Source organism: Antennarius striatus, chromosome 5 (assembly GCF_040054535.1).
Source record: "Antennarius striatus isolate MH-2024 chromosome 5, ASM4005453v1, whole genome shotgun sequence".
Taxonomy (NCBI): Eukaryota; Metazoa; Chordata; class Actinopteri; order Lophiiformes; family Antennariidae; genus Antennarius; species Antennarius striatus.
Genome location: NC_090780.1, coordinates 7,774,138 through 7,890,163, shown reverse-complemented (window position 1 = coordinate 7,890,163; position 116,026 = coordinate 7,774,138). Strand labels below are relative to the sequence as shown.

At 39.8% G+C, this 116,026-nt stretch overlaps 4 protein-coding genes across 6 annotated transcripts in view; 2 read left to right on the top strand and 2 right to left on the bottom strand.

Annotated features, from left to right (window-relative positions):
* Positions 1–6,008: 6,008 nt before the first annotated feature.
* kif5ab (kinesin family member 5A, b) lies at positions 6,009–78,724 on the bottom strand. Its single transcript, XM_068315740.1, has 28 exons — positions 78,596–78,724; positions 54,168–54,255; positions 52,816–52,889; positions 52,394–52,498; positions 51,949–51,997; positions 51,017–51,072; positions 48,109–48,196; positions 47,772–47,896; positions 41,969–42,073; positions 40,697–40,845; positions 38,925–39,073; positions 32,240–32,445; positions 31,444–31,512; positions 30,264–30,470; positions 26,556–26,702; positions 25,299–25,487; positions 24,542–24,659; positions 22,209–22,236; positions 21,058–21,165; positions 19,461–19,562; positions 18,905–18,965; positions 18,741–18,812; positions 18,489–18,584; positions 13,239–13,455; positions 10,441–10,687; positions 10,031–10,095; positions 7,636–7,663; positions 6,009–7,256 (listed from the first exon to the last, which is right to left on the bottom strand). The coding sequence occupies exons 1-28, from the start codon at positions 78,722–78,724 to the stop codon at positions 7,157–7,159; spliced, it is 3,177 nt and encodes a 1,058-aa protein (XP_068171841.1). The 3' UTR covers positions 6,009–7,156.
* Positions 78,725–84,390: 5,666 nt separating this feature from the next.
* Positions 84,391–96,605, top strand: dctn2 (dynactin 2 (p50)). The gene is made up of 14 exons (XM_068315732.1): positions 84,391–84,608; positions 84,907–84,975; positions 88,495–88,591; positions 89,379–89,440; positions 89,647–89,745; positions 90,646–90,806; positions 91,388–91,541; positions 91,628–91,693; positions 91,819–91,857; positions 92,004–92,081; positions 92,429–92,500; positions 93,202–93,304; positions 94,956–95,047; positions 95,824–96,605. The coding sequence occupies exons 1-14, from the start codon at positions 84,573–84,575 to the stop codon at positions 95,908–95,910; spliced, it is 1,215 nt and encodes a 404-aa protein (XP_068171833.1). The 5' UTR covers positions 84,391–84,572; the 3' UTR covers positions 95,911–96,605.
* Positions 96,606–104,585: 7,980 nt separating this feature from the next.
* ddit3 (DNA-damage-inducible transcript 3) lies at positions 104,586–108,491 on the top strand. 2 transcript variants are annotated; one of them, XM_068315738.1, is made up of 4 exons: positions 104,586–104,739; positions 105,938–105,998; positions 106,353–106,561; positions 106,747–108,491. In XM_068315738.1, the coding sequence occupies exons 3-4, from the start codon at positions 106,406–106,408 to the stop codon at positions 107,521–107,523; spliced, it is 933 nt and encodes a 310-aa protein (XP_068171839.1). In that variant the 5' UTR covers positions 104,586–104,739; positions 105,938–105,998; positions 106,353–106,405; the 3' UTR covers positions 107,524–108,491. The 2 variants fall into 2 exon arrangements, with proteins under 2 accessions (XP_068171839.1, XP_068171840.1); XM_068315739.1 differs by lacking the exon at positions 105,938–105,998 and having other exon boundaries at positions 104,591–104,739.
* A 40-nt stretch (positions 108,492–108,531) lies between these two features.
* The window catches only part of mars1 (methionyl-tRNA synthetase 1), an 18,427-nt gene continuing 10,932 nt past the window's right edge, over positions 108,532–116,026 (bottom strand). Inside the window, exons 10-22 of one of the 2 annotated variants that reach the window (XM_068315715.1) lie at positions 115,785–115,986; positions 115,283–115,357; positions 114,892–115,062; positions 114,369–114,464; positions 113,675–113,792; positions 113,379–113,592; positions 112,101–112,232; positions 111,691–111,795; positions 111,214–111,409; positions 110,365–110,436; positions 110,108–110,134; positions 109,705–109,833; positions 108,532–109,168 (exon numbers count right to left, since the gene is read on the bottom strand). In XM_068315715.1, coding sequence (XP_068171816.1) covers positions 109,022–109,168; positions 109,705–109,833; positions 110,108–110,134; positions 110,365–110,436; positions 111,214–111,409; positions 111,691–111,795; positions 112,101–112,232; positions 113,379–113,592; positions 113,675–113,792; positions 114,369–114,464; positions 114,892–115,062; positions 115,283–115,357; positions 115,785–115,986 — 1,684 coding nt within the window. In that variant the 3' untranslated portion in view covers positions 108,532–109,021. The remainder of the gene's footprint in view (positions 109,169–109,704; positions 109,834–110,107; positions 110,135–110,364; positions 110,437–111,213; positions 111,410–111,690; positions 111,796–112,100; positions 112,233–113,378; positions 113,593–113,674; positions 113,793–114,368; positions 114,465–114,891; positions 115,063–115,282; positions 115,358–115,784; positions 115,987–116,026) is intronic. The other variant, XM_068315716.1, reaches the window with a different exon arrangement.

Below are 116,026 nucleotides of genomic sequence, written 5' to 3'. Positions count from 1 at the left end.
TCATTATATGATTGTATAAATAATACTTTTATTTTCATCTTTAGTCTTTGAGTATTTATAACATGGAATCAGGATTTTTCAATGAGGAGAAGAAATATAATCAAATAAGTCAAAAAATACCCAGAGGGAGCTTTAGAGATGAAAACAACATTTTTTAAAATAAACATACCTCTTGGAAACACTTTTTAAAAGCGTCTGTATTATTTTAAGCCAATGAGAAAAATACATGAATCCACATGTTCAAAGAAGCCACAGATTCAACAAATTGGCCGTACAACTTTAGGTGATTTGTACAGTTCATGTGTACCACAGCGTCAAATGACCTCTCCCGTTCTCTCCAAAACACACAAGGGAACTGAGGACATTGCTGTGTGGATCATTCATGTTAGTGTATTAACGTGGCTAGCTGGTCAGTTAATGAACAGCTTGGACAAAAAAGTGACGGTAATGAAAATTTTTTCTGTATGTAACAGATAACAAATTAAATTTTGATGGACATTAGACTGTAAAAGATAGTCCTTGATGAGACAAAAAGTAGTGATTTGTGTAAAAGCATACTAATTTACAAATATTATATGATTGATTTACAAAATTGCAGACACAGCAAAATGCAAAGCAAGTGCAAGATAACACATCAAGCTCTTTTGACGCTACAAGGCTGACTGAAAGAACTCTCCGTCTGTGTCCTTAACTCTTGTTGACTACATTTTTGTAGTGGTTTTTGGATGTCACTGTTTTTACATTCCGCTTCAAAATGGTGATGTATTCTAATTGTCAGCGTTTGTATGTTTGTACTTTTGTGTGCCATGTCGCGGGATGTTGCAGTCTGTGACGGCCTTGTTTTAATTGGCTTGTTTTTTTGTTTTTTGATACCACTTTACAATTATTCACTGACAGCTGTACCACATGGATATGTTTTTGATTTGGAACCATTTTACACTAATTTTACACTAAGTTAATGTATTTTTTTTAAAAAACATAGCAAAATAATTACAAAAAGTTTTTTAATTGCAGGGACATGTTTTTAGTTTCTAGTATAATCATGAATTACATTTAGATTACATGGTTGGGACGACTGATAAATGACACCATCTGTTAACAATAAAGGTTGTTGGTCATTCACTGTGGATTGCACCCCAACCTTCCATTAGCTTTCATGTCTCCATTTGCAACACTAACAATAAGGATTTAAATTTTAGTTCAGTTTATTATACATAAAATACGACAACAATACTACTGTATTTATGCATTTTATGTATTATTTATGTATAATATTGGCATATTATCTTTTTTATTGTGAATTTTGATGTTCTTGAGTATAAAAATACAACATTAAGAGCAGCAGAGAGAGAGACCAACACAGTATTGATGATGCTTACACAGGATGATTTTTATTGGGCAGTTTCTTCAGATGATAGCACTACTTCTCAGCCGCTACAGAAAAATGTACTGCATGCACTAAATCACACGTTACAAACAAACCAACCACTGCACCAATATACAGACAAACAGCCTCATTTTAACCATGCTACCATTCTTGTAACAGTTTTAATTCTGCAGCATCACATATTATTTGTTGTGCCAGAATATTTTAAAAAATATACACTAACTGAAAAATAAAGCAAACAACAATACGACTGAATATAATCTCTACACTCAATCATCCCAATAATTAGAGGTCAGTACACAACCATAGAGCAAGTGAGAAGGATCATCATCTTATTCTCAGTATTCACTGATTAACAGAAAAGAACATTCTCATTCAACGTATGGTTTCTATAGGTCACGTAAACACACTGAACTTCAGTGACAGTGTAAAGTTCAATGACCTTTTTCACCCTTCAGAGGAAGTTACACTTTATGAAATGAAACATCCAGTCTAAAAATGTTTGAAGATGATAAAAGAAAGTGATAAAGTGCTTTGTTTATTTCTGATAAGCCCCATTTTGGAATGGGAAGGCAGGGTCTGTTAGTAATAATACTTTCCAAACAAGTTCTGCTTGAGTCCTAAATAAAAACATACCTTTTTTAACATTATGATGAATGAAGTTTACATCAGAGTTTCTGAGAATTAGACCAGTGCAACTTTCTATCCCGTCACGTGATCATATCATAAACAACCATGACATCTAATACATAGTGAAAAAAATATAATTGTTTTATTGGATATCATCTAGTATAAAGTCCAATGTGGTAAGCTATTACCTAGTTTTCTGGTGTGTGTGTGTGTGTGTGTGTGTGTGTGTGTGTGTGTGTGTGTGTGTGTGTGTGTGTGTGTGTGTGTGTGTGTGTGTGTGTGTGTGTGTGTGTGTGTGTGTGTGTGTGTGTGTGTGTGTGTGTGTGTGTGCGCGGTGAAACTCTATTTAACATTCTTACATAAACTGAAGTTAAAAGTCTGTGTTGTTGTCTCTCATGATGGTAAACCTTCATACAAATCCATTGGCCCAAAGACCTAAATGTAATTGAATTTAAACACAAATCTGTAACTCTTCTTTGTCTTTCCCTCATCTCAAGTGGGTGTTTCTGTGGTATGTTGTAATCTGCAGGCTTTATTCTGAAGTGTATTTTATTAAATAATACAGAACAGAGAAAGACACTCAGCTCAGAAGACACATTTCCTGTTCTGTCCCAAAACACCACATACATGTAGGGTCCCTCCGATTCACACTCAAATCCTGACTGGATGGTCAAGAGGTCAACAGGAACAGTGTGACTTGCTACATCCACCAACTATCAGTCTGTGGGGGTGGGGGTTTTATCTGCACCAATGTCATACAGGATATGGAGAATGTCTGAGATTTAGGTTTGAAGGTTAAACACCTTATTGTGTCAGAGGGATAAGGTAGGATTGTGTCAGATTCTGATAATCTATAGTAAATCTTGGTTGGTGTCTCCATCAGAGCACAAATAGATGAGTCTAGAGTGAGATCCTCTTTACCAGTTGAGGTGGTTCAGAAAGGAATCCTTAACAGATTCATCTTGGAATGAGATTTGCATAAAAGTTTGTATTTTCATTCAGTGACGCCACAGAAGAATCTGAACAACATTGACATCAAACTCACAGCAGAAACATTTACACAACAGTTTTACATTCTTCTTCTTTTTTTTCCTTTCGGCTTTTCTCTTCAGGGGTTTCCACAGCGAATCAGTGTCCTCCATCTAACCCTGTCTTCTGCATCCTCTTCTCTCACACCAAGTACCTTCATGTCCTCTTTCACTATATCCATAAACCTCGTCTTTGGTCTTCCTCTATACCTCCTAGAAACTCAGCATCCTTCTACCAATATATTCACTATCTCTCCTCTGGAAATGTCCAAACCATCTCAGTCTGGCGTCTCTGACTTTATCTCCACAGCTTTTATAAATTAAGATGAAGAGCAAATGAAAAACATCTAAAATAGAGTAAATAAAAAGAATCCTTTTTTTCTCGTTCTGCCATGCTTTTGGTTGAAACGACAACTGAATACCCCTAACAGACAGTGTTTTAGGGATAAGTTACAGTTTAGAATTTTTTTCACTATGACAGTCTTTTGGAAACAACAATCAGGTACAGTGTGTTTTAGACAAGAGTCACTTCATGAGCCAGACGAAGCTGCTTTTCCGACCACTAAAATCCAGCACAGTGCAGCAAAGGTCTGATGTGGTTACTGATGTCTCAACCTTGAGCAAAGTTTTATACAAAGTTGTGAACTAAAACCTTCGAGAGGCAGCCCTAGATATGGATATGGAGGTATTATACCTCTTAATCAGACAAGAAGAACGGTTACACAGAATTGAAACATCTCAAATGTTGCCTCCATATCTGCCAAAAACAAATAGTCATATAGTGTACTGTACTGTACTATACTGTACTATAATCTACTGTACTGTACTGCACTGTACAGTACTGCATGTATGGAGTTAACGTGGCTTTTCTTCATTTTTAGGAAAAAGTTCAAATGTGGAAAACTCTCTTACCTATAATGACAATGTTTTAGGCCATTTTTCAACAGCTGCATGTGTCCATATTTACTTTATAACAGCTGACATTGTTAGTAATACTTCATTATACTGAATAGAAATTTTACTTTGGATTTCAAACTGTTATTATTTGAAACTATTTAATCTAAAAACTCATTTCGATAGAAATCTAGCGATATTCTATTTTTTCAATGTGAACAAGACAGACAGAACTCATCAATACCTACTTCATTAAGCTATCAGAGATTGAAGGATCTAAAACAAAGGCATTACAGGGGTTTGTGGTAACCTGTGACAGTAGGAATGACAAAATCATCTTCTCAAATTTAGGGCGGCTGGACACAATACTGGTTCATGGACATGAATGTTGACATTAATCCAGCCACCGGGGAAATTGCCAAGATAAAGGCAGAAGACCTACAAATGTAATCTGGCCAAGTTGTATAGATAAGGGCTCTGCTGGATATTCAGGTCTTCTGAGGACAGGTTTGTACAAATCTGAATTCAGTAAAAATACGTGTTTCAATTCATATTCACATCCCATTTCATCAAAACAACGTGGAGCCGTGAATATTGGTTTGATCTACACTGAGCTTTTCTGATAAATTTTTGCTTCTATTTCCTTTGGCTTTCAGTAGTTTGCAGAAAAGAAATTTCTAGTTTCTTTTCAAGTCACTTTGTCAATGTCACAGCAGATCTTTTCCACTTTTGCCACCCAGTAATGACTCTCTGCCTTTCGATGACAATAACTCCAGTAACTTGATGCCACAAGCCTTTACTTGTTGGCCAACTGATTTCATTAGCATTTATACAGGTATGATAAATATAGGTTAGTGTATTCAGTAGTAGATTGTTCCACCAGTCCACCCGCAAACCCGACTAAATCCAAAATCAAATCACTGAGCCAAACCGCTGCACTGGATGACTTATTCCCTCACCAGGAATGCAGACAATATAATTTAATTTGAATCAAGCCAACATATACAAGCAGTTAAAAATCTCACGAGTGGACCAAATCTGTACTTCTCAGCAGTTTGGAGAAATACCTCAGCCCTTAAAAAAATAATCATAAATGTATTTGAGGTCTGTGTTCATAGTAGTCAGAAAATACCGAGACAGATCTGATCTGGGTCTTTGTTCACACTGAAGAACATATTGAATGATGCCAGTGTTATCCTGGAAACAACAACTATTTCCAAATTCTGATTTTTCTATTTACAGCTTGTCCTGTGCTGGCGTTACACAGAAACATTTCATGATGGTTTTCATGCATAGACAGAATTTATTCCAGTTTTCTTTAAGTTTATACTTTTTCTGTGATGATCAACATTGTCTAACTCAAATTATTCAAGTCTATGTGCAAGCTGAATAATTATTTAAATAAACTATTCGTTCTAATTCCATCACTAAGCAAAACAGCACTTCCTAGTGGTTCTCGGCAGCACTGCATCTTCTTATTTCGTCTCACTGGTCGTTTCTATTCCCAATAATGGAAGAGGGTGTGCAGCAATACAGGTATAAGTGGTCACACTAGGAAGTATTGATGTAGTGATGCCATGGATCATATTGATACCCACATATGCACCACATCATTGCACAAGAAGTAGATGGGATTGAAAGGGAGCAAGCAGGGGTGAGACGAGGGAGGGAGGAGAGATCTGTTTACAGCAGGTGAGACAGGAGAGGAAAAGAGCGAATGGGAGGCCAAGTGATCAGCTGCATGCAGATTCACAGAGTTTTCAGAAAGAAGACATCTGCCTGGAGAGAAAGAGACAGACAGACAGACAGACAGACAGACAGACAGACACACACACACACACACACACACACACACACACACACACACCCACACACACATACACACACACACACACACATACACACACACACACACACACACACACACACACACACACACACACACACACACACACACACACACAGAGAGAGAGAGAGAGAGAGAGAGAGAGAGAAACAGAGAGAAACATAGTAGTAACAGTCAGGTGCATTTGAGAGTAACATGGAAAGAGCATCTGATGAGACGGCAGCCAGTGAGTCATGATAAAACTGCCAGAAGGAACACGTCTCCTGTCATTTTATTTCTGGTGTCATCACTTACTCATGTTTGGGAACTGCACCACAAAGAGCACTCAGGGGCTAAATTTAGGTTTCATAGGATGTAAAATTGTACCAACCCTGCTGAAGTGTTACCACATCGCCAGTTCATGGAGCTTGAAAAATCCCATAAAGAAGTTGTTGGTCTGGGATATCAGCATGTTACATGTTTTACCGAAGAATAAAGTCATTACGGCTTGAATTAAATTACAGTGCTAGTTCTGTAAAAGAGGTCAACACACCCCCTGTGTGCCTGCGACAAGTGGTGCTGAATAATACAAGAAAAGGAACTAAAGGAACCCTGTGCTGAAGTAATGGGATGAAGCAACCAGTCAGAGACAATAATTTAATCAACCTTTCTCATGTGGGTCTTTCCCTGAGGAATGTTTTCATAGTGTATAATTTTAAATCCACTGCTGGGATTTAAAAGTATATCCAAAAACAGTTCCTTTCTGACAGCAGCTGTTTTTTTTCCGACTATTTTTGTGTCTCAGAGAGCAGTCAGCTAGCTACTGCAGGTATTTATAATGTGGGACTCTGCAGAAAAACAATATACTCCATTTATTTTGGTAACATTTGATTAAAATCTGAGCTGTCTAATTTCATATTCCAATAATCTAATGAAAATGTCACACTTAAGACGTGTGCATTAGCATGCAAAAGCTCTGCAAGACTCTTTAAATTTAGCTCCAATCTGCAGGGAAAAATCATGTGTCAGACTTGACATTCGCATCACTGACCTTGCATTTAGTCATTAATATTTAATGCAGCCATTTGAGGCAAAAGACTTCCAATATGTACACACATCATACTGAGTGCATTTATAATGATATTCAGTGCAATTTAGTCCCATCTTAAAAATGTATGAGGTGCAACATTAAGCAAATTAAAAAAACACTTCAATTGTCATAACATGTGGTTCTTTATGAATCCAAGTCCCTGGGCTCAGAGGAAGGGGATCAACAAGCAAAGACGTTGTGATTTGAACATATGAGGATTTTCCAGGAATAATTTGTGAAGCTGTGTCCAAACAAATGGAGGATCTGCTTGGTTTTTCTGTGGTCTCACCTCTTCAGGATCATTAGCTGGCTGGAGTCTCTGGCTGCAGGCTGTAGAGTTTGGCCGGGTCCCGATTGTCGCAGACATCCGTTTGGGACACAGAATTCACATTCAGACACATACTACCAGACACGCCACAATCAAAGGACCGTCACCGGAGTGATCCCAGCAACATCCACCGCAATGGCAGCAGTAATGGGAGCGGTGGCAGTCGCGGCAACAAGAGGCAGCGATGGGGAAACAGCAGTGACAGGAAGCAAATCAGTGACGTAACAGCAACGGCTCTATAAACACATGTGGGATCGCTGCATGCCATATGAATGTGATAGTGTCATGTTTCAGCATGCTCTGTCCATTAACTTATCATACTGGAGGTTCATTCTTGCTATTCCTGCTCTAGACTGTTTGTTGATTAGATTCTATTTAAAGTAAATATTCCAGGACACTCAGTAAGACAACTAAAGCAGCTGGAGCTCTGCAGTAATGATGCACCAGTCTTACCTGTTGTCATTGATATCTGTGGTGTTTCCTGTGGACAGAAAAAAGTGCATAAGGGGGCAGGCAGGTGTGCAGTGAAGGGACTGCAGTGTAGACAATTATGGAGGAAGTGGGTTTGTGAGAGGCACAGATTAAACAGAAACAGCCATAAGCAATTCATGACACACCTCTGGAACAATCTGCTGCATGACCTGCTGGTTCTTAGATAATAACTTCTTATACATAAATGATAGAAAATGATTTTTGTCAGTGGATTTTCAAACAACTCAAATGTGCAGTTTACAAATCAATGACCCACTCAGATAGAAGGCACATTGATTTGAAGGAAAGAGGATGTGGTCATTCGAGGATGGTTTTGTAAAGCTAGTAGACGATGGTGATGGGTAGAAAAAACCCCCAACCATTTGTAACATCCATTTCCACCTTCTCCAGAGGAGCTTTTACAGCAGTATCAGAGCATCTGTTGTTTTGCATGACTTATTTCATAGCAGACAAGCTGCCAAAGCTGTAGTTGTTTGACAGAGGTTTCTATTTGTATGCCTGCAACAATTTTGCTCAATAATAAAACAATCTGTGTTTCCTCTACAGACTTTTCTGATATTATTCTAAAGAGACACTTTTACTTGTAACAGCATCTGTTCCACCAACCTACTCAGCATAATGATTCAGCACCACTGGACCAGCACTTGGTCTCTTTACATACTTTTTGCACCAAGGTAGTGTTATAGATTACCCTGATTAACTTTAATAATTTCACACACCTCTCTCTGTAGCCACTGTATGAAACTATGATCACTCTGGGCCTGTGCTCTGCAATCCCCAATCTGTCAAAATGAATGTGTGACGCAGCATATTGACCTCATCACTTATCAGAAAGGTTCAGATGTTTCTCAACTGTCAGCAATTGAGAAGACTTTGTTATTGTCATGACAATGACAAAGCCCGTGAATGCATTCACGGGCAACAGTCTGTTTCAATTTCAAGAGTTGGCTATTATCAGGGGACCTCATGCTCAGCTGGATTATATGGCTGCTCAGTATATTCTCTTAAAATAAACTGTGACAGTTAATAACAGGAGCTGTCAATGTTACACATCTATAGAATACCACCACCAAATAAATAAAACAGCTTAGGTGCATGCCTTACCAAGGTGTTTAGCTCCAATTCTACACTTTTTCATAAGCTTGTATTGACACGCAGGACACAAAGTGACAATTACTTGTAAAGAGACCTTGCCTTTAGAATAAATTTTAAATATCCATTTTGGAGGAAAGTACAAAATATAATATTGAAAACAAAATCCCACTTATTGAAATTAATCAAAAATACTTTACTTTTACAGTGATAAAAACTGATAGCATTAGCTGATTATTTTGAGTGTTTTCACTCAATCATGAATTTAAATTTTTCCTGATGTTCACAGGGTTGAACCATTCATTGGTAACAAAAGCTAAAACCAGCCAGATGATATTCTACAAAGGTTCACTGTACAAAGAGTAACTGATATCTATTATTTAATAAAAGCCCAGCGTGGCAGATTGTTTTATCGGCTCAAACAGTATTTCTGACTTTTATGGATGTTCCTAGACAATCACAGTGGTAACCCTTGTCACCATGGGTCACTGGCTGAGGTGGCCACTCAGTCTGTGTAACGGGTTATCAGTCTGTCTGAGCAATGATGCTCCAGAGCTTATCTGTTTCCTCTAAACTTAGTTTACAGGTAACAGATTAGCACAGTGTACACGTCAGGAACACACACACACACACACACACACACACACACACACACACACACACACACACACACACACACACACACACACACACACACACACACACACACACACACACACACACACACACACACACACACACACACACACACACACACACACACACACACAGACACAAATGTCAAATGTTTATCTTATTTGTTGTGTGTTCATTGGTGTCTACCTCTGTAGCTTACCTCTGATAATAATGGAAATTTTCTACTGTGGGATTGAGAAATGTGTATCTTATCTCATCTCATCTCATCTCAACTCATTGTAAACAGGTGGACAATTTATGTAAATGAATTCTGTCTAACACTAAATCCACGCCCCTCACTTGCCAATGGTATTACAATCAGTCCTGCTGAATACAAACGCATTAAAAGAAGACTAAAAAGCAAGAAAAAAGGAAAACAGCAGGAAATTTAATTTTCATCACAATTACAGTCAACTGTTTTCATAAACACACCCTTTTAAGAGCACATAAAATAACATTCAACTACATTATAATAGCTGGAATCAGAGTGCCATCATAAAAATCCATCATAAAATGAAGTGAATTCACCCCTACTGATGATCATAATATTCATATTTACTTTCAGAGGCTTCATTTGAACAGGGCTCACCGTTTTCTGAGTCAAGCATCTCTGAAGCGTTCTTATCTGATTGACTCAGCGGTTCAGCTGGAAGCCTGCAAACACCAGAAAGAGACATTGATATACTGTATACGCAACTGTCAGATTTGGGCTTTATAAATATTGACATTGGCCTTTAGACTACTGCAGTCTGTGACTCACGTAGGATGAAACATTACTAACATGGAAAATATTACTTAACCGAAAAGCCTGGTCAGCCACAAAATAATTCATCACTGTCAAAAAGATATGGTTGTGTTGTGCATACAAGTCTGCAAACTAACGTTTAAACTAGTTTAGTAGTTTTAGCTTTTAAAGAGAAACACATGATTATTCAGAACACAGATACCATGATCAGCTGCAGTTGATTCTTACTCTACCAAATTCTTCTGTTTACTCACATTTTGCCCTGAATGTCACTGTGTGACTGGGTTTGTTGTGGGTCCTTTTCTTTTGCGGGGCTGCTCTGGTTGGAGCAGGTCTCGGGTAGCCTGGGCTCTCTCTCTGTTGCTGCAGAGGCAGCCGCTTCCTGGTTGTTGCTGTTGTGGAAAGCAGCTTTGACGAAAGGGATGTGATCACTGTAGCCTTGGATGAAGAAGGGGTTGGCTGGAGAGCATGCTGGGTAGTGACCTGCACGAACGGGCTTGGCTGTTAATGAGAAATCCCATTTTAATGATTGATCCATTATTCTATAAGAGACATCAATTTGACAGCAGCACAAAAGAATGGATTTCTAAGGTGACTTCAATTCTAAGAAGACATCCAACTGATATTAAAGAGATTTCTTTTTGGCCATTACAGCATCTTCATCACTTGTCATCCACCCTCATTAAAGAAAAATAAAAAGCGACCAAAACAAAACTCGAAATACACAGATTCTAGTTTCATGACATTTTATGAGATTAAATTATCTTGCGTAAAAAAGCAGCATCAGCACTCCATCATAAGCACAGCAGATATTCATGTCAGCTAGTGCTCTTGGAACAACATGTTAGCATTCGTGCTAAACTCTCCTCATTAAGGTTTTGAATGTGTAACACACATAGTCGGAGGTGGTAGTACTTCAGCCCACTCGGTCTTGGCTTGGGGTGGGAGTAGTTGGGGGTGGCGGGTTCAAAACCAGTGTGGACTAGAAGGTATGGAGTGTGAACTGGTAGTTGGAGAAGGGCCAGTTCACCTCTTGAAGGCTGCCGAGGTGCCCTTGAGCAAGTCAGCGACCCCTGCAAGTTTCTCCTTGGGCACTATGTAGCTACCGGCTGCTACACTATCATCCTCTACAAAATTGCATGCCTACGGGCCCAGCTGTGTGTGTGTGTGTGTGTGTGTGTGTGTTTGTGTGTGTGTATGTGTGTGTGTGTGCATGTGTGTGTGTGTGTGTGTGTGTGTGTGTGTGTGTGTGTGTGTATGTGTGCGTGCGTGCGTGCATGCGTTTTATAGTTCAGTATTTAAAAAAAAACAATTATCAAAATAGTACAAAGAGAATTGATCAGGTCAGTTTGTTGCTGACCTGCAGGAAACTGAACAGCATTTGAACACGTCTGCAATTATCACTTTAGGTCAAAGTGGAGTGGACGTCAGAGCAGTCTCTCATTTGGGGAGTTCTGGAGGAACACACGAATGAACAAACACTGGATTCTGCCAACATAACTTTTAGGGTTGTCTTCTCTTTGACTTGTCAATCTGTCAGTGTAGTAAGTAAGAGTAAGTAAGCTGACGACCCCCATGAACTCACTAAGGTGTTATTTAAATTGGAGGCCCAATTTAAATAACACTCTGCTTGTGCAGAGCAGAGAAGAAAAGAGAAGAAATCAAAGGCTGGACTTGATCATTACATAGAAATGCAAACCCTGTGAGTCTCTTATACTTTGACATACATTTCACTGTCATCAGGTGCAAGACGTGGTTTGAAATTCCATATTTTTCAGAGCATCTATTTGACTTTTTATAGGGGTGACAACAGCAAATCATTCCAAAAACTATATGAAAAACAATACATAGACAGAAGATTGGAGCAGAAATTCATTAAATTGTTTCATAGAGATGCAAAACTCATGTCCTCGATGTGGGAGTCAACCATCAGTCTGTATCACAGTCATGTGACCAAAATGAGTTTTTTATTGTTTCGATAATGTGGGCTGCAGCTATATTATGTATATAAGACATCTAATGGGTTTCTGTTGGGACCACAAAATGCAGAGAATAAGTAACACTCATGGGTGTTGTGTAAGAGCAGACATGTGACTGAATATGGAACTGAAAGACTGCCGAAGAAAAACTTGCCATGTCTCACATCTCACTCATGCATGGGGAGGGTGTGAACGAATACGTCATGTTCTGGTAAGGGGATAGATAACATGTGATGTAGCTGGAGGGAACCAAATGCAACCAAGGAAGTTGTATGTAAATTATGCAGCAGAGGTATGAAAGATATGTTTGCACAAGACTGCATTGAAAGGACAAATGTCAGATAAGAAGCAGGTGGAATGGTACGGATGGATAGACAGAATAGTTAGCATATGCCAACCAGTTGGTGCAGGGGATTTACATTTGACATGGTTTGATTTTGACTCCAGTTCCTAAAAGCTAATTTAACATGCATTTTGCAGTATATGGAGACATTTATCTCCTTTATTTCTTTGAATATTACTGGTGCTGTAAGAGATAATGTCATGAAATGAGGTGTGTTCAAACTATGTACGTAAAATTCTAACCAGTTCAATTGCAGAAGAAAATCACAAATTATTTAATTTTAAATTCAGAAAAACCCCCCCAGAAATACAGAAAAAAAAAGTTTCTGTAGCCTCTAACAACTATTGACACATTTTAGCAATAATAATGACCTTTTTAACCAATGAGGACAAGCGATCAACATGCACCAGTTGATGATTTTGCCCAGTTTTGACACATGGATTGGTGGTTGGTGTTCATGGATTGCATTCATTGATTCTGCTTTTGTAAATAAGTAAAAATGTAATAACACTATAAAATCAAATCACAGGGCTTCAGCATGGATGTAATAGAAATATTATAACACAGTACTGCATTCTAATACCATTAAATTGGATTCATACGGATGGATACAAGGGAAAACCACCGACGTACTGATTAGAAGATAATGTTGTTCTCATCATTTGACCTGATTACACAGCTTTTATTGAAATTACACATGCAGCTACTGGATGCATGGTGCAGGTCTTACCTATCTGTGCTGTTTGAGGCCGACGGAACGGCGTTCGGGTCCTCATCACGTCCTTGATCCGCTCCACCTCCTGCTGGTACCGGTGCCGGTCATTCATGGCGCTTTCTTTGGCCTCCTTCAGTGCTCCCTCCAGCGCCTTCACTCGCTCCGCAGTAAACCGAAGACGTTTCTCCAGTTTGGGAAGCTCACAGCGAAGATCTGCATTATCACGTACCAGCTAATCATGCAAAACAAGAGAAAAGCAGGAACTGACTGAAGATGTAATTGACTAAGTGGTAGCACGCTAGAAAGTCATTGATGAGATGCATTGTTTAAAGAACAGATTGTATTTTTATCGGTAATATATAACATAATTCCTCTAATTTCTATAAAGTGCTACTTTATAGAAATTAGTTTAATATCTGACAAGTTTAACTTGTTGCAGTTTAATTAAACTTAAGGCAAAAATTAGAATAATCATCTCATAATCCTTCAAGAGCCTTCTATGGTGCACCGTCTAATAAAATTAGACGGTGCACCATAGTTGTTTGAAACAAAGAGCACAATAATATCTTATATAACTAGCACATTTCTGTCAGTTAGAAGTAACAATATGCGGGGTGGGGGAGACTCAGATGTGAGTTGCTTTCATACTGTATGTGTTCCCAAATCAGATACATATTGGGTATATGGTTATTCAATACGACAATAGATAGATAAATAGATTTACTTTATAGATTCTAAACTGGGAAATTCACAGTACAGTATATGTTGGTTGAATGGCTGAATTATGTGACATTGTGCATATACTGTATGTTGTACTGAATGCTGTTGTCATCAGTGAGAAAAGATGAGAATAGATCTTCATCTATTTCTCCAGAGCAATACATCACGCACAGCGTGTGCGTCTCTGTTCAAACGGTGTGATTTGTTGTTGTTGATGATCTTTGTTGTTGGTGAACAGACAACTCAAAGCAAGAACTTATTAATGTCTGTTATTTCGGAGGAAGGATGTATTCACATGAATTCACCTGGATGCAGGTCAATTTTTATTATGAACCAACAAGTGAGGCTTTTAATGGGAATGTAGTCTAAGGGCCCGTTTCACAAAGCAGGTTTAGTGGAAAACCTGGGTAAGATAAACCCTGAAACCAGGGAAAACCCGTTTTCTGTTTCACAAAGGGAGGTAAGTTAACCCAGAGTTAGAGCAGTAACCCTGGCCTGTTTCACGTAGCGAGGTAAATTGAACCTCTGGGTTTGGTACCGCAGTACCTGGTCGGTAGCAGGTTGTATTCCACAAACCCAGCGTTTCTTTTGACTCCGCCCCCTTTCACTCGTGGGGCTTCATTTCCTGGTTCTGTCATACAGGGAGTTTGTCCGTAAGGTTTCATAAATAACTCCGTATTTTAGAAGTACGGTAGTTTGACGTGGAGTTTCCGCATTAATTGACAGAGAAATAAATATTTTTATATCGCGTTCAGATGTCCAGAGTTCTCTTTATGATCGGTACCGATTCACGTCCTGATCCATCACACACACCCATGACCTGATCCATCCTCACACCTGCAGCAGTGCTGTGTGTAGTGCACCGGTAAGTTTTTTATTTTTTATTTGCAAACGGCAGTTTTTCTATACAATGTGAGAGATGCTCAGTGCGCCTCGCCTTGAAAATTTTACCCCCATTTTTCTATTTCCCTGGAGATAAACCCATCAGAATCATCAAGGAGAAGCTCCACAGGATTGCAGGTGAAAGATGTAAAAATCTGATCAATGAATTTGAAATGATATTTTCAAATTAATTGTGCTACAACCTCAGAATTGGATTATTAACTTTAATTTCTTTTAGGATTTCACAATGTAATTTGCTGCACAGATGGTACCCACATTCCTATACATGTACATGTAGACTGAACATTGTTTCAACATGTTTAAGATTGCATCATAGACAAACAAACATCTGTCCAGATCATGTGATGCTGCAGAGTACATTTCTGATGTAGAGGTCTGGGTCTGTTCCTGACTCTTGGATGTATGATCAGTCTTACCTGGGCAGTAGACTGTAATGTGGTCAGTAACCTAAAGATTTGCACAATAATTCACTTGTCTTCATTGTGTAATCCAGTCTAATGAATCCACTATACATTACAGGAGAGAGCCTACGACACCTCAGGATGATTCCTGCTAACCAAGACGGCAGAGCAGTAACAGTCAACATCTGCCAGGATCATTTCAGAGTCGTCATCCCAGCGGGCAATATAAACATACAATACCCATTTCCTTTGGTCATCTTTATTTCTGACAAATACAAAGTTATTTTTTTATATCGTTCAAATACTTAACATGCTGATAGTTAACATGATTCACCTGTGACCATGACCCACCTCTAACTTTTCCAGTATTTCTATGTCCAGAACTGCCCTCCTAATCTGGAGGTCCTAGTAAACCATTTCTCTTTTCTGTATTTTTTTAGAAATTGAATACATGAGGAGGACATTAAAAAATAGTTGCATATGAATTCCACAGAATGAACGGCTGGTGGTCACTGAGCGACTATTTCACTGTGATAGTCTGCATTTGGGACCCTTCTGCTAATGTCCATCCATGCTCTGTTAAAAAAGGATGAGAATGTGTTAGTACTTCAGTGGAGGATAAATGTCACTCTGTATTCCACCAGAATGTGAAACAATAGGAAGAGAACAATCAGTAACAAAATATTAGACCGCCTTTGTTTTCTTCAATTTTTTGTTAATTTCTTTTTGTTTTTATCAATTATTAACTCCTGTGTGTATCATGTGACTAAAACAGACAGAAAATAAAACTTGGAATACCTTAAAGCGGTTATAAGCAGTACAATGTCACAACCACTGATGTAAGAACTAAAGCAAACGAGCTACATGTCAGCTCTTGATTTCAGTTCTTATATAATATAGGTGTACGCAATGGTGTGACTATCCTTCTCAACTGTTTTTGTAACGTGCATATGCCGCTTTGCAGTTTTATTTACACAACTACAAAAAGTTAATATATTTCCTGATTGAACAGAACCTGATATAGATGAAAGCTCATTTATGTGCGTGAAAAGAGCGTTATGTTGGCGATGAAACAACTGAACAGTCAAAAGTCCTCTTCATATTTACTGTACAATATCAAACATAATGAGGAAGAGGAGGATCCATGACGAGATGATGAAGTCTGACCTGTGTGAATGATGTTTTTATTTTCATTCTCAGCTGCTGACGTGCGCTTCTCCCCCCACTGGATCGCACCCTAATAAAATAAATTAATAAACTATTATTGAAGCCGTTTACCTACGTATTTTACCGTTAGTACAACGGACTAAGTTTAAACTTACGCATTGACTTGAGCAGCAATGCACTCCCACGCCATCTCTCTCTTTGCAGCTGCAACACTGTTCTCTTTCTTGTGAAAATGTCCTCAAAGTCTTCATCTGCATAAATTAAAATCTGTACTCCGACTGCCGTAAAGCGCTGCGGTGCTCGTGTCGTCCGTCGTCATGGTGAATCGTCGAATCGGGGCTCCATTGGTGATGGCTTTTTTTTAGAGTTGTCGTGCCTGTTCAAATGCGGGTCAACTTACTCTGGGTTAGACAAACTAACCCTGAAAAGCGTTTGTGAAACCGAAATCCCTGGTTTTCCAAGTTCAGGGTAAATTAACCCAGAACCACAGGTTTACCTCAGGGTAGGTTAACCCCTGCCTAATGGTTCAGGACCCTGAAAGGAGCAGCCCTATCCGGTGTTCTGAATGATAATGGGCTCTTTGCTGCTCCCCCAGACCGGGAAGTAAAAATAACAGTGTTTGATGGTGGAGGGAACTCTTCAATGAATAGCAACAAGATGCACATTTACCACTGCCCACACTCAATAAATATTTCTACAGTCAGCACAAAGCCTGAATCTATATCTCATTGAAGGCGTTATCAAAGCATAGTAGATCTTTTGTTTTACAAAAGAAAAATCCTTTAATAATGAGGACTAACTGGTTTGCCTCTTTTAAACCATCTGGGGCTAGTTTTGATGGTGAACAGCACTGTAGAAACATGACAAACCATCACATGTATCATAGAGTGCAATGTAAAACATGAATAGTTCATTCTTCTCATGGTTATTTGTTCAAGACCTTAATGCAATCAATATGGATAATTACTGATTTCATCGAGCTAAACCCAGTACGATTCTTAATGTGTAATAAAGGTAAACATGAAAATCAAATGCTATTGCAGCTTTGTGATCATGCTAAGTAATCCACACCCCTGCAGGGCTAATAATCACAGAGCTAGAGGGGTTTTAGCAAAAAGGGCAACATTTTCCAGGAGACAAAACTAGCTGAGAATGAAATGAATGCACTGAAATCCCTGGAGGCCTAGAAGCACTGGTTTATTGGACAGCAGATTCTCACTGGAGCCAGGTGATGTTAAAAGAGAACAAAGACAGACTGACAGACAGCCATCTGTGCAGAGGAATAGACATTACATAGCCCCAGTTCACTGTTCAGGGTCTGTCCCTGGAGCCTGATCATTGTCCACATGGAATTGGTTGATAGATCTCTAAGACTTTCATCTTCCATTCCTACAGTGTCAGCAGGTGGTGTATGGGATGGAGTCTCCCAGAAGATAGTTAAGTGTTGGTTTCCTGCCTGACAGATTGCTTCAGTGCAGCCCTCACCAATCTGTCAGCCTGAGTATAAGTGAAGTCTGCAGAGCAATTAACACGTCACCAGTCCACTGCTTTAGTACAGTGGGGAACATAGTGAAAAATGAGGAAATAGGTGTTTTCACAGTATGTACAGTCTTTTTGAACACAAGGCTACAGTGATGAGAAAATGCAGTATTTTTGTGTGATACCATAATGTAAATTTAATTTCTACTAATCAAACGTAAACAATTGGTTTATTCTGCTTATTCAGACAACATGGTTTACCACCTCCTACTGCCCTGGCTTCAAGGAGACGCTTTATTGAGGTGACTGATGAGACCAGCAAAATTTTTACCCATGGGAGGCTAACGACAAACGGTGCACGATGCTTTACTTTTTCATTAGGCCTGCTGCTTTGTGCCCCTCTCATATTCTTTCCAGCTGAGACATTCAGAACTCACAACCATGCAATGGCAAAGTGATTACATGGCTTCTGGACCAAAGGAAAAAACTCAGATGATTTATCTTGAATTTTAAATAAATTGTGGTATGATATACAGTGTATGTCATTTTTTTCTTTCGTTATAGCAGTTTGATATTGTTTGTTGAAAGTTGTCACCTGTTTGTGGACTTTGGTGAGCTGCTCCAGGTTGTTTTCAAGGAAGGAAATCTTCTGTTTCTGGATGATAAATCCCCCACTATCATTTCCTGCACTCTGCAGACAGAAGCAGTAGAGATCTTTTAAACAAATGTTAAAGCTATAGAATTGTAATTTGCATAGAGTAAGGACGCACATAATCAAGTTACAATAGTTATGTGCAGAAAATTAATCTTTAAAGTGAGTTCTGTAATAAAATTGTGTTTGTCTTACTTTTCTAACGCGAGTTGTGAGGTCTTGAACAAAAAGCTTGCGAAGATTATGCAAAGTGTTGAGCTCCCGAGCCTTTAGTATCAAGGAAAAGACAAAGAAAATGAATAGAGCAATTGAAGTAGATTGACAGTGCAGTGGAGGGATGCATGCCAGAAATGACTTACAACAGTCTCTTCCAGCCCCTTGAGGTCCTGCTTTGACTGCTCATGTCGCTCATGGAGAAATCTATAGAGAGAGATACTGTCAGGCAGGTTGGATAAAACAGTCAGAATGAAATTCCATTTAACAAAAATGCGTAGTCATGTCCAAAGAATTTATAAATTAAAGAATAAAAGCAGTTTGGGCCAGCTGGCCCACTTCTGGGATGCTACCATCTGCTGATCTGATGCAATATGCTGCAAAGGTCAGTGGAGAAAGCTGCTTATTAGCAGTCAGCTGACACCTTATGCTAAAACTACAATAGAGGTACAAAGAGAGAGAAAGAAGTGAAGGGATAATCTCTAGGTGATTTTGCCTCAAGCTATATACTGTAACTGAATTACTCCACAGAGAAAGGGGCATATACAATAAATGGGAAGAGAGACAGGGCTGAAGATGTACACACAAAGGGACAAATGACTGAGTGAATGGGAGATCTGTATTAACGGAGACAACTTGCCTGCAGGACTCCATATGGTGAAATGTTTGAAAGCTGGCCAAGATAATAAAGCACAGACTCACATCAGTTCTTCCAGCTGACAGCTCTTGTGATGCTCCAGGGACCTGAGATGTTCAAAGTCACAATGCAGTTGGTCCAACTCCAGCTGCTGCTTCTGGTTACAGCTGGAAAAGTGCACAATAGTTTCCTCAGAGATTCAATATTGTAAAACATCATGGTTCTAATTTGAAACAAGGCAGTCAGAGACTGCAACATCCTGCAACTTACCCTTAACTACTTCCAGGGTAGGTCAAGGTACCCTGAAAGTAGTACCTGACAAATGTGTAGCTTTAACCTTTCAGGATAGGTCCAAGCTATGCACTAGCTTTGACCATAGATCAAACCTAGTTCAAAGGTAGATCAAGCACCAGCTTTGATCTATGGTCTTACTCCCATTGGCCTTCTCCTTCTCCATTATCTGGTCCTAAATGTAAAAAGTTGAAATTTGACCTTGACCTCAAGGTTTCTCAAGGTCAAGGCCATCATCTCATTTTCGTCCCCTTTGCTGGCCGAGTAATGTGCTTTGTTTCATCTTTCTATCTGCAATGGTTGCGAAGATATTTAGTGGGTATACCAATGGACAAACGGATGAACGGACGAACACACGAACACTGACAGTTCGCTCGTTCGTTCCTTCGTTCCTTCGTTCCTTCGTCTATCCGTTTGTATGACCACCATCTTCGCAACCGTTGCAGATAGAAAGGTGAAACAAAAAGCACATTACTTGGGCGGCAAAGGGGATGAAAATGAGATGGTCAGTTTGACCTTGAGAAAACTAGGTCAAGGTCAAATTTCAACTATTTGTACACTCAGGAACCAGATAAAAGAGAAAGATGAGGGAGAAGGCCAGTGTGAGTAAGACCATAGACCATAATCTAGTGATTTGAGCAATGACAGTAGGACAGAGCTCTAGCTTTGATCTTTGACCTATGCAAGTAGGTCAGGGTAAAATTTTGAATTCAGGGGTGTTGCAGGATGTTGCAGTCTGCACTGGCTCTTGTTAAGATTACTATGCATTTCTGTCATTAGGAAGTCAAACAAATCAAAAATACAATGTGTATTAGTGTTTAAACCGACAGGCAATCAGTTCAATAGAATGATCGCATCTGTTGGATGCGGTCATTCATTTCACTTCTGTTGGATCAGACAGTCTTATTTAAGTTTTCCATCCATCCATCATCCATCCTGTTATGCTAGCAGAGGAAACGGTTGTTTTTTTCATTCACAGTTATCTGCAGTTTCTCTCCAGGGTTTATCAGACAATCCAAGGCAAGCTGGGAAATGATCTTCAGTTTTCAAGAGTTCTGGCCCCACAGGCAGTCACGTCTGCTAGGGAGCATGTTCCCATCAACAGAGGAAAGTTTATCTTTTTAAGGAGCCTAAAACAGCTTAGTGACTCCCTACATTGCCTTTCAGTAGTGGATTGCTTATAAAATCTTGTTGTGTGGCAGTTTCCTCACCATGTCAACAACCCTCTTATACGGGTTTCCGACCCTCTTTGCTTTAAAATTCTCCAGTGCTCATCTTTTTATACTCATACACAAGTGAAGGTTGGGCTTTGAGTAAAAATTTCCAAATTCATGAGACAAAGATGGTGAAGAATGACAATGAAGCACTGACTCAGTCAAGTCATCGATGATCTTCTGCTTCTCATTGATCTCATCACGCAGTTGCCCGAGCTGTTTGCCATGTGCCGCACGATGTGACTCCATCTGCTGCTCCAGAGCCCTCTGAGGTGTGAGAAACAAAAGGAGGTGAGCAGCATGCATAGAAAATGAGGAGAGACACTGTTCAGAGGCAGCAAGTAGGGGAAAACAAAATGACTAAAAAAAACAAGAGAGGATGAAAGGACAAACACCAGCGCACATGTGGATCTAAAGGGTCACATGAATATGGAACACTGCACACAACAGACTGTCACTGAGCACAGAGTGAGCTACTGCTAATGAAAGGAACACATCACACACTAACATGAGAGAAACAAACATGTGAATAAATACAAATAGATAACACAATCAGCAAATACCACCAGCTATGCATGACAGACTAACAGCCAAAAACAGCATGTTTACAAGAGGCTGGATTACCAGCTCGGAAGCTGTCCTCAGGTTTAAGGACCGCCCAGTTTAAGGTGTGTAATTTACCTTTTGGCTGTTTTAATAACTCTTACATCTGAACAATAAATATGTAGTGGATCAAGAGGCCAGTTAGCTTTTCCTAATTTAGTATATGGACAGGAGACATGGGGAATGATTTCCCTAGCTCTGTCCAAAGGTAACAAAATCTGCCCAAATCTATTCTGAATCCCAATCCCAAATGATCTGTACCTTGCTTGTTTGAGCCACACAAAAATACAAGTCAAATAAGTTGTGATTTTCAACTTTATTGCTAATCATATTGGCAATTTTCTGAGTTGCTGGGCAATGTGTAGAAATCCAACAAAATCAACTGATATAAATTTACCCATAAAACAGCAAATCTTCATTTTCACATGACAATATTTTTGCCACTGGATAGATTTAAGCTAACATGTAATAATAAAATATACTCAAATTATACCCCCTCAGCCACACACACACACACACACACACACACACACACACACACACACACACACACACACACACACACACACACACACACACACACACACACACACACACACACACACACACACACACACACACACACCATCTTTTGAAATTGCTTGCTAAGTTATTGTTATGCCATTATTACCTTTATATCACACGTGCCCCGGACAGAAGTATGACTCTCCTCCCTGGTCACTTGAGACATGCTCTCTAAAACACACACAGACACAAGTTTACCAGAAATGTAAGTGGGAATAGATTTTTGAAAGAAAAGATAGACATAATAGAAATTTCAGGGGAGGAAGAGGAGCAGGCCGTCTAGAGAGAGGAACACAATGGTGTAGAAAGACCTGACAGTGACCTGATGTTGACAACATACTGCTGATATTTCATGTCGACAGCGATTTGAGTATGGGTTTTATATTATGTATTATTGATGACAGCTGTTGTCTTACGCTAATGTGATGTGTTATCAAAAATGTGCACTTTCTGATGTCAAACCTCTGCTTCCCATCAGACTGTGATTTCCACATCACCTCCAGCACTCGGTACTAATCTACCTCTGTAATGACCTGAGCACTGCCTGGCTTGGCTGTGGAGTATGGTCAAAATTGATTTACTCTTACATCCATAAGTAATTTAATGTACTTCTGTGTGAATGAATGGTTTGCATCCAGGGAGGGTCCGCAGAAAGCCGGACTTCAAGCACATTTCTAATATACAGTACCTTAAATAAATTTTGACTGATTGTTTTAGAAGCCTAAGCTGTTCATCAGTGTTTATCCTTGTTCATCTCCTTCTTGACATGTCAGACAAGCCTCTGGCAAAGACTAAAACTCTCCACTGAAGCCAGTAAATCTGCTTTCAGTGAGAAGGAACATCCTGTCAGTCCCAGCTCAGTGAAGATGCAATGCAATGATGGGTTATTGTCTTTTTAATAATTCCCTTTGCTCATGCATGATTTTATCAGACTGTGCTAGAGTATTAACTTTCATTATTTTGGCACTTCGGTATATAGATCGGTCTAAGTATTGTCCTTAACTATTAGTGAGGTAGAATATCACAAGTTCATTTGATACTTATTCCAATTCTTCCAGTGAAGTGTGTTTTTATAGACCTTACAGCTGTATCATATGTGTTACACCCACCCCGACCTCCCCTCTTGCCTTATCTGTCACTCATTTTGTGTTTGCCTCCTTCCCAACAGGGGTGGCTACTATGGCTGCATCTATGGTACCCATATGGAGGGTTAGGGGACAAGTGTTTGCTTCCTGTGGGGGCGGCAGCGGCTCAGTGGTAGAGCAGACGAATACAAGACAGAAGACCAGATATCGGCCAGTCATCGGCGGTACAATTCCCGCTCCCGCCAAGACATTCTCCAGAGTATGAGCTGATGGCGGGAGGTGTCAGCTATCTCCCAACCACTGCTGAGGTGCCCTTGAGCAAGGCGCCATATACATTTATATATACTGTATGTATGTGTGTGTGTGTGTGTGTATATATATACATAAATATAGTTTAGGGGCCTGTATACAACACATATATGTGCATGTCTGACTGTATTTGGTGAATGAAAAGAGAATTTCCCATTTCGGGATAGATAAAGTATGTATCTCCTCACATTGTGGCCTAAAGTGGTGAGCACTTTTTTTGCGATCATGTTGGACCTCATGTGTTGGTTTTTTGTTTTTTTGTTGTGCTTCTTTCTCCTTTGTTTTTCTGGTGGGTTCAATGGTCCAGTTTTCCTGCATCTTTTCTTTTTTGGGGGGTTCAGTTGATTTCTGTTACGGTAGAGGGGAGAGCTCTGTTCCCCCGGCTCTATGTGGGCTCTATGTGGTGGTTTCTTTTGCTCATATTGGCTGAGTCACCAGCCAATAAAAAGTATATATTTCACATAATAATAATAAAGTATACTTCTTCTTCTTCTATTTACTGATAGCTCCAGTTCTGGAGGAGGGATACCCTATGTAGATACTCCTAAGCTCTTTGGGTTTTAAGTAGGTTCCTTCTATGACTCAATACATTTTTTGCAATTTTGGCTTTCCTTTATTATGTTCTATATTTTCACTTAAGGGATCGTAACCCTATGTCTGTTTTATTGACCGCCTGACTTGTTTTGTGGGGGATTTGCTCATTGTTTTCCTTTTTTCCCATAATTTTTGCATCTGTCTTGTGAAACCTTTGGTGAATATATCATTCTTTACTCCTTGTTTGTAATTTTGATTACATTTACCTAAGCGTGGAGCAAAGGCAATTTTATTCCAAAAAAACCCAAATTGCATATTTTGCCAATTGGCATATTTTCATTGTCATTGTGAGCATGTTAGCACATTTTATTTAATAAGCAGTATGTTGGAAGGACTAAGGTAGCCATGAAATGTTAATACAGTATACGTTTGCTGAATGGTTATTTATGACTGGTGCTTTAGTGGGTTCATATATTGAGAAAGATATTGGTGGATTCGATTACAGTAGTTCTCTTACTATTATGGTATGAGGTTGCATTGTTCTACCTTGAGCTTGGAGTTTGGCCACCTCCTCACTCAGAGAGTCATAGCTGTCCTCCAGGTGTCTCTTTTTCAGCTCTACAATCTGCATGTAGTCCGTTAGGGAGCGGATCTTTGCCTCGTGCTGGAGGTCAGAACAGAGTGTATAGTTAGCAGAAAAAATATTTTCATCCATGGATCTGTCCATCCATTTTCTTGGAGACAAGATGACCATAACTGTTGTGACTTCAGCCACTTTTCTGCCTTGGGGGTCACGGGTTACACTGGAGCCTAACCCAGATGGCTACAGGTGAGAGGTGGGTTACGCCCCTAACATGTTGCTGGCACATCACAGGGCAAAAAGACATTTCATTGACTGTGAAATGGATATGATCTCTTTTTATTACCTAAGATCATTATTCATTAGGAAACTCATTTAACCACCAAAGACATCCAGGAAGACTCACAACAACATAAATCTTCTGCAAAAAATAATAAGCTTTTTTTCAAAACAGTATTGTCGCAGACACTTTGGACCTCTGGGACATTTTAAGCAAAATCCTCTTCATCACTGAAAAGCCTGAGAGAGTATAAGCAGAATTAATTAGTCTCAGTGAGCTCCAAACGTCACTCAGAAGTTTATAGAGATGAATCATTTGGACAGGAAATGTTTCAGTGGCTGGGTTTAGATTTTTACAGGTAAGCATCAGCATTTCCCTTTGGATTGAGAAATTTACAAACAGTCTAACATCAGATGTTGTTGGTTCTTCCATCATTCCCTCACCTGTGAAACCAGAAGGTGGCATGAGGACAGTTCTCTGCCCGTCTCCTCCATCTTTCGGTGACACTCTGTTTGAAGACTTTCCAGGTGACAACAGCGCTTCACCATGGACTTCACCTCTGACTTTATCTTACTGATGTAGAGGCGAGCAACAGTGAACTCCTCCTCGATCACGCCAGTGATCTTCATGGGCTGGAGATAAATAAAGCAGAAAGAAGTGGAGGTAAATAAAAGACCTGGAGAAGTGTTTCAGTTTGGGTGGGGAGGGAGGAATATCTTTCTGCCTTTGTAGTCATACATCTATTAAGTTAACAACATCCAACACACACACACACACACACACACACACACACACACACACACACACACACACACACACACACACACACACACACACACACACACACACACACACACAATAAATTAAAGATACATGTGCGTTAAATGATGCAAAAGACATTCTGAATTGTCCACTCTATCTTGAATTTGAATCTGTCACAGCGTGATAGAGCTTCACCTTGGGGCTCACATGCCTACACTTCCAACAGATGAGTTTACTTGTCCCACCAATATTACCATCCATTGTGTTCCAAATTAGTTAATTTAGAGCCACCTTAAATTTCATGTTTTTTGAAACATGTTTAACTAAATGCTAGTATAAGGGTAAAATAAAATTGAACATTATTTTAGGCTCGGGGAGGCTGCACTCTTAAACCTTCAGTTAATTACTCTACATAAGGTTTGGCATCTTAACTTTTCCATTACATTTTCTCATGTAGTTTTCATAGATGTTCATGATATTCAACACGACAGTGGTAACAATTACAGCACCACAGGTTATCATGACAGTAAATATACTAGAGATTGTCTTCACAGTAGTTTGCAATTCTATTAAACTGTGGCAATGGCAGTATTACCCTCTGGGGACCAAATAACTCTGATGGGTATCAAGATTATCACTGTTGTGGTTTCCAATCATTCGGCAACGTCCGATGTCATATGATTTACCATATATAAAAGATTTTCATTTTAAGTTTGGCCATTAATTTATATTCAGATGTAAGGTGTTAAATGTGCAGGTCTCACGAGTGTACATATATGGTGAATAAGACTTTGAAAAAAGTTGTTTTTTTAATATACAGTACATAAATTATATTAATTGTATGAAAATAATAATTGAAAAAATCTTTTGAATTTGATTGCATAGAAGTATGGAGATTAAATGCTTAAGTATGCTTTTTTTGTCCTGTTGTCACTCACCAGCTTGAGCTCTCTGTTTCCAACAATGGTGCTAAACTCACTCAGGTCCCTCATCATGCTGTTGAGAATCTCAGCGATGCGTTTCCTTTGGTGGCTGCTCACTTCCTGTATGCGAGACAGCTCCATCTCTACAGCCATGAGGTGGGCCTGTTGGAGGACAGGAATGAAGCGACACAGCAGAACTAAGAAACAGATGAGTATGAGAGAAAACCCAGCAGCAGAAATGGGACAATAACAGGGTAATAATACTAATTTGTAGCTGAGAAACCGAGTTGAAGGAATTGAAACTCCTTTAATTCGAGTACTCACACACCTATGAGACACTGACCTGACCTCCTTCTCATCCAAAACGTCCAAGAAGAAAAACATAATGGCCACCAAATTACAAATCAATAAACGACTAAGATGGGATTTGATGGCATCTGTGCCAGATGAAAGCATCTCAGCGAGTGAACGATGGACTTCATTTCCCCCCTATCTCGACGGCTCCACATCTAAACGGTGCTGCAGCCCCAATGGGCTTGAACTCAATTAAATAATTGAGGAACATTTCATACGGGTCTGATTCAAAGACAGTTCAAAAACAGGTAGAGCAATATGTCACTACAGAGTAGATTGTCCTGGCAAAATTGCCTCAATTTGTCAACATTGTCATGAGCAACACATGGATGCATGGACAGATCTGCTTTTGGATTAGACATGTGGTTAAATGTTTGTATTAAAGTTTTGGGAGACAATTTGACTTGTGGGGGTTGACACGGTATTTACAATGGCTTGAGTTTGGCTTGTTTATCCAGTGTGGAGCAAGTCAATGACCCTATAAGGGTCCACTTCAAAGGAGGTAATAAAGCTTGATAACCCCTCCAGGAAGCCAGGGGTTAAAAATCTCTGTTGTAAAATGTAAATTTGTTGTAGGGATGGGTTTCAATAGGTACATAAGATGAAATGCTGTCACAATTGGCGGAGTAACAGTCTCAAAGGCATAATACTTTCCTGACAATTATCAACTCAGGAGAATTTTCCTGACACATAGCTGTAAATAACCAGATGTAACCCTAGAAGAAGTCTTTAAATATTCATCAAAAAGTCAGCTCTGAAAATCTAAATTCTGAAATCACCAATGAGGATGTCCTCAACAGCCCTGTTTACCTCAGAGTGACCATGAATAAGAACAATTTCAAATATATTGGCAGCTTGAGTCTTTTTCCCCACTGGTAGTGTGAGACACGCTGTAAAGGTGTTTCATTCTATATCAGTGGATCATCCAGTGTCACATAAATAATGTACATGAGTTCTTCTTTAATGGATTATTTTAGTTACTGCCGCAGTGGAGGATCAATCAAGTCAAAGCCCCATTAAACCCCTTCATTAAACACAGTAACATTTACTCCCTGTTCAAACTTACCATCTAGTCTCCATTAACATCAACTTATATGACTATTTTCCAGTTCATTTCTCTTAACAAAATATTAATGTAGCAAAATTGGCAGTAAAACTTTAGCAGAGATATAATTTGTTTATAAAGCAAAGAGGAGCGAGGAATGGAGAGTTAATGAAACAACTTACAACATTTATGATGACACTGAAATGTAGAGATAGTTGGTTGATGAATGAAGTTAATCGGAATACGAGACTCACGAGGATTGAGGGATTAAAGTAGTTGATCGAAGGAAGGGATGAATGGCAGTGATGAAGGACGGAGACATCACCTCCTTCCTCTGAAGGAGGTGATGAAGACACAGAGGAGACGGTGCGGTGAAGAAAATGATGAATGTGTGATAATGCATCATTATTCTCAGCGCCTATTTCTAATGTAGATGTGGAATAAATTTAAAAGTATAACCCTAGAAATTGGCATAACAGTTGTGATAGTATATGTGAATGTATTAAGAACTTGGTTGTTTGAAGGAGAGTATTTTGAATATTGGGTTTTGTTTCTTGTATTCAGTTTAACATCCTATCAGACTACCAGACCAGATTACAAGAGGATGTCATGTCGGGTGAAACGTCAAAGCAGGACAGACTGAAAGGGTCATGGGTAAGGTAAGGGAGATGATTGAGGAAAAGAAATAGGTTTCAACAACAACACAGTCAAGGGGTATAATGTCCAACCAGACAGAGAGGGAAGGGAGGGAGGGGGTGGTGGAAGATCATGAAACAGTGCAAACAATATTGAAGAGATGGTCTGGACATGTCCAGAGGAGAGATAGTGAATATATTTGTAGAAGGATGCTGAGTTTTGAACTTCCAGGCAGGAGGCCTAGAGGAAGACCAAAGAGGAGGTTTATGGATGTAGTGAAAGAGGACATGAAGGTAGTTGGTGTGAGAGAAGAGGATGTAGAAGACAGGGTTAGATGGAGGCAACTGATTTGCTGTGGCGACCCCTGAAGGGAAAAGCCGAAAGGAAAAGAAGAAGAATGATCGTTTTCTTAATCCACCCAGAGAGGTACAACTTCATTAAGGAGCGAGCTGCTCTGCCACTGGCCTTTCTTTAACATTTATCTCTGTTTTAATTTTTTTCTTGAAGATGAGACAACCCTAATCGTCTTGTCTTCAGCCGCTTTTCTGCTGTGTGGGTCAAGGGTTAAGCTGGAAACTAGTCCAGCAGGCTACAGGCGAGAGGCGGAGTACACCCTGGACACGTCACCAGCTCATCAGTTTTTCAGTAAGTACATGTTACGAGTACATGTTTCACTCGTCATCTCTTGGCTTTAGGCCTGGTTTTGTACCTTCTGACCCTGCTTTTGGATTACCCCTTAGGATACCGCTGCTTAAGTTTTTGGACCGACTGTCTCCACAGTGAATCTTGGCCTGAAATAAAGACTTTGTATTTTTGCAGTCCTGCTTCTGAGTCCTCCTTTGTTGCCTCAGTCTGTTGATCACCTGACAAAACCCATTTATCTGCTTCATCAGGATTGTATAGTTACCATGACACCCTGATTAAAATGTTGATAAACTCTGATTGGTGCATTGAAGCATGACATCACATTTTCCAAAATAAGTGGGAGGTATATGAACTGACTCTGAAACAAAAATGGATGAGGTAGTTTTTTTGAGATTTTTATGTTGTCATGACTCAAAAATAAAACAATAACCAATTTAATATACACTTTTTATATACTGTGAATGTCTCCTCAATAACCAATATCAATATGTCTGACTGTAAATTATGCTGTATTACAGAAATTATTTTTTAAAACAAAAGCTCATTTTGTTATTTATCTGTGCCAGATTTAAATAACAATTTGACAACATTTATAGCTGGCTCCCATCTGAAACTGCAGTGAAGTTAGGAGATAATGCTGTAGCTCTAGGCTGTCACATTTTGTGGTATTTAATTAGATTTTTTATTTGAAGGAGTCGAATGAATTTTAAATCTACACTCGTGGATTTAATATTTAAACTTCAATTTTTTTTCTTTCATTGAATCTGACAACACCTTTTGTCAGGCAGATATTTTCCTCCATTCAACTTAGATAAATCTTAATTGCATTTTACACCATCAGTTCTACATTCTTAAATCACCTACATGGATATACAGTATGTACCGATTATTTCATGTCAAAATGCTCCTCCACAGCACAAAGGCCTTGTCTTCCTCACTTTTACCATTGTGATGACATTCACTTGAACATCTTTGTTATTTTTCACATTTTCTGATCTCTTTTTGTTTCTTAGAATCACTATTCAGCTTTACGTCACACCCACCATTTTCTTTGCAAGCTCATCAGCCAGTAGTTTGTTCTGAATGCTCTTTTCCTCCAACTCCATGCTCTTCTGGTCATAGTTGACTGCCAGCTCCTCCAGGGCCTGGAGGACTTCCTTCACCTCAGTCTTAGCAGATTCATTCTCTGTCTGCAGCCTGCCAAACTCTGACTGCACCCTTTCACTATCGCCCTTGGATGATGCCAGAAGCTGAGACAGAGGGAACAAATAATTGTGATGTGCATACATATACATAAAATATTTGGTTTAAAAAGGAGCATGGACAGTCAACTGTTCTATCATCTGTTGTTGATTAGAGATGATTGAGTATGCAGACATTGTTACACCATCAGCAACAGATGAAACACAGTCTAAATATTGACACAGTCAGAGGTGATAATGTTCTGTCACAATGCTGCTTGCATTTGTTCAGCTTCATCACAACATGGGTCAGCTTGCTGAATGGAAGTCATTATGTGTTGTTATTTCTCTTCCCAGGTTGCCCGTATGTCTGAACTGCTGGACGCACATAGTGTTGGGATAAATGGATGTAAAATCATATTATAATACACAAACTAAGCTTGGATAGTTACCATTATGTCAGTTCAAACCACAGCAGGCTCATTTTGATATATGAATGAACTAATTTATTTGGCAACGTACTACATGGAAAACCTTCCTTCAGGCTGTATTGCTCACTACTGTAGCTCCTACTATAAATACTGTTCATGGAGTAATACTGTTGGTATATTTGTAAATTTTGTGAGAAAGGGCCTGAGAACATTTCTCAGCAACATGTAGCAATTCTAAAGATAACAGCATCAATAGCATCACATTTATCAGCTATAATGTTAAAGCACTAGCACACATGCTTCAGGAGTTCATCAATCTTTCTATTAATCAGTCAAGCAGTAATTTGTGTCTGAGCCACCAGTAAAATGTCTATTATAAGTGCTGTGAATGCACAAATACCTAAACAAACAATAAAACTTTATGTGTCTCAAAATGCTTTCTGCCACCTTAAAACTGTTTTCTTTTTCTCAGCCATCTCAAAGGTGAGTTAATAAACCTCTCACAAATGAGTTCTGTGGAAACATGCTTCTGATTGCACCATTGTCAGGTGCTGCCAACAATGGGCCATTTAACCAAACTAATGAAAGGATGTAAAAACAAAGACTCCTACCTCCTCCTGGTCGAGCATCTGTTTCTTCAGTTTCTCCACCATCTGGCTCTGGTGGTTGATCTCATCATCCTTCAGAGGGAAAGAGACATATGGAATAGAAATGGTTCATTTACAGTCTTATGGATGACATACAGTGGTTACAGTACGCACACAACCTCTTCTTTAGGCTCTGCATCCACTCACAGCTGAATTTTTCAGGTTGGGTGGAACTTTATTAAGTTATATATTAATATATCATATATAAAAAAACAAGCTGTATTATAAGGATAGATCCTTTAACTGTTTAAACATCATGCAGTACATGATATTGAACATACAATACATAACATCAAAAAACAAATATATCAATTAACTTTTTCAATCAATCAACTTTTATTTATGTAGCGCTTAATCACATCTGTAGATATTTCAAAGCGCTTAACAGACAGAAAGCCAACAGTGCATTTTTAATGCAAAACTAAAACTATTTCACTCCATAAAGACAAAGCAGATTCTTTGAAGGAAGCAAAAAAAGATGCCAAAGCCCAGTTAAGGTATCATCTCCTCAGATGACTGTTGGTAAATGAAACCTTTAATCCTTCCAATCCAAAACATTACTGTTCCCTCAATGACATCTATTCCTAATTGTCAGATTAGTCTCTACCATGTGCATGATCCGGAATTCATTACAAGAATAATACATGTATGGCATGCACTCTGCATTAAGGTGTGCATACCATTATAGAAATCTCACATGTATACACATACATGGCTGTACATTCATACACACAGTCATCAAGTGTCATCTGTTCATCACCTTATCATCCATCTGTTTGTAAAGCTTGCGGATCTCCTCCTCGTATTTCTGCCGCTCCTCTTCAGAGATATGAACCACAATGGAGGAGGCAAGGGAGCAAGGGCTGCTGGGGCTGCAGATATCAGGAACTGGCTCCTCGGATTTGGGAGGCACCAGGGCTATATCCTCTGATCCTGAACTCAAATTCTCTAATACAACATGGTCACCTAAAGGTGAGAAATGAAACACAACATTTTTGATGTTGTTCTTATTCTCTGTACCTAAAGATTAAAGTGAAAGTAACAGGTTGGTCTGATCTTCACCATGTGTACTGCCCTTGCATCTAAAACACATTTTAGAAATCAGGTTTGAAAAATGTGTATGCACTGAGATCCAAAGATTTGCTAGCACAAAATATCAAACTCATACATGCCAGACATGTTGTTTCTGGACACTCCAGATACAGGCCACTGATGCAGAAGAATAAGGAAGCAGGATGCTAACGGCACATAATTACTGGCATAAGCAATGAAGAGCACAGAAAAAGCCCTGCTTTGAAAGCAAGATCTATGGTTGGATTATTTTTCTGGAAAAGCATTGACAGATTTATGCTGACACCTACTCCTCTAGAATGAAACAAAATAAATATAACAAAAAACATATGCACATACAGTACAGCCTAAGCTTACTGATAAAGACAAAGATCCTCTCACATAACTGAAATATTTAACATATCAAGAAGTTATATTTTTCATGAGTACAGTCATATCCACACTTACATAAAAAGGATGTTTCAATTTTATTAAATTGTTTGTTTTTTTTAAACTGCATACATTTACTTTAAGGATGTTGATAGAGAGGTCCAGAAAAGGCCAAACGGAGCTGCTTTGGGTTTTTGTAGATCTGGAGAAAGCTTATGACAGGGTGCCCAGAGAGGAACTGTGGTATTGTATGAGGAAGTCTGGAGTGGCAGAGAAGTTTGTTAGAGTGGTGCGGGACATGTATGAGGACTGTAAGACAGTGGTGAGGTGTGCTGTAGGTGTGACAGAGGAGTTCAAGGTGGAGGTGGGACTGCATCAGGGATCAGCTCTGAGCCCCTTCTTGTTTGCTATGGTGATGGACAGGCTGACAGACAATGTTAGACAGGAATCTCCATGGAGTATGATGTTTGCAGATGACATTGTCATCTGTAGTGAGAGCAGGGAACAGGTGGAGGAGAAGCTAGAGAGGTGGAGGTTTGTCCTGGAAAGGAGGGGAATGAAGGTTAACCGCAGTAAGACAGAGTACATGTGTGTGAATGAGAGGGATCCAAGTGGAAGAGTGAGGTTACAGGGAGAAGAGATCAAGAAGGTGGAGGATTTTAAGTACTTAGGGTCAACAGTCCAGAGCAATGGAGAGTGCGGAAAAGAGGTGAAGAAGCATGTACAGGCAGGATGGTACGGGTGGAGAAAAGTGTCAGGTGTGATGTGTGATAGAAGAGTTTCAGCTAAAATGAAAGGAAAGGTGTACAAAACTGTGGTGAGACCAGCGGTGTTGTTTGGTCTAGAGACAGTGTCACTGAGGAAAAGACAGGAGACAGAGCTGGAGGTAGCAGAGATGAAGATGCTGAGGTTCTGTTTGGGAGTGACCAGGAAGGATAGGATCAGGAATGAGTACATCAGAGGGACAGCACGTTAGAGGTTTTGGAGATAAAGTCAGAGAGGCCAGACTGAGATGGTTTGGACATGTCCAGAGGAGAGATAGTGAATATATTGGTAGAAGGATGCTGAGTTTTGAACTGCCAGGCAGGAGGCCTAGAGGAAGACCAAAGAGGAGGTTTATGGATGTAGTGAAAGAGGACATGAAGGTAGTTGGTGTGAAAGAAGAGGATGCAGAAGGCAGGGTTAGCTGGAGGCAATTGATTCGCTGTGGTGACCCCTAAAGGGAAAAGTCGAAAGGAAAAGAAGAAGAAGACAAGGAGCTCTACAATAGAAATACAGTTTGCATCGTGTTTAGGCAACACTTGTTTATATTTGTTCATTGGGTTAAACTACAGTATTTTCAGAATAGAACTTTCCCTCCACCAAATCCTGTGACTGCCTAAACATAACCACACTGAAGTTTAATAAGGCTGCAATCACTATGACTGAATATGTCTTTGTGAGATCTAATATTGTTGCAGAGAATAAATGATGACATTCATTCATTCATTCATTCATCCATTCATTCATTCATTCATTCATATTCTAAGCACTCGTTTCACTGTTGTGGGTCACAGGGAGCTGGAGCCTATCTAAGCTGACTGAGGGCGTGAGGCGAGGCAAACTCCGGGCACAAACACGTACGCTCACACTCACACAATGGGGCAATTTGGTAAGGCCAATTAACCTGAAGCGCATGCTTTTGGAGGTGGGAGGAAGCCGGAGAACCCGGAGAGAACCAACACAGACGCAAAACTCAAAGGGCCTTGCTGTGTTGCAACAGCGCTTACCAATGTGCCACCGTGCCGCCCTAAATGATGACATATCAAACATAATTTTTTTGCATGATAAGTATGAGCATTTTTTTCACCGGTTAGATAGTCATAGTTTCATGGAGACGGTGTTATTGCTCTGATGACACTGTGGTATTGTATTGTATTATACCAGCAGGAACCCTTGGAAATTCCAAGATAAAACAATAATATCAGACTTCATACCAAACAAAAAACAAATGAAAACAAATGTATATAAACCAACTACACCCAACGTAGTCAAAAATCAACGTGGTGACGTAACGACTTTGTGTTGGCAAATCATGGATTGTGCTGGGCGGGCATTGCAAAGTCGTAGATGAATGTTAGCAGGCAACTGGACAAAGAAAGCTAACTAATCGTGAGATTGGGAAAAGAGGCAACGTTTAAAAAAAAGGCACCTGTCAAAAGAGCAAGTGGAAAAGAAATGTTAGAGAACTGATAGTTCTGTTAGCGTACTACATGAACAGAACTGTATGTAGTTACTTAAAGAGCTTTTTTGTCAGATGTCCAAGGAGCATTTTGTATACTAGATCGATTGTCCCATTCCAAACGGAAACCATAGCTGGACAGACTGTTGGTGCTAGCCAGCTAGCTTCACTCAGAACTTGTTGCCGCCTTCTTTGTCGTTCCTTCTGTTTGGAGTTTCTGCTCAAAAACATGAAAATTGTTGAAACTGTTATGACACTCAAAAATTATGTTAACTGGGAAGTCCATGTATAGTTATTTCTTCTCGGCAAGACGGTAATAGGTTTGAGTCACGCTCTGTGCGGAGTTTGCATGTTCTCCCATTGTCTGCGTGGGTTTTCTCTCGGTTCTCTGGCTTCCACCCACCTCCAAAAACATGCATTTCAGGTTAATTGATCATTTTCAAATTGTTCGTAGGTGTGAGTGTCTGTGTGCATGCTTGTTTGTCTACATATGTGATGCAATGGTGTCGCACCCGGAGTGTACGGGCAATTGGGACCAGCTAATTAACCTGAAGTGCATGATTTTGGAGGTGGGAGGAAGCCGGAGAACCCGAAGAGAACCCACGCAGACATGGGGAGAACATGCGAACTCCACACAGAGTGGGACTCGAACCCGAAACCACCATGCTGTGCGGCGACAGCGCTACCCACTGCACTACCGTGCCAGCCTAGATTATTAGCCATTACCCCTAAATTAAGTGCCCACAGTGTTCTGGATTAAAGTCAAGGCAGATTATCCTGAGATCACCCAAAAAGTATCAAAAACCCCGCTTCCATTTCCAACCTCCTGTCTTTGTGAAGCGGGATTTTCTGCAGTGACCGTAAAGAAAAGCGCAGAGTAGAACGGATGTCCGGAACATACTTCAGGTGTCATTGTCTCACTCCCCTAGATCAGCGGTCCCCAACCATTAATTCTCATCATTGTCATTTTTATTATTTGATTGACTTGTTCACCCGTTTATTGGAAATGTATTTCTCCTACGTTGAATTCACTGATTGTAAGTCGCTAAATTTCAAAATAAACCTCATCTGTGCAGTCACTTGAATCGAGTTTTCAATATAATTATTGCTTGCAATTATTTCATTTACATAGATGTTGATTATCAATTTATGAAAAAAAGGTTGTTTACTGTCTGTTGATGTCTGAATTTTACATAAAACCACTGTGGATGAATTATTAGACTACAGCTGTCCTGGCGTCATTAACAATATTCGAGCAAATAAATACCTGTCCATGAAAATATTGTCTTAGATGAAACCGGTCCGTGGTGCAAAAAAGGTTGGGGACCACTGCTGTACTGTACTGTGCTGTGTCAATGGAGTGTATCTTCACTTTGAGAAAAGGTGGAATAAATCAGTAGTTAGACACTTACATCTACCTTTCACACACTCTCGTTCAGTTGAATGTGCCAATCAATGGAACGGATTGCTGAACTGAACAAGACAAGGATCTTAGAAACCTTAATTCCATTCTCAATTAGATCCACTGTCTGCAGAGTGACTGAAGGATGGAATGGAATTTTCTGTATGAGGCAGCTGTTCCTGTCCTCAAGCCATGCCTGACTAAAGACTCATGTGATGTGGTGCAGTATAGAGGTCAGTGTCTTTCATCCCATGGAGCTCTTGGCCGGAGGTGAACCAAAATATAGGTAGCAGTGAGGGGGTAAGCGGAGGCAAAGATGTTGTCAAAATGATCCATTAGGAAATTAAAAGCACTAAATTGCGAGATGCTCTGAGGAAGAGAGTGGAAGGAGAGGCTGAGTTTTTGTGTCTGAAGGAGATTGAGAGTAGCTAAGGGGGATGAAGCAATAAATGAAAATCATTTTCAGTGATGGGTGTTCAATAAAGAGATGTAGGAGCTTTTCAGAAAAATCAGAGGAGTGAGTTAAAAAAAACAACAACACCAAAAAGCTTCAGAAAGGATTTATTACACAGCTTGAATGTCAGCCGATCGCTACCGATGAGAGGACTGACATTTGAATGGGCACACAGTCTAGTAGGGAGGTTGCTTGGAAAGGTGAACACCCACATTACGAATAAATGGCTTCCTCCAATCCTTTAACTGTGTGTTTATGTGTGTGTGTGTGTGTGTGTGTGCGTGTGCGTGTGCGTGTGCGTGTGTGTAGAAACAAATGTGTATGTATGGTGACAAAGTAAAGGGTTTGGCACAGGTTATGACTAGTTCTCATTGCTGTGAAAATTGTTTAAACATAAGAAGCCATAAATCAGGCATCCACAGTTGCTTTCAGCATGATGTAGGGGGAATGAAATTATACAAAGTGTAAAATTTGAATAGTAAGAAGAAAAACACCCAAAAGGGGATTTTTAAGTGTTTTGGGCAAAACTCCAGCACGTCTGTTCGGCTGCTGTCCCAAATCACCACTGGCATGCATGCAGATGATATCAAATGAACTTAAATCAGCACATACACCAACTGAAAACTAATGTCAACCAGCCATGATGCAGGTAAAATCTTCTATGTTGCAGACTTATGCCCACGCTCCAAACTACCCAATATCAGCATTGTCTTCCTTTTTTACTTTATAGTTGAAAAAAACGTAAACACAGAATATGACACTAATTCAACCAGACAAAATATGCAATTTCATAGCAGCTCTGTGAGGCACTGTTGTATTTTGAGCTAAATGTAACAAAATAGCATGAACACAAGAAAATGCTAACATGCTGGTGTTTACTTGCTATTATATTTATATACTGTATGTATACCATTTAGTTTAGCATGCCAACATTTCCTAATTAGCAAAGAATGAAAACCACAACTGAGAATAATGGGAATACATATATTAAATAATATGCAAAATAATCCATCCAAGGTCTGGGCCCGCTTCTTCCACCGTGGTGGACCGCAGGATGCTGGAGCCTATCCCAGCTTACTGGGGGTGTGAGGCAGTGTACACTCTGGGCTCAATGCCAGTGCACCACGGAGCCACACATACACACAGACAAACACACACGCAGACACTCACATCCACGGGCAATTTGGAATCATCAATTAAACTGAAGTGCATGTTTTTGGAGGTGGGAGAAAGCCAGAGAACCCGGAGAGAACCCACGCAGACACGGGGAGAACATGAAAACTCTGTACAGAGCGGGACTCGAACCCAGAACCACCTTGCTGTGCAGCAACAGCCCTACCCACTACGCCACAGTGCTGCCCATGCAATTAAATGTAATATTCATTTATAAATTGAAAGACTTTCTCTAATAAGATAAACTACATAGTCAGACACTCCCCGAAGCCATCAGGGTTCATCCTCTGGGGACAAACTGCATAAATGTCATGGTTATGCACATAAAAGTAGATTTATTTCAGTGTGAACATCAGTAGTAGGCTGATTACACATCCCACTTATAGAGGTAATATATATCCATTTTTCTTCCACTGTATCCGCCGCAGCGGGTCACGGGGAGCTGGAGCCTATCCCAGCTGACATAGGGCATGAGGCGGGGGACACTCCGAGCACAACAACGGTGCGCCCTGGAGCCACACACACACACAGACAACCACGCCCACACACACGCACTCCTACGGCCAATTTGGGACCGGCCAATCAGCCTGACAACAGCGCTACTCACTGCGCCACCGTTCTGCCTAGAGGTAATATAATTATCTTATTCATCAGATATAGAAAGTTTTTATATGATATGACACAGCAATGATGTCATTTTCCTGACCTGACTTATTCTGAGTTGTTGCGATCGGCCATCATGATAACAGTATTACCGTTCCTCCAGCGGTTCAGGTCAGCTTCCAGTCTTTGAACCGTCTCCTTCAACGACCTGTTCTTCTGCTTCTCTTTCTCATACTTCTTCTTCCACTGCTCTGCTGTAAGCTCCAGGTTCACTGATACAGTATTTCTAATGGTCTTCGCTCTGATTGATATGGGAAGAAACAGGAACAGCAGAAAAGACAAGGGAAGGAAATGGTGTGAGGTGAGATGAAAAGTTCAAGGAAAAAAGAAAGAAAGATGCGAGGAAAAAAAAGATTGTAGAGAAACTACCAACATAGATTTTCAGCCCTTTCTGCTCGAAGGAAATTATTTTCATGTTATACATTTATATGCAAATTATCTTTTTGTGATGCATGTTGGGGAAGGGAGGTACTAAGGGGCAAAAACATTAAATGTGAAAATGCATCAGACTGCATTATACATATTAACATCAAATTGAAATCACAAAGTTCATCAGAGGCTTGGGAACAGTATGTGCTTATAAATTATTACTCAGTCATGGCGTTATAGACTTCAAACATTCATGATGCTGCTGCTGTACCATTCTGCTACAAACATATGAACATTATAATGCTTAATATTACTTCATGGAGAAAGAAAATTTGTGGTCATTTATTTCTCCTGCTATCAAATTCAAACAGCCTTAATTAAGTTGTCTCATCACATCATATCACTTTAAAAAATCTTTAATGGTGTAGTCATCAACTGTAATTTGATGTTAAAGTTCAAGTGGAAATTAATTTAGTGCACTATAAACTGTGTTATCTAACTATCTAACTGTAAACCAGGAAATTAATCAAGGAAAGAAAAAAAAGAATCAACTGGACTTGTTTAAATTTGATTGAAGATGTTTCACATCTCATCCAAGAGGCATCTTCAATTTAACGGACTGGTAGAGAGTCCAGATAGTTATTCTCCTGTTGGAGCAGAAAACAAGCAAAGGATCATTGTGATGGTGGTTTCAGTCCTTAGTTTTCTGCTCCAACAGGAGGATCAGTATCTGGACTCCCTTGGATGAGAGGTAAAAGAACTTCAACCAACTTGAAGCATATCCAGTGGATTCTTTTTTTGCTCTTCTTGATTTACCTCCATCTGGATGACTGACAACTGGCAAAGACACAGGAAATACATCCGAAACTACATATTGAATTTTAATGACTTGCTTTCATTGTTGCAGCAAGTATAATATCACCAGGTTTCACAAAAAATATGATTTCATAGTATTGTGGTGGTATTTTTACTTAAAGACAGATTGTGGTTCAGCTATTCCAGCTGACAAACGAAGAACAAGTTTCATGCTCAGTAAAATTCAAATGTCTGCTGTGGCTTCCGTCACTTTCTTTTCTTCATCATACATTATTTATTTCAGCCAACTCTCATGTCAATCTCTATTGAAGAAACTCATTGGTCAGGAAAAAAAAACTTCTGATGCATAAGCATATTTATTTTTTCAACAGGATGTCTTTCTTCTTGGATGTGCGTTTCTGTCATTTGACTGCAAAACGGTAGGAATGCAAAGTTGTCAAACGCAGAAATATCTGCTTGTATGAATGCAGCAACTCCTGAGGATAGAAAACTTTAAGCAATCTCAGCACAATCTGAAACCCAATTACAAGGCAGCCCTTGCCTCCAAAGAAGGCTGAAGGTTATCAAAGCAAAGTGTGAAGGAGTAATGCATTAACAACACATCTGAATTGAACACAAAAACATCCTGAAGCTGAAGCTGAGTGAAGCAAACAGAATTGGGAGCATGGTGGTAAGTTACCGTTGGCCGAACATCAAGGTAGATTTGGTCTCCACATCATTGTAGCTGGAGGGGGAGCAGCATATGAACATGGTGGTGCGACAGTTCCCTCCAAGCGAGTCCTGCAAGATGCGAGTCATTTTGCTGTCACGGTAAGGTACGTGGGATTTCTGTAAAGGGATCAAGGGAAGAAGAGAGTGAAACAAAGATGGCTTGAAAAGGACAGCTAAAGGATTAAACGATTGAGGGTGACATTTGATTTCTGCATCAATAGGTGCACAGATTCTTTTTATGGGTGATAAATGCACCACAAAGACCATCTGCACTGAGAGAAAGAAAGAAATAAAAGAAACATTTCTCTCTCTTTGGTGCAATATTCACTCTATTACCTTCAAAAATGCTATGCTCTTGCTTGATGAGTAGAGATTGAAAACCAACAGGGCTCTGAATGTTTGTGGGGGGGTTCAGTCTATGAGCCACTTCATTTTACATGGAGTTCCTGGGAGGTTAGCTAGCATGTTAATGAAACATTATTCGAAATTAAGCTACAAGATCTATAATAAACATCAGTGGATTTTGCAAAGCCCTGCGTTATATTCAGAGGCTAACACTGTTCTTGTCTTTCTGCCACTTTCAAGATTATTGCTTTCCATGTGTGAGAAAGATGTTAAGTAAAATATTATGTTCAACATTAGCATTCTTCCTCAGGTTGTAGTGAAAAGGTTCAGCATGATTGTCGTGGTTATCTGCAGAGGTTGGTTAGCGTAGCATAGCTTAACAGAAGCTATGTTACATTAACCAAAAGTATCCCAAAAGTTCATTGAACATAAAACAAAGCATTAGAACAACTAAATGTTTCAGAGGAGCAGCTGACTTCCAGGAGTCAAACCTTCCTGGATGCTCCAGACAAGAGCCAGTCTTCTCTTCGACTACAGATATGAGCACAGTGTTGATAGCATCTCAGCAACAAAGTAAGTAATCAAATTTCACAAAACAAGCAAAGCATGTCTTTCAAATACATTTAGCGTTATTTTCATAAATAGACCGAGGAAATTTAAGAAATTTAACTTTGAGCGGCCACTGAATCGATTAACGCTAAACGAAAGAAAGACACTGTCGTCTAATTTGTTCAGTAACATCCCTACAGCATTGTGTTCCTTTTGTAAAACATACTGCTTTGGCAGCAAGAATGACACATCTATTAAAACAAAGCAATTACAAGGAAAAGCATTAGGCAGCCATGGAACACCAGCGGTCTAGTTGAGACAGATTGCAAGGATTTTTCCAACACACCGTTCCCTCAGCCAAGGCTGAGATGACGTTCCCCAGAGCCGACAGAGACTTGTTGATGTTCTTGGCCTCATCTAGCACTGCTCCCTCTGCACCTGTCTTACTGACCTGACACAGATTTAAAAACATAGGAAGAATGAATTCATGATGTGCATTATCAGCATAAAAGCATTGGTCATCCTGTTACACTTTATTTTACAGGTAGCAAACTTCCTTAATGTTTATCTGACTATTTCCATTATTACCACTGTTACTGCTACAATACTATTACTACCTTTAACTTCCACACAAACACGTAAAATTTCTGACTCAGAAATTGCAACTTGCAAAAATTGCAAATTTCTGGAATATTTTACAGAAATAATAGGCGTGTCAGGGAAAGCACTTATAGTCTGCCTTGCATTTTAAAAGTCAAAAACAAATGGGAGGCAGAGGAATCCATCCGCCTTCCGAGAAGGTTGATGCAGACTTTAAGAAGGAAGACTGTCACACCATGACATAATTATCATTGGATGCAATTATCTATAGTGAAACAATTAGGAGGTTTATTATACATGATCTATATATGATCTTACATGATATACATGATCTTTGTGTGAAGCATCCATCACCATCCTTTTAAATAATATCTAAACCGTTTGACACAACCATTTCCTCCCAAACCTCAGTGATCACCAAGACAACTGAGATGCAGCATACGCATTTACTAGAACTGACTAGGCTAAAAAGTCTGAATAGATGCTAACAAAATAGAGCTAATTATGAACAAACTGATTAGCTCTATTTTGTTAGCATCTATTCAGACTTTTTAGCCTTCTTCTGCTCCATATGTCCATATATGTACACAATACACCCATGGGTCAAAGGTACTGGGAAGCCATGCCTTACATGTGTTTCCTGCTGCTTTCCAGACTGAGATTTAATCAAAAGGCAATGAAACATGGGTACAGCTAGTTGTTTGTGGTTCCCCTCAGTTTGACCACTGTCTAAGCTGGAACCCCTTCAAGGGTTGAACTGAACAGGGAATAAAAATCAGTTTGAGAGTACATATGATTTCTCTGAAAATATTTTTTGCCTCACATTAGTGAAAATTATTGGAAAACTCTGAATGATCAAAATCTATCTTGATATTGCATGAGCAAGAGATTAACCCAAGCCTTCCCTGAGGCCTGTACCATAAAGCGTGATGAACCTAGCCGGGCTTCCTCTTACTTATCTGGCTTCACTTACCGAGACATCCGCTCTACGGATTTTCGGTACCATAAAGCCAGCCATCAACTCACTAATTCAATTCAGGCATGTCCACTCTAGATCTGTGCGCGCTCACATAAAAAGGTCGGAGTTTGCTGCATGCGACCAATCGCAAACATGCAACAAACCGGCCCGAGCCGCATATTTCACAACGGAGGAGCAAACAATAATAATTAATAAATATGAGCAATAAAAATCAATAATCCAGGCAAAAAGCAACTCAGTTGCAGCTGCCAGACGGCGCAATGATCGCTGGCAAAAAATCGCCAACTGTGTCAATGCGGAAGTTAGTGCTATTATAATATTACTTCCCCACTATGACTGCACTTGTATATCTGACTACAGTAACATTTGTGTGTTCCATAAATGTATGTGTGTACGAAATTTTTTGTTATAGCATGTGATTGTAGCCCCCACGACTTTATGAATAGCTCTACATACTGTGTTCTTCCCGAAGTTTTCGGCATCGGCAACAGAATACATAAAAGTACCTATGAATGAATGAATCTATCCATGATTTACTTAAACAAATAATTGATTAATGGCATTTTATCTGTGGCTTGCTTATAACCCATCCAATGAGGGATTTAAGGACGTCATAGTAATTACGAACATGTAGCCGCAAGAGGACAATGTAGCCGCAAGAGGACACAAGCCAGTGTCTTATTGTGCCGGTCCCAAGCCCGGATAAATACAGAGGGTTGTGTCAGGAAGGGCATCCGGCGTAAAACTTTTGCCAAATCAAAAATACGAATCAAACCTATGACTTCCATACTGGATCGGTCGAGGCCAGGGTTAACAACGACTGCCATCGGCGCTGTTGACCTACAGGGCGCCGGTGGAAATTGGACTACTGTTGGTTGAAGGAGAGGAGGAAAGTGCGTTCGCACGAAGAAAGAGAAGAAGAGCGCCAAGAGTATAGGACTAAGAGTAGGGACGTTGAATGTTGGAACTATGAAAGGAAAAGGTAGAGAGTTGGTTGACATGATGCAGAGGAGGAAGGTAGACATACTGTGTGTCCAGGAGACCAGGTGGAAAGGTAGCAAGGCTAGAAGTTTAGGAGCAGGGTTCAAGTTGTTCTATCATGGTGTAGATGGGAAGAGAAATGGAGTAGGAGTTATCTTGAAAGAGGAGTTTGTTAGGAATGTCCTGTTGGTAAAAAGAGTGTCGAATAGAGTGATGAGTCTGAAGCTAGAAATAGAAGGTGTGATATTCAACATTGTTAGTGGGTATGCTCCACAGGTAGGATGTGAGCTGGAGGAGAAGGAGAAATTCTGGTTGGACTTTGATTAAGTGATGCAGAGCATGCCTATAAGTGAGAGAGTTGTCATTGGTGCAGACTTCAATGGACATGTTGGTGTAGGTAATAGAGGTGGTGAGGAAGTGATGGGCAGGTTTGGTATCGAGGAGAGGAACGCAGAAGGACAGATGGTAGTTGACTTTGCAAAAAGGATGGAAATGGCTGTCGTGAACACTTTCTTCCAGAAGAGGCAGGAAGATTGGGTGACCTAAGAGTGGTGGTAGGAGCACACAGGTAGACTACATCTTGTGTAGATGGTGTAATCTGAAGGAGATCAGTGACTGCAAAGTAGTGGTAGGCGAGAGTGCAGCCAAACAGCATAGGATGGTGGTGTGCAGGATGACTCTGGTGGTGAGGAAGATGAAGAGGGCAAAGGCAGAGCAGAAGACGAAATGGTGGAAGCTAAAAAAGGAAGAGTGTTGCTGGACTTTTAGGAAGGAGTTAAGACAGGCTCTGGGTGGTCAGGAGGTTCTTCCAGATGACTGGAAAACTACAGCTAATGTGATCAGGGAGACAGGTAGGAGAGTACTTAGTGTGTCATCTGGAAGGAAAGTAGATAAGGAGACTTGGTGGTGGAATGAGGAGGTACAGGAGTGTATACAGAGAAAGAGGTTAGCTAAGAGGAAGTGGGACACTGAGAGGACTGAGGAGAGCAGACAGAAGTACAGGTAGATGCAGCGTAACGTGAAGGTAGAGGTAACAAAGGCCAAACAAGAAGCTTGTGATGACTTGTATGCTAGGTTGGACAGTAAGGAGGGAGAGACTGATCTATACAGGTTGGCAAGACAGAGAGATAGAGATGGGAAGGACGTGCAGCAGGTTAGGGTGATTAAGGATATGGATGGAAGTCTATTGACAGGTGCCAGTAGTGTGATGGGAAGATGGAAAGAGTACTTTGACGAGTTGGTGAACGTGGAAAATGAGATAGAACAAAGACTAGAAGAGGTGACTGTTGTGGACCAGGATGTAGCAAAGATTAGTCAGGATGAAGTGAGGAGGGCATTGAGGAGGATGAAGAGTGGAAAGGCAGTCGGTCCTGATGATATACCTGTAGAGGTTTTGGAAGTGTGTAGGAGAGGTGGCAGTAGAGTTTCTGACTGGGTTGTTCAACAGGATCTTAGATAGTGAGAAGATGCCTGAGGAATGGAGGAGAAGTGTGCTGGTGCCCATTTTTAAGAACAAGGGAGATGTGCAGAGTTGTGGCAACTACAGAGGAATAAAGCTGATGAGCCATACAATGAAGTTATGGGAAAGCAGTATGGTTTCATGCCAAAAAAGAGGACTACAGATGCAGTATTTGCTTTGAGGATGTTGATAGAGAAGTACAGAGAAGGCCAGAGGGAGCTGCATTGTGTTTTTGTAGATCTGGAGAAAGCTTATGACAGGGTGCCCAGAGAGGAACTGTGGTATTGTATGAGGAAGTCTGGAGTGGCAGAGAAGTTTGTTAGAGCGGTGCAGGACATGTATGAGGACTGTAAGACAGTGGTGAGGTGTGCTGTAGGTGTGACAGAGGAGTTCAAGGTGGAGGTGGGACTGCATCAGGGATCAGCTCTGAGCCCCTTCTTGTTCGCTATGGTGATGGACAGGCTGACAGACGAGGTTAGACAGGAATCTCCATGGACTATGATGTTTGCAGATGACATTGTGATCTGCAGTGAGAGCAGGGAACAGGTGGAGGAGAAGCTAGAGAGGGGGAGGTTTGTCCTGGAAGGGAGAGGAATGAAGGTTAGCCACAGTAAAACAGAGTACATGTGTGTGAATGAGAGGGACCCAAGTGGAAGAGTGAGGTTAAAGGGAGAAGAGATCAAGAAGGTGGAGGATTTTAAGTACTTAGGGTCAACAGTCGAGAGCAATGGAGAGTGTGGAAAAGAGGTGAAGAAGCGTGTACAGGCAGGATGGAATGGGTGGAGAAAAGTGTCAGGTGTGATGTGTGATAGAAGAGTTTCAGCTAAAATTAAAGTAAAGGTGTACAAAAGAGTGGTGAGACCAGCGATGTTGTTTGGTCTAGAGACAGTGTCACTGAGGAAAAGACAGGAGGCAGAGCTGGAGGTAGCAGAGATGAAGATGCTGAGGTTCTGTTTGGGAGTGACCAGGAAGGATAGGATCAGAAATGAGGACATCAGAGGGACAGCACATGTTAGAGGTTTTGGAAATAAAGTCAGAGAGGCCAGACTGAGATGGTTTGGACATGTCCAGAGGAGAGACAGTGAATATATTGGTAGAAGGCTGCTGAGTCTTGAACTACCAGGCAGGAGGCCTAGAGGAAGACCAAAGAGGAGGTTTATGGATGTAATGAGGGTGGACATGAAGGTAGTTGGTGTGAGAGAAGAGGATGCAAAGGACAGGGCTAGTTGGAGGCAATTGATTCGCTGTGGCGACCCCTGAAGGGAAAAGCTGAAAGGAAAAGAAGAAGATAATAATTACGAACAGTTAAACAATTAACTGTGGCAAAAAACCTCAGTGCAATGCACACTGTCTGCGGGACTGTCAGTGTGTGGTTGCGGTGCGTTACATTACTGATGTAAGGCTCCAGCAGCTGGCAGATGTAATGTAACCCCTCTCCCCAAAACCTGTACCTTTCGTACAGTGATTGTTCAGGCAATTCGAACGGATTACAGCGATCTCTAAATATTCTCTCGCACCTGAGCGCTCTTCACACAAGATGTGCACCAAGATCCAGCGGATTCTCATAAAACGGACAGCCCATTTTCCAAGAGAAATGATTGGTGAGTAGGTGGGGCTGTTATACCTGCTGAGCTCTGATTGGTCAGTAGGTGGGACTGTTATACCTGCTGAGCTCTTATCCTGAATTTATCCTGCTCCAGAGCAGGTTAGGTGTTCAGCATAGGTTACCGCGACAACGTAGCCCGATAGAAAGTTAGCCACCTTTATGGTCCCGACAAGTCACGGTTAAGCCTGAAGTTATCTCGCTAAGCCGTAATCCAGCTTTATGGTACAGGCCTCTGGAAATAAGAATTGGTTCTTTGTTATTCCAACAGATCCCTATAAACCCTAATCCCTAACCCTCAAGCAGAATTTTAGAAACATTTCGAACTTAACTGAGAGCATTATTGCCTTTACCTGACTGCTTTCAAATAATTTACAGGTGACATGCACTGTTCATCTGGTTCATGGATCCCTGAAAATGCATTTCTGAGAGTTGAAATTTGATTGTTAAAAGATCTGGTGGCAATGAATGTTAACAGCTAACAGCATTATTGATGTCTTAGGAAGAAAATAATGCAGCCATCCTACCTTCTCGCTACCAGCCAGATCGACCAGGTATAACTTTCCACTCAGCTTCTGCTCTGTCTCCACATTTTCTTGTTTAATGTTAATCAGGAAGATGCTGTGACTGCGAGAGCTGTGCTCATTCATGTCTTAAAAAACAAAGTAAATAAGTAGAGGAGAATGATTCAGGCTGTATACGTAAAATATCCCTCCTTATTTCTGTTTAGCAAAGCTGTTACTGGACGTGTTGATTTGTGTTTTTTACATTTGAACCTTAATAATGTCTATCACGAAAAATCCAACTTGACGCATTTGACATCATGAGCATCAGAACATTGCAAAGATCAAGAGTGTGACTCACTGGTGACAGCAACATGCCTGTTGGCCTTCCCTTCATCTATGACATCCATCACTTCCTCAGAGCTGGTGACAAATCGCTCTGTGCAACCCTTAGTAAAAGACAGACACACAACCATTCATTAGTGCTTTAAAGAAAACAAATCAGCATACACATGTCCCTCTTACCCCTCATGGGGTCGTATCTGTATCATCCTCATCCTCTACCAGATTTTGTGGGTATTTGATATCCACCCCGAGTGCTCCTACCACGGAGACCACGTCAGCTTTGACCTTTCACATCTGTTCCAGCTGTTCTCCCATCTTCCACAATCTTTTTGTGTTGGAGCTTGTGTTGCCACATTTATCATCACTGCCCTCTTTTGCTCCTTGCCCACCATAATTGTGTATCAAAACATGAGAACAGAAATAAGTCGTAAAATCCTTGGAGATAAATTTGTGAATGATTTCAGCCTTTCAGCTTTTCAAGGATGCAGGGTGTATGAACAAGCACCACAAATAATTCTGCACATTTGGACGCTTATTTGGTACATTATTCCTCTGCAAAAACAGACACAAAGGACAATCTTTTTGCATTTTGCTTATGCTTGTAAATAGACAAATGACTTAGAAATGAGCTCAATTGGAGGATTGACATGATAAACAGTCAGCTAGCTTTGTACAAAAACTCGTAGTTTTGGTTAGTTAACGTCATTAAAATGGGCTGATAGATTTGGACAGAGCAAGTCTGACTTTTTCCTCCTGTTCCATGTACAGTGGAGCAAAAACGTATTTAGTCAGCACCTGATTCCAAGTTCTCCTACTTAGAAGGATGAGAGAGGTCTGAATTGGTACACTTCAACTATGAGAGACAAAATGAGGGGGGGGGGGTGTCCAGAAAATCACATTGTAAGATTGTTAAAGAATTTATTTGTAAATCAATGGTGAAAAAGAAGTATTTGGTCAATAACAGAAGTTCAATTCAATACTTTGCAACAAAACCTACCCCACTCCAGGACCTTGAAAGGCTTTTTACAGAGCCAGTCTTTCATTGCCTGAGTGGTGTGTTTGGGATTTATTGTCATGCTAGAAGATCCAGCTAGGTTCCAATTTAAATACTCTCACTGATGGGAGAGGTTTGGCCATAAAATCTGACAATACATGGCCTCAGTCATTGTTTCCGTAATACATGTCAGGGATTTTTGCACAATGTTCTCCTTATTATTTTGACTTTATGGGATGAAATCTTGCGTGGGTCCCCAGATTGAGGAAGATTATCAATTATCAATTTCATTTTCTTACAATTGCTCCCAGAATTTATTCTTCACATCAACATGCTTGTTTATTGTAGATATACTCTTCCCAGACTGGTGCAGGTCTACAATTTTCTTCCTTGTGTCCTTTGACAGCTCTTTGGTCTTGGCCATGGTTGAATTTGGAGTCTGACCGTTTGAGGCTATTGACACGTGCCTTTTATACAGATACCAAGTTCAAACAGGTGCCATTAATACAAGTAACAAATGGAGGACAGGAGAAAATACAAGTCTATGAGACGTGAGACATGTAAGTCTTTAAAAAACCTACAATGTGAATTCCTGGATATTTTTTTCCTCATTTTGTCTCTCATAGTTGAATTGTACCTATGATGTCTGTGTAGGTTCACAGTCATCCAGGTCATGGTTAGCCAAAAGCTGTTGAGTCGATCCACTGGACGTTAAGAAATGTTCTTGAAGACGTTTTATCTCAAGAACTTCAGTCTAAAGAAGCCTCTTGGATGATAGACGAAACGTCTTCAAGAACTTTCTTTACGTCCAGTGGATTGACTCAACAGCTTTTGGATGTACCTATGATGAAAATTAAAGATGTCTCTCTCGTCTTTCTAAGTGGTAAACATGCACAATCAGTGGTTGACTAAATACGTTTTGCTTCAGTGTGTCTGTGCTGATTGCCCACTAGCTTGTGGCAGCTTGTTTTCTACTATATCCCTACATACATGAACATGGTATATACTAGAGTGACAAAACAACAGTAACAGCTAACACGAATGTGATGGGGATGCTCCAGAGCAACCTTAAGCAAGCTGTGTCCAAGGATTTCCTGGAGCAGATGTTGCTGCATTGTATAATTTTATTTTCACTCGGAGCTGTTCTCTGGATTATCCGACATCTGCTTGTATCTTGTGCTTACCCCTCCTTTTACTGCTTTCTCCTGTTGCTGCATTCAAGCCTCGAACAGTAAGTCATGTTTGTTGACTATAAAACTGGTGTTGTTCAATTTTTCTCTGATGTCAGATAGTGAAGCAATTTCTTCTTTTCTGAGTTTAAAAGCTTCATAAACCATTTTTTCAGATGCATTTCTGATGCTTCACTTCAGATGCCCGCTGATCCTTAAATGAAATAGACCGCCACACAGGATGATAGGAAATCATATTTCGGTCTTAAAGTGTATTATGTATACTTTACATATACATTATATATATTTATACATATTTAATGGTTGGGTACCTGAATTTGGAATTTTCCTCAGGTTCAAACTGTGCCTTTTAACAGAGATTCCACCAAACCTGATCTGTCAAAGACACCGTGCTATCTTGTCCACACTGTGCTATGTTGTTCATATTTTTTACAAAGAAAGAAAACACCTTGAACACTGATATATCTCACTTGATTTTTTGAAAAGTGTAATCGTTGTGCATCAGGAGTTGTCAGCACTGTCATAATGTCTGTAAATACAGGACAACTCACATAAAAAAAACCTTTCTTTCTTCATCAATAAAGTTAAAACTGAAGGATGACTTTTTAAATGAATGACACCTCTTACCAACTCAAAAGAATACATTTCTCCTTTCTCATTCTTTTCTACATCATAAAATACATCTACATGATAAATGCAGAGCAGTCGACCCAAACCCTGTCAAACTGCTCTGGACTCACCTTCACATATGGGACTCTGTATTTGTCTTCATGCACTGACAGGTTGGTTTTCGTCACTAGAATATAAGGGCAGATGAGGAGAAAGGTCATTGTCTTACTCCAAGCATTATCTGATTAAATGTGTGAGTGTATGTGCATGTTTGTGCTCTTGGGAGGGTACTATAATCAGACCTGACTATACCCCCACTGTGCAAAGGAGTCAAACTCAGACTGAGGCTCATGCTTTGCCTGTTTTCAGTGAAACTAAATTATTTTGAGTCACTTAGAGGTTAAGCAGATTGCCCCCGAGCTAATGCACTGAACGGAAAAGTAAATACTCCTCCTAAATCCTGCATTAGTTTGCACCAAGACCAAATCATGTATTTTAATTAAATCTAACAGCGTTGTGAAGGCTTCTTCTTTTCCTATAGCGAATGTCTGCCTGAGATTCTTTTATCACCATACAATCACATTTTATCAGCGGAAGAACCTCCATAGGGTGTTGTTCTCTGCGATGCCTCAATCCATCTTGTTTGTTGTTGACTATTTTTGTGTTGATAGCTTAAATGTTCCTCAGCTCCCCTGCATACAAATGGAAGCTTTACCACATTCCCTGACTCACTTGAAGATGTAATCACAAAGATGCTGCCTACATCTTCCTGTCCAAGCCTGTCTGTCATCTTACACCCCTTTAAACTCTCAGTGAGAACTAGCTGAGATTTTGTGGTGTTTCTGTGTGTACGCCGATAAATATGTGTTGTCTAAAACAGATATATAAGGATGCTTATTTGTCATTTAATTTTTATTTTGAGTTTTCATACTGTTATTATTCATACTGTTATTACTCTGGCATTAGATGACAATGTCACTGCACAAAAGTGTAGCTATAGGAGCTTGAATTGTTAACTGTTTGATAGAAGACAAGTGTAGAAATGGGTTGTGTACAAACACACCATCCAACAAGTCCCGAATTTTATCCATGTAGATCTCAAAGTAGGAAACCTGCAAGAAAACAAGACAACAAAATGGGGGTGCTGACTGCATATAGCGACAAAATGTGCAGGTTGCACGCAATTTTGCAAGATGATACTGCAGTAATCTCCAATATTATTTCAACTTATATTGAAGAGATGCTATCATTTGATATACCACTATAGTGTCAAAGGCCAAAAAGCCCAATGAATATTACTGGATCATTTCAGTTTGTATTTCAGTAATTGTCCACCAACTTGTCTGATTCATTGATTAATGGATAAGTAATAACTGAATAAAATGATTAATTCAGAGTCACAAACTGCATTGAATTCCAACTGAATATATTGTAGTGTGCCAGACATAAACTGAAAAATGCTCATCCATGTACATTATGAGCTGAACCACATGGAAAGTAAGGCCAACCTTTATGTGGAACTCCAGGTTCTCATCCATGGCAAATATATGTTCAAAAATGTCCTCTGAGATCCGAGGAATGATTCCCATTTCCTCTGAGTCATGAAGGGTCCCCTGTGAGGAGAAAGGGACAGCATAAGAATGAAGTTTTAAATGGAACGCTGAATCTGTGGTGAATTAAGTTGAGCGAATTGTAAATGAAAAGATGAAATGATGTTTTTGACTTGAAAAAGGGAAAGAGGTTAGAGGTTATTTCTCAAACAGAGTTGTAAAGAAGGTAAGTATGATAAAATGAGAGAGGAAGAGATGACAATGATGGATCGAGATATGTATCAGCAATGGAGCAGTTATACTACTATATAGAAATATCTGTGTTTATGTTTGTGGCACAGCATGAAGTTAACCACTTAAAATATTTAGATACACCGTACCTCCATGGTGTGGGTTTTTCCTGAGCAGGTCTGCCCGTAGGCAAAAATTGTCCCATTGTATCCTCTTAGTATATCTGTATTTACAAAAGACGACGAGGGCATGTTAAGGAAGAGAAAAAACATTAAGATAACATACAATAACAATACCCAGCAATAACATACCCAGAAGAACATGGAAAGAATCATAGAGTGTAGCTGGACAGCTCTGTAAACTGTCAGGAAAGTTAAAAAAAAAACAATGAAAAAACAAAAGACCAAGACAAGATCTTTATGCCAAAGCCCGATCAATTCCTACTTCACAAAACCTTTACATACTTAGATTCCCATGATTTAAAGTGTGTCATGTGTGCAGCATCTATCTGTAATGTTGAAGTCAGCAGCAGTGCAGCACCAGGGAGCAACTATCGTTTTATTATTCTCTCAATTGATCTAATTGGAGACACAGTGAAAACAACACATCCACACTAAAAGCTGCATTCCTGACTGTCCTATTGCTGACAATTATCTAATTAAACCTCTGTAAAATGTAAATAAAAAGAAAGCTATCATCCAGGATGTCCATTTATCTCAAGTCAAGTAACCACAGGCTAATAATAAAGGCTCACAGAAAAATATGAAGCATCCTCACACTTAGTCATAGTGAGACCAAATAAAGCATCTCGCAAAAAAAGGAAATCAAGATGGGATCACTAGACAACAGCAACCCAGAGGAAAAACACAGCAAGGAAAGGCACAATGAGTTGGAAATAAATACAGGGTAAGTACAAAAGAGCAAAGCAGAGTAACAGACAGCCAGAGAAGAACAGACTGTAAATAAGGATACGTGTCCAAACCTTCCTCTGTCCTTGCTTACTTCCATTTTCCTCTGACAGATTCCAGATCTCATTCTTAACCTCAGTACCTCATTTTTCTATAAGCCCAACCTTGAAATTTTTCAATACAGCTGGCCAATTTATCTTGCATTTTTATTTCCTTCTCCCTCAGGGTGCTAAGAAATCTTCACACCCAATCAGTCTTTGTCATGTATCCATCTGAATAGTTCAGTGGAGTTCCCCACTTGAGGGTGCTATGAAAAAAGGCCCTTAACAGGAGGACAAATATGGAGGTGTGCTGAGACTGGTTTCTCTGTGAAAAACATGTTTTTTTAATCAATGTATTTCGATCCATGATATGATCACCTATGAAGAATGCTTTTCTAAGTGCTAGCACACAACTCCTGATGAATGCACTCAGCTGGTACGAACAAAGCAAGAAGACCCCGAGAATGCTGGGATTTCAGCATGTATTACAGTACTTTATTTGTGTTCTAAACTTTAGTTTCATACAAAAAAGAATGCATGCTTGTGACTCACCTTTGACAATCTCCTTGGCACAGACATTGTAGATCTGCTCTTGACTGGCGTTGGTGGGGAACACTTTGTCAAACACATATGACCTTCCCTGTGAACACCAACACAAACACATTTTGTTATATGACAGTGAAAAAATTTCTGATTCCCAACACTCATCCACCCCTGTGGTTTGCTGTTGAATCCCGGGGACCTTGTAAAGTGAAGCTATGATGTGTGAAATGGTCACTAAATCAAGGTCACTAAATGTTATTTAAAACCATATTATCAAAATAAAAAGTGCCACATCCTCATCTGCTCAATCAACAGCAAATGTGCATTATGCACCTTGTGTCCATATAAGTATATCAGCCATTAATGGCAGAAGATGCTGACTGTAAAACCCACAGTCTACTGTATCTCTTTACAGAGGCATGCATACCGGCTGAAACATCTGATTTTTTACGCATGAGTTCTGTGTAGCATGACTCTGTGGGGAAATATCAACAGAGCGAGAATGGGAGAGTACTATCATGTCTAACGTGAGGTCATTAGAGGCGGCACTGTAAGAAAAGAGCAAAGAGCAGAACTGAAGTGATAGAGTAGAGCAGAGGAGTGGAAATGTAGAACAACTGAAGAAAAGGAATGACCCTTTCAGCTAAAACTGCTAAAACTGAAAAAAGATTGTGACTGAAAATAGTCACACAGCAAGTCATTGCTATAATAATTCAACACACAATCCTTAATGTCCCTAAAGTGGTCACACGTGAGTTAGAATCATTGTGTGTGTGTGTGTGTGCGTGTGTGTGTGTTTGTGTGTGTGTGTGTGTTTGTGTGTGTGTGTGTGTGTGTGTGTGTGTGTGTGTGTGTGTGTGTGTGCGTGCGTGCGTGCGTGTGTGTGTTGCTGGCTAGCCCTCACTGTGAACAGGGAAGCAGCCTGCCCAGTCAGTGAAGTATGCTGCCAGTACATGGACTCTCCATCACCAATCTGCTAGGCCTTCTTCCAGCCTTACTTGGTAATTGATAGTTTGTTGATCCACTGACTGACCGACTGAATGACTGGCCAACCAACCGACCGACAAATCTACCAAACAATCCAAACAAGCAGTTCTTCGCTTTTTTTGGGTCTCTACTTCTACTTGAGGGGAGTAGAGAAACACTTTGCCATCTCTTTCAGTGCCTGTGCACCAACTAGACCATCAAGAATGAGTGGTTGTTTTTGTCATCATAGGATGGAGCTCAGCGTCAGATCCTGGCTTTAACCTGTGCCACAGGAAGAGCAGACAGATCGGACTAGTTAATGACCAAACACCATATTTCCATGTGACCCCTTTCTGTGCAGCTAAAAAAAAAACGTACTGAAACTCCACTAGGCTAGGTAAAGCTGATGTAAGAAATGAGTTCTGTGTCTCCCTTGCTAAGGACGTATTGGAGGTATGACCATGTCTATGCTCAGATGATTCCATTGTTCAAGGAGGACCTTGATCTGCTCGTCACTATAGAGGGCAACAACCCAATTCATTGGCTACAAAGGTTAAAAAAAACAAAAAAAACCCCATCAAGACAGTTTGGTGAAAACTCTAATACCATCAAGAAAATGCTTGAAAATATCCATAGGTCAACGTTTAACAATGCCACATCAAGCTCAAGTTGGTGTAAGTGTTGAATGGCTTACAGGGAAGGGAAAACCTTGCGGACCCGGTAAAACAATGGTGGACAACTAAGGCTTATGAAATACAATCCTGCACAGACAATATTGGCATGCACAATTTCTACAACTCCATAAAACCATTTATGGTTCCTGAAATCAGCATATGGCCAAACTTTTGAAGGACCAGAATCAGATCTTGTTATGGTGGGCTGAACACTAGGAAGCCTTTCTCAACCAACTATCTTCAGCAGACCTCACTATACTAGAAATGTTGTGTGGTTATACTCCCATCCACCACATAGGTCAGCCTCCAACTTTCATGGAGGTAAAAGGAGATATTTGTGGTCCCCTGGCACGTATGGATTCACTGTTGACGTACAGAAGCAGGGAGGCTACAGCTGGACAAGAACCGTCTATCACTACATCACCAAGACCTGGGAAGACAAGATCATCCTCCAACAATGGAGGGTTGCCACTGTTGTTTCTGTGGCAACACTAGAGGGTTATCACTCCTTACTGCTCCCAAAACGGTCCTCTCCAAGGTCAGGCTGAAAACACTCAGCACACCATGAAATAAATGCTGCATGAATCACAGTGCAGGTTTAGGAAGCATAGTCGAATAGATTTTCAACTTCTGGAAAATGTCAGAAACAACGCTGAAGCCTCTATCAAAAGTATTTGACACTATCAACCTGGGGCAGTAGCTCAGTCCACCAGGTCTTAACTCGTGGAGCAGAGTGTGACTGGCTCAAGACCAGTGCGGACCAAAAATATGGAGTCTGAACTGCTAGCTGGAGAGACGCCACTTCACCTCCTGAGAACTGCTGAGGTGTACCGAACCCCACAAGCTGGTAGTTGTGACTGCTAACCCCTCTACCATATTTATCGTCCACTTTGCATGCTTACAGGCTCTGTGTGTGTATGTGTGTGCTTGTGTGCGTGCGTGCGTGTGTGTGTGTGTGAGTCTGTGTGCTACGGCCTTTATATGTGTAGAATATATATAGGAGTGGAAAAATAATTTCCCGACAAAAAAAACAAACAAACCTGGAGCTCCTGTAGATGTTGCTTTCTCAGTTTGGCTGCCCAGCTAAATTTGTCAACATCCTGTCATGACCTGTTGATAGCACAAGCTACCATTGGAGACCAAGAATCTCCACCTTTCATGTATTCATGTAAAGAGTTGAGACAAAGCTGTATGCTGGCACCTTTGCTCTTCAACATCTTCCCCCTACCAGTCGCTCCACTTCTCCTGAAGAAGCTTGAGGATAGTAATGACATTCAAGTGATTTAGCTTGGATTGAAACTTCTTCAACCTCAGGAAGAGCTCCCACTATGCTGTCTCAAGTGGGGGTACTTGAGCTCCAGTACATGACTGTACTCTAGTGGCTCACTCCCCACAGGATCTTCAGTCTTGTCTTGATTGGCTAGGCTGTCTGTATAGTCTTTTCCTCTATGGCTGTGAAGTCAGTGACTTACAGCTGTAACAAAAAAGTTCCCCAACTGCTTCCACATGAGTTTATCTGGCATGACAGTGTCCCTCATCCAGACGTTCTAGCAAAATCCAGCAGATGTATAGATCCACACTCGCTGAACTGTGCGTCAACTGCACTGACTTGACTCTGATGCTCCAACACAGCTTTCTCACAGAGTGATGTATGGACTGGTACACCAGGAATGGTGGTCAGCAGTACAGGAAATGAGATAAAAGATCAGCTAAAAATTTCATGAGAAAGCCTAACATCAGGCCTGGAGGCTGCTGTGCGAGTTGTGACACCTGATAGAGGTGCTGCCTGGCAGAATCTAACCAGACTGCCAGAGACAGGAACAACAGCCCTGCTGTCAACACACTGTCTTCAAGAAGGGGGAACATAACGTATCTGCTGCTCAGATGACATTCAATCTCAATCTTCCTGAAAAGTCAGAACATTAATTGATTTATGATATACTAACTATGAAATATAATTTGATGTCTTAAAAATTATTTACTTCAACTCTCTAGTCTCTCCTGGTGGAATTATTTAACTGTGTGAATGTCATAGCATAAGTAAAAGCATAACTTCAGTTCAACTGTAATACATTTAAATAGCAGAGGACACACATACGCACACATACACACACACACACACACACACACACACAAACACACACGCACGCACACGCACACACGCACGCACGCACACACACACACACATCTTGATCTATAATTAACTGCAGATAATTGATTGCATTGTTTGTTCAAAACCTAGAGTTGATATTTCATTGTAGAACAATAATGGATTATAAATGCTTTTTATGTAATCTGTATGTTTAATGGAAAGGACATTTATATTGGCCACAACAGTTTTACAGTAGCCCTGAGGGTTGCATAGTGAGTGGGAGCATCACGTTGCATAAGTAGGGCATTAAATCCAAGCAAGCTCATGAGCCTTGTTCTACTAATGTCATCATTCTAGTAGAGAGTAAATTACTTTCTACTGTAAAAAATGATGATGAGTTTTATTTTTATCAATATAAGATAAATGTTCATGATCCAACAGCAAGAAAGAATACAAAAAAATAAGGATTTAAAGCATTAGGACATAACAAATGCAGTAGAGGCTGAGAGTTTCAACGAGTTACCACTCATGGTGCACCATTCTGCATAATATTTAGATTAGTCGAAATACTCTGGCTGATTGTGATTAATGTTACATAATCTACTCTCAAGAAAATCACATTTTAGTCAGCACATGTGAATCCATACAACACAAACGAACGCTCTAAACCACGCTAACGTCTGCAACGGTGATCTCAGATTACATCCTTAATCCCCTTCATCATATACAGTAGGCCCTGTTCCTCCCACACCCTTTTGAACAGCACAGTTAACAAAGAGGACCACAGCCCCATTACACACATATTTATAATGGTCTTGATTAATACGTTCTGCTCTGGGCTTTCATGGATAGCTGCTTTCATGGCTTGAAACACAATCATCAACCTCCTTTTCAGTTTTAAAACACATTCATTATAAGCAAGTTTTTTAAAAGTGGTATTTAATCTTAACAATTTTTTGTCAAGACACTTTTGCTGAGATAACAAATTCACATACTGACATATTGGAGGTGATGGTTAATGATAAATTCCAGATTACACAACTGCCAGTATTTTGATGATCAGTAAGTAGCCTACATGAGCATGAATAATAAGTTTTAACACTGCTTGGCTCTTTTTGATCAGATGATATATTTCCCAGCAGTGTGATTGTCTGCCCCACCCTGACTGTTTTGATAGGTAGGTAGGTAGGTAGGTAGGTAGGTAGGTAGGTAGGTAGGTAGGTAGATAGATAGATAGATAGATAGATAGATAGATAGATAGATAGATAGATAGATAGATAGATAGATAGATAGATAGATAGATAGATAGATAGATAGATAGATAGATAGATAGATAGATAGATAGATAGATAGATAGATAGATAGATAGATAGATAGATAGATAGATAGATAGATAGATAGATAGATAGATAGATAGATAGATAGATAGATAGATAGATAGATAGATAGATACTTTATCAATCCCGGAGGAAATTGTACATTTCCACTGCTCAGGCATTACATAACAAATAAATACTGGATAAACACCAGGAGAAAAAGAAACACTGACATGACATACCACAAGACATACACTACACTAACAGACACATGGACCACTAACAGGACTTATATATTAAACTATAACTAAAATATAAACTGTATAAAATTTAAAATATAACACTTTTCGCCTGTTCCCCCCCACCTTGTGTGTACAGTATATAGTTTGAGTCTCACTTCGTCCTGAGCCAGTTTGTCTTGTCCCGTCTGTCAGACTACCAGATTGCCAAACTCAAAGCCAACTCAGATTTTGTGTCATGGTTCCATGTCCAGTCAGGTTTTGTCTTTGTTTTATACTTTGTTTGGAGTCTATCACAGTTATGTTTTATGTTAATTTGCTCCTTTGCTTTTGCTTTTAGATTTGTCTTTGTACGTTGTATAGTTTCACTCAAGGGCAGTGACGTGTGGTGAGGTTCATGGCTGGTGAGGCACTGATTTCATCAAAATTAGATTTATAAACATATGAACCTACAGTGTAGCTTATTCACCATTTACTTAGCAACAGTGAGTGGGTTACTTTTAAAGTCTCAGAGCAGAATAATTTACACATATAAACTGTAACACACAAATAAGCACATTTGATTAAAAAAAACGTTGTTATGTTGTTACCTACATGTTTGTTTTTGTTACACTGGTAATCCCAGCGATCACCAGCGCCCTTTACCATGAGGCTGGAGAACTGCGTACCTCACTTTGTGCCTTTTACCAGCGGTTTCAGGACCGCTCAACTCAAGAAAGACATTACACAGATACAATTGTTGACAAAAAAACACTGTACATTATATCTTTTTCTTTTCCTTTCACCTCTTCCCTTTAGGGGTCACCACAGCGAATCAATTGCCTCCATCTAACCCTGTCTTCTACTTCCTTTTCTCTCACACCAACTACCGTCATGTCTTCTTTCACTACACCCATAAACCTCCTCTTTGGTCTTCCTCTAGGCCTCCTGCCTGGCAGTTCAAAACTCAGCATCCTTCTACCAATATATTCAGTATCTCTCCTCTGGACATATCCAAACTCTACATTATATACGTTAGCTAAATTATAGAAATTTGGTTCATAAGGCAAACGTGTTTGAACATTTTAATAGCGACATTTTAATAGAGAGATCGCATTACGGTCTCACTGTATAGCTGGGCCAGCACGGGTAGTCGAGCCATTGTGCAATGCATGGTGAGGTTCAGCTGACTGGTGCCTCACCACACGTCTCTTCTCAGTATTTCTGCGTTAAATGTGAAAATTCATTGATTTTAATTAAAAATAACCTAAAATTGGTGACGTTAAATGGAAAATAACTTTATAATACATGTCACTGGATAAATATAACCATTAAAATTATTTCTTCCAATATTTTCTTTCCTGATGACAGGTGAGGCCGTGCCTTACCTGCCGCCCCTGACTGCATGTCACTGCTTAAGTCTTTGTTTTACTCATCTCCATCAAGAAACAAGTGGGGTTTTTTTTTAATTCTTCCACTCAGTTTTCTGTTGCTGTATTTTCAAAGAAATGAACCACTACAGCAGGAAATACCCTAATTGTCACTCCCCAGAGCTGTAACTGAAAGCCTGGCACGGTTGGAATATTTCCAGAGCATCCTCTCACTTTAGTTTTAGATGTGCATAAAATAATTTGATTATGAACTAGAGTGGCGAAAATTTGTCAGAATCCAAGCTGCTTCTCCTCCTTTTCTTAATAAGATGAACTGTTAAATGTTGTGTTCAAGTGTTTTTAAATACAGCTGCAGGTACGAGGAAGCTTCCCATCCAAACTAATTAGCGTTGACTCACTTAGCAATGAGCTATTTGTAATGCTACACACATCAAGGACGAGGGGCTGGGGTGAGTTGATGATTCAGTGTGCAGTAGGATGAAAAAATTAGGTGCTTATATAAAGTGGATGGAAAAACAACCCCTCACGTCTGTCTTTTATCTGCTAAACCACCGTTAGTGTGCTAATCTCATTTCGTGCTGTATAAATATGTTAGAATACTTGGCTGTCAGCTCAGCGTACATGTCCATCAAGCCGTCAATCAGGGGAAGCATGTTTTACTGTCAGTATATTTTAATATTAACTGATTCATGGGCTTTCACACTGATGCAAAATACTGGGATGAGGAGCAAATAATCTGTCCAACCAGCAGAATGTGTGTGATTACATGAGAAGATAATATATCCACATGCCCTTTCCAGCCTTTAATCTGCCACCGTGTGCCAATGAATTACAATGAAATTATAATTCATTGGCAATTCAATGAAGCAACTGAAGGCAAGTAACACCCCCCCCCCCCCAAAAAAGGGTGGGGGGCAACAGAGAGACAGAAGGAGGGATAATTAAAAACCGCAATATGCCAGTGTACGAAAACTATGAACATCATTGTGAATGTGTAAGGAAGAGTTTGAATAGAATCGAGACTCTGAGTGAGTAAACAGTGAGGGGAAATGATAGGAGTGGAAAAATAAAAAAACAGACATGCAGAAGAGGTGGGGAACACACACCGAGTCTGTCGCTTGAAGCTGAGAAAATGATTTCACAAGACCCAGAAAAAAAATGGGATAAAGGGTGTTATGGCCACCGGAGCTGTTGAATTTCAATGGGGGTATTTTAGTGCACAGCATTTAAGGCTGGCTGTTGCCTCTTCAATCAGAACATTTGGCATTGACCTCAAAGAATCACAGAGACACATTCAGAGGACAGACAGACTGACATTGTGTTCTGTCTGTATGTGAACAATAACTTAGCCTTAAACAGCTGTAAAACCATGAACACAGAGCTCAATCCTGAGTAAACCAAGCTTGCTGATCAGGATTAGCTTGTGCTAATTATATTGCAAATGTCTAACTAATTATACCTTAAAAGGTATCGCATTGCCTCTCACCTCTATTTTATTTGTTTCCATTTAGACATTTATAAATGTCACACAGGCTCTATTGGACAGTGATCTATTAACTCATTATCGCTTAGCATGTCGGTACCAATACTTACTAATTAGCACTAGACATGGACTTTGCCATCACTTTTGTAGGTATTTATTTATTTATTCTGAAATTAAAGGATTGTCGAGGTTATACACATTTTCATGGAGCACTTGTGTACCTCTTATGGACATCCAGTCCACACAATTACAAAAATCAACCTTGTGATGGCAGTGGACAAAAAAAATACAGCCTTCAATATTAATTGGATACATTCAGTGGGAACTCAAGTGAAGGATTTCATCTCATTTTTCCAATAGTTTTAATATTTCAGTGGTGAATTAACACGATCATCCACTATGTCACTCCATAACTAAACATTATCTAAATGGGTTATCTAACAGCTCAATTACTTTTTGGGTTGATTAAAGGCAATAATTTTGTAGCATTTTAATTTCCTTTGCCAAATAGAACTACGAGGAAGTTTTTTCATTTACTTGTTTGCTGGGCTTAATAGATGCACTAGGTGTGTTGGAGGGAGACAGTGTATATCAACATAACCAAGCTGAACAAAATTCTGTAAAACCAGAAGAATTCCTGAAACAGATATTTTGAAGGTTTGTGTACAAAAAGAAAAACACTCAAAGACATCAAACTACCCAGAATGCTAAATAAGTTTAAGTTTATTTGGCACAATAAAAGATTTTGCACCAAAATTCCCTCTCACATCTCCTACATCTGTCATTGTCTTTGTCAGACATATGGCATTTGACTACAGAGAAATTATTTGTCAGGGACACGTTTCATTTTAAAAATGGAGAGCCGACCAATTTAAATGTCCATTTTTCCTGTGGCATACTGCAACAGCATCCCTAAGATTATGTGCAAGCAGAAAACAACTTCCTCTGTATGTGAATACAAGGTGACTGTACTTAGGAGAGAACAATACTTTCCAATTTGAACAACCACTTGCACATTTAGTTCCCATTCAGAAGGATTTCATTCTTGTCACATCCCTCCTCTCTGTCTAGTGTCATATGAAAGCATCCGTCCCACCAGCAGGAGATGTACGGCTGAACTGGATGAGTTGATAAGAAGATTAAGCATTACATTCCTACCCCTACACGTTGGTGATCTGTCAGGCGGACAGCTGCTCATTGTTTGCTCCGTGTTTCCTATGCAGCAGTTTGGTGTACAATCTCATAAGAGATGGGTAGAGAGGGGGAGAAGGAAACGGAAGCATTTGCCCATCAGATTCTGAATCAGAGTGTGTGTGTGTGTGTGTGTGTGTGTGTGTGTGTGTGTGTGTGCGTGCGTGCGTGCGTGCGTGCATGCGTGTGTGTGTGTGTCTACCAGTCTCTGCATCAGCCTGCCCCAACAAACTCATTAACTCTCCTCCTTCTTCACGCACAAACAAACACACAAACACTGAGACTTACAAGACGATGAACTCAGGCTGCCAGTCTGCACCATTCGTCAAGTTAATCAGGCTTCAAGCCTCAGATAACAGCATCATTAGTGATAACAGAAACCCCAGAAGGACTGAAAAAGCTCCAGTCATGCTGTATTACCAAGTATTACTGTATTTTCTTAATTTACCCCGCTGACAAGCCTAAGCAGAGTGGACTAATAATAATGCCCCGAGGGCAAAGCAGCTTTGTCTCAGATGTACAAGTCAGTGATCAGATACAAGGGTGGTGGAGTTACCTGTAGTTATCTCCAATTTATCTCATAGTTCCTGATTGTTGTTTTACTTAATCATCAAACAAAGTTTATCAATGAACATTGTATTTTCATCTCTCAAATAATAATCTAATTTATTTTCATGAGTCAAGTTGTTTAATAAGGAACACACTGAACTGGAGCAATTAGTCCCCGATCAAAGTGGAATATTCTGCATAATTTATCAGGATGAATGAAGGAAGCAGGAGAGCAGCTGAGAACAGCGGGTAAAAGGAAAAAGGACGAGGCTTCATCCCCTGAGTTTCAGACAAGAAAATAGGAGAAGCGTAAAACTCTCAACAGACAAAAAAAGAACAAAACAGAAAAAAGATTTGGAGCCCCATCACTTTGAGAGGACAGAGAAGAAGTGATCATGATTATCGTGACAGGAGAACATAAGTGGAGTGTAGGCGGCCATTAAATGTCTATTCTTTTTAATCTTTTTGCTTTACTTCGTTATTATTTAAGCCGTTTTCTTCATTTCATCCACTTTTGTTCATTTGAAGTTGAGTTTCTCGCCACATAACCAACGGAAGCCAAAACTCAATCTGTTTCTGTTTTTCTTTTCTGTATTTCCCTTCTCCTGAGGGAAATATCTTGCTCTTCAGTTGCTTAATACTCCTCCTCTATGTAGTCCACCTAGATACAAAGCTTAAAAGAAAATGCTTTCTACTGCTGAGGACAACATTATGAGAAAACTGAAGTAAAACAAAATAGTTGTTTGAACAGCACAGCACAAAATTTCAATTTGAGCGGAGCTACACATTCAGGAGATAATCTCTGCAGGTTCAACAATTACACCCGATTGTGCAATTATACATAAAGGGTTAGCAATAACGCTGCTTTAAAGGAAGTTGAAAATGGGAAATTTGCTTTTTCTTTCTGTTGCTAAGAATAAAAGATGAGACTCATCCCACCAACCAGCAGCTACTTAGCAACAATGACTAAGAATGCTAAACTTGTCTAAATACACCATATCTAATCTACTCTTCTGTGATTAATCGTGCAGTATAAAGAAAGTGTAAAAAACAACAACAAAAAGACAGCTTGTTTGTGTGACACTACCATAAAATGTGACTTCATGAATCTTAGTCACCACGAGGTTTCCAGGCAACTGAAGAGAAACAAAACGCTAATGATCAAGTTTTAGAGGTGCTAACCACCTTGGTGTCAATGCACAGCAAGGTGGTTCAGGGTTCGCGTCCCGCTCTGTGTGGAGTTTGCATGTTCTCCCTGTCTCTGCATGGGTTCTCTCCAGGTCCTCCGGCTTCCTACCACCTCCAAAAACATGCGCTTCAGGTTAATTGATGAAACAAAATTTCCTGTAGGTGTGAGTGCGCGTATGTGTGCATGGTTGTCTGTTTATGTGTGGCTCCGCAGCGTACTGGCATCATGCCCGGAGTGTACCCTGCCTCACACACCCAGTCAGCTTGGAAAGACTCCAGCACCCTGCAACCTCCAACAGCGGAAGAAGCAGGCATTTTACAATGAATGAATGAATTATTAATAGCAATATGAGCATTTAATGTTAAAGATCAAGTGATGAGTTCAAAAGTATCTACCGAGCCACGTAGAGGCAACATATTTTTCTCAAAAAAATTCTGATAATTTTCCAATTAATTATTTTGGCAAAGCTCTTGTACATTTGATTTCAATTTTTAAAAAGGCAGTAAAATTTCAGAACTGCTTCCTGTTTGCTTAAACTGCAAAACTACGTATTTTGGCCTTAAGACTGAAACTTCTCTGCTTGAAGAGAGCTCAAAATGACATGTTGTGAGAATAAGAGATGCAGACAACGGGAGAATGACAAAAGCCTTGACTGGATGAGGTTGGTGCCTTAAAGCTACTGTACGACATACATCAGGGAGTTCATGTCGTTTGAAAGCTTTCACTTGTCTGTCTGTTGTGGCAAGGCTGCTCAATTATGTCTGAGGGTTAGGATGGATGTTTTTGTTTTGTGTGGAGAGGGAGGGTACAGACTGAGGAACAAACCAATCAGTGTTGGTGGTGATCACGATCATTGCAAGACTGCAGGCAGTGTTCATTTTTATCCACCCTCTCAAGGTGTTCAAGTGGGTCTGAGAGGACTGTAATTTCATCTGTGCTGTATGTCGTGCATATATGGTAATTTTGACAATAAATTTTACTATGACGATGAGAAGGATAAAGAGAAGAGAAGAGAAGAGAAGAGAAGAGAAGAGAAGAGAAGAGAAGAGAAGAGAAGAGAAGAGAAGAGAAGAGAAGAGAAGAGAAGAGAAGAGAAGAGAAGAGAAGCTGTGAGAGTGCACTATGGTCCCATGAAGGGGAGCTCCATTACAATTTTTTTTAGAAATGAAGGTGTGTCACCGGGAGATTGAAGGGGAGCCAGATTAAGACTTAAGCCTCACAGGGGAACTATGGGCCAAACAAGCCTCCTATAGCAGAGGTTTGAGCGCTGAGTATAGTCTAGTTGGGAAAAGATTAAAAAATATATTAATACAAGCTGACAAATACATGAAATGTCTAAGAAAAACTTAGATCAGCAGCCTCAGCCTGGAGCAATGCGCTTTGCAACTGACCCAGACCCAGAACATGATAGAGCATCGCCATGACCTAGAAGCTGAAAAAAAATATTTTTCATTAAAATATTTTTAAATATTTTCATGAAAGGCATTTTGAACAGCCACAACTTGACAGGCTTTGGGTTTCATAGCTTCTTGGTGAGTACTGATGCTAGATTGGTACAATACGCTGTAACACTGGCTGCTATATACGTACATCAAATGACAACATGCATGAAAAATGACATGAGGACTTTAGTGTGCTGAAATGACTGGACAGAAAATGATGCATTAACACTCATTTTAACTTTCCACAATATTACATGGAGTATGTCATTGTTGGCAAAAGCAGAAATATTAAAAATCATTATAAAGCTAAAGATGGACTCTTATTCACAGAAGTGGACAAGACAACTGTAACATTTTCAGAGTCTTAGCAGAGGATGCGTCACAGCTCCATGCTGATATTCAGACAGCACCTTGCATTGTTTTAGCATCGCCAAATCAATTGAAATTACTGGCAGTACTTGCTTTTAAAGATAAAGGAATATTTCCGTGAGGACACCCTTGTTCTAACAGCACTTCCAGCACACACCAGAGGGAAGATGTATTTGGTCATAAATGCTATCACAGAGAGAAATCAACCTGATCAATTTTACACCATAAGGATGCTGCTCCCACCACAACAGGAAAGAAAAGGAGCAACAACTCTTAAAGACAACAGTCTGGATCTCATATCAAAACTTCTAGTGATATGAATCCTACAGAAGACTATGCAGAGGCTATAAAGCGCTCAGGGCATCTTCATGCCACCAGCATCAGTACCAAAAAAAAAGCTGACATGATAAAATCACTGTTATTTATGATTTTTTAAATTTACTTTTAAAAAATTTAAAATTCTTCCATTGTCAACTTATTGTCAAGCTCATTCCAATCTTTATCTAATTGTGAAGATCTCGTGATTTTATGTACTGACAAAAATTTCTTTATTGCATTATTATATCAATTAATTGTTTTCAGTCTGATAACAAGAATTAACCTGTCTTTAAAGGTATAATTCTAGCAGCGAAGAAGGGTTGCAATTTTTAATGAAGAGCCCTCATTTACAATATGGGACTGTTTAAGAACCTAGGTTTAACTGTCCTCCTTCTGAAACTGAATGCTTCAGGTCAAAGAAATACCAAACGTATGGACTCTACCTGAGCCATTACCTCTCTACCAGCCAACAGCCCCCTGCCTTCAATACAACAGGCACAGTCCAGTAAAAATTAATTAACACACTCCACAGTATCACTCCTGGCAGCAGCTTTGTCTCGGTGTATGCTGTTTGAGTAGGGGAAAATGCCAGGCGCATTTATCATTCAATTCAATGATAAATGTGTCTGGCTTTGTTTTTTTATGAGGCAAGTCAAAACAAAAAAAGGTGGAAGTGCCAACCCGGTCCTGAAAGTGTAAAATATCCTAATCAACGCTCTGGCTTCCAACATTGTAGGGATAAAATGTCCACCAAATCAGAAGAAGATTTATGCTGATGATTTAAATTGCATATGAAGTCATTCAGAAATAGTCCACAAACGTTTGTACTATTGCACCTTTCTAGACGGTGGTGAAGTCATCTTAACAAACAAAGCGCTTAACTCAGCCATTAATCTACTTCCATTAATTCAATCTATATATGAACCTGAGTCAACTGTGTTGATTGAATTTAGGTAAGAGCTCAGATGTCATACGGTATAATACAGGCAGCCATTCATGCAACAATCACGGACGTCTAGCTCTGTTAAACTGTAACAGTTATTCTGTCTGTCCATCTTCACAGTTGTCATTAAATGTAAATGAAAGTTGAGCCTCAATCTTTTGATCCTCTGAGCGACACATGCAGCAGCCCACTGATAATGGCAAGAAACTGCATCGAGCTGTTAATGACTGCATGTTCAAAGAGTAAACCATGACTACAGAATAAAATAGAATTAGACCATAAATGAATATGTTATAGAATGGCTCATTTCTATCAACTTCTGCAGCAGGCAGCTTTAATTTAAGTCTCTGAATGGACAGGAATAGCTGGTAGAAAATGTATAATCAAATAACTCATATTAAGAAGTGTTACAAAATATGCCAAAAATCAACAACACGGATATGGGGATTCTCTGTTATATTAACCATAACTTATTACAGAGCTGTGATCTGAGTTTTGTAATTTGTATAATACAGGACCTACAGAAAAACAAGCAAACGATATCAGGAGTCTGCACAAATCTAATTAATTTTAAACCTTGAAAGATAAAAGAGGTGAATTGAGAGTGAAAATAAATCTTTGCGTTGTGATTGTAGGTGTACCCACTGGTAGCAACCAACCAACAGTTTTCTACAACTTGGAGAAATGTTTTCTTTGCCTGAGCTTGGATCCATACAGAACAAGCTTGAAATGACTTTTAGCCATGTTGATTTGTTATATGTTTACAATCCTTAGAAGTCCCTGAATCAGTCTCTCTAGAACGGTACATTTATTTTTCTTCATATGACCATATTACCATATATAAACTGCCTCCTTTCGTTTGCTCAGTCAAAACAAATTTCACTCACATAGACCAAATACGTACATCATTTCTCAAACTCACTGTCTTTGGTGAAAGAGATATTAAAGTTTTTTGCCCTTAATTTTTGGCACAAACAATGGAAATACCTCAATTTGAATTACTGGATAAAAATACAACAACATACAAGAACCTCAAAGAATAAGGACAGTGTGCTTGAAATCATGGAAATCTCCTGTGAAATTTAGAGAACTCACTGACCTAGTGGTGATGTCAATGTTGTCAAGAGTCAAATCAATAAACTATTTTGTGACTACTGCAATGAAACCGGAGTCCTGGACATATACAGGAACGTGATGCTCCTTTTGTCTCATTGGAATTTTACTCATGCTTATGCAGGTCTGAGGATTTGTATAGATCACCGTTACATAAGATACAAATAACAATAACTTGCTTCCATTAAAGATACAGAAAAATAAAAGATGCAATACGATTCCTGATACATTACTGAAAAGGGGATTATTGATAGCAATACAACTTTTACTACCAGCCTTGATGATTATTAGCATTCCTGAGTCCAGAGGAAAGTGATTGGATGGGCATTGGGTTTTAATATTTGCACACTGCACCCTCACCTCCACAAACTCCCATCACCCTCACCAACCCACTGACACGCATGACTCATTTAAATGCAAGAGTCTACCAGAAACAATCACGCTTGATTATATTTTAACCTTACTATGAAATACATGTTAATAATTAGGAACAGCGAATTATTCTGCAGTAAACTAGGTAAAAGTCTTCATTTTGCAGCCATTAGTCAGGACAAATGTGCTTTTGTTTCCTTTGGGTTATTTTGTCTTTGCAAAAAGTATTTAATATCTCATCTCCTTATGGAAGTCCCATAGTGAATATCAGAGCAGCTGCTTCTGTAAAGTACTGAATTCAGGATCGCTTTATTGGTAAAAATTAGGTTGCAGCTTATTTATGGAGAATGAAAGAGGCATTGTTTGAGTTAATGGGTTATTGATTCAGAAACTTAAAATCTGTGGAATAAAAATTTCACTGAAGCTCTTTTGCTTCAAACCCAATAATATCTTGTGGCTCCAGTAAAAGGGAGCTCCGGTGTCTGAAGACAAAAAAATAAAATTTCACTTTAAAATAGTATTTTGTTTTCTGTTTTTAATGTTTTTGCTTTGCTAACCTCAGCTAGTGGCATACAAACATAGTTGAGACTACGAACGAAAGCAGATTTGCAACAGATTTCTCCAAGCACTTTCATTGTAGGGTTAATGGGCTACACGTTCTCCCTACAAAACATTGACAAGAGAAATAATTTTTGATTCCTAATCAATATTTTTGATACTAATCTTTCTTTTCCCATTTATTTTGCTAACATTCCACTATTCTGTTGTCTTATGAATATGTTAAAGAAAAAACATGAAAATTCTCTTGCATCTTGTGCATTTATTTGTATATTTGGAATGGAGGTTATCCCAAAGCAATGAAAAGCATTCAGGCTGCATTACTAAAACACTGTAATAGATGGATGACTTCTAATTGGCCAACTGTAATTAATTTGTCAGACATTTATAGCTACAACTGCTTGAGGGGTGCATTTGAATACACATGTGTGAACATGTGCACTTGGTTACAATGCACTGCACACAGAGGGCAGACATGAGGAAAGGACAGCATCATGGGCAGGACTGTGGCTAATGAGCAGAGTATGGCCCATTAACGCTCCCCAGAGCAGAAAGCCTTGTATTCACATCCTACTTCTGTCATGAAGGGAAAAAGTGTTAGCAAACTGGCACATGCTTATCTAACCCCAACATGTGTGTGCGGAGAAAAATAAAGGTAATCAGCAGGAACTGAGGGCAAATCACCATGGAATATGGCTGCTGATGAAAGTGGTGTCAATATAGTGCGCCCTCATTCTTTGCAGTAAATGCGTTCCAGAAACCACACGCTATTAATGAATTTTGAGATAGAGCAACAAACTCTTTATCTTATTATATACGGTAATTTAAACGTTTCTGACCCTCCCTATACTGATACAAAACCACTTTCTATCTGTATTACTTTTTCCCACACTCCTATCGACTGTTTAAATCACTTTAGTGTTTCACGTAAGTTCGAGACTCACAGAACCGAGCTCATTTCCAGATGCTGTCAACCAGTAGAATGCGCATATGGTATGACGTGACTGCCTACCACAAATCCACAATGAGTTGGAGTCGCGAGCTTTGATGCACAAACACGCGAGGATGCACTGTAATGTCAATTGTTGTCATATAGAAGAGGAAGAACTGGCAGCCCTCACTTATAGGATTGCATATAGATAAATGGGGTCCTTTTGGTCCCTGATGTAATGATTGATTTTTCCCCCTTTCAAAATATACCAAGATTCATCTTAGGATGTTGTTTTTTCATTTTGTACCTTCTCTCAGCTCTCAGCCAACAGCCATGAAAGTAACATTGCCAAACATATCATCTGATCTACTGATACTTATCCTCCTAAATGATGGGAGCTTCACTGATCTCAACACCATTAAAACTAGCACACATCCTCTGCTGGTCTTAGTGAGACGACAAATTGAGTTAGGCTTAATTGCTCACGTCCTCCCCAAATTGTTGCTGAATCATGGGGAAATAAGCAGCAGGATCATTACACCGTGAAAAAGGGAGCGACAAAGAGAGAAATGGGATTGAGAAGATGAGGTCTGATCCAAAGGGAAAACTGGTTTGATGGGAGAAATGTGCACCTTGCAGACAGAATTAGATAAATGTGCATACATGAAGAGAAGTGGGGAGACCTTTGAGTCCTTTGGTTAGTATGCAGTAAAAGCCCTTGCAAAAACATATGCATCAGGAGACACAGCTCCAATGAAAACATAAATAAAAGAATGCAGGTAGATGACTTTATGCTGCACCCAACAGACACTGTTGGCAGTTTATTCCAACAGCAGCTGTTTCTCCTCCTGTTCTTTATCATGGTGCTCTGTCTAGAAACATAGGAGAGAGAACCAGCTCAAAGGAAAATAGCCAAGGATCCATCAGAATCTAGAAATCCAAAAAATAACAATAGCTTTTGATGAATAAACAGCACATTCTATAGTTACAGGCTGATTTTTTAAAACTGTGGCAGATGAAAACAATCAAATTAATTTTCATTAAGCATAGAACATGCTTTTGGGTGACCATAGAAGACGCTAGTGGAAAGAGAAAAGCCTAAATAAAAATGGTATCACATTCATTGAAAATACTCTGGAAACTGCTTGACAAGATTTTTCTAATCCTTCATTGTTTCTAAAGATGTACCCAAGGCCTATTTTTCAACTCTACATGAAACAGCCTTTTTCAAAAACCTGGAGATTCTGTGGTTAACAAGTAATCAACCAAGAGAATGGCAACCTGGGGAAGGTAATTGAATTACAAATGGTGTGCAGAAAATAGCAAATCAATAGTTTAATGTTTAATGTGCACATTCCAGTTAGACTCAGAGGAGTGATTCCTTATATCGCAACATACAGTAGTTTATCCCCATTGTACTATAACGGGGGGAGAGAGATTCCATTTGGTAGTGTCAATGAGGTCAATGTAAAAGTTAAAGGATTGATAGAATTGGGTCTCAAGTAGCCAACAAAACTACTCTGCACGTGTGCAGTCATACACTCAATCTTTCAGGATGACGGCAGACAACCTGGAAAACAAATTGAAGCAAGAGAACTTTTTTTGTATATGATATGTACACATTATTTCTTGTGAACTTTTGTGGTGGCCATGGTCTTTCATTTATTCATAGAACTGGATCAAAAGCAGGACTCAACATGGTGATCTTTTCATGAGCCAGCAGATTAGAAGAGACAATCTGGCCTCTGTGACAGTGCACTGTTCCAGACAGCAAGACACAGCTGTGTCATTCCACGGCAAACAAGAAGGCTAGACCTTGGGCCCAAACAGACTGACAGAGTGTAGTTATTCAAGTCAGACAGTCACTCAACCTTGAAAGGTTATCATGTTTACCAGGTAAGTAAAGAAATGAGCAGCAAGCTAATGAATTTGTGATTTGCAGCATGTTGGAGAACACATGTGTACAAGATATTGATGATACAGGGATGTACAGCTCAAGGTTTACCTGATATACATTGAGACAGAAGAATCATTCTCAACATTTCACATGGAAATGAATGGTGGATTCTGTTTAAGAACTTCCAGCTTTTCAAAGATAGCAGACGTCTTTTCTTCTATCTCTTGTTGATATCTTTCGCTATCTCTCTCGAATTCATACTTGGATTAACTCTCACTGACTCACTGATTCTCTGCAAAATGACAAGAGGAAGAGGAAAATCGAAGGAGAATGACAATAAAAACTGGGAAGAAACCCTAGAGTGGGTGGCCTCTACTGTGGATGAGTTAAGGAGCGACTTTATTAAGTTCAGCTGTGGCTATGATAAGAAGTTGGAAGAAAAGCTGAAATCTGTACTAGATTGCATGCAAAAAATGAGGGATGACATGGAGAAAATGCAGAAAGACATAGATGAAAAAGAACGAAGAATGGTTGTCCTAGAGCAAAGACAACAAAGAATGGAGGAAATAGAACAAAGCATTCAATAAATGATGTGATCATCACCGGCGTCAAAATTAAGCCGAGAAATTATGCACATGCTGTGGCCAGAGCAGAGGGAACTGAACACAGCACTGACTATGAGACAGTGGAACAACAGGTGATTTCTCAACTGAGGGATCTGGAGATTAATATCGATCTGGACCAGATCGAGACATGTCATCCACTACCATCTGGAGGTAAAAGACCACCTACAGTGCTGATAAAATTCCTAAATCACAAGTAAAAAAATTGTTCTTCTGAAACAAGGCCCTAAACTGAAAGGAAAAGATGTATACATCAATGAGAATCTCACCAAAAAACAAATGCTCATATCGGTAAAAAAACTTGTCAGCTGAAAAAGAATGGGCTGATCAACAACACCTGGATGAAGAAATGCAGGATCTTCATCAAAACAAAGGGGCTGTCTGCGGAGCAGATGAAAACAATGATGATCAAACATGTGGAAGAATTGGAGAAATTCGACCAATAAGGTATGACCAAAACTAATAACTCAACACAGCAAAAAAACAGCCATTTCTGCACTGTCTGAAGAAATGAAAGATCTAATACAGAGAACTGCTGATCAAGATAGTTTGGAGTTGAAAACCGATCATTTTGTGGATTATGCCGTTTGATCAAAACGGAATTTTGGACACTTCAAGTATTACATGGAACAGTTGAAAAACCATTCAACATCATCAATGTCAGAAACATGGACTAATGAACAAAAAAACATGGATTTCCGCTTAGAGGGGTAACATTAAGTTTGAGACTTTAAAGAGCATGTTGATATCTTTTGACATTATAATAGCCTGTATAACTGTTAAAGTGTCCATAACAAACAGGTTAATTCTTGGGTAAACACGGTCTGTCTGCTGAAAGAGGTGAATGTGATCATTATATTCTTGCTGAGAACACTGGCAAGGTCAACTTCTTGTTTTGTCTATCTATGAAGTTGATAAACCTTGTTGTTTGTAGGAAGAATATAAACATGTTTATGCACTAGTCTAGGTTATATCTGGGACAAAGACTAATATCTGGAAGTGGATTTAAGTATGAACGTCTGTCAAAATTCAATGGATGAACTGGATGAAAACATTTAATGTCTGAGTTTGTAGATAATATATTGTAATGAGAGAGGTGTTTGTTGATTCTGGGGGACAGGAATTTCCCAAGCCTATTGGCTTCTACCCGTCAGCCCTTTTTTTTTTTTCGGATGTTGTTGTTGATGTTGTAAATGTGATGAAGGAGTGTAGTCTGTTATATTAACATGTCCGAAAAAAATAAACCAAATAAATAAATAAAATATATAAGAACACTGCTGATGAAATAAGAGTCAGTGTTTAGTACACTGCAGAATCTATCCATCCATCTACTTTCTTGTAAACGAGCATACCGCAATCGTCTCAACTACAGCTTCATATACACCTTTTCAATGGATGTCAATGAGCTGGACGTTTGCGGCAACCCATTGATTGATGCAGCATTCCAGGCCTTCCAGCATACTGCTGGGATTGGCCATTCATTTTTTTAAAATCTCTGCGGTTCTGGATACGCCACCAACTGACTACTGTGAAAAGTGCAAATTAAAGATGAACGGTCACCAAACTGCTCCATCAGTTGAGGTGTAACAGTAAAATCATGGGAAAATTGTGTTTACAACAGAATTGCGTCCTTTCCAAGCCTTCAACCGGGCCCGAGTAATGAGGTATTACTGTACTCATCAATATTTAGTATTTGACATTTGATGCATGCAACAACAAAAAAATGTCAATAAGACTTTGGACACCACTGTGTTGCATCACCTCTTTTCTTAACACCACTCTCCTATAACTATGGGACTGCTACTTCCCAGGACTTAAGAAACAATAATCCAGATGTGCTTCTACAAGTCTGTTTGCTGTAAGTACCCTTAGCCAGAACCAATGAATGTGGGGTATACAAAAAGTATGTCCGTTTACACAATGACTGCTTCGGCCAAAAAGAAAACTTATATTTGCGACGTCCATTTGTTCGTGAACAGCAGGGGGTGAAAACTTTTCTAAATGCTGTCATGCCGTTGTCAAAAAAATGGGCAAAACTCGATTGAAAAGGGGAAATCAAACCTTCGCTTTGCACTTTTATTAAGTGTCCTTCCAGCCTTGCTTATGTACGCAATCAACAACCAATCTATGGCCAAAACAACAAGAAAACATCATCAGACCGTCCAGTTGTGTTTCTGCTGCAAACTCTGTTGAGTTTATTTGTCACGTTAGAGTTCAGTTCTTCAAAATTCAGTGAAGTTTGGTCAGAAGTCACCAATGTTTGATGCTGGTGTAAAACACTACTAGGTTTTTCAGCTTAATGTCAGCTATTGCCAATGTTTTGAGGCCACAGTGACTTCCCTTCATATATACACAGCATACCAGCACACCATCCCTGATCTTTAGTCTGTTTCCACCTGCCTGCCACCAAGGTACAGCTGAACTGTCATTCAATAATTCATAACTTTGCCTCTGTCAGTTAACAACTTCTGAAGGACTAGACAAATATTGGGTCATTGGTACCACGGAGATATTTTTTTTCATCAATATGAGGGTAGAGCTGGGCCCTCTGTGGCAGGGGCTCATGTCCATTGGCCTGCTATTTTAATTCCTGATACAATCTGACGGGCATGTCATTAAACTCTCGCGGGCTGTATCTTCACGACTCCCTCAGAGAGTATTCAAGTGCTAAAAGAGAAATACTACAATTGGAAAATACACATAAATTTGCATATCGTAAAAAATTAGGACTCCTTTGAGGTACGTTCATTCAGAAATATCAATATACTCACATGACTGTGATTAGGGTAATATGAGCCAAAGGAATTTTCAGACTAAATTAAGTATTTGAATTATTTACATTTGTACACATCGCCTGTTTTAAATTATTCTACTCCTATACCGATGTGTAGATGTGGAATTACAGCAACACAGCACAGACAAGTTGTCTATTTATTGTGAAAGTTATCAGTAAGCTGACTTTATCTCTTCACACATAGTTTCCAGCTGTCACATGACACTTCCCTTTCCTATACAGTTTGAATGGAGAAGAAGCACTGACATCAAATAAACAAGCTAAGACAGGGATCCAAAAGTGGAATGTTGAATTTAATGCTGAGGTGTAAGATCTGACAATCTACAAGAATGAACAACTGAATGAATCTTTCATCCATCAGCTGTCGTTGAACGCACCCAGAACGCACTGTAAAAAAGTTGCTGAGATTGACGAGGGAATGAATGATTTCAAGCTGTTGCGATGCCAGCCTGTCATCCACAAATAGCATCAAAATGTTGCGTGCATTCAATCTGCTGGAGGAGGACATCCTGTTGATACAACCAGAATATACAACACAGTTGTGCCAGAATGTCTATCTATGCCTGACAATACTGTTTGTATTTTTGCATTGGGTATTAGACCAAAGAAAGCTGATAGCTGATTCCTCCCACTCTCTGTGTTATGGAGAAGAAGAAGAAGAAGAAACGTCCTTTATTAATCCCCTTGGGGGTAATAATTTTTTCCACTCTAGTTATATCGCATATTTGTGTGTAGAGGCTTGGTCACACACACACACACACACACACACACACACACACACACACACACACACACACACACACACACACACACACACACACACACACACACACACACACACACACACACACACACACACACACACACACACTCAAGGAGCCTGTAACCCTTACAGTTCATACAGTATATTGAGATGTAAAGCAGCAGGCAGCCACGTCAGGTTGTGCTCAAATGAGCAACTTATGGGGTCGGTGCCTTGCTCAAGAGACCCTCGGCAGCACTGGCACCTCTTCACTGCCAGTTCACACTCAGATTCTTTTTTCATGGTTAATGCGGGTCTCAAACCGGCCACACTCTGATTGCTAGTCCAAGAGCTTGTGGACTGAGGTACTGCAGAATATTTGACTACAGATATGATGTGCACATGTGTCAGTGTGTGTGTGTGTGTGTGTGTGTGTGTGTGTGTGTGTGTGTGTGTGTGTGTGTGTGTGTGTATGTGTGTGTGTGTGTGTGTGTGTATGTGTGTGTGTGTGTGTGTGTGTGTATGTACCGTTTGCGTTAAGCAAATTCAGAATGATGAACATTGTATTTCTTGGCTCGTTTTCATTGCTGCTCTTATAACAGTTACAGCCACCATCAGTTTATATTAATTTTACACTAAAACCAATCCACTGGACACAGAAAACATACACAGCATAATTATAGATATTTATAGATATTATAGTAGATAACGCAGCACCACACCTGTGAAATCAAACGTCTTGTAAAGGTTGACTGCACAACACAACATCTGCAATCAATCCTGCATCATTATCTGAGTCATGGAATACACTAAAATTTAGCAGACAAATGAAAAAGGAGCCATAGTGAGGGATCACAGAGGTGGGGTCCAGATTTACTATCATTTTATATTCCTAAACTCATCATTGTGGAATTCAGCCACTCAGCTTCATCAAGAAAGGAATGATTCTGACAAAAAATAATCTAAAGGCATGACAGGAGCAGCCCGTCAGTCATCTACCTTTTTCCGGCTCCTGAATGACAGGTATGCCATCTGAAAGCTGTGTCCCTCTTTAATTGCAATAGCAGCAGCACACACCTGAAAGATGCAACATGCTGATCAGAGCACAGAGGCTATACTTTGTTTGATCCCCGTCAGAAACCTTTAAATAACCAGTCCTGCTTGGCAAGCGTTTGATGTTTGTTCCAAACGTCGAGTGTAACCCCGAGCGTCCATCGTCTGCATGGAGAGGTGACGACAAGGAAGGGATCGTGTAGAATAACTTACCCCGAAGACAACAGTGTCCTCTCTGTGGAATATTGGGATGAACTTATCTCCGCGAATAATTTCGGACTTGTTCAGTGGACGAAATCGACACAACACCTTGATGTTGCATTCCGCGTTAGCATCAGCCATGGTCGGGAAAAAAAAAAGTGGGCGCGCTTCCAAAAGCTAAAGAGATATTTCTGTATTTAACTGACAAAAAATTAATTACCCCTTTGCGATCTTTTTCTCTAAACCACCTAGAGGTCGGCTATACCCACACGCGTAACGAGAAAGGCAGATGGAGCATTTGGATGAATGGGCACCGCGAGTTTTGGGAAAGACCACAGCCAAATTCATTCAGGAGACGTGAAACGGGATGGGACAGGAAGCCGCTGGAGAACGCCTTCTGCTTCAGATGCCTTCGAAACAAACTCAGGTGCAGTTAAGAGGTGGAGAACAGACGTGGAATTATGAACGGGAGTATATTCCACTGTGGTCCGGTCGGATGGGTCTGGATCAGATGCAGGCTGCTCAGAAGCATGCCTTGCATCACTGCCACCCCTGCTCTCTCACTGGGGGCGGGGCCTGAAAAAGTATTGACTCTCATCAGCACCACTGGGCACGGCGACCGAGGAGTAGGGACGAGAGATGCCACTCTGGATTACCCAAACACCCAAACACCGACCCCTACAGAAAAGTTCTTGTCGTTCGTTTTCAGTTGCACAGAAATCCTCACATCCTGAACGGGTATTATATTTACTGTGGCCGTTACTTTATGAGGAGAGCATTTTTATTTATTTTTTTACCAGTTCTGCACCATACTGGTCGTCATGGCAATGCTATTTTGCATGACAAGCTGGGGAGAATCGTGGGAACCACAGGCTCAGTAATATGTGTCCTGGGAATTAAAGAGGTACTCCAGCAATGCGGCATCACATTCATCAAGTTGAGACCTCAGAGAAAAGGATTAAAAGTCAGATTGAAAGACGATGAAGAAAATCTCCTGATATCTTGACCTTGAGTCACACGGGGTCAAGCTCTAATACCATAGGGTTCAGCTGTACCTTTCTATAAATGCTCTTCTATTAATACCTGAACTCTCCACAACCGTGGTTCATAATTTACTTATTTACCCCCATGATGAGTATTCCTTAAGTAGGCTATGCATTTTGTCAGAAGTTTCTGCAGAATATACTAGATAGATAGATAGATAGATAGATAGATAGATAGATAGATAGATAGATAGATAGATAGATAGATAGATAGATAGATAGATAGATAGATAGATAGATAGATAGATAGATAGATAGATAGATAGATAGATAGATAGATAGATACTTTATTAATCCTGGAGGAAATTGTATATATCCACTGCTCAGGCATTACATAATGAATAATACTGGATAAACACCAGGAGAAAAAGAAACACTGACATCACAGGACATACCGCAAGGCATACACTACACTAACAGACACATGCAGCACTAACAGGACTTATATACTAAACTATAACTAAAATATAAACAGTATAAAATTAAAATATAAACAGTATAAAATTAAAATATAAACAGTATAAAATTAAAAAATATAAACAGTATAAAATTAAATTAAATTAAATCCATTCAACCGCATGCTGACCTCGCCACCTCCCCCGTTCTCCTCCTGAGAGAGTCATTGTACCCCCTGATGGCACGGGGCACGAAGGAGGACCTCAACCTCTCTGTGGAGGCGCTGTGTGACAGCAGTCTGTCGCTGAAGGTGCTTCTCTGCTGGGAGAAGGTGGTGTGTAGGGGGTGGCAGGTGTTGTTCATGATAGCCTTAACTTTAGACATGGTCCTTCTCTCCAAATACAACAACACAATAAAGTAAGAGAATTCACAAATTAAGTTAAAAGTAAATACTTTCGTATTATGATGAGTATGAATAGCATAAAGCAAAAAATGATATAACAAGGTCACATCTCAAAATTAAGCAAGGCTGGAATATTTTACCATGATGTATCCCGTGCTGTATTATAAACACATATTTCGACGGCTATTATAATCACGGTGTAATCGTCAAAAAACAAGAAAAAATGTGTGCGTGTGTGTGGGGGGTAATCAAGAAAAATAAGCAATCAACAAAAATAAGCAATCAATGGGCCTTGTTCTTTTTTAGATTAATGGTAGACCCTATGAGCCTTTTCTGCTTCCATTTTGTTGCGTCATCTGTAGCGTTTTCTCCTTCTTTAAATCCAGATTTCTGTAAACTTCTGAGTAGGGAATGAACACACAATGTATTTATGTTCATGGGGACATTCACCAACACTGAGACTGATGACAATTTGTGTGAGGTTGAAAATTAGAGCCAGTAATGTAGACTATAGGCTACCTGTAAGAAAACTCTGTCAAAACCTGTCTATGGTTTCATATTTTTTGAAATTATTGATAAGGTTGTCCCCCTTACACACACATGATCTACTGGGTCTCTTGGGAATAAATGGGGCTCAGCTATAGGAACCAATGTCGGCCGGTTTCTGCCCAGAAGCATTAACAGTTTTTTGAACGCTGAACTCAAACATAAAGTGGCATGTTGGACTTTTGATTACTGGGAAGCGCATCAGCGTCATTCACATAAAATTAATTCAGCATACATAATAACAACAAATCGCATTGTAATAATTCATTCATTCATTTAATTCATTTAGGATCTGCTTCCTCCTGAGGTTGCTGGAACGTTTCCCAGCAGACTACAAGCATGAGGGAGGGAGACACTACGGCCACGTTGCCAGCGCATCGTGGAATCTGTAATAAATGTGATTTGACAAAAAGTTCCACTTTTCTCAAGGAATTCTGAAGGTTTCATCATTCTTTCAATGAAATGATAAATGTTAGAGGCTACTGGGGTAAAAGACAAATGTGGAATGAAAATAAATTCTCAAAACAAAGCTTAATCAAATTGTAAATATATGACAGTTGTTTAGTTTCCTACAAGACTCACATCTCCAATAACCAGCGTAATGAACAGAGTTGAGGCTACTCTCCAGATGGTAGTTGTTACACAGCTGGAAACATTACCACAACTCAGCAACAGTTCTATATATTCACTGCTCTCTGAATGTGGTCTATAGTGGACTTACAGGTGGCTGAGCCCACAAATGAGCTAACAGAGCAAAACAAGAGTCATTTCACTAAAGATTTGACTAAGGAAATGTGTTACCAGGTGGTAAGAGTTGAAAAATCAAGGAGCCTTCTAAGAATTAATTTGATTGCTGCTATATTTTTCTTTTGTCATTTAAAATGGTTTGGAAGTAAGTCCAGGGATCGATATGCAAGGAACATTGTGAGCATTTCAAAGTAGGTCACTGAGAGAGTCTGGAGGGAGACCTTAACACAACCGACATCAGATATGAAGAGGATATTAAAAGTCTGGAAACAACAGATGATGCTGATGGAAAACTGAAGGAAGCGTTAATCCAGAATTAATGGTATATAGAAAAATAGCAGATATGCTATAAAAGAATAACAGATATTAATTCATATTGCATAAATTATGTGATTAACATGGAAATGCAGAAAATGCAAACATTCAAAAATCATAACAAGTTCAATAAAATGTGAAAAATATATACTTTTGTATAGATAATGCAATTCTAAATGAACACAGGAGTTGTTTTGACATTAAACAGAAAACATTACTGGATTTAGGACTTAAATATGAATATTGATGTTTCCTTGGCATACCGTGATCTTTTTGGTTAAACAAAACGAGAAAAATTTCAAGTAGGTAATCTGTGTTCTTTAAATTCATTTGTGCTTTAAATGGCCTTTTGTTTGTGTGTTATTTTTTGTAAAGGAAGACTCCCAAAAAAACAGATGGCCACAGCCAACCAATCAGAAACTTGGAAAGATCCAGAAACTGCAAACACAGACAGATCTTTGTGTAACAAATTATAGGTGATGAATTGGGAACATATTTTTGGAAGAAAAAAAAAACATTTATGTACTTGATTCCAGACAGAGGAATAGAAAAAAGAAGACACTAGGCACAACTCAACAATTCAATACATAAAAAACAGTCACTGCATGTTTAGGACAGAGAATGTTGAATTTCAAATGAGATTTAAAGGTGGATCGTATCGCTCCTGCAGGTTTTTTTCCTGCAGCGTCGCAGTGGCTCAGTAGAGCGGGCGTCCTGTGATCAGAGATCAGCAGTTCGATTCCCTCTTCCGGCCAGTCATCCGGAGTATTAGCTGACAGTGGGAGTTGTAAGCTCACCTCCCGGCCCCTGCCGAGGCGCCCTTGAGCAAGGTGTCATCCCCCTTACAAGCTGCTCACTTGGGCGCACCATGAAGTTGCTGTCCATCACTCTCCCTCCCCCTGTACTGTTTGTTGTACTAATTGCATGCCTGGTGTGTTGTGTGTTTGTTTCAGGGGCCTGTACACAACATTGAATGCATGTATAGCTGAGTAATAAAAAATAATTTTCCCCTTGGGGATAATAAAGTGGACTTTCTTCTTCTTTAACAGGCAAAGATACACAAGAAAACAAACTGCGGATTTTGCTGAGGAGCTTCTGATACAACATAATCTGACTCAGATTTAGTTACATTTGTGAATGAGCGTAACCCCTGCCCTTCCCCAAAACCTTTTTTCATGCTGTCGGTGACAAACTACACAGGACAAAGGAGCAGATGTGATGGAGCTGTGTCTCCACCAGGGCTATTTTTACTCTGACCCTGAAATGGCGAATTGAGAAATTTAGGAGGAAAATGCAGATTTTAAATTGGGCTTATTGCTTATACTTTTCTTCCCTCAAGCTCATTCCTTCCAGCCCTCGTCTGGCTCCTCCTGAATGCCCCTTTTTTATCTCAATCACACCAGCAATATGACTGAGAAGAGGACAACATGAGAAGGAACCCTTTGTGACATTCTTTATCCGATTCTTCTTTACCAACAAATTGGTGAAATTTGCACTTAAAAAAAGACTCTCTTTGAAATTTATTTTCTAAAATTGTCTCTTTTTTTGACGATTAGGGGGAGTCCAGGCATGTGTGTTAGCCTGAAGTCAGTGGCTCAAAGCGGCTGCACATCTTCTACCTTCAAATCACCGCCCCTTCTCCAAAGATTCATCAACTTCTCCATCATCAGAATCCTCCTCCACCACCACCAGCGTTTGGATGCCAAGCTGGATGGATACCTCGTTGCTGCTTGGTACAGATTAAATCTGTCGTGTTGATCTACAAATCAAAGACATTAAAATAAATCTTATAATAGCGAACAAGCTTGTTTGTAGTTTGTGGGAGCAGCTGTTGTCTCACCGCATCCAAATTACTTACAGTGGTGAAATTAAATGTCATCAACATTATGAACATGAATTACCACTTGGATTAATGTTGTAGTCATGTCTGGAAGTACTTCAAAACTTATTTTCCACTTTTGACAAATTGAAAAAAATTCAACACAGTTTACCGCTGAAGGTGTTCGCGCGTCCCTTTAGCGCCACTCTGCGACGCATTTGCTGCACTTCAACCTCATCATACCCTTTAATAAAACGGACGAGAATAATGTTGGTACTATTTATAAATTGGTTGTTAAAAACATAACTACGAGTACAAAAACTGTTTGTTAAGAATATCAAACAAAAATCTAAAACGACGAAAATGAGGCCATACAGTCGTATTGGTGCATCGGCACGCATGCGTAAAACGATGCTCCACTCTTAGAGGAATGTTTGTTTTAATGGTTTAGGTAGGCCGGTCAACTATCTTTCGTTGATGAAGCATGCACAGCACCGCCCTCTCGTGTGCTCGTTTAACAAAACCCAACGCACACGCTGTCAACTCAAGCTAGTGAATACACTAGCCTGAAAACCGTCGCCGGCTGGCAGGACGTTGGTCGTTCATCTTCCGTTAAGCATTTGATATAATTTGATTGGGTTCATCGGTAACATACACGATTTAAAAACATTTGTTTTATACAATTGTAATTTTTTATCAAGTCTTTGCTTCCCGTGGACAATGGCTGATCCTAAATACGCAAACCTTCCAGGAATTGTAAGTGGCTAACCTAACGCTAGCAGACAGACTAGCTAAATTGTCATTTGGTCATGCTAGCACCAAGCTCTGACAGCTAAGTTAGCTCATATTCCCATTATCCCTGTAGGTTATATGTTGTTTACATTTACTATACATCTTAATCATGTAATGGTAGATTTTTATGTGCAAACTCGTCATGCAATATTGTGTGGCGTGATACAGACGCACTAAAGTAAGAGTTGTTGATGGGACGGGGCGTTGGCCAAGCTAATGACAATAACTGTATGATGTATTGTTTTCCTTATTATTCAAACAGGCCTTCAACGAACCCGACGTGTACGAGACCGGAGACCTCCCGGAAGACGATCAGGCTCAGTTTGAGTCGGTGAGTGGACGTTTGGTAGAACGCTACCCGGGCTGTGTCCGTTTAGTAAAAGTAGCTTGCTGGCTGAATGTGAAGCTAATGTTTCTAGCTAACAAATGGTTTACGATCAATAATTTCAGTCGTCGTCATAATCCATACCTCGAATAAATAGATATTACAGGAATGTGGCTTAAAATGTGATTTGATCAAGTTCAATATGAATATGATGACATGTGATCCTACTTTGCAAACTGGTAGACATGTAGAAAAAAATATGCATTGTGGTTAGTTATTTGCTCTAAATAGATTTTGTCATCATCTTGTAGCTTGATAAAGAAGCCCTTTCATTATTATTACATAAATATAAAGCAAAGCTTTATTCAGACATTAAGAGTATACATCCAAAGATTTTTTTAGTTTGCTAAATCACAGAGCTAAGTTGACCGTTCAGGTTATTGGTTAACAAATCATTCTTATATTGCTTATAGTGGTTTTGTCTGCTTGTTTTTTGCAACAAGAAAAGTTAGGTAAAGAAAGCAAAGCCCTCTCAAGCATCATATGTTAGAAAACTGGTGGATGGCTTAAGATATATTCTCATAGTTTTGTCTCACTCTGAAATGCCTACTTTCACCATCATCTTGCTGCAGTCTTCAGAAGTTGTCAGGAGTTTGTGGGTCATAATACCACAGCCTATTTTAAATGTAGACGCTAGAACACTCTCTGTCAACTGATGAGGGATTCTGGGCATACATTGCTTTTAAAACTGTTTACATGGTTTACTGACAACCTCAGAGGAACCTAATTGACATTTTCCCTTCCATGTTTCCTCACTCATTCTTCCCATACCCTTGACCTTTTTTGACTCTTCCCCCACCCCTCCTTGGACCCTAGTTTGTACAAGTAAGGCATGTATTATGATCTCAGTGAGCTTAATGCCATGCTTTTTGTGCATGATTTGAAATCTCATATCCACCTTTCCTACCTTTTATTGACTGGGATGATGAAAGTACAAAATGATGGATGGAGTGCTTTAATTAATCACTTTTTTGATTGTTGAAGTGCAAGAAAATGATTCTTTTCCTCCTGTTTGTGTTACGTATTTAAGCTATTGTATGAGTGTTGTTATGGTGTTAATGGGTTTTCAGAAGCACTTTAATTCCCGCTCTTACCCAGTGATGCTTTAACAAAGCAGTAAAGGCTCAAGTATTTGTTTCTGTACTTGTGAAATGCTTACAGGAGAAAGAATTTTGTTTTAGTGCTTCCCCTATCTTAGTCTGTCTTCAAGAGCTGCTTCTTGGTTATCCACAGCATTTTCACCAACTACACTTCATTTTCTAAGGTCTCCTGAACAGTGTGTCATAACAACTTGGAGATGTCCACATGTTTAGTGTCACACTTACAAAATAACAATATGTTTTTGAGAAATCAATTCATGTTGTAATGTAATTTTAGATGGAGGGAAAATGCAACTTTACTCTTATTTTTTGAAAATACAGAGAGAAAAAAAAATACTTTTTATCAATGCAGTTGATTGGTTCAAGTTTTATTGTGGTTCCACAATATTTCCACCTTGACTTCCATTCCACAAAGATACATATTTCCCTCCACATTTGACTAATGTCTGTTACATACAAAGTTTGTACTTAAAGTCTTGTAATTGCAAGCTAATTTCATGAGGTGCATCAGATTCGTATCTACACCAATATTGATGCCATGTGGATTTTAGCCAAACATGACTGATCCATGTTGAACTGATATTTTGGTTATGTTTTCTCAAACAATTTCAAGTGTCGTAACTTTTTCTGGACAGTGGGGGGGGGGGTGTGGTAAAGTACCGAAACTGTTAATACTCTGATGTCCAATCAGAGTTTCAGTGCAAAGCTACTCATTGTGATATTGTAATTAATAAAAGAACAAGAATGTGTCGGTACGTTTTCAGTGACTTCTTCTTCAGGATGCACATTAAAAAGGAAAGAAAATATTAATTTTTTTATACCTATAACATTTTTTTTGTTCCCCTGATTTTGAAGCATGATGTAACACCCTTAAGTTATTTTATAAATCAGCAGCAGCAGATGAGTTCATGGCAAGAATTAAAAATGTCTGACACTGTCCTCCCTTTGACCAGCCTTAGGTCACAATGATCAAAATTAGTCATCACTAAATGTCATTGAGATCTAAGAACACCGTCTTGGATCAATGAACAAAAATCATGGCACAATTTATAGGGGGCCCACCTCAAACTTCATTAGAAAATTTGGTTTATACTAGCAGATTAAATTTGGATGAACTATATGCCCAAGAAATAGCTCATCCTGTCTAAAATAATAATTATGAGACGTGTTTCTGCAGCAGAACTTTCATTAAGAATTTCCAGTCTTAAGTTCTTCAACATCCTATAGATGCCTTGAAGCGACTTTTAACCTTCAGTCCGACTGATAGACCTGCACACACAGAATAATGAGACACCCTCCATGAGAGCATACGCCTCACTGCTTTATAAAGTCCACTACGGTATCAGAAGAGGAAGTGACCTGTTGGTGTTCGGGGAGCATCTTACCACCCTGAACGGGAGAAGAAAGAAAGAACTGGAGATGTCAGCATCTGATCAGTGTGTCTCCAGGCTTTATAGCAGCAGTCCCAGAACACTGCTTTCTTTCTAATCTTTCCTGACCCTTGCCAATGTTTTTCCCAATGTGTGCATGGCATGTGATAACCATATTAATCTGTGTTGTTTCTCTCTCTCTCCCCCCCTTATTTTTTTGTCTGCTCTTCCATTACTTTTCTCTAACTCTCTTTGGAAAACCAAGGAGCTGGTAAGAGCCTGACTAACCCCCCTCCTCATCACTCCTCTTCACTGCATTAGTGTAACTGTGTGTAACTGCGTGTTTCCTTGGCCCGGGTCTGTGTGCAAGCTTGGACCTATGTTATATGTCTGTTTTTGTCGGTGGGGGGTCCATCTCCATCAAAGCCTCTAGTTCATAATTGATCTTTTGCAACTTTTGATCAATATGTGCTTCCCATAATCACTGATCAAATCCCCTTCACGTAGTAAAGGAAATGATCAGGTCTCCCTTTTTTATTTTTACATGTACCATATATGTAATGAGTTACCAAAGCATCAACAGTCAGGTCTGAATTTAAACTATGCACGTGAAATGATTTTGAGCATTTATCACTTGCCTGCTGATTCTTCACAGTATGATGGGAAAAAGCTAGATCTCCTTAAAAAAGCCGCACATTATGACTGTAAAATGGCTGATTTTCTTGGGTCATTTTTCCTGTGGCTTTCTGAAGAATACAAATTCAAAAAAGTTGCCTTAACAGCATAATTCATGATCTTTTAAAATAATATTGGGAGTAGTGATCAAGCATAGAATACCTATCAGTCATTACCATTCTGTCAAAACTTTGGGTACACCGATTCAGTCGGCCAAGGCTCATTTTTAAATCTTTGCCATCTGTGAAGTTTTCCATGCCCTTTATGATTTTTATCCATTTATGTTCATTCAACTTTATTCCCTGGTGTTGCAATGACAGGAAGAGCTTTGCAGTGACAGCGTGGAGAGGATTGTCGTCAATCCCAATGCAGCCTATGACAAGTTCAAAGACAAACACGTCACCACCAAGGGACTCGGTCAGTTTGTGTTCAGTTCATCACTTCTATCCTTATATCCTGACATAATGTTAACCAGCTTATGAATTGTGAGTTTCCATTATTTAGCTCACTTTTATTGATTATATATCTGTATAGCAGTGTAAGAAAATACTGTTCAGCAGCACCATAAACTGGAGTGTTGACATTGGCCATGACCAGCCAATATCAACACTCCAGCCAATGTCCTATTTCTACAGCTGCAGTAGAAATAGGACATTCTATCTTTCGTTCACGTGTGGGCCTTTGAAAGACTGTTGGATCAGAAACATTGAGTTTAACTAGGTGGACCTCATTAGCTGGCATCTGAGTGTGTTTCCCTCATCGTTTCTGAGGAAGTTAATGTAGTCAGAAACATCTTTTTTTAGGATACAATTTACAAAAACACCTTATTGAATGTTAAACCAGAATTATGCAGATTACTTCAAAACGGAAAAATATTGCACATTATTACTTTGTTATTTTGAAATTATAAATATTAGATTGTCGAATAATGCATTATTGAATACACTGTTTTGCCTTATTTTCACCAAAATAACCATACAAGAATGACTATGTGTGACAAAATAAGAGTGCTGTTTGATACCAGGCTGACGAAGCACAGAAGCTAGAGTTATTCTTCAGTTGATCATAAATGCATCCTTATTTTTCCCCTTTACTCTCAAACTCTGAATTTTACTCTCAAACTTTGAATTTTATTCCTTTGCAGACACTACACCAGCAACCAATTTGCCTTTTCAACTTTTCTAACTCTGTCTCCCTTTTACAGACTTCTCAGACAGAATCAGTAAAAGCAGAAGAGTGGGCTATGAATCAGGAGAATTTGAAATTGTGAGTACATCTGTTCAGCAGAAATTCATTTTTTCAAAGTTGTTAGAGGATAAAACCACTGTCAGATCTTAATTTTACTCGCTCTGTATGTTTGAGTTTGGCACCGTTGCAGGATTATTTGTTTCTTTGCTGCTCTCTCTGGATTTGACTCGCTTTGCTGTTGTGTAATATTCATGCAGCGTTTCTGCTCTGTCATCTTTATTTAGCTCGGAGAGGGTTGTGGCGTGAAAGAGACTCCTCAGCAGAAGTACCAGCGCCTGCTGAATGAGATCCAGGAACTCACCCAGGAAGTGGACACCATCCAGGTGAACTGACCCCGACATCTGCAGACACACTTATCTTTATGCCAAGCTGGATTTGGCAAGAGCTGGTGGACTGTCCAGCCTTTACCCTGCTGTCTGCACTTGGATTCACTTGGATTTTCCTCTTTGTTCCCATCTCATCATAAATTTATGCAGAGATGTGAAATCTGTAGTTAAATTATTTTAGTTTCAATAGAGCTGTGGGATTAATTGGTTGTTGGATGCACAAAAGACAATAAAAAGTAGACTAATGAAACCTTAAGTGGGATACACACAAAGCAGGGCCAGTTCAGCATCAGATTCTAATTTGGCCTGTGAATCAGATTTAATTGTGCTATCCATGGGTTTCAGTTCAGACAGGCAGCATGTGCAGAATGACTGGCTGAAGCTGCTCTCTGCTAAACCCTTGAATTCTACACTTCTGAAAGCCCTCTGGAAAAACTGACATAAAGCTGAAATGATACTTACAAGTCCTCACGTTTAGTTAATCCATATATAACGGATCATTGTTGCGTCTCATTTCAATAGTTAGCATAATGCTATTGTGTTAAATTATAATGCAGGGGTCTGGAGTATCTATGACTTGATGTGCTTGTATGTGACTTGATTGATCACGAGCTGTGTTCTGTTATTATGAATGATTTTTAGCAGAACTCTTATGGGGTCTGTGGGTCAAAATAATTTAGCAGCTGATACCTCCAATTATTGGATTAATCAAGCGTGAAGGGCAACACTTGAGTGTATTTGAAAAAGAACATGTCTGAGTAGAAACACATGAACTTGTTGGTTGGAACTAGTTGGATTTTATAAATTAATCTAATTGCTTTTAAATTAATCTCTATGGATTTATCCTCACAATTTAATAAAAGAAATCGTTGAAATCATTTGTTCCTCTGCTTACAGGCTGCTACAAAAGAAAGCAATGCAGAGGAGCGCCTGACCCCGGTCGTACTGGCCCAGCAGGCAGCCCAGCTCAAACAGCTACTGGTCTCCGCCCACCTGGACTCGCTGCTGGGACCCCAGGCACACATTAACCTGGCCGACCCAGATGGAGCGCTGGCCCGGTGAGCCGAGAGGATGGTGGTGGGACAGTTCATATAAAGCAAGAGGAAAAGCATGTGGAAACTCAAACAGATTGAAGAGCTAGTGGGCAGGGAAAGGATGAAGGAATGGGAGAGGCAAAAGTGTGGTTTGAAGAACGAGAGGGATTATTAGTGGGGGGAAAGAAGGGCAGTAGAATTCATTTTTCTGGGGCTTGGTGCAAAATCCGTATGCACTATGAGGCATCAGAGAGTAATAAGTTCAAGGCAGTAGGGCCACTATCAGTCGCTCACGTAAATATAGCTGATTTCAGTTCCACCTTTTAGGGAATCACAAGAACTGATGAAGGGATAATTTCGCAAAGAAAAACTGGAAAGAGTGGTAGAAAGCATTTAGAGAATAAAAGCGTACTGGAATGGAATGCTGATTATGTACAAGAAACAGAAGGCAATCAGACTGTCTGGAGACCTTTTTACACAGGCCTAACATGCTGGCATTAACATCTAGTGTGGTGTTTAAATGGGCATCAAGCAATGCTAACTGATGCTGATAGCACTATTTAGTATAAAATCACTTTTGGTCTTATTTTCCTTTCTGCCTGCAGACGCCTGCTCACCCAGCTGGAGGTGGCCAAGAGCAGCCATGTCAGTGCTGCCACAGATGGAAAGCGAACGGCTTCAGCAAAAGGCCCAGATGGAGTTGTCCTCTATGAGCTGCACAGCAGACCAGAGCAGGAAAAATTCAATGAGTCTGCCAAGGTAGAAAAGGGAGGGGTGTGAATGAATGATGCAGTGGTCACCTTTGTGTGTTCTGTCATCTGTGTCACCTGGTTTCCTCCATGTAGATGGCAGAACTGGAGAAGCGTCTCGCTGAGATGGAGATTGCTGTTGGCTCAGGATCAGACAAGCAGGTACACACACACACACACACACACAGACATTTTCTCAGAAGACTCAGATCTTCGACTTGATTTGTGCAAGGGATTTCATTTTGTCTTTCTGAGCTGTACTTCCTGTTTGGGTGGTTATGTTGCAGGGACCTCTGAGTTCTGGCATACAAGGGGTCAGTTTGATGGTAAGTCAGCTTCCTTCTGTCGGAACACACTGTGTGGGTTTTGTCATCATTCTAACAACTGTTTGAACACATGTTGTGTATCTGATGCACAGTTAGAGAACTTCAACTCATTGCCTTGAGTGTGTGTTTGGTTTGTGTTCATATAGGACACCATTGAGCTTCTCCAGGCCAGGGTCAATGCATTGGATTCTGCTACTCTAGATCAAGTGGAGGCCAGACTGCAGGTGATGTAACTCAACAATTATCAGCATTTGATGTAAACGAAAGCTGAAACCTTCTTGTATTTGTGAATAAGGCCCACCGAAACCCAGCACATAAAAAAGTTGACATGTTTTATCTTGAGAAACAAAGTTAAAAAAAAAAAATCTAAATAAGGAATATTTTCTTCAAGATCCCAGCCTCTGCTTGTCATTTGTGACGATAACTTTTGAAACTGTATTTTCTTCATTAAGTGTAACATAGCCAGCTAATAGAAATACATTAACCTTAGTTCTTGTTTTTATTGTGCTGCATCTGAATGACTCTAAGATGCTGCTTGTCTTTCACAATAAATATTTCCTCCCTCTTTTAGAGTGTCCTTGGGAAGATGAATGAGATTGCTAAACACAAAGCAGCAATCGAGGATGCAGATACACAAAATAAGGTTTGTGATCTCTGCATCCATCACTGTGTTGTAATCATCTCAGTTCCTTTCAGACTGTCCACCTGGAATGTGGAGACGCTCCCACATTCCAGGTAGCGTCTCCACATTCCACCTGGAATTTCATTTTTTAGTCCGACCTTTTAAGATTTTTAATTCTGAAAATATTTACTATCAACAAGAAGTGGCAGCAGAGAAAGGTAAGAGCGGCATCATGTTTGATTTTAGTATTTACTAAAGAGCTCTTTGTGTTTGTCGATATTGTCTCAGCGGGAAACATTTTTTATCAGGTTAATTTCTGCTGTGTAATCACAACCTTCATGTCTTGAAGTGCTGTATTCTTGAATGGCCAGCGGAGGGCAGCATGTGTTTCGATAATATCATCAATGTCATACTTTTGTATTTTAAGCATTAAATTAGCTGTACCCACAATTACAGAGCAAACATCTATAGCAATAAAATACAGATGGACCTGGAAAGAACAAATGTCAATCTGTATGGACTGATGACAATGACAGCTGTGTGGACAGAATTGTAGCATTTTCTATCATTTACAGTATCATGAAAATCATGTATTAATGTTGTATTTAGAGTACATTAATTATTGCATCATGAAACAAAGGATGAATGAGTAACCCTTTGTGAAATAAACATATTGTTCGGCTGGAGGCTTGAAACATGCTCGTATGTGTTTTTCTTGCCAGGTGTCGCAGCTTTATGATGTGGTTCAGAAGTGGGACGCCATGTCCACTTCCACACCTCAAGTGGTGCAGAGGCTTGTTGCTGTAAAGGAGTTGCATGAACAAGGTAAAAAACAAATCAGCAGCTGGTGGTTGGCAGTATTTCAATTTTTGTATCCTCAAATAAAAGTATGAAATTGTATTTTTATGGGCCTTAACAGTCAGAAAGATGTGTTTACTGGTCCTAAGTTCATGTTTCTAATGATGCTTGTGGCCAAATTTCCTCCCAGCCAGCATAATAAGAGTAAAAACTGGATAATTTATGGTCTGTTGTTTTCTGTGGGGTAAGAACCTTGAAATGACACCCATGAGAGTTCAAGGAGAGGATGTATGTAGGTTAGTGGGGGATGGGGAGTGGCATTAAAGATTCAAATTATGTAGGATGAAACTAGAGAACAGAGTACCGCTGGAAAGTAACTCAGGTTTTAGTATTTTCTGAAAACACTTTCAGTGAGATAAAGGATGGAAAGGAAGTGGAACTGTTGTTCAGAATGACGGTGTGACCCCCCAGCACCACGCGTTTCTATTAGAAGTCCAAAATATGACTGAAATGGAGCCTCTCATAAAATTAGAATAAATCCATCTGTACTGTTACGCCCCCCCACCAGGGAGGAATAAATGCTGTTATCTCCCCACCTATATATTTGAATAAGCTCACTTGAAAACCTCAACGGTGTCACATTTTATCTCCACCCACTACCTGTCAATCAAGCACCCGACCAATCATGGCGCCCAAACAATTACGGCGCCCAACCAAAAGGAATCACGTGAACGATATGCGTAAGGCATCAGGCAGCGGGCCTTTTGTTGTGGTTACGCCTTTCATCCACATGACAACGTAGATATCCGGGATGATAACGCTGGCCAAAGGGGAGTTTGTTGAAAACGCCAGGTCTGTGTTGTCGTGTGGACGCTGTAACCGAAACTTTTTCTATCCGAGGGGCGTCTCCCTGTGACGATAACCTCTGTGAATTCAGTGTGTGTGACCTGTGTCTACATGTACACACAGAATGGACGGAGTTAAAACCGACTATTTTCTCACATATAACAGCGCCACGTCGAAGACGCGTTGATAAACATGCTTAACAATTGGATATTTGTTCATCTGTTTCTTTATGAGTCAAAGTTTATATATTTATTCATCATTCACGTTCCTCGCCAAAGACGCCAACGCCAGTTCTATGTCAGACTGGGATGCGCTGCCTGCTGGTGAGAGAACTGTGTGATGGGTGCGCTTGGTTTATAATACCAAGACATTTGTTTTCATATCTTTCGTATGAAGTCTGATATTAATGTTTTATATATCATATTATTATCTTTTTATTATTTGGTACAGAAAACCAGAGCCTTGGAATGAATAGATGGTACTGATCATTTTTTTTCTGAGAGCTGAAGGAGGTCATTTGTCATCAGGAGTCTTTGCACCAATCTGTCACAGTCTGCAGCTTAAGTGTTTTTAGCTCAATATGGGTAGACTTTTTATCTCCTGATGATTCTTTGTAGATGAAGGCAAACAACTATAAGAAAATATTCCCTAATCATCAGTAATTTGTTTCAGGTCACATTCCCCTATTTGTCTTTCCTCCCGTCGCTTTGGCCCGGAGCACTGCATTTTTATCGTTTTTTTTTTAACTCCAAATTTATAAACGTGACAACCCATACTCAATCTTATCTACTGCCCCCTCTGTTTGCTTCTCCCTCCTCATCCAACCTCACAGCCATGCAGTTCGGTCAGCTGCTGACCCACCTAGACACCACACAGCAGATGATCAACAACTCTCTGAAGGACAATAACACTCTGCTGGCACAGGTAGGCAGAAAACGCTCTTTATACCTGTGAGCTGTGGAACTTGACTGATTTTACCCACTTAAATATTCACTTTTTGCACGAGCTCCTACAACCACAGGAACAGTAGATGAACATGTTGAGCTGAACGATGAACCGTCTGCTGTTGCTGTTGAGACCAGCACCGGCTGTTGACAGGTGCTGGTCTCTATAGACGCAGACTGAGCTACAGTTTGTTAGAAGCTAGATTCCTAGGGAAACCCTGCTGGGATTTTGTCCAGAAGGGATTGTTGAAAATAAAATAAGATTATGTGCTGGACTAGGAGGGAAAAAGGACTTCACAAACTCAACCAGTTGAGTTTAACTTAGTCTGTTCATGCACGGAATAGATGAGTGTAAAAATGAAAGAGCCTCATCTCTCTGAAGCCTCCTGGGCTCAAACTCAACCTTTACCTCCACTCATTCACATTTTAAGGCCTCTGGCAAAGCAGTGTGTCTGTTTTTCCACCTTTTTTTTTTATCCCCATGTGATAAATAAAGCATACATAAATTTGACAGAAATTCTGTCTCCCATGTTAAAATGCTCATCACTGCCTTAAAGAACAATTTCAAATTGTTCGCTATCCAACAGCTGGACAGTAGAATATTCCATTTTCCACAAATCATGATCACTCGTCTCCACCCAAGCCTCTTTGTGTCATTAGTTCATCTCTCTAGAGAACATTTCCAACTTTTTCTTCATTTCTACTTCCTCTTTTCTCCCCTCTCACTTCATGTATTTATTTTCACCCTTTCTCCAGGTCCAGCAGACGATGAAGGAAAACCTTGTGGCTGTAGAGGAAAACTTTGCTGCTCTTGATCAGAGGATTAAAAAGCTCAACAAATAAACGGTGACACAGTTTGGACTGATCTAAGGGGGTAGAACACGGACTAACAGTGGTCGGCTGGAGGACACAGAGGGCAGTTCGGGTTTTCCTCGTTTGCTCTCTTCATCTCTGCCTTTTTTCGTGAAGTGGAATGTTAAGAAAGTTGGAAAAGATGAAATAACAAATAAGTAGACCAAATATTCGTGTCCACTCTCCTTGCCTCCTCTTTTCATGAGTATAAAATTAATTTAAAATATAAATACCTGCCTACTTCATCTATACCACTGATTGCAGTCCGCGGTTAAGCTTATTGACATTTAGACTGGAGTGTTTTTTTTTATTATTAGTATAAAATACTTTGAATTCCTCTGTTTTGGAACACCTCACTCTATTATTAAATTTGCACTGTACATTTCAAAGGATACAAATTTAATGGAATAGAGTCACGTTGGGTTTCATGGATGATGCAATGACGTTGTCAACTGTAAAAAGAAAGATCAGGTTGTGTTGTGTCGTAGCGTTTTATCTGGCGCATGTCTGTGGGAGCGTCTCAGAAAGAATGACTGTAAATATGCCCGTGGACCTTATTGTTTCCTCATGCTTAGTCGTTTGTAACTATATTATGACTACAACCAGACACCACTGAGTTTGTCACCGCCTACATGTCAACCGTGTTATTCTTCTGTGGTCATGGAAACGGATCAATAAAACAATGTACAATATGCTCTGTTCCTTTTTATTTCATGAAATGAAGATCACACGTTTAAATCACTAATGAAATGATCCCAATACTTGCCCTGAAGAGATGTGACGATTAAAACCATGTTAATGTTGTCTGGCCTCATGCCTGAGCGACTGAAAAACAACTGATGAATGAAAGGATGATGTAAGATTACAAGTAATATCCCTACCAGTCTTCAGTATGACCAAGTGTAGCCATGCTTTACTACAGAAACTCGTTTTATAACGATATGTTTGAAAGTCACACAATCTCTAATTTGCAAATAATGTACTAAACAACCAACCATCGCTCGAGGTGAATTGACGTGGTGTTCCCCGTGTGAACACTAGGTGGCAGCATAGCATCTCAAACAGTCGTTCGACGTTCAAGGACAAAAACACTCACCAGAGGTGTAAAGAACTCCTTTTGAGGTGTTTTCCCTTCACAAATACATGTCATTACTCTCCTAAAATTATAAATTATTTTTAATTTGTTAGAAATGAACCAATAAATTGAGATTCTTGACTACCTTAATTAAAATTTGGATAATTTGCATGAACAGAATAAAATGTAAACATGACGTTCAAATAGTACGAGAGGTTCATTTAAACGCTTATTTGGTTTTACTGCTTATCAGTTCTCTCCGCAAGCACAGTGTCCTAAAAGATTAAACAACTTAAATATTATGTCCATTCTTCAAATTTTCCTACTTTCCACACAACCACAGTTACTGTTGAGAAAACTAACACATCCCACAGACTAAAGTCAGGAAGAGCGAAGAGTAAAACACACAAATTACTCAGTTCATCTGTTAAACTTTAATTCTATCTGACATTTAAAATAATTTAAATGGTTTTCTCGTGTTTGATATCAGGTTACTGGCAGATGACAGATAACAGTAGATTAAAGGTAGGTGAGAGATCAGGTGATTCTGGTGAGTCATCCTCACAGTCGTGCAGAGGTCAGAGTCATGATAAAGCAAATTTAATCTGGTCAAATCTAGTTCTAGTCCTTGTAGAGTTGAGTTAGACTCAAATTGTGATAATAGAGAGGTTTGATCAAGAGACCACCCAGATGAGCACACATAGACCCATACTGTATATCAAATTTACATTTGTCGTTCTATTTTAGGTATGATAGATTAGGCCACCACCATCCATCTGTTAAAACACATCTAAACCGATTACAAACTAAATAATCCCAAGTGTTAAAAGTGACAGGCTTCTCTTCTTTGGGCTTCTTTATTTTTCTTACACATGATGTTGGACGTGTCTGTGATGAAAATTATAAAATGAAGACTGGTTGTATTGCATAAACTTTTTTTTAAATGTCAGCATCTGATCAAAGTTTAAAATGACAATGGACAGATTAAAATTGTATGGAAATATTTAAGAAAATACAGAGCTATGTGTGAATAAAAATTCCCTTTATTTGACAAACATTAATAAAAATGACAATGGCATCTTTGAAAATAAAGCGGAAACACTGAAAGATCAAATATATTGCAATGTTTCCCAGATGACTGCATAAATGAATTTTAAAAAATCATTAACAACAAATGAAAGAATTTAGTTTCGAAAATAGATGGAGACAAAAGAAGAGTGAGACATCTGTCTAACATTTATGGGTGACACTAAAAGACTTGAAAGTACCAGTCTAGTACCAGGCTGTGGTACTAGACTGGTACTGGTCTGTAGGGTCCATGCTCATACAGTATTTACACATTCCTGTCAGGATTCTGGCAGCTGCACTTTGGACCACCTTTCACCTGGATAACGAAAAGTCTAGTTCAGACAAATGTACAACAATCTTCAGCAATCTAGTATGTGAATGATGAAAACATGAGTGACCCTCTCTCACCCTCTCTAATTTAAAATAAGATTCTTTACACAAGGTAACAGAAGGTCACATAGGACCACAAAACAAGGAAATATTTGATATTATCTGTACTTGTTAAAGAATTACTGGACCCATTTGTATCAGGTTTTATGGGTGTCTGAGTATCATCAGGATAAAAGTAGTGTGTTTCATATATGCACGTGAATGGACCTATATGGATCCCTGTGCTTCATGCCAGGAAAAAAGACTCCACCGAAAAGAAAAATCACCTGTACTGTTGGAAGGGATTCTATCAGTGCAATAAGACCTCAAAAATGTTATAACAAACGCAGAGAGCAACATCTGATGGTCAGCTGTGACAAATAGAGCTGTAAGATCAAGCAACACATAAAGACAGTTGAAGCATCACCACCAGTAAGTAGAAATTGGTCTTTAAAAACTCTTAAAATGGTCATTTCGGTGGAGAATTGTTTAAAAACTAAATTAAAACAAAGGTTGCACCTTAAATTGTCATTTAAAAAATGCATATTAAGGAGGAAAAGGTTATGCTGAGACAGACGCTAGTGGATCGGTGGGGTCCTAACACACTATGCAGTTATGTTTTTAGAGTACAGACAGTCGGAGCCTTTTGGCAACAACTACAGTTTTTTTCAGTCGCTAACAAGCGTTTGTCCAAACAGCAGTCACATTTTCAAAACTCTAAACACAGACTCACACCTAGAAAGCACAATTGACCAAATGGTTAATTTTCTTCTCAAAAACACATTTGTTAAATAAACACTAACTCTTCATTTCAAAATAGAACAAATCTTTGTCTGTACACACACTTTACCAAAACTGTGGATATACGACTCAAAATGAAATTACTGTGTCAAACAATAATGATTGTTTTCACTTCATAAGATACATGCAGTCAATCAAAGTACAACAGGTTTCAAAATACTGGGTATCATTGACATTTGAAAAATTACATAGACTTTTATGTTTCGGTTTTACTGGTATTTGCCTGCAAAATGTACACAAAATGTCTTGGTTGGAAACTTTTTGTCCACATGCAATTTTCACATTCAAAAGCATTCCAGTAAAGAGCAAATCAGTTTTTTTCCTTTACAGTTTATTACAGGAGGTACAGTAAAAATTCTGTTTACAATATAATAGAAAAGAAAAGGCTTACAGTGAACAAAATAGCCATGAAACCCACAACAGCATTTTGAACAACAAAAAACAACAACAGCAAAAAAGCCTGGAACACCAAAAAGCCTGGAAAAATGTGTGTGTGGGGGGGGGGCTTACGTAAAAAACCACAAAATTACTGTGTCTAATCTCTACAATCTCTGATATCATCCACGGTGATGCACCTGGGATAGAATCGCTTGCTATGCCGGATCCACCCTGGGTAATGATCTGTGTGTCAATGGGGGGGCAGTGACTCAGTGGTAGAGCGAGTCGTCCAATGTTCCAAGATTGGCGGTTCGATTCCCGCTCCCACCCAAAAATACCCAGAGTGGGAGCTGACAGTGGGTGTCAGCTCATCTATGGAGCACTGCCGACGGGCCCTTGAGCAAGGGCTCACTGCCAACGTGCCCTTACAAGTTGCACATTTGGGCGCACCATAAAGGAGCTGCCACTCTACCCCCCCCCCCCATGCGTACAAGACCCCTGTGTGTGTGAGTGTGTGTTCCGGGCCTGTACACACAAATATACGCACGTATGAATTACTAACACTAGAATGTGCCACTAATTTCCCTTTCAGGATTAATTGAGTATATAAAATAAGACAATTTTTTTTTTTTTTAAATTGAATTGTTTATCAGCTGCGATATATTGTTTTTGAACTGATATCATTGCAGAATCAGAGGTTTTTATACTGTAAGGTTTGGAATAATGTTGTTGCTATTGTGGGATGTTGTATGTTAACATTCGTAAATTATAAAAAAAACAATCCATAATTTTGTTGGGAGGTATAGCTTAAGAAAATGAAAGCATTGTGGAAATATGTTCATTGACAGCATATTGTGTGAAAGCAGCATGAAATGTGTGAATGGTATGGCCACAAAAGACCGATGCTGTGCTAATTGTGTTTAGAGTTTTGAAAATGTGACTGCTGTCTGGACAAACGCTTGTAAGCGACTGAAAAAAACTGTAATCATTGCTGATATAAAAGATCAAATCACACCAACAACCTGTTTGAATTATGTCACAGATGCATATAATTGGTTTCAACCTATAAACATTTGCATCTGCAGTTAAAAAGGAAATTGTTCCAGTCGGTGTGAGACAGCCGGCGCCGATAAATGTAGAAGCAGAGAAAGAACAAGTGACAAAGACTGACAAAGGTAAGATACATATTATCACACGCGGGCCTTTGTGTCAGTTTATTATAGATGGATAAATATATTCATATGTTTTTGAATGTGTCTGGACAGGGGAGGAGAGACATCAGAATGGGTGGAGGTAAGCAAAGTAAAAAAGGGCTGCATACCGTTGTGAGTCAGAACGAGGCTTACAGCGCATGAAATAAAAAGAGGAGATGAAGATGGAAGAGTAAAGAGAGGCGAGGCTCAGAGGTAAACACTGTTTTAACAGACTTAACCAGATTGTCTGCAAAGTCGTCCTTAAGCTCCCTGTGCAGAATTCTGAGCAAGTGGATGTGACATGGAGGTTTTAAATCTGGACAAATATTCAACTATTCCTAAGGTTTCCTCCTTTTTTTTGAATACTGGACATTTAAATCATAAAGGTAAAACACGCAGAACCTTCTGCGGACAAAATGCAAATGATTAATGGGCCTCATCAGACAGTAGAAGATCACAATATTGGCCTCAGCTGAGACGGCAATTGACAAAAGAGATGAATGTTTGAAGAAAAACCTGAAGCTCGGGAAAAAGTGGTGAAATATTCGTAGGCAAAGTGTCCCAATGACATTCTAGAACTCTTTTTTTGTTTGCCCACATCTCATCAATTAGCCACACTTTGTGATACAGTGAGGAGGGTCGTTCTGTTGTTTGCTTGGGTCTCCAAAAAAAATAAACAAAACAAAAAAATAAAGTGATAAAGGGTGAGTCACTAGAAAGAAAGAATTATCGTATCACCAGCCTATGTTGACAGCTGTATCAGTTGGTCTCAGTTGAGAGGGGAAGGATTCTGACAGCTGCAGTGTGTGTGTGTGTGTGTGTGTGTGTGTGTGTGTGTGTGTGTGTGTGTGTGTGTGTGTGTGTGTGTGTGTGTGTGTGTGTTAGGGAAAGGGACAGCGCTCCACACTGGGTGTGGAGCTCTGACCAAGGGCACAGGACGGAGAGAAGACACTGTGGTGGATAGAAATTCCACAGACTTTTCCTTACTGTGAAACAAAAGAAAACAAAAGCTGAAGTGTGGTTTAAGGGAATCGTAGATCAACACATTAACAACAACCACTGTTGGTGTTGAATGTTATCTTCATTTTATACACCTGCATTGTTCTAAATACTGCAGCATGGAAAAAAACAGCAAGCAAACATTTATTCGGTTCACTCTCAAGCACTTCTTTAGATTAATCGAGATAAATCAAGAATTGACAAAAGTGGTTCGTTTGACCACTTTTGTCTCCAAAAGATATGTGTTTATATATAGGGATTTTATCTTTTTCTTTACTCCTTCATAAAATCTTCTATGAAATTGTAGAATGGGAATAATGTAGGTCTGCTAAACATATCAATTAATACAAGGACTGTATTTTTCTTCTTCTTTTTTTTATGGAGACTAGATGGATAAAAATGAGTAAAGTGAGATCAGGAAAAACATGAGAGCGACTGCAATCTCACATCCCCCAGTACTAAATCTAGTATCAGAATGATCCGCATGACCTGGAAATAAGCATTTTAAGTGTTTGTTTACTTTAATTCTACGTGTCAAATAACACATGACAACAAGCGAGTCACAGAACAGAGAATAAATATCAATTAAATCCAAAATCTTCATACTTTGCATCGTTTTTTATTTAATATTACTGAAACGACAAATAAATGAACATGTAAACTGACAAAGAGGCAACCTTGATTCGGGCTTGTAAACAGTGTTTTCTAATGAGTACAACACAGACGGCGGGACTGACAGAGTAAACAGAGGGCCGGGATGGAGAGGGAGGGGTGTAGGGAAAGTATGCTGAACTACTCAGCAACAGCCGCTCAAGCCGTGACGTGTTCACGGTGCTTCCTGCAGCGCTTTAACCCGGGTCCTAGAGACAGTATTTGAGCTTTCTATTCGCTGCTTGGCGCTGTTGCTATGGGGCTGCGCATGTTTAGCCGCGCACGTTGCAGCGTGGATGGAAAACACTTTGTGTGTGCTGAGTTTGGGATTAGGGCACAAAGTGTCAAGAGCCGGGTGAAGAGCTCGCAACAAGAGAGCTCCATGGTGAAACGTGCTTTTATTTTATTATCACAAGTTATTGTTTACCTCACTGCTGGTCATCCAACAACAATGACAACATCACAGATGAAGCTTCCCATTCGGCTCCTCCTGTGACTGAGGTGGTGAACTTGGCCAACTCTGTGTTTAGATAATATAACAATCACATTGTCTTTTCTAATGAGATATATTGGCAATAAGGTTATTTTGATTCCATCACTTCTATTTTGTCAGTAAATATCAGGTGAGTGTCCTGAATAGTTAACAATCTAATCACTGATCGAATAGTTGATATAGGCAAATTTAGTGGGCGTCAATAAGAGTAACATCTCCTGAGGTGAAACAAACATTTAAAAAGACACATATTACTTATAATTCCGTGTGTGTAGATATTTTATAGATAGATAGATAGATAGATAGATAGATAGATAGATAGATAGATAGATAGATAGATAGATAGATAGATAGATATGTCTGCATGGTAATAATAATATTTATTTCTACCGGCAAACGTGTCGTCATACAGACTTCATTTGGATGTGGACGCACGTTTTTTAAAACTATACATCTGTCATAAACACGAGAAAGTAACTGCATTGCTGTATAGCACTTTTACCGTTTGGAATTCTTTTTAATAATCAATACATTCCTATACAGGGATTGTTATTATTATGCCGGGAGACATTATTATAGAACAAGTGGAGTCGCTCTTTAACGCACAACATGATGATCAGTTGATTCACAACATTTAAACGATGAAGATCAGGAAATGTGTAAAATATATTTTTCTTCATCGCGGACTAAAGAGGATTCCTGCTTTAATCAATGACTAACATCTTAAAACCGGACACTGGGGTGGGGGGTGCGGTGGGGGTGGGGGGGGGGGGCTGTCGGATCAACCCCAGCGGCGCGAGCTCGCTCCAGCCCGGGCGCGTGTGTCTGGCGGAGCTGCGACAGAGCGCGCGGTATGAAATGAATGAGAACACGACACCGCTGGACACACGTGCGTGTCCAGCGTCTCACCGGCCCATATCATAAATTCCCGACAAATAAAGGACATCTGCCTTCCTAAAGTCTGGTCTGATAGAAAAGGAAGAGTTGTCGGTGGCTATTTTTTTTTCTCCCTCCCGTGGAGTGAATGGGGTTGTGTGTCAGTGTCCCGAAGTAACTTTAGACAACCATATTAACCAAAAAAATCGAATGGAAACAAGCGGATTCCAACACAGCCATTAAAAATACCAACTAGTAAGCAGTAAATTGACACGTCGTATGGATTTATTTTTTTTATTTTACTACGATGAGATAATTCGTGAGAAAATCGATTCAACTTTTATGTGCGGAAACAAACAATTCTTCGACATTAGATATCCATGCATATATGTATATTTTTAGACTTTAGTTAGAGCCAATACTGTTTAATAAAACATGTTCTGATTCTGCTGGTGTTATCCCCAGCTAGAAATTGGTTGCCAAGCATTGCATCATTCCTTTCATGTGACTCCCATACGCCCCAAATTCGTCCTGGCCGTCTTATGACTGCATCACAATTGCTGCGCATACAAACTATACAGAAAGAACAACCGTCCAAACCCGGCTAAGACCCGCCCTAGTGTTGATTTCGGGCAACGTAATTGGATGTCGCCAAGGGAAAGATCTTAACTTACCTTTCCTGGTTGGATCAGCGGAACGTCAGTTAGTGTAGTGCTGCTTGGTTTTGACGGAACTACCTTCCCGTGCATAGTTCGGTTGGCCTCTCCATCCTTATAAACACCGCCGGGAGTTTCCGTAAAATCACATTCAGCCGTCAAGACTGAACAATGGTTAACATGAGCTATCACCAATCCTTACTAAAATATCCACATTCAATTTCAAGACAGTCGGGAAGGCGAACGACTAAAAAGAAAAGGGTAAGTAGAGATTCGTGTCATCCGTTATGTCTATTAGTGGTTTTTCAGACTTTCGGTGAAGTGAGGGCTTCGTAATGCAGTCTGACTGGTCTCTATACTGGGCAAAAGAATTTCTGTTTGGCAGGTGTCCCAGGGCCATTTTTAGAAGAACAGTTGTCTTTATCAATCAGTTTACAACATAGACTTGTTTTCATGTGTTTTCCGCTCTCTTTGAGAAGTCGTCAACCTCAGAGCAAGTTGAAGCGCGTTTGGAGTTTTCGTCTTTTGAACGTGTCGGATATTTTCATTAAACACACAATTATTTTGTGAATCTTGCCGCTTTGGCACCTGATACGGAACGATCTGAGCGCACATTCTCCCCCAAAATGACGAACATCCAGCAGAACCAGCGTGACGTCTGGCAGTCATCGGTCGGGATGTTGACAGCTTTAGTTGTGTGTCCGTCGGGGAGCCTCTCTCAAGTCAACATTTAGCTCTAAATCAGTGGATAATTGCCACTCCTGTCGTTTCCTAAACCACTCCTTTTGTTTCGCCCATTCGTCCTGCTGGACTTCATTTCCATGACGTAATTGGCTCACACTGGACATAAAGTCCGTCTAAATTATATAAATATAAGAGAACATCAGAATTAAAGAGAGGATTTCTTTAACCAGTAATCAGATTGTCGTTTGTTAACTGAGAAGAATCACTGCCAGAGCTACATGTTTTGAAAATATTGTCTTTCCATTACAGAAAATACATTTTTATATCACGTTTTAGCAACAGGTTTAGTCAACAGTAATTGGAGTAATTCTAAGTTAATGTCACATTTTAATTATTTATAACAAAAAAAGAAAAGCTGTCAAACCTTCTCGATTCATTTAAAGCTCCACTTGTTTTTCGGCCCCATCGTGTTTTATGGCCGTAGAAAGCAGGGGGCGCAGTGGAGAACATTTTGGTCTTTGTTTACAAGAATTTTATTTTCTCAGTCCCTGTTAATCAGTCAATGAAAATATATTCTTTTATAGTTTAGATTTTAATAAAAATTTCAAAAAGCAATTAATGTTGTATTCTTTGAAGTCTTGATTCTGTTGATCTGCATTTGTGCAAATTATCATTTTGATTCTGAAATTTCAGCAAGTTGCAGCCACTGAGGAGACAGTTCTGACATTATATACAACTAATCTATCAATTTTGTGTATTTTTTTATTTATTTCAGAATTACTGGGACAGGTTGTCTCCAACAAATCTACAAACTTGATTAACTGACTTTTATAAAGGTAAATTTGACTACACTAACAGAATCTATATGCAGATTTCAAATAGTAATTTAACTTAATATTTTACATATTTTGAATCTTGAAATTTCCTCTCACAAGCAGTTGTATTGTGGTGAAATCAATTCATAAGTTCTAGCTACTGTTATTTCTTTTTTGATAGTAAAGCTGATTATATTGTTTGTAATGTTTTATATAATGAAGCTTCTCCTTGCATGCCTACATGCAAAAATGTAACCACTAGAGGAACGGGACGAATTAAATGAACAGGGCAGAGATTTTATGACGTCAGTCATCTAAGATGTGGCTGCTACGCCTTCCTCCATTTATTTTTCTCCTTTTCTCTCTCCTCACCAGGTCCAGTGTGACACGTGTGGCCGAGTACCTGTGAGTTGCGACTGACTGGTGAGATGACAGCCGAGTGGCTACACCTGCCCCCGCCATACCCCCCTGGCGTAGGGCCGTTGTGTGGTGCAGAGTTGGAGGCGTGGTATGAGGACCTGCAAGATATTCTGGGCTCAGATACAGGAGGGGCAAAACTGGCACGTGCCCCCACATGCATCGAGGTCAGTAGATGGGATGAAATATCTATCACAACCATGAATGGGAGTGTTTTCATGAGTTGCGTTTTTGCTAACATTTCTCATTTATCTAGCTTCGTTTTAGTGTGGCATGAAAAATTCCATTCCATTCATCGGAATTTTTCTTCAGTGATATAACCACCATTGATGTTTTTGTTTTCCACTTGTAGAAGGAACCAGAGTTCCTGGATGTCCTGGAGAGTTGCTCTCTGACGTGGCTGACTGATGGAAACCAGACATGGAGCGAGGGTGCTCAGAGGGCAACAGAGGAGATCCACAGCGCCCAGTCTCTGCATCATACCTCATCATCATCCTCATCTTCCTCGTGCATGAGTCCAGCTGTTACAGAGGAGCAGCGGGCGGAGGCTGAGAGTGGGAGAAGCAGAGATGGTTCGGCAGGAGGGGGCAGTGATCTGCTGCCTCCTGAGTTCTTTGAGTTGCTTAGTGAAGGAGGAGTGGGGATGGTGGACTCCAGTGGAACGGTGCTAAGCGGTGGCTACTATTACCACAACCATCAAAGCCACCCGGCTAACGATACCCATCCTGTGTCTCCCTCGGCCAGCGAGGAGGAACTGCCTTGTGTCCCAGATTCTCCGTCCTACTCTTCTTCCGCCTCCCTGTCGCCATCTCAGAATTGTTCTTCCCCGTCCTCACCCGTCTCTTCTCCCTCGGTCTACCCGTCCTCCCTCCTGGGAAAACGCAAACGGATCACCAGCGAGAAGGTCAACAGTGCCTTGTCCTCTTTCGCCTCATCCACGCAACGAGCAACCTCATCTTACTCGTCTGCCAAAAAGAGTCGCAAAGAAAGAGAGCAGGAGAACGAGAGGAAGGTACAAGAGCTGACAGAGCAGAACGAGCGTTTGAAAGCAGAGATTGAAAGGTTAGGAGAGGAAGTACAGAGGACACGTAGAGCGTTGATAGAGAGACTAGTGAACAGCAGGAAATGATGGTAGAAAAGGAAGACTGGATGGTACAGAGGAATAATACAGAATTGGAATTGGCAATGGTAGGGAAAGAAGTATGCCTCCTAAACAGGACAAGATCGAAACCAAAGATATTTTATAAGCAAGAAGATTTTTTTAGAAAAGATGGAGAGCCTTAGATGGGAAGAAGTAAGAAAGTGACAAAAGTCATGGCAAGGAATGGTTTTGAGAGAAGGGGTTGCGAAAGCAGCGTGGTAAAATGAAAAGAAACAGAATGTTAAAGGAAAATGAAGAACAGACAGCTACAAGTATGAATGAGGCATTGATGTTGATGAATCTGTCATTTTAGGGAATGCCTAACTTGAAATCTCACCAAATATGGCAGAAATAATCATCGTGGGCATTTGATGCTTTGTCTTGGACAGAAATGGTCTAAGTTTAGAGAGTGTGTTTCATTGTAATCCGTTCCCACCATATTGCAATAATTGTAACTTCCACGTTAAGGGCTACAATCCGGCTAGCAGAGATTATTTGGCCCCATTAGTAGAGAGTTAAGGAGCTCAGGAAAAGTATGAAAGTGCCCAGTGCAGTGTGAATATGAAAGTTTTTTGGGAGAGAATTCATATTCTTTCTTACTTTTTTTTACAACCCATGGCTTTGGGTGTATTTGTACTTAGATAAAGTAGGACCCGGCAATACTTTCTGAGATTACCTTTTTCTATCGGTGTGGGAATTTTTGGTAGAATTATCAGAACTTATCCTACCCTCATACACTATTTTTATATTTTACTGTAATATATATATATATACACTGTTTCTGTACTGTAATATTTAAACACATTCTGTTTATTTTCTCATCATAGTCATGTTAACTTAATTGTAGAATAATGCATGGTGTTTTTTTGATGGCATCATATACGTTTTCCCATACTGTTTGCTTTATCACTCATTGTAATCCTGAATTTGCAATAAAAAAAACCTGCAACTTTGAATGTCTTAATGTTTATTGGCTGTCTTTTTAGTGACCATTACATGAAGGATTGTAAACCAGAGGTAAATGAGAAACGGGGAGGAATATGGATGTTTTTGTTGAACTTAATTTTTTTGGAACAAGAAAGGGAATTTAAATCAATGCAAAAAACAATTTTCCAGAGGATATAAAAACATTTTCTACATGCGCAACACACCTAACGTTAATATCGCATGCTGACTTTATCACAGTTAGAGTATAAAATCAGTTTCTTTTGGTGTAGGGATTTGGAAAAATCCCTCCATTCTGTAGCTGTATTCATTTGACTCTTTCTTTGTGCGTTTCCGTTTCCCCGTCGGCCTATCCAGAATTTCATTAGTCCTCAGTGCCAATACCACATTGTCTTAGATCCTGTCACGGCTTTGCCTTAAGCTAATACCCTTACATCTCTCTCAGTGTACATCTTGTTCCCATTCCCCATTATCATACCTCAAACCATTCCACTCTTTCCTTCCTCTCACCAGGTTCCATCATTTTCACTTTTTCCCTGCCTCACTTGTTGCCCTTCCGTGGAGCAGGCTCTGGGCTCTTCCCCTCAGCAGCCGCAAGCTGCTTCTTCAGGTCCAACAGTTTGGCCACTTCTGCTGTGATGACAGCTTTGTCCGCTTTTTGGGCTTTGAGCGCTCGAACCTTCTCCCCCTGCGAGAAATGAATAACAGATTTTAAGGACTTCTCACACCTGCGTTTGGCTTTGAGTAAACACTTCACATTATAGAGACATACATGTTGGCAGCCTTCTTGTCATAGAGCACACCATTAAGCAAGGCGGCAACTAGTGCGCTTGTGTTTATCTACGGCAGGTTTTGTTTCAGACATTCCAAACTTAAAATAATCAACCATTAATTTATTTAAATGTAAAAATATCAGATATATACATTTGAATTAGTTTATGAAAAAATCAAGAGTAACAGATGAGAATCCAAATAGCTACCAATTCGATGTAGCTTCGAAAATTTGAGCACCGCTCACTTCATCAGGCAGCGGATTATTGTGTGCGCGTTTTGATTTTTGTAAATTGCTTCCATTTGTTATGTGATTATATAATCAAAAACAATTGAAAAATTATTAAAAATTAAAAACTGTACATTAAAGATTTCAGAATTACAAATGTCTACAAATACAGGAATAGGGTTGGTTTGTACAGCTACAACGACACATAGCCAATAGTGTTTTACCTGCTCAGCCACAGCCTGTTTGGCTTTCTGTGGGTCCACGGCGTCCACCGTCTCCACCCCAGCAGCAGCAGCAGCAGCAGCAGCAGCTGGCACAGCGGTAGGCTGAGAGCTGGCAGCATTCTGAGCATTCTGAGGGAGGAAACGCACACATTTGAATTTGAGGCGTTTTGATGGTTATTATTTCTAGGGATTACTTATTTCATTTCACACAATAACACTCATCACTCAAAATGTTGATGGGGCTATGTGAGCCAGACGTCTGAATGGACAGTGAGTCACAAAAGGTGACGGGCAGAAATCAAAACACTGATGCGCTAGTGTGCTAGTGATTTTAGTAAAGTGATGCATTACGGAATAGCATTGACATAACAACACGACTTCACACACGAATATCACTCGATACCTTTTGTTTAGGTGTTTCGTCTTCCAGCTAGAGGAAGGCAGTTGAAGAAGTGGGTCAGAGAAGGATTTTTTTTTATGTGAGATGGTTGTTTTATGATTATTTAAAAATTCACAGAATTTTGCTCTGCCTCAGCTTTAAAAATAATAAAAAACAGAAATCTTGAGGATAAATTCTTCTTCATGATGTCATTTAATATTCATGAAAAAGCCCTAACTGAACTTATACAAAGACCATTAAGCATCATAAACATCAAATACCTGCTGTCCACTAAATCTCTTCTTCAAAGCCTCAATCTGGTCCACCTCCAGCTTCTGGAACAACGGACTGACCTGGGAAAGGTTGACAAAGGAAAGAGAAAAGCAGAAATCAAAGTGTGCACGCACGCATGCATGCACGCACACACACACACACACACACAAAAACACACACAAACACACACACACACACACACACACACACACACACACACACACACACACACACACACACACACACACACACACACACACACACCAACACACACACCAACACAAAGCATGGGCATTTAAAATTTTTGTATTTGTGGATCCAACCTAAGGAGAGCGTTGCTGAAAAATTTAAACTGCTCATATTTGAGCAAAGCCGATTATGACAGTATGGAAAATTTCCAGAATTTAGATCATGATCTCCTGTCTTCATCACAGTTCTGACATAAGCCTGATTTTGTCAGATACGTCGGGTGTGCATAAGCATCACGTATGATGCATTTTTGTGGCACAGGTGTTTTCTTCTGATTATTTTCTAGACAGGTCATTAATGGATCATGATAGCCTTGGACACTGAATGCAGTGGCAGGTGGCTGCTGAGACAGGTCATCACAATTTGGCCTGAAGGAAGCCTGAGAGAAACCTGTACATGGAACGGCTGAAGCCTGGGCACACCATTATGCTTTACTGTGTGAGTGAGTCTGCGTTCACATGATGTCAATTTTCTCCAGAGCGATGAAATATTGACAGAAGATTGCATCCTTATTGTATCACCTAGCGTCAACATACAGGATCTTTACACATTTGTGTGTCTGCACATGTATGAAAGGTGTGTGATTTCTTTATTCAGGCTGTACTCACAGTACCAATACGGTGGCCGGCACTCAGGACACACACAAAGGTGCCGGTGCCTTGCATCATGGTATTGATGCAAGACTGAGGGGTGTTGAGCTGATCCCGGATAGTTTGACTGACCGTTGGCATGTATGGAAATAGCATAACTGACAGCAAGCAGGCGATGTTCACAGACACACCGGTCACTGTACCAGCCCGCTGCCTGAAGAGGAGACAGATCAGCCCGTCAGAAAGATCCTTAATCTAAGTGTTGTGTTAACAGCAGATGTAAATGAACACAAATAAGACAGTTTGTTGAAGAATATATTTCTGGCTCTTTTCTGAAATCAGCTTTTCATAAATTAACTTGTCATCAAAATACAGACAATTCTTAACAAAGGAGGCCGACAACATTCACACATTCAAGTCACAAAGTGCAACCCAGACCTCACTACCAGTATGAAACAAATATGTATTGTGTCAAACTGATCAAGACCATCTCACCTATCCGCATCTCCTCCCTTGATCTTCTTCCAGGGTTCATTGACTTGAATGTATTGGTTGCCATGGCGAGAGACGTTGAGGATATGTTTCAGAGAATCACGGATTCTGGTGGAACATTGGAGAAAATATTTGATGACAGAACAATTTTAATCCAAACGCAGGGAGCTGGGTAACAACATCACCAGTATAAGGGACTTATCTGTTTATTTTCCCTTTAAGATCAAGGTAAAGGAATCACGAATGACATGATAGTAAAAGAAACTAAAACATGAAATTTCCATAAATATATTAAGTATAAATTCTGTGAAATTTTAAAATTAAAACAGAATATTTACACTAATTAAATGGATAAATGTGACTCTAATCCCAACATGAACCTTGTGACAGGTGTGTGACTACAATAATCGTACTTGACTTTATCCATGAGCTGGATGTACTGCTGCAGCTCCCAGCCCACCAGAGCAAGGAGTTTCTTATCTTCCTGCTGTAGCTCCATTGCGGGAACGCAGCCTTCAAAGAACTTAGTGACAAACATGCCGGCTCTGGAGGAGAGGGGGAGAAAGGGCTTCATGAAACAGACAAAAAGAAAAAGCCAAAAGGGGTCAGGGAAAGATGTGGGGAATGTAAAGAAAATATGAGAGTAAGAAGAGAAAAATGTTACTGGACTTACTAATTGTTTATAAATTATAGATTTTGTTGCCAGTCATAATACAGAGCTCTGCAATGAACACAACAGTGTACTGCATCCTTTCGTCTCCACATCGTAGCTGTGTCAGGAGCAGCTTTGTCATTTTAGTTATACATTGAACAGAAGGATATTCACAGTGGATGATTTTTTTCACATGTGATGCCACAGATATTCTATGTTTAACACTTCCCTCTGCCCTAGAGGAAGGCCAACCAAACCCAAACCAAATTACTTGACATGATCATCGAGATTACATTGAGCCATGACTCTGATGAGTGAGAATTAACTTGGTGTAACCTATATTCTGATTTTATGGAACTGCCAAGCCATAAGGGTTGTCATATCCTGGGAAAACAAACACAATCTTCCTATTATCAAAATAACGCCATAACTCCAATCAATAAGCCATATTTTCTCATGTGAAATGTTCATCAAGATGCAATTCTCAGTCAAAATTTGAATAGTGACCTGAGATGGACACAGATATTAATGATGTAATGATTTAGTAACTAAATCCGAAGAGGACAGACTAATTTTCTGAGGCAGAATACTTTCCACATGCAACACCTCAGGCTGGATGCAATCTACCAGACATTTTTGAGCCAATTAAGCATCGAAGTTGCTACCCGAGATCAAGGTACTTTGAAAAAAAATTGCAGAGAAAAATCTTTGATGTCAGATTTAACCTTGATCTGTTAAAATAATTTGAGGCTTTATAATTGGGGCTAAATTACACCATCCCAAACAAATTTAGCTAACTAGGATGAGCGACTTGTAACAGTTACTGAGCCAAATGTTCATCTACAATGTGAAAATTTAGTTGCTAATTGGACTTTGGTTATGTCATGATTTCCTTTTTTTGTGATCAAAATAAGATAAGAAGAATGAGTGAGTGAGAACAGTGCAGGATAGCTTAAAAGGGTCATTGGGGAGTGTTTGATGACAGATTCCGTTCTAGCTATAACAGGAATTCACCACGAGACGCTGAACTCATGCCAACCTGTTGATGAAGTTTCCCAAGTTGTTGAGTAGCTCGGAGTTGTTCTTGGTAGCCATGTCAGCCCAGGAGAAGGCTGAATCCTGTCCCTCTGGACGGACGTAGAGGAGGTAGAACCGCCACACGTCGGACGGGATGCCTGTGTCCATCGCCATGTCTCCAAACACACCAACACCCCGGCTCTTGGAGAACTTTGTGTCCTCATAATTCAGATATTCTGGGGGGAATTCACGACACGTTATTATCTACATCCAACATAATTTAATCAATAATCAACTGGTGACATCTGTCACTCTTACCAGTAGCGATGAGGTGGCTGACCAGAGTGTAGTTGTCTTGAGCTCCCAGTAGGGAGCAGGGGAACACCACACTGTGGAATGGCACATTGTCTTTGGCCATGAAGTTGTACAGCTCCACCTGATGGCACAGAAACAACATTACAACGTCAGGATGACATCGTATTAGATCATCATGACATCACCCAGTTCAAAGACAATTTATCATCTCTCTCTCTCTCTCTCTCTCTCTCTCTCTCTCTATTTGTATTTGTGTGGATATATAGGCCATCATTGTCATATAACAGGAGCTCAAACCTTGTGGATTAAGTACAGATGAGTCAATGAAAGTGAAGGTGATGTGTTGTTTTTAACCTAAATGGTAGAGTTAACAAAAGTCCCATGTAAAACAACTATAACATTTCCAGCTGGACACTTCCTGAATGTGTGGGACATTGGCATGAAATCATGTGCACAAAATGTGACTGCATGTTTTAATCATGATCCAAAAGGTTATACTTTTCCATTCATTTCAGATGAATGGAAAAGGGATGTACTGTATGGCGGCAGGAATGATGTTGTTTAAAAGGAGAATGCAGAAAAACAAATGGGTCACTGAAAAAAGCAATCAAACACATTTTGTGTTCTAAAGATTGCGAAGTCTGTGCAAAGCTTGTGCATCAGGGCTCTGCTCATTTCAGACATTCTGTGCTGTTACCTGATTAGGATTTTTCCACCACTTTTCCCATTTGTCAGTGTAGTTGGCAGTAATGGACACATAACCAATGGGGGCATCAAACCACACGTAGAACACCTGCAGGGGGATGTGGAAGAGACCTAAAATTAATTTCCTTATACCTTCGTAGTTGGGGAAAGTTTTAGGCCTGCCCTAATTTAAGAGCTCAGAATCACAACATGTTTAGACACGTCTACAGAGCGGAACAGGAGAACACATTAGAAAGCTCTGCATGATCATCAGTCACTGCAGCATCTGTAAACAGTTAATGAAGTGGACGAATCATTTTCAATGTTTAATTAGCAAACTGACCTTAGGTAATAAGTGTTTGCATTATTTATCATCTCAGCAGTTAATTAGGTTCAGCAGAAGGGCTGAACTGTGCTTCAATACAAGACGAAACAAACAAATTGGTGTGTATGTTTTTTTCTATTGTGTAATAAATTTTAAACAAACAAATGTTACAGTCTTGGATTTTTTTCCCGCCTGCAGACCAACAGCAGACCTTCTCTTTAAAGTCAGGATGAGGCACAGGTGTTCCCCACTTCAGATCCCTGGTGATGCAGCGAGGTTTGAGTCCATCTCGCAGCCAGGAGCGAGTTATCTGTTTGGCGTTAGCAGTCCAGTCTCCTGTGCTGGTTGACTTTTCCAGCCACTGTTCTAATGGAGCCTCAAGCTGTGTGACAGAAATGGGAGAATGAAAATATTGAGAGAAATAGTCAGGCATCTTAAATCTAAACCTTTCTTGAAACAGAATTAATAATCACATACTAAAATCACAACAGGGATACTCATTGCACTAGCTGTCTGACTTTGAATATTCTGTACTTGACATATTTACTTTCTCAAGGAGCAAAGAGTTTGTTCAATCCAGACGACTGGAGGGAGAATCATACCTTTGGTAGGTCTAGGAAAAGGTGTTTGGAGGAGCGGATGACAGGAGTCTGCGTGCAGACCTTACACTGTGGTTCCTGGAAGGGAGCAATAACAATAAGCAATAGCAAGGCTAAATTCTATCTAATATTTACCTTGAGTTAGAGAGGTATTTTTTTTCAGCAATCAGTGCGGAAACACTTGAAAAAATTCCAAATGCAGCAAAATTGCATAATAAATTAATGACAAACGGTTGATGAGTCAGTCGTCCTGGTTAGAGAGAAAGTCACTATTTGTAGACTTAGTTTTTCAAAACTAAGTCTACAGATTATCCAGCAGAGTACCAGAGCATGCTTTTGTTTCAGTACACAGAAATAAAAAACATGACCATTTGTGTCTTTGGACACAGATACCCTGATTTCTAGGAAAACCTCAATTTTTGCTGATGTGAATGAAAAATAATCAGAATACCTTATGCTCGTTCTCTCCTTGATCTTTACCATCAACACTCTCCTCCAGACTCACCCTGAGTTCGACAGCATTGATGAGCCGCCCACACTTGTCACACTGGTCGCCACGTGCTTCCAGGTAGCTGCAGTAAGGACAGGTTCCTTCTACAAATCGGTCGGCAAGAAAACGCTGGCAGTTCTCACAACGCAGCTGCTCCACCGTGTCTTCCACTAAAAAACCATGTTTGTGGAGTTGCCAGAAAATGTCCTGAGCTATCCTGAAAGCACAACCAAGGACAACAAAGGATAAGAAGGAAT

Coding starts and splice junctions, on each gene's coding strand:
- dctn2 (XM_068315732.1), top strand. CDS start 84,573: ATGGCTGATCCTAAATACGCAAACCTTCCAGGAATT. Junction 89,746..90,645: donor AGGAAGTGGACACCATCCAG/GTGAACTGACCC, acceptor CTCTGCTTACAG/GCTGCTACAAAAGAAAGCAA. Junction 91,694..91,818: donor GCTCAGGATCAGACAAGCAG/GTACACACACAC, acceptor GTTATGTTGCAG/GGACCTCTGAGTTCTGGCAT.
- ddit3 (XM_068315738.1), top strand. CDS start 106,406: ATGACAGCCGAGTGGCTACACCTGCCCCCGCCATACCCCCCTGGCGTA. Junction 106,562..106,746: donor GTGCCCCCACATGCATCGAG/GTCAGTAGATGG, acceptor TTCCACTTGTAG/AAGGAACCAGAGTTCCTGGA.
- kif5ab (XM_068315740.1), bottom strand. CDS start 78,724: ATGGCTGATGCTAACGCGGAATGCAACATCAAGGTGTTGTGTCGATTT. Junction 51,998..52,393: donor ACCTGGAGTTCCACATAAAG/GTTGGCCTTACT, acceptor GTTTTCTTGCAG/GTTTCCTACTTTGAGATCTA. Junction 30,471..31,443: donor AGATGCTCGACCAGGAGGAG/GTAGGAGTCTTT, acceptor CCTCTGTCTCAG/CTTCTGGCATCATCCAAGGG.